Source organism: Neofelis nebulosa, chromosome 1 (genome assembly GCF_028018385.1).
Source record: "Neofelis nebulosa isolate mNeoNeb1 chromosome 1, mNeoNeb1.pri, whole genome shotgun sequence".
Lineage (NCBI taxonomy): Eukaryota > Metazoa > Chordata > Mammalia > Carnivora > Felidae > Neofelis > Neofelis nebulosa.
The window spans coordinates 159,195,811-159,337,572 of record NC_080782.1 but is presented as its reverse complement, the minus strand read 5'-3'; the positions used below and the strand labels follow the sequence as shown (position 1 = coordinate 159,337,572).

Sequence of the window (141,762 nt, the reverse complement as noted above, 5' to 3'; positions counted from 1 at the left end):
GTAGTGCTAAGTGTAATGAAGGAAAACAAGCCAGAGGCAGGAGTAAGAGTTATGGGCATTGAGAGGTTCTCTAGGACCCACTGGCTAGGAGTGGATTTCTTGATGAGATGATATTTGATCAAATCTGATGTGAAGAAAGAGAGTAGGACACATGGAAGTCTGGCAAAGGCCCTGGGCAAAGAATGTGCTTTGTGCGTTCAAGGCCCTGCGCCAGGAAAAGCCAATAGTAGCATTAGAAACCAGGAAAGGACTCCCCAGGGGGCAGGGGTGGGAAGACAGAAGGAAGGTTCAGGGAGAAAGAACATGATGCAGGAGGATGAAGGGATTATGTTCTCAACTGGAACCAGAGTCCAGAAAGAAGACACATAGGTGAGGGATGCCTGGGTGGCTCAGTTGGTTAAGTGTCCAACTCTTGGTTTCAGCTCAGGTCATGATCTCACACTTTGTGAGTTTGGGCCCCTGTCAAGCTCAGCACTGACAGCACGGAGCCTGCTTGGGATTATCTGTCTCCCTCTCTGTCTGTCTCGCCCCACTTGCTCTCTATCTCTCTCTCCAAAAAATTAAATAAATAAAATAAACTTTAAAAAAAAAAAAAAAAGAAAATACATGGGCCAGCTGTACACAGGTGGATGTAAGAACTCTGTTGCAAGTGAAAGGCCAACTGAAACAGACTTAAACAAAAAAAGCTGGGGAGGGGAGTAGCTTAATGTACCAGTTCATGGAACTGAGAATTCAGGACAAGGTCTGGTTTCACTTATGGCTTGATCCAGGTTAGGGGCGCCTGGGTGGCTCAGTCGGTTAAGCGGCTGACTTCGGCTCAGGTCACGATCTCGCGGTCCGTGAGTTCGAGCCCCGCATCGGGCTCTGGGCTGATGGCTCAGAGCCTGGAGCCTGCTTCCGATTCTGTGTCTCCCTCTCTCTCTGCCCCTCCCCCGTTCATGCTCTGTCTCTCTCTGTCTCAAAAATAAATAAAACGTTAAAAAAATTTAAAAAAAAATAAAATAAAATAAAAATAAAAAAATAAATACATACACCTTTGTGTAGGTCAGTTACACCTCAGTAGAGAGGTTAAAGAAAGAAGTCGACGGAGGGGACTCTGATTCGGTCCAGGTTGCTAAAAGCCTCAGGAACAGGGTCACTGGGGTACATTTCTAATCCACATTAAGTGAGCAAAGCTGGCATAGAACAGTACAAACTGTCTTTTGACTGTATAAAAAGATTAAAAAAAAAAAAAAAGCCTGGACATAAACCTGCAAAAACGTTATAGTCATTACCTCCAGGTGGTGGGATTGCAGATGATTTATACTTGTTTTTCTTTAGCTTTTCTGTATTTCTTCCACACGAGAAAACACAGTAGAGGTGATTTCAGAATCTGAATTTGTATCCAGTCGCAGTGATTAGCTGCAGACACCAGAATCCACTCTTTCTGGTTTGAGCAGAGTGGAATTTATTCCTGGGTGTTCGGATTGAGATTCCAGAACCACCAGGGGAATAAACTTTGATGCGCCATGGCCAGGGACAGCATAGCCCGGACAGTCAGCTAACCCTGCCTGAGACTGTTGCCACGGAAACACCACTGTCTGTGATGCTCAGGCCCAAACACTGGAGCCAGCTGCTGTGGGAGAACCAGACCTTTCTGTTGCCTGCCAGCCGGGGCGTCCCATCTGTCCAGCGCTCTGTGTTGCTCACTTCCACCTTCTATACCTTGGACAGGCATCTACCTAGAGCAGCTGAGACCACCCACAGAAACCTAGCTGCAAGGGTGTCTGGGAAATGTAGATTTCAGTTTTTTGCAGAGACCAACTACCACAGGGCATGGAAGGAGGGGCTTGGCACCCTTGTTTAATGACTCAGTCCGCAAGGTCCACCACAGAATCAAAACAAGAGTGACCAGAATGGTTCCTTACACCCTTGACTTTCTGAAAGGCACATGAAGGCTTAATCATCCACTGTGTTGTCATAAGGACAACGGGAGGCTTTCTCTCAGTCCAGAGAGCGCTGGCCACCAGCGTCCCTTGCCCTAGCCTCCTCAGTACACACTGGCCTGACTTCTAACTGCCAGCACCTCCTTGCTGCTGGAGACCCCTTGGCCACTTGGGCGGTAGGCCGAAGTGTGGAGACGGCGTTCCCGGGGCACTTCAGCCAGTACCCCAGCTGCCTTGCCTCTTGGCTGGGAGAGCTCTGCACACGGTTTCCTGGTGGCCCGGTTCCTGTTTTCCACAGTAGTGGGCTCCTGCACGGTGGGTGGCTTGATAGCCTTGATCCGCTGCCTTCCCTTCCTTTTCTCACTTCGCTTCCCCCCTCGCCTTCACCTCCCAAATAAACAACTTGTGCCACAATCCTTGTCTCCAGGCATGTCTGGGGCCACTCAGACTAACGCATCCGTGGGCTACGCATGCACACATGTGACGCCTCATGCTGGCTCTGGGTGTTGGTTGAACACGTGTGAGGCTGCGTTTGTGACCTTGCATCTGTTCGTGCCAGTTTGGAAAGGCGCCCTATTCCTGGTTCTCACCCCCTTCGGCAGGGAACCAGTATGCTCCCCGCCGCCTGCCACCTCACCCACGCTGACGCCACGGCCAAGCGTGCACGTGTAGGTGTCGCCCTCGCCAGAGTTCTGCCCAGCAGCTCTCTGCCCCTTCTTCCCACAGCATTTATTACTCCTTCTGCCCTAAGACCGTGCTGCTATGCCTTGAGGTTCAAACATGAGCATGACCATCCTCGGTTTAAACAGGGACCGCTGTGCGCCGCTCTTAGCGTGTGAGGTGGCAGCCAGCTCCGTTACGGGCTCACGTAACAAACATCCCCCCACCCCCTGCAGCCCGCTGGATGCCAGGCCCCACGCTGGGCTCTGGCACTTGGGGACACATCATCTACTACAGAATCACCCCTCCCTCCTTCCCTCCTGCGCTGCAGGTCTGCCCATGAGCGACCACCCAGCAGCCTAGCGGCAGGGAGCCCGCGTTCTCAAGTGACACCTCAGGCAGGTGGCAAGAGAAGCGGCTTTATCAATCAGCTGCTGTGTGTCATACTCGAGCCTTGTCTCCTTACAGCACTCGTGGGGGTCGTTATCATCCCCGATCCACAGATGAGGAAACTGAGGCTCATAGAGGTTGAGTGACATTCTGAGGCCACTGGGCAGCAGTAAGTGGCAGTGCTGGGGCTGGGACCAGGAAGCTCTGACTAAGGGTCTGTTCTTGTTTCCCTGGCACGTCCTGGCTTCTCAGACACGGGACATCCCAGAATGATGGGCTCCTGGCGTTGCCGCGTCACTGTAACTCAGCCACTAACCAGCAGCCTCTACATTGTCTTAGCACTGGAGATGCCACAGTGAACCTAACAAAGCCCTTGTCTCCTTGGAGCACCCCCTTACTGAGGAATAGATACAGTAAACAAGTAAGATCACTTCAAATGGGGCGGAGTGAAGGCTACCCCGTGGGGTGATGCGAGGGAGATGCGTTGAGGAGCATTTTCTACTGCTGTGTAACAAACGACCCCAACACTTAGCGGTTTACAGAGGCGACTTTTTCTTGTCTTGGTGCGCGTGGGTCAGGAGCCCAGGAGCAGGGTAGCTGGGTGGTTCTGACTCACGGTCTCTGAGATCGCCAGCAAGGTGTCGGTTGGGGCTGCATCAGCCGGGGGGGCTGGGAAATGTACCTATAAGCTACCAACACACGGTTGGTGGCCGGGGCGTCAGGACCTTACCACGTGGGTCTCTCCGGGGCTGCTCACAGGACAGTTCAGCTGGCTTCCCGCAGGGCGAGGTCAAGGTGGACATTAAGAGTGAGATGCACACATGCACGTGTGCTCGTGGGCGTGCACACACAGGCTCTGCTTGCTTGCTTTTCTGCCACAGCTCTGAGGAAATGGAGAACAAAAACAAAACAAGAACCTTCTATAGCTGCTCCTAAGGATGGCGCCTCCTGTGGCTCCAGGCCCCCGGAGGACGGCTTTGGAGCGTCTTCCATCTAATGGAGGCCTCATCGGCTCCTTGCTGCGTCCCCCGGGGTGAGGAAGCATCACACGCTTCTGTTGGCCCTTCTGGTCATCCATCACCTGCCACAGTGGGGGGCAGTGTGGCCTGTGTTGGCTTGCGCTGATGCCACTTGGAATTGCCAGGCAGGAGTCCGTGGCCCTTCTAGAATGAGGGTTCAGGCAACTAGAACACACGTGGCTGGGGGACACCTGCTTTTCACCTTACTTGCTACCGGCGAGGGCGCAGGGGCGTCTGGGTGTGGCCAGAGGAACCCACAGTGGGCCCGGATGTTTCAGGAACAGAGTGGGGGCTCTGGCCCTCTTTTGAAAATAACTCGTCACCTTGCCGAACAGTCTGTTCCTGTTTTTCCATTTTAAAATTGCGGCTTCTATGTACGGAGGACATACGAAGTGTCCATGTACATATGTAGGGGTGTGTGTGTGTGTGTGTGTGTGTGTGCAGGTCACAGATTCACTATGGTACAGACACCTTCCCTCACCACCCAAGTCCACAAGGGGGGGGGGCCCCCAGCAGCCCGGCGACCACGTACTGTTCCCCCGACAGCAACGTCTCTCTGGGGGAGGACTGGTGGCCCGACTTTTGTGGCTTCATGGTTTAACTCCCAGGTGGGCACCTCGCAGCTGAGGCACCGAGTTTTGGCTGCTTTGCTTCATTCAGGTGGATTGTGACATGTGCCTTCTCTGGCTGCCTCGGCCACTCCCCCCCTGCTGGGGGTGGCCAGGGTTTGTGTGTTCTCCTGGGGGCTTAGCATCCCTTGTTTGGTGTGGATGGCACACCCATTTTCCTGCCGAGACACAGGAGGCCTCTTGCAGCTCAGGGCTCAGGGAGCACATCACTCGGGCCAAATCGGTGCGGGATTATTTATTACCTCAGTACCCGGGGTTTGTTGTCTCACCACTTCGAAGAATGAAGAAGGAGACACAAAAGGAGCAGCAGGCCAGTTGATTAGAGTAGAGGATCAGAAAGGAAGGGCAGTAGCAAAGGTCTCTTTGCAGAGAGGGGGCGTTCAAAAGTGAATGCCCGAGGCCTCTAGGTGAGGGTCTCTGTTTTAAAAGGTTCCAGTCAGCCCTCTCTTCCCTTCCCCCTCGTTCCTTCTCAGGTCCCACCCTTATTGACTTGATCACTCTAGGTGCTGGGTTGTCCATTCCCGATCGTCTCGACCCCCTTGTGTGTGGGGTGGTCTGTGGCCGTATCGATCCCTTGTGGGTCATACGTTTAATGGCCTGCTACTTAGTTTTAGCCAGGTCTTTTGTCACATTCCTGAGGGGGACCTGACGGGGAGGAGGTTGGTGCGTGGTACATGCTTGAGGGGAACCACACACCTGAAGGGGTTCGCTATGGTCAGACCCTCCCAGCATTGTTCCCAAATGCGTGTTTTTCCCCACCCAGGGACCTCAGGTCCTAAACGTCCCTTCTCTGCCCACTGAATCCGGTCTTTTCCTACCACAAAGTCATGTGTTTCACTGGGGCCTGTACCTAGGAGCAGAACTTGTGGGTCTGAGGGTGTCCTGACCTTCCCGGGGGAACACCGTCCGTCCTATGAGGGAGCACTTCCGTGGGCCCCGTGAAGAGCCAGGGAGGCAGGGAGCAGTACTGAGGGAACCATGACTCAAAGACATCTGAGCAGTAGACTGGGCCCTGCTGTGCAGGACGGCAGTCTGCTTGAGAGGCCCGAGCAGGTAGGGAGGCCTGGCCGAGTTCCCAGAGGGTGGTGAGAGCCGCCCTCCCCGCCCCCCCACCCCCCGCCCCGCCCCCCGCCCTGAGGGACCCAGCTGCGGAAAGGGACCGGTAGTCGGGGTGCAGATTACGCAGAGCGCCGCAGGCAGGAGGAAGAGTGTGTGTGGAGGCTCGGAGGCCGCAGACGGTGATGACCCTGGCCGCCCTGACACGGCACCTTGGACGGCATGGCTTGCACAACAGACGTGGACTCCCTCACCGTTTCTGGAGGCCGGAAACCCCTGATGGAGGTCTGGCAGGGTTGGTGTCTATCGAGGCCTCTCCTCCTGGCTTGCAGCGGGCCTCCTTCTCAGGACCCCACCCTCAGGACCCCACTGAACTTTCAGCTCCTGCCCACAGGCCCATCTCCAAGTAGGGCCGCACTGGGGGAGGGGCGGTAGGGCTTCGGCGTATGAATTTGGGGGACACAAACATTTGGTCCGCAGCAGGGGTGAGGGGGATATGAGGGGCCGGAACGTTCATGGGGCAAGAGGTGAGGCAGGGCTTGGGGTTTCCCCAAACCCTGCCCAAGCTGAGTGATTGGAAACAGTGGTCATCATGTGTATTTGCGTGGGGTTTCCCGCTTTGGGCGGGGCCCGTGGGGACAGCCGCTCTGTGCTGTGTGTGTGACATCAGCTGAGGCTTTGCTTACCATGGCTGACAGCCGGAAGCTCAGCGGGGCTGAGGGCCGGGAGCCTTCCTCTTCCCCCGTGTGGTGGTGAGGGCTTCCTCTCGGCATCTTCTTTCTTCTATCTTTCTAACAGCAAGACAGCAGAAGTTGCCAGTCCTTTCAAAGGTTAGGCCTGAACCTGGCAAGGGGGTCATTTCTGCCATCACAGATGTCACAGAGTCCAGGTGCAGCCACTGACCACTCATGTCACAGACCTTGCCCTTTTTCTTTTTTTTAAATAAAAATGGTGTCTATTTAAGGGGTATAGTGTGTTGTATTGTAACATGATCTCTATAGGCAGGCTAGTTAACGTGTTTGTCTCCTCACATAATTGTCTTTGTTTCTTATGGTGCAAGCACCTGAAATCTGTTCTTAGCACATTCCAATACACCATACGGCCTTGTTAACGACGGTCACCATGCTGGACATTGGACCTCCAGACTTCCTCATCCCACGTGAACGGCAACCTTGCACCCTCTGACCGACCTCTGGCCGTTTCCCCCGCCTCCCAGGCCCTGGTGAGCATATGGACCCGTCTTCCTTCAGCCATGCACTTGTAAACGCTGTAGAAACGCCGTGTTTGCCGTCACCTCCCAGGTCACGCATCCTCTTGCCTTTGAAGCACAGGCTGGCCAGGTCTCTCCTCAAGCCAGTGCAGCCCCAGAGAGTGAGGTCACGGGGCTGGGGCACACCAGAGCTGTGGAAGTTGGAGCTGGCCGTCCCAGATGCCACTGTCTGGGGCTGGTGTCTTGGCGGGCAGTGCACAGGAACCCCACGACTGGAGTTGTAGGGGCGTGTGTGGGTTTTCCTGGAGTGAGGTCCGTGTTGGGACCAGATTCTCTGATGGGTGTCTCCCCCAGAGAAGGGTGCCAAGGTCGTGACAATACATCTGATTTAAATCTATCTCTGTGACATGGGTGTGAGAGGCAGTTGTTGGTCTGGCCCCTCCGAGGCCACCTCAGCGAAGCCATGGTTTATCATGGGCCCAACTCCCCACCTGCCACTTGGCAGGAGTCCAGTGACGCGGGCACCCACATTCACTTAACCCTCGTGTGTTGTTTGTTTCAGCTTCTTCTCGTGGAAAACTTCAAACGTGTACCAAAGTAGGCAAAGCAGCGTAAGACCCTCCCACCCCTCATATCCCACTTCAACAATGGTCAGCTCACAGCTAACCTTATCCCCCCTCCTTATCCCTGTCATATTGTATATTTTCCAAGTTTTTTAAACGTTTAGTCATTTGTGAGAGACAGGGAGACACAACGTGAGTGGGCGAGGGGCAGAGAGAGAGGGAGACTCAGAACCCGAAGCCAGCTCCAGGCTCCGAGCCGTCAGCACAGAGCCCGACGGGGGAGCTCGAACCCACGAACCCCAAGATCATGACCTGAGCTGATGTTGGACGCTTAGCTGACTCGGACCCACCCAGGCGCCCCTATTCTTCCCCATTTTTTAAAATAAAACCGCGCTATTTCTGAACGTGTTTGTGTCGTGAGCCTGTGGCAGCCTGGGTTTTCACACTTGTTTCCCCCCCTCCCCCCGCTGGTAGAGATTCTGGTACCCAGTTCCAAAACATACATGCCGGGGGGTGAGTTCCCACACCACCAGGCCGTTCTCAAGACACAGCCTCGTGTCCTACAGTTCCACCAGTTCTGATACCCTCTAACTGGAGATGGCCTCAGATGCCACAGGTGGAGGGCTCAGTCCTACAAGACTGCCCCCACCCACTGCACATGCCGGTCGCAAGCCTAACTTGTGAACCTGCGCTTCTGACTGACCGGCTGGAAATCAGAGGTTCCTGTGACTCCTCCCCACCGGCCCCCAACCCTTGAGGTCAATCAGTTTGTTAGAGTGGCTCACAGAACTCAGGAAAGCAGTTTACTCACCGGAGTACTGACTTACTCTCAAAGGATGTAACTCAGGAAGAGCCAAGTAGGAGAGATGCGCAGGGCACGGCATGGGGAAGGGACTCAGAGCTTCCACGCCCTCTGGACACGCCACGCTCTCTGAATCTCCGCTGTACCTAGGAGCAGAACTTGTGGGTCCGAGGGTGCCCTGACCTTCCCGGGAAACACTGTCCGTCCCAACCGGAAGCAATCTGAACCCCGTCCTTTCGGGTTTTTTACGGAGGCTTCATCACCTAGACCCGACTGATCAAATCATTGGCTTTTGGTGATTGATTTCAGGGGGCGGGACCGTGAGTTCGCATCCTTAGGTGCTCTCCGAGAGTCACCGCATTGACACGATCCCGGGTGTGGTGGAACATTTCCTGCCCCCGTCGTGGCTCTGAAGTGATTTCAGGGGCGGAGGACATGCAACCAAATATGATAACAGAAGATGTTCCCGTTGCTCTTTTTTGCTCAGAAAATCCCAAGGGTTCGGGGTGCTGTGTGCGCCAGGAACTGTGGACAAAGACCAAATGGATAGGAGGAATACATTTTGGAATCTGAATGGCCAAATCTGCCCTTTGTATTAATCACGATCTTGCACCTGGGTAACCAGGACCTGGATCGGGAACTAAACGTGAGCAGCACCTGCAAGCCCCCAGGGCCCCCTTCTGTCACTCGCCCAAGTGACCTCCATCCTGACTGGATGGGGTCTGGTTTGCTCTCTGGCTGCCGAGGTGTGGCAGGAGAGCACCTCGATGCTGGCCGCTCATGCGACCGTGTGCGGACACAGCCTCCGGGAGCCTTGGTCCCTCTTGGGCACAGCGAGGGCCATGCTGGGCCTGCCAGGTTGCTGTGAAAATCATCAATAGCCTGTGTCAGGGCCCGGCTCTGGGCTTGGCACCTAGTAAAGGCTGAGAAAGGGGCGTCTCTCATCATCATCATCATCGTTGACCTTTATTTCCGGTTTTGCACTGGCTGAGCCCGGAAGTGGCCAATGGCACTGGCCTGCGTTGTGTAGCTGCCGTGAGAGCTGGGGACAACGGGAGCCTTCCAGACAGCGGACAGTTGGTGTTTAAGATCCTGTAGGGCATCCTGGAGAAACTTTCCTGGGCTGGGCTGTCAATTAGCTTGAAAGACAAGCGGGGTAAAATCTGTCATTGACACAGCGGACATAGGAAGGGCACGGGGTGCTCTCCTAAGACCAGCGAGGGTGGCTCTGTGGGAGGAGCTGTCCCCTGGGCTTGAGTGCTCATGGGGCGATGCAGTTAGTCTGCACAGTTACTGAAAAAGGCAATTTGCAGAAGAAAAAAAAAAGTACAAAAAAGACTTTGAGTTAAGTGTGTTTTTATTTCTGTAGCTCGCTGGCAATAAAATCCAATTGGGGACGTCCAGGGATTAGCTTCCCAAATGTGCTTGCTCACAGTCCTTTGCTCCTTCAGACTCAGGAAGCCCAGCTGTGGCTTTAAGCCCTTAGCTGCATGCATTTTAATCCCCAAGCCCCTTTCCTTTGGTTTACAGAGCGGCAAGACATCGCTGTCTTGTATTTGGCTGCCGGGTATTTCACAGTCTCCATTGAAAGTTCAAGTGTGTGCGATAGGATCTAATTGTCCAGTTTCTTGACATTCAGGCTTGTCTCCTTCATAAAGTGGTGTAATTGATTTCTGGGTCCTTGAAAATAGAGCCGGCAGTGGGGAGAGATGCTGGAAATACCAAGTAGAGGATGCAGTGAGGCCAGCTACACCATCCCCACTCACTCTTTCCTTCCGTTGCTGCCTCACAGGGCCCAGGACACAGAGTTCTGGAACCCCCCTCTGGGGTTGCTGCCCAACTTCTGGGAGGACGTGGCTTTCAGGGTGGGATTCCAGGTCAGAAGACCAGCAATGTGACACCTTGGGGGCTGGGCCTGGGGACAGTCTGCCGAGACTGCAGAAGGGATCCCAGGGGAGCTGGGGACCTCACATGTCCCCACAGCTCATGTGCTCCAGTGGATCTCCCATAGTGGAAGGTACTTGCATCTTAAGTTTGTGTTCTCTATCGTTGCAGGTCTGAAGGTGAGAGCTCCCGGAATGTCAGGTATGTGTGTCATCGGCCTCTGTTTGTGCGTCTGGGTCCTGGGAGCGGGTGGCTTCAATGAAACTTTGCGCTTTGGTGTCTCTGTGATGAGGTCGCACCAGGTCAGAGCCCTGCTCCCTTGCTGCTCCTGGCCCTGGCCCGCCACCTGGGGACCGTGGCCCTGCCGTCTGCTGGCTTGGTGTCCTGGAGAGAGAGCACCGGTTTACTGTGCGGGCTTACTCGGTTCTAGAGTGACCTTCGTGGGGGGTCACCTGGCTTGGTGGTAGTTCCATTCCCCCAAGGGCAGCGGCGGTGTCCTAGGCTGTGACATATCTACGACCAGAAGCTTCTCAGCTCAGGCAGTCCCTGGGGCCAGATGGGGCAAATCTCTGGGCTGTTTGGTGGAGGGGCGGGCTCCTAGCAGCCTTGAATGATGCGGTGTCTCCGTGGCCCGTGGAGAACACGATGCCTGCAGTTGAGACCCCTGCCTCTCCTCACCCCCACCAGTGGAGTGGAGGGGTTCGGCATGGAGTTGGGTCACAGCTGGGGCTCCTGACTGGATGAAGGGAGGGGCAGCTAGGAACCAGAATCCCAGGGTGCTAGTGCCTCAGCCCAGGGGGCTGGGGCCAGGCAGGTCTCAAGGTTTGAGTTGGGGGACCAGGACGGCCATGAGGGATGGGAGACAGCGGGCTGGTGATGAGGGTGGGGGAGAAGAGGAGGAGCATGGAGGCACTTTAAGGGCCACAGGGACGCCCAGCCCCACTGGCAGCAGATTTCAGATTTCTGAAATCGCTCCGTGACTGGGCACAACACAAATTGTGCATCCTGAGCCTGGAGCTGGGAGTTTCGGGCTTGGGTGGGGTCCTCTGGGCAGCCTACAGAGAGAGAAGTGCAGATGGGTGACAGGTAGGCTGCATCGTGGGGAGGCTCCAGGAATCAGCGTGGCGAGGCCCTAGTGTATACCCGCGCACTCGGCTTGGGCGCAACCCGGGACACGTGAGTGGTGGTCCCAAGCCAGGAAGGCAGAATAGGGGGCACTGGGAGGGCTGGGTCTATAGACCCTGAGTCCGGCAGGGTCCCAGCAGGAAGCAGAGGCACACGCGGGGTGAGGGGATGGAGGAGTGTCCTACAGGGTCTACGGATGGCGTGAGGGCCAGGTGGCCCCCCGGGCCTGAGAGGGGAGAGGAGATGCCCTGAGAGACGGAGAATGGCCCAGGCCAGGAGATGCGGGAGGAGGGGCAGCTGCGCATTCTGGAGCCATGGCCCCTCTGAATATGTGCAGCCGTGAAGGCAAAGTGAAGGTGCCCTCCATGGACTGATGGGGAAAGGCCCCAGGTGCGCCGTTTCCTGAGCAAGGCAAGGTGCGGGAGAGCATGTATCTCACGTTACATTTGGGGTAAGAAAAGTTGCATGGAAGAATGTGGTTTCTTGCTTATAACGTTTGCATGCATAAGCAATGGCAGGAGACCCGAACAGCTGTTCAAACGATCCCTTGGGAGGTAAGGAGCCGGGCAGGCAGAGATAAGAGTGGCCGTGAGCCTCCTCGTAGTGTGCACCATGCTGTCGCTTCAGCTCGGACCCATGCAACATGTATTACCTGTCCAGAAAACTTGTTAAAAATGAAGATTTACCGGGGCGCCTGGGTGGCTCAGTCAGTTCAGCATCTGACTTCGGCTCAGGTCATGATCTTGCAGTTGTGAGTTCGATCCCCGCGTCGGGCTATGTGCTGACGGCTCGGAGCCTGGAGCCTGCTTCGGATTCTGTGTCCCTCTCTCACTCTGCCCCTCCCTCGCTCATGTTCTTTCTCTCTCTCAAGATTAAATTTAAAAGAAAAAAAAACATTTAAAAAAAAATGAAGAGCTATCTGAGGACAGGGAGGGTTGCTGAGGGGTAGTGAGCATCCCGTTCCTGGGGTATGCACAGACATTGGAAGGGGATTCATAGGGGGAATAGGAAAGAGAGGTGCCTTCAGCCCCAGGATCTGAGCCCTCCCTGCTCCGTCTGATACACTCCCCCAGAAGAATCAGCCCCTGGCTGATGACAGGGCACCCTTCACCGAGATCTCCTGAGACCAGTGGGCTTTCACCTGTAAGTGCCGGGAGATGTGTGTAGGGTGGCTGTTTGGCCCTGCCCAACCCCACCCACCCCCTGCCTCAGGGGTCCCTGCTGTGGGCTGTCAGGAACCTGATTTTGCAGACCAGGTGAAGCAGGAGGGCAGTTCTCTGCTCTGAGGAAGGGTGGGAAAGACATTTCAGTGGTGGGGACAGGAACACCAAGGACCTGCTTGGTGAGAGAATAAGGAATGGCCTCGGAATGGGGCCCGGGGCTGGCGTGGGGGTGGGGACCGTGTGGAGACTGGAACCTGTGTCCCCAGCTGGAGCCAACTGGTTGTCAGCAGGACTCCTAGAGGTGAGGAGCCAGGCAGGGAAGAAAACTGATGTGAGTCCAGGCAGAGAAGGCTGCATCTGAGATTTTTCTGAGGCTCAAAAACCCAACCCCATAACGACTTCTACTCTGCTGTGCTGACTCTCGGGGACAGCCCCAGACACCTATAGGAGTCGTGGTAGAAGACCTTGCTGGGACTTTAGGATGCTGGGGTCAGGCGTTGACTGAGTCTCTATCCTGTGCCAGGCACTTGTTTTGCCCTCAGGGAACTGTCACAGTGGGGGTCAGACCTTGGTCACATGTCACACCCTCTGATCAACACAGGTAGGCACAGGGGCACAGGCCAGGAAGCCCTCCGGACGGTTCAGATCTGACCCACTCTTCACGATTCAGGTCACTATCCCCAGACAGCTGCAAAATCTGTTTCCCAGGGAAGAAGGACCATGAGGTCCCTTCCTAAAGGGAGCCTGATCTTCTGCTGAGTGTTCCCCCAGGGGCCCGCCCACCAGAAGGACTGGTCTAAAAGTCAAGTCTGACTGTGACCCTCCCTGCTTTGCCCTCCATGGAGCCCCTTTGCCCAACACTCTCTAGCTGTGGCTCTCACTGAGGCCCCGTGAGCCGGCCGCCTCTCTCGTGTGCGGCCCAGTTTCCTGCTCCTGTCCCCCCGGGGCACCTTGCGCGGCTGCCCAGCAGTGCTTCCCTCTGGTTCCAGGTGCGTCCATGGGTTCCCTGCCTGTCTTCCAGCTTGTCTGTGGGACTAGTGCTGTTTCCTGTGCCCCCTGTGTTCAGCAGACCCACACCTCTGTGAGAACCTCAAGCCGTGGCCCCACTGAAGCTTTGAGGGGGGTCATGGCTGAAGTGGCCTGGCCCTGCTTGCCCTCTTTGGCTTCTTGTGCTTGCTTCTGATATCCATGTTCACTTTGATTTCTGTCCTAGTGACTTGAACACTTAACCCCAGGCAGAGTAAGGAGCCTGCATGAAGCCCCGGGTTGTCTCCCGGCACAGAGCACAGAGCACAGGGCAGGCCCCAACAGGCCGGGCCATAGTGGAATGAGTTCACCTTGGTCTCGCCGGGCACCCTGGGCACAATGCCTTGCCCACAGAACTGGCGCAAATTAATGTTTGCTTAATTGGATTCGGAACTCATAAATATTTTCAGGCTGTGAACTGGAAGGGAAAAATAAGTGGACCATCTGCCCTGCTCAGTGGAGACCCCTTCCTCTCCCCTGCTTCATCTCCCTTCCACAACAAACACCAAACACAGGGGGCAGAAGGGACCATGTCTGAACTCAGAAAAGGTGACATCTGGCTTTCATTATACTGGCCAAGGTCTGGATGGACACCAAGAGCGGATGATCTTTGCTAAATGTTAAGGAAATTAACCCTGAGAGACCCTCCTTACCCCACCCCTACCCTGGGGTCCCTGCTTGGTGAGGGTTTTTTTCTTTCCACTCAGAGGATGTGAGCTACAGCCTTTCTGGCAGTCTGAGCCTCCCCGAGCAGCAGGGAACGGGTTTTGCCGGGAGATGCCCGTTTGCCATGGCTCGCGCGCTACTTTTCCCCCGGGCGAGACAGGTGCAAAGTCACATGTATTCATTTTCCACAAACGAAACGACTCGGTTTTGACCATGTTGCAGACCTAGGACTTGGCTCCCTTGTTCCCGGGGGGTGTGTGTCTGGTTTTCACTCCATTCCGAAGGAGCCTGTGGAGGCTCCCAACTTTGAACCTTCTAATGATAATGATTTACTGGTTTCAGGGGGTTCGGGGTGGGGGTGGCGGGGGGAGGTGGGACAAGAAGAGTGATGCAGAGTTTGGAGTCTGAAGGAATGATTAGCTGCGTGGAGGGCCCGGGGCCAGTGCTGATGCTGTAGTTAAGGCACAAGGACTTTCTGCAGCACCAAAGCATCACCTTTTGCTTCTCATCAACCCCTTGAAACGAACTCAGTCATGTTCACTGATAGGAATCAGTACCAAGTAATGAGTGTCCGCCATGAGTCGGGGCCTCACCGCACCTGTACAACCAACCCCACCCGTTCAAGAGGGTTATGGTGCGCCCCAGTGTTTGAGCTCTGGGAGACTGGGGTAGAGAAATGCTGAACAGCTTCCCTAGATAACACGGCTTTCAAATGCAGATCTGAGACTTCCCACCCAAAGCCTTTCCAGTTCCTGTCCTTGGTGCCTGTGGAAGGTACAGATTTCCAGGCCCTGTCCTTGACCTGTCTGACTCGGTAGGGTCGGGGGAGGGGGTGGGGGCCGAGACTCTGAATTTTGCCCCCTTCCTGCGTGATTCCAGCAGGCAGCCTGGACACCCAGCCTCTGTCCAAGCAGGCCAGGGTCCAGTATTCGGCTGTGCCCAGCTCACCAGTGTGAGCTCAGAAACACTGAACCAAGCAGTTCCCATAGGTCCCCCCACCCCCCACCCCCCACCCCTGGCAAAAGAATCCTAAAACCCTGACTGGCATTTTCCAAAGGTCCCAGCAAGCTTCTCGGGACCCTGAGCAGCCAGCCAGTGAAACCTGAGGACTGCTTGTTTGGGGAGTGTGGGGGCTGCTTCTGGAGAAGGTGGGCTTGGTTACAAGGGTTGTCTTAATTGGCACGAGGACGTGGAAGGGAAAGCAATGAGTCGAAATTAATCCGTTTTCCTGTGAACATCTCCCACCACTCCGTGCCAAGGCGAGGCAGCCTTTGTAATTAACTGACTGGGCCTTTTCTCCCCCCAAACCCAAAATGGGAGCGTGGAATTTATTTTGTGTGCGAGGTGATATGAAAATTGCCAAGGTTGGCAGATGAGGCTGGGATGTTGGTGGAGCTGGGTAAACAGGGCTGAGCTGTCTGTCACCTCCAGGTCGGAATGGGGAGCTGGCTCCAAAGCAGGGACAGGGGCTGGGGCCACGGAGGTGCTGTGCCGAGGGCTGAGCAGGTGGCCTTGGGAGGAGAGCAGAAACTTCTTAGCACTGTGGATGGGAGTAGAGGCACTACAGTTCTGAAATCAAAGCCTTCTCCTCGTCCTACCCTGTGTCACCACGCACCAGACACTTAACTCTCCAAGCGTCAGAGTCCACGTGGGTTCAGCGGTCTTTACTGAGTGCCTGCCGTGTGTAGTGAACCCAAGTTCATCTGCCTAATGCGCATAAAGACCATCACTGAGACATGGAGTATAAAGCAAAGCAAGAGTTTATTCCAGAGGCAGGAAGGCGAGCCTCACATCCACCTCCCTAGAGGAGGAGAGTCAGGGGTACTTAGTGTCAAAGGAAAAAGGTCAGGGTACAAAGTTGCGGCTGCTAACCCTTTGGTTACCCTTTTCAGTCCCCAGGGTCTTTTGATCCGTCCTCATTCTTGTGGGTATTGGGACCACGACCCGGCCGCGGCCGTTACTTCCTGCTGAGGTGGGGTGAAGACTGGGGTTAGACAAGTGGAAACTTTGGGGTGGAAAGGAATGTTCTGCATTACCAGGATTTTTGTACTTTGGTCAATAGTTCCTGGACCATGTTGTGTCTAGGGTTTTAGGGGTACTAGAGAACAACAGGTAGCATGTTGTACTCATGGCTTGATTCCCTTGGACCAGTTACCCCGAGTCGGAGGTTCAGGTCCAGCAGAGGCTCACTGGTCTGAGCCGGGTCCCTTTCGACCTCCTCCCTGCTGACAGGGTGTAGGGAACCTGTGGATTCTTGTCATTCAAGTGTGAATCCACGGCTCAATTCCCTGTAGTTTCGGAGGAGTGAGGGGTCAACAGCACCTCACAGGGTCTGACCTGTCCAGTGAGGCTGGAGCTGGTCCTCTGGGCTCCCGCTCTTCAGGTCTTTACTGACATCTTTAGTGACACCTTTGGATGTCACTAAGGGATTCAGGCAGCGTGAAGACACATCTGACAGGTACCTCAGCCTGCCGGAAGCAAACTCAGGCACTGGATGTACCTGATAGTATCCAAATCGCTGGTGGGAGCCCCGCCAGCAACTCCTAGGTCACGAAAAGGACATAGAAAGTCTTCCATATAACATTCCGCAGGGGCTTAAACCAAGCCCTCTTCTAGGGAACACTCTTTCCCAAAGCAGGGCAGATGGCATGGGTTGTTCCCAAGTGAAGTGGGTTTATTGGCAGAGCTTTGCCAAACTTCATTTTTTTCCCTTTTTCCACTCTCTCGGTGTCTCCAGGAAGCATGTGATTTCCACTGAATGCCCAAGGCCTTGGACGCTGTGGTTGTCACTCCATTGTCACTCTGAATTATTAGCGGCAGTCCAAACCTAGAAATGATCTCGCTTAAAAGCATTTTGACAACTCCCAAGGCCTTCTCTGAATAGCAGGGAGGAACCTCAACCCCATTGATAAAGGTGTCTGCAGATACAAGCAAACCCCGAGAATTTCCCGTTGTTCTTTGCATTCCGGGAAAGGCTGCCTGCCGGTCTTCCCCAGGTTTGGGGCCTCTCAGTTGTATACCCTTGAGAACTTGTGGGCACCCAGTCTTAGGATTGTTTTTAGCATAAGCGTTGCCTTTTGTAGCATTTCGCTGAAATTGGAGCCCACAGTATACTTCTGGATCCACTGGAGAGTGGCATCTTTCCCATAACGGGTGCTTCGAAGAATGTGGCTAATTATTTCTTTCATCAGATGCTCTAGGGTAAGGATTCATTCTATTTCCAGCCGGTGTCAATGCCAGCACGGTGTCCAAACCCCCACTCCTTACTTAACTCCTCTTTGGTCCTCCAAGGGACGTTGGGGTTGATATGTAGTTAAGTCTATCTTTGGCACTAAAGCTCTTCCAGAGGGTCTTGGAGTCTTCGACGAGCTGCCAGCATGGTTCCCTTGGGCAGTCGGTCCACTTTGTGGCATCTTCCGCAGCAGACAATAGCTTATGGGTCACCACTGCACCCAGCTCTTCCTTGTCTTTGACCCGTGAAACTGTCCCCATCCGTGAACACGTCCACGTCTGGGTGATCCGATGGCAGCTTGTCCAGTCGGGAAGGCTGCCATCAGCTTGTTCAGCTATCCGTGTGTCTCTGGTGATCTTTCTGAGTGGTCCTTAGATCACCGGGGCACTTTTCTGTCACGTGTACCTCGGGTGGTCTGGCTTTGGTTTGCGGGGCTTCAGGGAAAAGCAGTTTTCGTTCTCAGTGCTTCCAGTCAACACAGTGGGAGGAAACTGGAAACCTTAGTTTGGAGAGTCAGGGTCAGACATTCAAGGAAACCAGAAGAATTCAGGACCCAGCCCAGGTGTATAGACAACCAACAAACCCTCAAAGACGGTTCATCGGAACTATGATCTTACATTTTCACAGGTGTGTTACTGGAACAATCTCTCTCTCTGAAACCACCCTCATCTCCACCAAAGATCGCCAAATTAGGACACATTTGTTTGTAAAACTGTCCAGTTGAAGCTGGGCCTGTTTACACAAGCGCCATCACAACGGTGATTGGTCATATAGGTGTTTGGTTTTTTCAATCTGCTTCGCTGGAACTTTTCGTAAGGAATGTCAGATTGAACTTTGAACAGCCTTGTCAGGCTCAAGAAGCCACTGGCCACCAGCCTTTGCCTGCCATACCTATAGATGTGGGTGGCTCCCTGTCTTCTCGAGATCCCCCAAATACCCTGAGGTTCCTGCACCTGCCAGGAAGTGACAACCTTCCTTATTCACCTGGTAGGGCTGCTGGAAACTTTGTAAGCAAGGTACGAGGCAAGTTTTCCAAGGGGCTTCATTGGCTCGGCAAAGTCAACCTTAATTAGTTCCTTAAAGCTCTCTGATTGTAGCTGAGACTAGGCATATCTCCCTCAACTGTGACATTCCAGTCAAAGCCTTGGCAACATGACCAATGTTTCCAGTGGCGTCCTGTTGCAAGGAGAACGGATTTGTATCGAACTTCTGCAAATAAATTCACTGCCATGAAAATACGAGAATACTCCCTGAGAGTTTTGAATTCTGGTGGTACCAGGTAGGGAGAAAGGGATAAATGTTTCCTATCTGTTTATGAAGAAATTATTTACCAAACGTCTACCAAATGTCATAGGCAGATTAAATTTAGAAGAGCAAACATTAGAGGACCAGCAATGTTTACACAAGTGTCTGTTTGAAAGCAGTTTCCCCATTAGTTCTGGGAATTCTTACTAAGCTTAGCTTTATGATCCTGAAGGGATCAGAGAGCTGTATTTGCCAATGCAGTGCAGCTGGCAAGGAGATTCTGTGACACACGATACTTCAGTAGTTCGTATTACAAGCGATGACGCTATACCAGGACATATCAAAACCTTAGGAATCTTATAAAATCTCTAGGACACTTAGAGCAATCACCCATACAACAAACCCTAAGAAGGTTCCTCATCGCTTATTTGATGATGCCTCCCATGTCCTTTGACACACCAGGGAATAAGCCTAATTCGTCAAAGACTTCCATTCACAAGCTGGGTTTTTGCAAGTTGGTGAAATACCAGAAGGTTTCAAAACACGTGCCTAAATAGGATTACAGATCATTACAAAACGGGATACTTATTTAGCCAGGATGGCAAGAAGAGATTCTCAAGGTAAATGCAGACAGCAAGGTAAATGGAGCTGTGAGCAAACCTTAGCTCTCTTAACACTGAGCTGATTCAACTTTCTTAAGTAAGCAAAGACCTAACAAAGACAAGACATAGAAACTTTGTTTTTCTAGGCAGATTAAAGGTAAAGAAAAACCTCTGTTGATAATTTAGACCCATCATCTAAGAAGCCTCTGTCACATTAAAAGCGAGAAAACCCAAATTCCAGTCTTATACTGCTGTAATTTGGATATTAAAACTCATTCGTTGCAACAAGATGAATTTGAATTTTTATTTTTATTTATTTATTTTTTTAATTTTTTTTCAACGTTTTTTAATTTATTTTTGGGACAGAGAGAGACAGAGCATGAACAGGGGAGGGGCAGAGAGAGAAGGAGACACAGAATCGGAAACAGGCTCCAGGCTCCGAGCCATCAGCCCAGAGCCCGACGCGGGGCTCGAACTCAGGGACCGCAAGATCGTGACCTGGCTGAAGTCGGACGCTTAACTGACTGCGCCACGCAGGCGCCCCAAGATGAATTTTTAAAAAGACATGCAGTCCCTTCTTTCTTCCTCCGTGTCACCTCCCACGTTGATACATACTTATTTGGACAAGGACATCCAGGGCACTGCATGGGTCTGAGTTCTTGTGACGGGTGTTGGGATGTGCTGACCAGAATCTCTGGCAGGAACCAAGGTCTCCCAGCCATAGCAATGCTGCCTACAGCCTTCGACGCTCAGACATCATCAGGGATCGCCGTGACTGTACACAGCGGCCTTGCCAAGGGCATTGCCCGCTGCCCAGGTGGTCACATCCAAAGACGCTTACGAAGAGCCAGCCCCTTTCGCCTAATGTTGGATGCTTCCGAAGGGCAGTCCAACTTTCGGGACTGCTCAGAGAGTCGGCTAAGGCTTCCGTTGAAGTGTCACTGCTCAGCTTTTGCCTGACATCGTTCTCTGCCTCCCCCTTCTCTTCCCCGGGGGTCGATCGCTGCCCTCATAAACTTGTTTCTTACATGCGAAACTCCAGAATCTCGTTCCCAACCATGCATAGCATTTCTTTCGAAAGATTCCCTTCTTGCAAACCTTCTGCAATTTTCCCTTTCACATTCCTTCAGATTTTGTCCTACGTTTTCCCCTCTTTATTTTTTTTTAAATTTTGTTTGAGAGAGAGAGAGCACAAGCGGGGGAGGGGGGGAGAGAGAGAGACACAGAGAGACACTCAGAGAGAGAATCTCAAGCAGGCTCCACTTGGAGCCTGACACGGGGCTCAATCCCACAACTCTGGGATTATGACTTGCGCAGAGGTCAGGAGTGGGATGCTCAACAGACTGAACCACCCAGGTACCCCAAGTTTTCCCTCTTTGAATAAACAGTCTCACTTTCATTAAATACAGAATTTTTTCGCTTATTTTTTCAAGTAGGCTTAATTACATTTATTAAAATTATTTACATCTGTCTGTCTGTCCTTCGCTTGCCCATAAAGCTTCAGAAGCCATTGGACAGGGCTCTAACGTCTTTTTCTTTTCCATCACATTTTGTGACAGTCACAACGCCAACAGCTGGTTTGACTTACGGTAAACACAAGCAGAGTGAAACTATCATATTTAATGTTGGCAATTCTAAAGACTTATGTCCATTTGAACTAAACGAACAACGTTACATTAGCTTTCATACCAAATATTATCCAAGATCACTTGAACTTGAAAGACACCTGGGGTTAGTTTCTATCTTTCTGAGTTTTAGAACGCCCAGTTCTTTGTTTTCTTTTAATTGTTTTAATGTTTATTTACTTTTGAGAGAGAGAGAGAGAGACAGAGAGAGACAGAGCGTGAATGGGGGAGGATTAGAGAGAGAGGGAGACACAAATCTCAAGCAGGCTCCAGGCTCTGAGCCCTCAGCACAGAGCCCTACGTGGGGCACGAACCCACAGACCACAAGATCATGACCTGAGCTGAAGTCAGACGCTTAACTGACCGAGCCACCCAGGCGCCCCTAGAACACCCAGTTCTTACAAGCACTTGCCTTCAAACCAGCTAAGTAGAGCACTTTTACAAATTAATTTTCACAACCACCACCCGGAGGTAGAGAAATTATCTCACATTTACAACATACATAGACACACGTACCATTCCACAAACAGGGTGCAAGCAAAACCTTAAAGGCCCAGTTGCCTAATATCTCCCTTTTCCAAAACACAGCTAAGTGCAAGATGGTCTTACCATTTATGGATCCCTTCATCGGTCGTCTTTCTCAGGAGTCTGATGAATATTGTGGTGGAGCAGAGTTGCCAAAAACAAACGATGGCCTCGTTTGGGAGACTCCAGCCCATAGGGCTGGATGTGCAGATAGATTGTCCTTTCCCAGTGTCCAACGAGGACATGGCTTGTTGTATTCACAGATGTCCAAAGCAGTCAAAGCAGCTGACAGACCAATTGAAGCCCAGGTTACCTCCGTGAATTTTCCCCTCCCCACCCCACCCCCTGCCCCGCTTCAGCTGTGTCCAGTCTGCGGTGTGGCCCATCCGTTGTGGACGGAGGCTCTCAGAAGAGGTCCATAGATGTTCAGCCTGATTCTGGAGACACTACTGGTCCTCTCTTTCCACAGACAAGAGAAAGGTCTCTTTTGTCGCTGAGAAAATAACTCATGTGGCTGGATATTTTAGAAAACTCCTCTGGTGACTGTCTGGAAGGTGGCCCAGAGATATTTAGGGTGCATCAAAGCAATGCCGGCCTGATAGAATTAGTTAGGAAGTGTTCTTTCTCCTGAAGTTTTTGGAAGAGTTTGAGAAGATTGGTGTCAATTCTTCCAATGTTTGGTAGAACTCACCAGTGAGGCTGTCAGATCCGGGGCTTTTTTTTGTCAGGTGGTCTTCGATTACAGCCTCAATCTCCTCCCTAGTTATGTACGAATCTCTTCCGATTTTCTCTTTCTTTGTGATTTAGTCTTGGTAGGTTTTCTAGGTCTAGAGATTTGTCCATTGTATCTGGATTCTCCAATGAGCTGGAATACACTTGTTGATAGCACTCTAACCCTTTCTACGTCTGTAAGGAGTAGAAAGACCCTCTGTTTCATGTATCTCTGCTCTAATCTTTATTATTTCCTTCCCTTTGCTACCTTTGGCTTTTTCTAGTTTCTTAAGTTGCACGTCTATGGTGTTGATTTAAGATCTGTCTTGATGTTTACTGTGAGCGTTTACAGCTATAAATTTCCCCCTCACCACTGCTTTGTTGTTTTCCAGGAGTTTTGACGCGTCGTGTTTCATTTCCCTTCACCTCTACGTATTTTCGCATTCCACTGTGATTTCTTCTTGGACACATTGGTTCTTTGAGAGTGTGTTTTCAGTTTTCACAGCTTTTTAAATTTTCCACTCTTCCTTCTGTTACCGATTTCTGACTTCATCTTCTTGTGGTTGGAAAAGATACTTTGTATGATAGCTATCTTGTAAAATCTACTGAGACTTAACTCGTGACCTAATGCAAAGTCTGTCTCAGAGAAGGTCCCTCGTGCCGTTATTGTTGGGTGGGGTCCCGTGCCCGTCTGTTAGATCTGGCTGGGCTATCGTGTTCTTCAAATCCTCTGTGTCCTTACTTACCTTCTGTCTGGTTGTTCTGTCCATTATCGACAGTGGGATATTGAAGGCTCCAATGATTATTATAGAACTATTTTTCCCTTCAGTTCTGTCGATAATGGCCTCTCATTATGTGTGTAAATGTTTATCATTTTTTCTTCTTGCTGTACTGAACCTCTTAATTCATATAAAATGTCCTTCTTTGTCTCTTGTAACATTTTCTGATTTAATGTCTGTTTTGTCTGGTATTATTACAGCCACTCCACCCTTTCTTTTGGTTACTATTTGCATGGATTATCTTTTTCCTTCCTTTCATGTTCAACTTTTTTGTGTCTTTGGATCTGAGTCCCTTGTAGGTAACACATAGTTGGATCCTATGTTTTTATCCATTTCACTAATCTGTTTAATCTGCTTACATTTAAAGTCATTACTGATAAGGAAGGAATTCCTTCTGTGGTTTGCTCTTTGTTTTCTATATGCCTTAATTGCTTTCGGTCTCAAATTTTCTGCATGACTATCTTCTTTTGCATTTAGTTGATTTTTTTTGTAGTGAAAGATTTTAATTCCCTTCTCATTTCCTTTTGTGTATGTTCTGTGGCGTGTGTGTGTGTGTGTGTGGTTGTGTGTGGTTACCATGGGATTGCTTTTAACATCCTAAAGTTACAACATTGTAATGTCAATTTATACCAGCTTAACCTCAATAACACATGAAAACTCAGCTACTTTACAGCCCTGACCCCACCTTCTTTCAGTTGTTAATGTCACAAAATTACATCTTTATGCATCTTGTGTCCAAAAGCATAGATGAATAATTAGGTTTTTAAATATATCAGTCTCTTAACATAGAGAACCAAAAGTAGAGCTACAGACCAAAGTCATAACAGTACTAGCGTTCATAATTGTCTGTCTGCTTACTTTTACCGGAGATTATTTCTTCAGAAGGCTTCGAGTTACTTGTTCAGTGCCCTTTCATTTCAACCTGAAGGACCCCCTTCACTGCAGGGCCGGTCTAGTCATCAGGGCAAGGCTTTCAGCTTTGGTTGATCTGGGAATGTCTTCATTTCTTCCTCATTTTTGAAGGACAGTTTTCCCAAATGTAGGAATCTTGGTTGACAGCTTTTTTCCTTCAATGCTTTCAACACATCAACCCATGCCTTCTAGCCTCCAAGGTTTCTGATGAGAAATCTCCTCACAACCTTATCAGTGAAAATATGATGAAAAGCAATGTTCCTCTGAGCTTTATAGATGTTAATAATGAGCCTTATCGTGTTTTACACAACACAACGTTTCCTTATACGTTGTAGCACCATTTTGAGACCAGGAACTGAGTATTTTAAGTGTAGACATTACGAGGTCTATACAAGCCAAAATTACAGTTTTCTAAACTTGAAGTGAAAAGGCCACTGAACCATCTTATAGATTTTGATTTCTAACAAAGTAAATATCAATCTTGAAAAGCCCACACAAACAAACAAAAAGCCCATTGGGGGTCTTTTTTTTTTTTTATTGAGTAAAGGGGTTTTGGGAGTAAAAAGTGAGGAAACCACTGTGGTCTCAGACATCCCCAGCCATGATTGCATAATTGGACCCTTTCTTGCTGTGCCCTCACAAAGCCCCATGGTGAAGTCATGGCAAGACCTGTCTATATAAGACCCTGGCTCGGCTGGGTGTTTGGTCTTAACAGCCCAGGAAGCTTTGGTGACCTGTCGGCCTTTGACCCTAGCTAGTTTGATTTCGACTTCTCTTTTTTTCATTTTGTTTATTGTTTTTTTATTTTCATTTTTCTTTTTTCTCTACTCCTTTTCTCTCCCAATTTTTTTTCCCTTTTTCTGTTTTTACTTTTTTCTTTTTTTCTCCTTTTTTAGTTTTTCTTTTTCTCAATTTTTCTTCGTTTCCTCCCTTCATTTTCTTTGTGTGTGTGTGTGTGTGTGTGTGTGTGTGAGTGTGTGTGTGCACATGTGTGTGTGCGCGTGTGTGTTTTTCATTTGTTTTTTTTTTGTGTTAGCGTTTTAGTACAGTTAGTATAGTTCATATTGTTAGTATAGTTCATATTGTTAGTATAGTTCATGTTGTTAGTATAGTTCATAAGCATAGTATTGTTAGTATTTTGTAGGTTGGTATTGTTGGTTAGCATAGTCCGTGTAATTAGCATTATTTAGCGTTAGTATAGTTAGTTGGTCACCATGCTTCAGGGGCGTAAGGCCATTACCACTGGTGAGGAGGACTTCTGTATTTATGAGATCCCCGAGATCACCAGTGAGGGCAGCGTCCCCCCCAGGAAGCAGTCTGATGTGACGTTCATCAAGAAAACCCAGAAGGACCCCGCTGGCCTCCAGGGACTTTGTCGTGAAGCCCAGAATATGAAGACCTCAAGTCACCCAAGTGTTGTCAAGTCACTTGAGGTGATCAACACCAAGGAAACGTTGGTTCTCCTTTCAGAATACGTAAGCAGAGACAACCTGCGTGACGATTTTACGCACCATGGCCAAGTGACGGAGGAGGTTCCAGACACATTCTGCCGGCTGTTATCGGTGGTGGAGTACTGCCACCAACAAGGTATGATAGGCGGGTATCTGAAGCTGGAGACACTGCTTTTTGGCAAGAAGCTGAAGGTAAAACGCACGGGGGTTGGACTGAGCATCCAGTTTGCTGGCTACAAACTCCACACTTTCTGGGACAGCCCCCCTTATTCTGCCCCGCGACTCTTCCTGCAGCAAAGGGAGGACACCCCTTCTGCAAATGCTTGGAACCTGGGGGTGGTTTGGTACTGCTTGGCCACCGGGTTGGAGCCGTTTGAGGGGGAAGTCTTCTGGGACGCGGAACGAAATATCGAAAACAGGGAGCACAGTGCTCTGGTTTTCATGTCCCTGGAGAGTGAAAACATGTGGTACACGTTGACAACTATCCAGCCCACGATCAGCACACCAACCACAGTCCGCTGCTGGAGCTCCCTCGCAACCTGTTCCAGCACAGGCCTGTCCTCAGAGCGGAGTAGTCTGACCTCCGAAGGGACCAGCATAGGGACCACGATTAGCGGGCCCAGATGCAACTTGCCAGCCACAAACTCCGACACCAGCAGTGAATACAGGCAGCCAGGGAGGATGTCCCTAGAGCCAAAAAATCAGGTTCTCAAACCTCTCAATAAATTAAAAAATGTATTTAAAAAAAATAACAAAATACAACCCCAAAAAAATGCCAATAAATGAGAGCCATGAGAGCCACGTGTCCGTGCCTTTATTTTATTTTGTTTTTTAACTTTAAAGGAACTTAAATGTTTGTTCTGAAAGAGAAGGGACAGTGCGAGTGGGGGAGGGACAGAGAGAGAATCCCAAGTCTACTCTGTGCTATAAGCTCGGAGCCCGAGACGTGCGGCTCCAGCTCACAAAACTGTGAGATGGCGACCTGAGCAAGACCAAGAGTGGGACGCTTGAGCCACTGAGGCCCACCCAGGAGCCCTGTCCCTGCGTTTTAAGTGCAGGGAACGATGCTGAGCTCCAGGAAGCCCGGGGACATGGCACAGGAGATTGGCCAGGGCGACGGGTGGGACCAGATCCAGAACAGCTTCACAGGCTGGAGGAGTGTCGGTGGGCTAGTGACCTGCTGGATGTGGAGTTGTAGGAAGCACAAGGTGGAGGTGGTGAAGTTTTGGAGTGATGGGGGGTTCGTGGGTCTGGAGCCGATGGCCAAGGAAGAATTCGTGAAGAAGTCTTTGGTGCAAAAAGGTGATTGTATTAAAGCACGGGGACAGGTCCATGGGCAGGGAGAGCTGCACTGGCGTCGTGACGGGTAGCTCATTATATACCCTCAGGTTGGGAGGGGGTTAGGGAGAGAGCCAGACTTACTCTAGGACTCAAGGTTCCAGGACCTTGAGGGGCTAGCTGTTGCCAGGAAAACGCCATTTCTTGCCGTTTAATGAAACCTCAGCCATGAGACCCTTTAGATGGATCTGGGCAGGCCATAAGCGTGGAGGATGATTGCCAGCATATATGTTGCGGGGGTTGAGATGAAGTAGATTTGCAGGGTCCTCGAGGTTGGGATCATGTGAAGCTAAGGTTCTCTTTTGCCCCCACCAAAATGTCATACTGTCAGGCAGCTGAGCTCCTAGAGGGAGGTCACTCTGCCTGATTCATGGACTTGTGAATGGGCTGCAGGCAGTAAGGGAATTTAAGTTTTCATTTGCCTTAGTTTCCCACATGACCACGGCAAGCATTTAAACCCCTTTCTTTTGTTCTTGGGGAGCCAGGAGTGTCCAAGGACTAACACACACATTCCACCTGGGAGGGACGGTGCCAGCCTGGATTTAGCCCTGAGCCTGCCTTATGCTCCCTCATCATATCCCCCTGCCCCCTGAGCAGTTTTGACCCTGGAATCTTTAGGGTTGCTGCAGGCGGAAGGTCTCATCTTCTGTAGCTTCTTTCTGCTGAGCAAGGGCATAGAGTTGTCCCCACCTATCTCGGTCAATATGGGTCAGTCAGGGAACATAGAGGGGAGTTATAAAAGGCAGAGGCAGCTGAATCCACCGTGGGCAATGTGTATGAACCTCCTTGAGTAAAAAGGATCGTGTGTTGGCTTGAAGTGATTGCAGTGATGGAGTCTTGGTACCAGGCAGAGAGACATGGGAGAAAAAGCAGAACAGAATGAGAACCACTAGAAAGATCAGCCCAAGTGGAAGTCCTTTGGTAGCTGACGCACCTCCTCCAGTCCAGTTTAACCAATCATTACAGGAAAGGGATTGTTTAAAGTGCCAAGTTGGAGTACTCATGTCAGTGAGAAATCCAGAAATGTTTCTGTGGTCATCTGGAATGTACACACTGCATTTTGTTTTGATGAGAGTACAAGTTACACCTTGTGCAGCAGTTAGCACATAGGCCGTTCTATTTTGTAGAACTGTTTTCTGCATTCGAGTTATGTTCATATTTAACAGTATAATGGTATGTTGAGAGTCATTTAAGTCCTTAACTGTGTAACAGGTGATGTATGTACAGCCATCCTGTAGACTCTGTTTGGTTCAGTAAGCAATCAGCTAATTAATCAGAGGTACTCTTCTGGAACCGAGAAAAACAGGGGTGACTGGTTAGAGCAAATCACAAACTTAGTGTTTCCCAGTGCTGCCAGTGAGATGTTAGATGTCGGGCGGGAAGCATCCTCAGAGGAGAGTGGGAAGAGGCAGCAGGAATGAGGTTGGTCTTTCTGGTTTGTACCTCAAATATCTGTGGTGGTCCTTTTGAATGGCCCATTGTAAGAAGGACTTGTTAGTAGAACTTGGGGAAAGAGAATGAAAAAGAAAGAATGAAAAAGAAAGTTGCCATCATCATAAGAGGTGTGAACAAGTGTTCCACAGGTTCACAGGAAGAAGAAGGCACATTCGTGTGCTCATGGATTTCCTGCGAAAGGGGGTACAGGTTTCATTTAGATACGGGAGCCCGTGAAAAATGCCCCTGTAACTTGACTGCAGCCCTTTTATTTTGGAGTCAAATCCCCTGTTGTATTCGACTTTCCATCCTTTGAATAAACCAGGTCTTTTGGGTTTCTATGGGGTAGGTTTCTAGTAACTGTCAGATCAGGTTTAGGAGGGACATGTTTGCATGCTTAGAGATTTATGAATTAACCCAGCCTCAAGTGAAGGATGAATAAACCACTAGCCTCTTTGTCTATTGATAGGTGAATCCATCCCATCTTCCAGTCATTTAAATCATATACCCATGGGGTTATTATTCCCGCAGAATAACAAGCAAGAAGATTGTCCATACCTGTGCTACTGTGACAAAGTTTACCTTGAGTTGTCTAGCTTAGGCAAACAACAAACTTTTAAAGACAATCATAACTAGGATTTACCATCCCTAACGATGCGTTCTTGAAACATAGTTTGTCTCTGTAAAAACCCTCATTTCCAGAGATGGCCAAATCGAGACTAATTCGCTCGTAGGACAAGTCCAGCTTTAACAACCTTGGCCCAATTGTTTCCATAAGTTCAGCAAGAATAGCGATGGATCATAAGGATCTTTTCAAGTCTGCTCTGCCAGAACCTTTTATCAGGAATCTCCAGACTGAACTTTTTGTAGCCTCTCCGGGCCAGAGGCCACAGTTACTTGCCACAGTTACTTGTGTCAGACAGGCCTGCAGTATCTGTGGAATTGGGCGAATTCCTCTTCACGAAGTCCCCGAGATATCCTGAGGTTCCTGCACCTGCCAGGAAGTGACATTCTTGACTCACCTGGGGAGGCTACTGGGAACTCTGGAAGCAAGGTATCAGGTCAACATTTCCAAGGGGCTGTATGGCTCCATGTTTCCCAAAGTCAACCTTGGTCCCTTGGAGCTACACGCTCACACCTCTGAGTCTGTGCATGGCTCTCAAATAGGACGTCCCAGTCAAAGCCTTGGTAAAAATAACCAGTATTTCCAATGGTGTCCCATTCCAAGGACTTAACGCAAATGAGTACGATTGTCACGAGAGAAAGGATACTCACTGGGAGTGTGTGAATGTCAGAGGGTTTAGGTAGAGAGAAAAGATAAACGCTTCCGCTCACAAAGGAATGCTTGATGACATTTCTGTAGATCATAGCTATCTTAAGAGGAAGTTTCCTTCACCAGAAAGAGCAAACATCGGAAAACCAGCAGTGTCTCTGACAAGAGTCCCAAAACTCTGATCTTCCTCAGTTCGTTCAGTCCCACGTTCCCAACTCTTGTTCAGTTTGATTGCGTCTTTTTCATTCTGAACTCTGGACATTCTTACCCGTTTTCATGTTCATCTTAAAGACATCAAATACCCGTGTTTGTCCACAGAGCCCTTTTTCCGAATTGAGAGGTCCTTAAGGATGCAGCTGACGAGGAAACTCAGTTATTTCTGCGACACATAACACTTCAATAATCGGACTATCAACTGACGACCTTATGCCAAAACACTGAAAACTTTAGGAATCGCGTGTAGAGTGGGGGTAGTTGCAACATTTACCCGTGCAGTACAGCCCAAGGTTTACCATCATTTGATAGAGCTTTTCTGAGTAACTTAACATACCAAATGAAAAGGCCTACCTGGTCAGAAAGACTTCATTTACAATTGAAATCTTGGGAAAGTCTGCTAAAACCTTAGAAGGTTATGAAGCCTGTCCCAAATAGGATTGCAGGTCATTACAAACCTTACAACTTTATTTATTCAACCAAGGTTGAAGGTGGCAATGAGAGATCCTACAGGCAAACGTGTAGCATCATAGAGCTGTTAGCAAAGCCTAGCTCCTTTACCAAGGACACATTTTCACTTGAGGTCATCAGAGACCTGATCTTTAGAAAGCTTTGGTTCTCCTGGCAGACAACTGAGAAAATGAACCTTGTTTCCCAAGCAGACAAACCTTATGTTTAGGAATCAATGCTTGAGCACTTGGTCCTATTTGGAAAAAAAAAAAACACCTAGATGTCCAATGAACTTCATCTCCTTTGTCATGCAGACTTGAAAGAAAACTTTAAAGTTTCAGGTTACTGAGGCGCCTGGGTGGCTCAGTGGGTTGAGCTTCGGACTTGGGCTCAGGGCATGACCTCCCGGTCCGTGAGTTCGAGCCTCATGTCAGGCTCTGCGCTGACAGCTCGGAGCCCGGAGCCTGCTTCGGACTCTGTGCCTCCCTCTCTCTCTAGCCCTCCCCCGTTTGCTCTCTTTCAAAAGTGCATAAATGTTAAAAAAAAACAAAAACAAAAAAACAGCAACAACGAAACCTTAAAGTTTCATGTTACCAAAGACTTTGAAAGCTATCTTAACCTGTGACAACTCTGAACCAGGCACAACTAACCATTATTTTAAGTCATCTTTGTGCTAACAAATTGCAACCGAGATAAAATGAGCTTCTCTGACGTTTGGTAAACCTTGGTAGAAAAAACGTTTTCTATTTAATGCTGATAAGTCTAAAGACAGGTCCGCCAAACTTAGGTGAGTTTCAACACTGAATTGTTTCACCTGCGTCCACTTAAAAAAAGAAAATCCGTTTGTTCTCCCGGGATGCCAGTGGGGAGGGATCTGGGGCGGGTGGTCCCAGGGGTGCTCTGGGCTCCTTGACCTGGAGGGTAGGAGAAGGAGCCGGCGGGGCCCGAGGCACTGAGGATGGGATAGGAACCAGGTACTCAGGCCACACCCAAGGTGGTGCAGAAACAGGAGGAGGGGGAGGGGAAGGCAGAAGAGGTGAGGTGCCAGCAGAAGGCAGACAAGGACAATTTCCTGGTTCCAACCTCATCAGCTCTGTCAGAGGCACAGATGCCATGTTTTCTGTTCCCCCAAAGTGGAAATGGGCGATCTGGGTCAGGCCAGAGAAGAGGGGAAAACAAATGGAGTTTTAGCAGCTGCTCGGGAATATTCCTTCAAGTCCCCGTCCCAAGGAAGACTAAGCACACGTGGCTCTAATCATAGCTGTGAAGCCGGGAAATAAATGAGGGAGAAGCCCTCACATCTAGTAGGAGGAGGAACAGAGAGAAAGGGTCCGCGTCCCCTTTGTCAGGGATGGCCTGTGTTTCCTCCCTTAACCTGGGTTCTCTTAGGAGGAAGGAGGCCTGTTGAGACAATTATCATCCGGTATATCAGGAGGGAGTTTCCTGACCTGGTTCCTGAGCACGTTCCCCAAGGGGCCCCAGGGTCCGGGTAGCCATGAAGGCCTGGAGGTGGGTACCTCTGTCCGTTTACTAAGGCCACACAGTGTTATAGGATCAGTCCTTTCTGCATTTTGCAAGCCCAGTTGTTGCCAGTGGGTTACAAAGGCATCCCAAGGGAGAATCTTTGGAGACTGAGGAGAAGCCCCCATGCTCCTCCCAGAGAGAAAAGTCGAAAGAAAAGAGAGAGAGGCTCCGTTGCCGCTGACCGTGCCCCCGACTCCTGGGTGGCACCCCATGCACACGGTATGTCAGAGCTTCCTGGTGCCCCAGGCGTCCCTCGAATAAAATCTCCATGGCCACCAACTGGCCGGCTAAGGGCTCCTGAAGGAGGGATGCTAGCATCCCCCCACTTCCCCATTGCATTCTAGACTGCAGACGGGAGCCTGGCGAATGGACCGAAATACCTTACCCCGAAGGCCGTGCCTGAAAAGGGCCCTGATGGTCATGTCCTGATTCCCTGGTCTTTGAAGAGCGTTCCACAGAGGCCAGGCTCCAGGTTCTTGAAGAACCTGCTGTTTGTAACCCACGGAAAACACTAGAAAAGTTTCACAAGGGGGAATCAATTGCCCAGTTTTGTAATTTCAGTAGTAGTTAGTAGAGGACATTGACAGAAAGCAGCACAGGTGGAAATCCATCATGGTCCAAGTGACAGTCCCACCCATAGAGTCTTCACAAGCAACTCCCCTAGGGAACGGTCCCCAGTTGGGTTTTAATTCACTCAGGTACTGGTTCCTGCCGTCTCCCAGTGGAGCTGTTGCGGCCAGAGGTGGCTAGTCCAGAGTGGTGGAGGGGATCGCATTAGACCCCTGACGAGGAAACCTCACTTGGCAGTGTTAGGCTTCGTGGCTTAGGTGGCTGTCCCGTGCCCTACGCAGACAACGTTGTCTAAGGACAGGAGTGAAGACAGGACATCAAGTTTCTGGATCTCATTACCATCCCGGCCAGGGTCCCAACTTGCAGCCAAAGGGCAGGCGCTCTCCTCCCCACAGAGTGGCCGGGGCTAGAGGGTGGCAGCCTGCTCAATCGACAGGAGAGTGTTCCAGTAAGACCACACTCCCCGAAAAGCCCCTGAAATGAGAGTAAAGGAGGAAAAGAGAAAAGTAGAAGCTTGCAGGATGATTGCCAGCTTCTATCTTGGGGGACTTGAGAGAAAGGAAGCAGACTTCCTCGAAGGAAGGATCCTCGAGGATCCTCGAGGTTGGGATCATGTGAAGCTAAGGTTCTCTTTTGTCCCCCACCAAAATGTCATTCTCGGGGCAGCTGAGCTCCCCCAGGGAGGCTGCTCTGCCTGTTTCAAGGACTTGTCAATGGGCTGTAGGCAGTAAGGGGATTTATTTTCCACTGGCCTTACTTTCCACACATCACCATGGCAAGCCCATAAACCCCTTTCCTTTCTTCTTGGGTAGCCAGGACTGTCTGGGGTTATCAAACATATTCCAACCAGGGGGGCGGGAGGGGTGCAGTACCGGCCTGTATTTTGCCCTCAGCCTTCCTTATGCTCCCTCATCACAGGGCACACCATCATGGTAAGGCCCTCCCGTTTTGCCGACTCCCACAGCCACAGTCCTTCCCCAAACCAGGAGGTACAACAGGTCAGTGGCAGGACAAAAGCCTGCCGGTGAGCCCGCTATACCTGCCGAACCCTTCAAAGAGAAACCGAGGCCCGAAGGGCACCAGGAGACAGAGCACAAGGAAAAAGTGCCAGGCAGTCTCCCAGCCAGCCTAGAGTCCAGGATCCCCAAAGGGAGCCCAGCCCCCTAGCGGAGCCCTGGAGCCTTCTCCTCCAGCTCCAGTTCAGCCCCGCCCCCCCCCCCCCCCCCACTGGAGCTCGGGCACATCATCCGGCAGCAACACCCCCAGCACTAAGCTGAGCCCCAGAGGGAACCGACGGGACCCAGCCTCTGTCATGGGGAACAAGGTCCACCGCCAGTAGTGAATACTGGGACCCATGGACAATGACCCCAGGATCCCGATTTGGTAACACGAGCCAAAAGGGACCGGTACGAAGGTTATTCAGATTCTTAGTAACAGCGTTTTGCTATGTGACACCTAAAAAAGGGAATAAAATCGTACCCCTTTGACCTTTATAAATATCATCAAATAACACCATTTGAAACCTACACTGAAGGAAGACAGGAAGCTGCACCGAAGGAAGCAGCTGAGCCACAGTCCATGTCTTTATTTTGTTCTTTCACTTTACCTGGGTTTTATTGTATTTGATTATTCTTTTTATCTGTTTATATTGGTTTAATCCATGCCCATTGTACTTTACAAAGTGAAAAGACAAGTACCTTTGTATACCATATACAGACACAGCGTCGCACAGTGGGGCCCAGGGGTGGGGCAGAGGAGACCACTTTCCCTGGGAACAGAAGTTCTAATGCCAGGAATGGATCTGGGTAGAAGGCTGGGCAGCCAGCCATGCCAGCCCCTGCTTAGGTCAATTCCCATTTCCTGGGTCTCCCCTCTCCCCCCAACTCCTAAAAAAGAGCCCCAGAGATAAGACCAAGGACGGGATCCTGTCCCATTGGGCGAGTGCCCACGTCAAGAGAAGAAATATACACCCCTGAACACATAGCACGTGGGAAGGGATACCGTTTCAAAAAACTTAAATGAATATTTACTTAGAGAGGGACAGTGCGAGTAGGGGAGGGACAGAGGGAGAATCCCAAGTCTACTCTGTGCTATCAGCTCGGAGCCCGACGCGGGGCTCCAGCTCACAAAACTGTGAGATGGCGACCTGAGCAAGACCAAGAGTGGGACGCTTGAGCCACTGAGGCCCACCCGGGAGCCCCGACCCTGCGTTTTAAGTGCAGGGAACGATGCTGAGCTCCAGGAAGCCCGGGGACATGGCACAGGAGATTGGTCAGGGCGATGGGTGGGACCAGATCCAGAACAGCTTCACAGGCTGGAGGAGTGTCGGTGGGATAGTGACCTGCTGGATGTGGAGTTGTAGGAAGCACAAGGTGGAGGGCCACACCATCATGGTGAGGCCCTTCCTTTTTGCTGACTCCATGAGCCACAGCCCTTCCTCAATCCAAGTTCCAGCCATCTGGGGCGTGGGGGGGGGGGTCTTTTGGGAGGCGCCAGGACAAATACCGAGCAGGGAATGCAACTATATTCTAGTATTTGCGACCCTCAAATGAGAAAACCTTTGGAGGAAATTGATGAGCGTCCACCCAAGCAAGAGAGCAGAGTTCAAAGCCGTTATGAAGGACCGATGGGAAAATATAGGGCAGGAGGAAGGACTCAGTCCTTATGTGGAGCCAGGCCATGACACCGAGGCCCCCCGGCTGCCTCAGGTAATGACAGAGCAGAAGGCAAAATGTCCAGGCAGTCTCCCACCAGCCTAGAGCCCAGCCCTCTCCCGGAGCCTCATTCCAGCCTTCTGCAGCTCCAGCATATTCTCAAAGCAGAGCCTTTTGACTTCTGTAGGAACCAGCATCATGAGAACCATTAGCCCGGCCAGGTGTGACCCATTCACCACAGACTCAGACACGCACGGCGAACGCTGGGAGCCAGGGAGCACGTCCCTAGAGCCAGAAAACCGCTGTGTAGAAACTGCATACAGATTGAAAAAAAAGATTTTTCAAAACAGTAAAGTAAAATAAAACCCAAATGAGAGAGCCACGGCTCCATGCCTCCATTTTATTTTGTTTTGTTTTGTTTCATTTTCGAAGTTTAAAGCAACTTCAATAAATACCTGTTTTGAAGGAGAGGGACAGGACGAGTGCTGGAGGGGCAGAGAGAGAACCCAAGCAGCCTCTGTGCTATCAGCTCAGAGCCCGATGTGGGGCTCCAACTCACAAAACTGTGAGATCACGACCTGAGCAAAACCACGTGTGGGATGCCGAGGGACTGAGGCCCACCCAGGTTCCCCGTCCCTGCATTTTAAGTGCAGCGAAAGATGCTGAGCTCCAGGAAGCCCCGGGACAGGTGCAGGACACTGGCCAGGAATCGGACCCAAACCCACGCAGGTGTGTGTGATGCAACGTGCGCGCACCGTGTGGACACAGTGGCCTGGGCAAGCAGATACGGTCCCGTGGACAACGGGAATGTGCACACCCCTCAGAGTTCTCTGCAGTGGATTCCCATCAAGAGGGTATCTCGTGTCCGCGGCCTACAAGAGGAGAGGCCACCCTAGCTGCGGGTCTGTCCTTCTGTCCCCAGCTGGGTGAAGCTTTAGAGACTGGGCTGCTTTTCCTGAGGCATCTCTCTCCTCCCCTGCTCTTGTGTTTTTTGTGTGGGGAGGAGGGAGGCCGTTATTCCAAATCTTGTAATGAAGTTGATGCCGCAGAAAGGTGTATCACAGATACTCTGTTTGCATCCTCGCCGCACAGAATTGGGGCCGCGCATGTCCCGGTCGGAGGAGTGTGGAGTGATGCAGTCCTAGGGAATTCACCAGAACAACTAAATGGAAAAATCACCTAAGGGACTTGTCGTGGGAGTATTGCAGGGCAGAAATGCAGACCTTGGAGGCGCCTGGGTGGCTCAGTCGGTGAATGGCCGACTTCGGCTCAGGTCACGATCTTGCAGTTCCTGGGTCCGAGTTCCTCATCAGGCCCTGTGCTGACGGCTTGGAGCCCGGAGCCTGCTTCAGATCCTGTGTCTCCCTCTCTCTCTGCCCCTCCCCAGCTCTCACTCTGTCTCTGTCTCTCTCAAAAATAAAGAAATGTTATAACAAAATTTTTTTTTTACAGAAATGTAGAGATTGTGGGGCGCCTGGGTGGCTCAGTTGTTTAGGTGTCCCAATTTAGCTCAGGTCGTGACTTGCAGTTTGTGGGTTTGAGCCCCGCGTCGGGCTCTGTGCTGACAGCTCGGACCCTGGAGCCTGCTTCGGATTCTGTCTCTTCCCCCTCTCTCTGTCCCTCCCGTGCTCATGCTCTGTCTCTCTCTGTCTCTCAGAAATAAATAAACACTAAAAATTAAAAAAAAAAAAAAGAAAGCAATGTAGAGATTGTATCCTACCTTCCTACACTAACATTGCCCCACATTTTCAGAAGGGCCAAGGGGAACATTTAGGTCCTGTGGCCTATGTTGCTTATGACCAAGAGTTCACAACAGGGTAACAAAGTCCTGAGAACCAGCCTGTGTGGGAGTGGAAATGGCGTGGGGTGGGCCCCCAAAGTAGCTTAGGGGTCCCAAACGTTGCAGCTGAGTCTCCACTGTAATGCAGGAGTCTAGCTTTTCCATGTCCCGCATGGGGAGGGATCCCCCCCGCCCCCCACCACAGGAACCTGGAGGGTTTTCACACCAAAGGAAGCTGTGCACATACAGGACAGAGGTGGGGGAGGCAGGCAAGGGTGGGCGTTTGGAGCAGCACCCCTTATTTCCAGGACCACGCCCACTAGTGCATTTTGCTCTGCATCCCCAGACTTGAATGTCCCCTAGCTCAGGGCCTGGGAAGCAGTCTGCTGGGAGCATGGGATGCTCCACCAATGAGACTTTCTCCTGTGAGCTCAGGGCCCCTGGCTGCCTCTGGTCTCCTTAGTCCAAGCGGGTTTTCGGGGACAGTCTTCATGTTCTAAAGAGTGGGGACCAACGTGACCACTTCCGCGACTCAAGACACCTTTGGCTGCAGGTGCACAGTGGGCTCTGGCTGGGGAGCTTCAGAGACAGTCATTGCGTCCCTCAGCGATTTGACACCCCTGGTGGGTTCTCACCTGCTTCCTGAATTATGAAATTACTTCATGCAGCTTGTGTGATGAACAGTCTCTCGTAAAACATGAACTCAGGGTAGAGAGTGGTCAGTGCCGAGAGAGGACATTAAAGGGGATGTGGCAGACGTGTCCATGTGGCTCCCGGTGGCATTATCCACTACTCGGAGTAACCAGACACCGGACTTTGAACTGCGCGTGTGGCCGCCCAAGACCCTAGGGTTCCCGGCATCGTCTGCGGCAGGGCCGGTTGAGTGACCAGACTCTCCCCACTGGATGGGACGGAAAGCGATTTGTCCTTCTGGGGTGTCTCCTAGCAGAGAACCAGGCCCTTTCTGCTTCTCTCCCTGTCCTGCTGCTGGGAACGCAAACTCCCACCCTGGCCCCAGGGCGGCTCCTCTGGGATGACAGGGCTTTGGGGAGAGGAGCTTCCTGGGGCAGCCCTGCCAGGCCAGCCCTGGACCGTCTGCCTGTAGACCGAGCCGGAGAGAGATGCAAACTCATGCGGGGCACCTCCGTGACAGCAGCTGAAGCTTGTCGTAACCAGGACAGCAGTCTTGGGGCAGACTTTTCCGTGTGCTTCCTTTGGGGCAGGCTGCTCCCAGAACCAAAGCCCTCCGAAATTCTCGGCCCTTCCTTCCGTGGGGTGAACAGCCAAGCTCGGCTCTAGCCCTCCCCTCTTCAGGGGCTTCCCTGGAAATACAAGAGGCTCCACGCTCCCAACGTAAGGAGTCCACCTCGTATCTTCAGGGACTTCATCCTCTTCCCTCCCACACGGTGCATTCCCACCCTCCGCCAGAGAGGTAGCTGGCTTTGAAATAGGCTGTGCTGACTCTCGCCCCGCTAATAGCTGCGGATTCTAATTAAATAACTCCGGGAACAGGCCATCTCGCGCACGGTGTGACTTGATTATTGCTCGAAAGATGAGTTTGGAGCTGACAAGTTCCCTGCGAAGCTGACAAGCCTAAAAGCTGAATTTGACGAACCGACCAAACAGCAAGCACGGTAGGAAGGTGGAGTCCAGGACTTGAGGACGACTGGGCCTGAGCTCTCAGTCTGGGGAGACAGATACCGAGGACTTCACAGGTGCCTGGTCTGCTCAGGGTCATTTCCTATATGCCCTCCGCTCTTACGGAACCTGCATCTTATGGGGGGGGAAGGACTTCTAATAACATTAACTTTGCTGAAGATGTCATGACAACGTATACAGTCCATTTGTTTGTTACTCTTAATTGTCTGCAAAGGGTCTGGTAGTGCCGCTTTAAAATAAAGTGTATCTAGAGAAAATCTGAGGTTCAGTAAGGCCTACAGATCAGGAGACGATGCCTTTGAGAAGAGTTTGTTACTCACGGTTCCCAGGAGGAAGGGGCACGCCACACCGTGCAGGGCCACGTGAAGAAACCCCAGGAGGAGGGACAATTGTGACAGGCGCCTTCCTTGTGGTTTCTGCAGGAGGCAACAAGCAAGGCAGGTGACACGCTTAGGATTGGCTAGTGTGGATAATTTCAGGACCCTGGGGCCTGGGTGGGGGCTGTCCCGAATGATCTGGTACCTGGCCCGGGGGTGATGACGCCAGGTAGACAGTGGCCCGGGGTCGGAGAGTCTGACAGCCTGAAAGGAGGTGGGGGGGTGTGGGCTCTGCGTTGGTCGTTTCTATTTGGCGAGTGGGCCCCTAGAAGGAGGATTCTTCCTGGGGGTGGGAGGGGGTGGTGACAAGCCAGAGAGGTCAAGTCAAAGTGACTCAGCACGCGACCTGTCAGGCAGACAGATGCACGCACACCGGCCTCATCTTACGTGTCACCTTCTCGGAGGAACCATCCCCGCCTACCCAACCCCCAGTCACAGCGTCCCCCACCCCTAGTCTCCCTTGCCATTACCAACTTCATCCCTTCGGGGCATTCAGGGCTCCACCCCTGCTCGAGCACCCAGGCACGGCTCCCCCATCTGGAGAAAGAGTCCTCATGCACAAGGGCACCAGGTCCTGTGCAATCTCTTCTCCCATGATTGTTCCCCCACGCCCCAGCCGTGGCTGGCCCCCAGCCTCCTCCAGCCCCACCCTGGCGCTTCTGAGCCTCCTGACTCCTGCCTTTCCTCTGACACGCATGCCCCTTCTAACACAGTGTGCTCACTGTCTGCCCTCCACAGTGTCTTTGCCTCAGGAGCAGGGCACAGAGGTATCTGGGGGTTGTTGTTTGTTTGTTTGTTTTGTCTCATTCATTGCTGTGTCTACACCTAGGTCGGTGCCAGGCACACGTAGGGGGTCAAAGGGTGAATAAACAGCCCTCAGCACTACCCAGGACATTCTGGTTTGTGGTCTACAACATTCACTCACCTGGGGCACATTCACTGAGGCCCTCGCATGCCAGGCTGGTTCCAGACACCAGGGCACAGTGGCGGCTCAAGCCAGCAGGGGTCTCCATTCTCATGTAGCCAACGGTCTAGTGGGAGAGACGAAAAAAACAGAAGTGACGTGTACGCAAAGTCAGGTGGCGGCATATAGAGTGGAGAAAAATAAAATCAGGAAGGATGTTGGACGCAGTTCCTAAAGGTGTTTCGGGAGCAAGTGATGCACTGGGCAGAGTTCCAGGTTGCGAGAAGAGCAAGTGCAAAGGCCCTGAGGCTGCAGCGGGATGCCCGTGTCTTAATTATTAGTGTGGAATCTTAGCTTTGTCTCGAGTCTGTATTTTGTGCGTTCGGTACTCCTTGGTTTCACCTTTCTAGCTAATTAACCCGAGTCTGCGTTATCAATCTGTTGAACTCAGCCAACCCCAGGGGGCAGGTACAAGTACACGTGGGGATACTGAGACCACCCTGGGGGATGTTGCTAGGAATGATGAGCAGTGTCCCGGAGCAGAAGACAGAGCAGGGCTCCCATGCAGCCAGCTCAGGCTAGGTGTGGCAGCGAGAGGGCCATAAGGACAGGTGTGTGGCAGTTATCACACTACAGCCCTCCCACTCAGGGTGCCTTGCGTTTCCACCCGGGCCTGGGCTGGCTGCTCCTTCTTGCTCTCTGTTGGATGGGCACCCATTTGTTCATTCGTTCATTCATTCATTCACTTACTCATTCATCATGTATTCCCATTGCTTCCCTGTGGCCAGATGATGGCTCATCCTGGGAGACCCTCCTCCTCGAAGCCCTTCTTGATTCCCACCGCCTTCCACAGCCCCCTCTGGCCTCACCGAGACCCCTCCGGCACAGGGCTGTGATCACCCTGGTTCCTCTCCAGTCCGTGAGCTCTCTAAGGGCTCTGGGCCAGATGCAGAAACGGGCTGAGAAAAATGTGACGATAGATAGAATACTGAATAGACACAGGCCACCTGTGGGTCAAGCCCACCTCCTCCCTCTCTCTAGGACCAGAAGGGCTCCATCATTAATAGGAGCCGAGGGACCTTCTCTTACTCCCGTGCTCATTTACACCATTAAGAGTCTGGATTTTTTTTTCCAATTTTAATTTATTTTAAACTTTGAGGACATGTCAGAATGGTACCTCTCGGTAATGAGAAACTAATTATCACTTCAAGGGCGGGAATCCATCTGTTGTGTCTGAGCCAAGACAGGACAGTGTGGAAGCTCAGGACGCTGAGGAGACGGCTAGGGGGCCGGGCCTCAGGGCAGGAGACAGATGGAGACGTGGAGACAGGGCTGCCAGGACGTGGGTGGAGCCGGGAGGAGGGGGGAATCTGGGGGCTTCCACACATGGGGGCGAGTGCGCCCAGCGTCACCTTCTGTCCCACCCCGCTGCTCCTGCCTTAGCATGCGAGCCCTGTCGCCCCCATTGCATCCCACCCCTGGGCCTTTGCACAAGCTGGGTCCTCAGCACCTAGCAAAGCCCCTCCCCCTTCAGGACTCTGCTCTTCCGACCCTGCCTGCCCACTGCCCACCCCCCGCCCTGACACACTCACCCCATCTATACTCAAATCACCTGATTGTAACTGCCTGATGACCAGTCTCCTGGGGACATGGTCTGCTTTTTGAGGGGCAGCTTTATAGACTGGCAGACTGAGGTTCTAACCCCTATTAGTGTGCATGACCTCGGGCAAGCCCCTTGTCTCCCTGCAAGTGGGCCTGGCCACAGCCACCTCACAGGATGCTGTGCTATACATGAGCACATGTGCCATACATGAGCTATACATGCCAGAACTGGAGCGCTGGGCCGGGCGTCTGCTGCTGTGTGCCCTTAGTGTTGACCTTGGGACCACAGACACCCTCTGGCTGGGGTCTGCAAATGACTGATGGAGGGCCGTATGAGGGACTGTTAGGGTGGATCTTGGGAAGTCAGAAGCCGTGGCATACCTTGGGGACACTTCCCAGAGCCCTTGTTCCCAACTCCTGGCCCACCTCCTCCCCTTCTCAGCTGCTTCTGCAGGGCCGGCCTTGAGGGCTACCTTCTCAGCCCATTGAGACCCCTGGCCAGGGACTGGGGCAGGCTGACATGGCTGTGGTTCATGCCCAGATGAGGAAGTGAAGCTCCATGAGGCAGCAGGGAGGACAGCAGACTCAGATGACTCCAGGGGCCGAGTCTGGAGAGGCAGGGGGAGCTTAGGGAGCAGTGGGGACTGTGGAGGGGGACAAGCTCTGTCCACAGGATGGCTCCAGCTCAGCCCCAGAAGAGAGAGGTCCGGAGGGAATGTCCCCCAAGCGTCTGGATCTTCTTTTTCTGTTTATATTTATTTTTTTGACTTTATATGCAAGTTAGTTAGCATATAGTGCAACAATATAGATTCCTTAATGCCCCTTACACATTTAGCCCATCCCCCCTCCCACAACCCCTCCAGTAACCCTCTGTTTGTTCTCCAGGTGTAAGAGTCTCTTATGTTTTGTCTCTCTTCCTGTATTTATATTATTTTTGCTTCCCTTCCCTCTGTTTTGTATCTGAAAGTCCTCATAGGAGTGAAGTTATAGGAATTTCTCTGACTGACTAACTTCACTTAGCATAATACCCTCTAGTTCCATCCACGTAGTTGCAAATGGCAAGATTTCATTCTTTTTGATTGCCGAGTAATACTCCATTGTATATATATACCACATCTTTATCCATTCATCCAGAGATGGACATTTGGGCTCTTTCCATACTTTGGCTATTGTCGGCAGTGCTGCTGTAAACATTGGCGTGCATGTGTCCCTTCAGAACAGCATACCTGTATCCCTTGGATAAATATCTAGTAGTGCAATGGCTGGGTCGTAGGGTAGTTCTATTTTTAATTTTTTGAGGAAACTCCATACTGTTTTCCAGAGTGGCTGCAGCAACTTGCATTGCCACCAACAATGCAAAAGAGATCCTCTTTCTCCGCATCCTCGCCAACATCTGTTGTTGCCTGAGTTGTTAAGGTTAGCCATTCTGACAGGTATATACAAGGTGTTCTCTCATTGTGGTTTTGATTTGTATTCCCCTGATGATGAGTGATGTTGAGCATTTTATCATGTTTCTGTTGGCCATCTGGATGTCTTCTTTGGAGAAGTGTCTATTCATGTCTTTTGCCCATTTCTTCACTGGATTGTTTGATTTTTGGGTGTTGAGTTGGATAAGTTCTTTATAGGTTTTGGATACTAACCCTTTATGTGATACGTAATGGCGTATTTATATTTGCAAATATCTTCTCCGATTCTGTTGGTTGCCTTTAAGTCTTGCCGATTGTTTCCTTCGCTGTGCAGAATTTTCCTTTTGATGAGGCCCCAGTAGTTCATTTTTGCTTTTTGTTTCCTTGCCTCCGGAGACGTGCTGAGTACGAAGTTGCTGTGGCCAAGATCAAAGAGATTTTTGCCTGCTTGCTCCTGGAGGATTTTGATGGCTTCCTGTCTTAAGTTTAGGTCTTTCATCCATTTTGAGTTTAATTTTGTGTATGGTGTAAGAAAGTGGGCCAGGTTCATTTTTCTGCATGTCGCTGTCCAGTTTTCCCAGCACCAATTGCTGAAGGGACCGTCTTTATTCCATTGGGTATTCTTTCCTGCTTTGTCAAAGATTAGTTGGCCATACATTTGTGGCTCCATTTCTGGGTTCTCTATTGTGTTCCGTTGATCTGAGGGTCTGTTTTTGTGCCAGTACCATACTGTCTTGATGATTACAGCTTTGTAATAAAGTTTGAAGTCTGGGATTGTGATGCCTCCCGCTTTGGTTTTCTTTTTCAAGATTGCTTTGGCTCTTCGGGGTCTTTTGTGGTTCCATACAAATTTTAAGATTCTTTGTCCTAGCTCTAGGAAGAATGCTGGTGTTATTTTGATAGGGAATGCATTGACTATGTAGATTGCTTTGGATAGCATTGACATTTTAGCAATATTTGTTCTTCCTATCCAGGACTATGGAATATTTTTCCATTTCTTTGTGTCTTCTTCAAATTCTTTCATAAGCTTTCTATAGTTTTCAGTGTATAGATTTTTCACCTCTTTGGTTAGATTTATCCCTAGGTGTTTCATGGTTTTTGGTGCAGTTGTAAATGGGATCGATTCCTTGATTTCTCTTTCTGTTGCTTCATTGTTGGTGTATAGGAATGCAACTGATTTCTGTGCATTCATTTTATATCCTGTGACTTTGCTGAACTCATGGGTCAGTTCTAGCAGTTTTTTGTTGGAATCTTTTGGGTTTTCCATATGGAGTATCATGTCATCTGCAAGGAGTGAAAGTTTGACCTCCTCCTGGCTGATTTGGATACCTTTTATTTCTTTGTGTGGTCTGATTGCTGAGGCTAAGACTCTGAATACTATGTTGAATAAAAATGGTGAGAGTGGACATCCCTGCCCTGTTCCTGACCTTAGGGGGAAAGCTCTCAGTTTTTCCCCATTGAGGATGATATTAGCATTGGGTCTTTCATATATGGCTTTTATGATCTCAAGGTGATCCTTCTATCCCTACTCTCTTGATGGTTTTTATCAAGAAAGGATGCTGTCAAATGCTTTCTCTGCATCTATTGAGAGGATCATGTGGTTCTTGTCCTTTCTTTTATTGAGGTGATGAATCCTATCTATTGTTTGCAGATATTGAACCAGCCCTGCATCCCCGGTATAAATGCCACCTGGTCGTGGTGAATAATTTTTTTAATGTATTGTTGGGTCCTGTTGGCTAATACCTTGTTGAGGACTTTTGCATCCATGTTCAGCAGGGAAATTGGTCTATAGTTCTCCTTTTTAGTGGGGTCTCTATCTGGTTTTGGAATCCAGGTAATGCTGGCCTCATAGAAAGGAAGTTTTCCTTCCACTCCTCTATTTTTTTGGAACAGCTTCAAGAGAATAAGTGTTAACTCTTCCTTAAATGTTTGGTAGAATTCCTCTGGAAAGCCATCTGGCCCTGGACTCTTGTTTTGGGGGAGATTTTTGATTACTATTTAGATTTCTTTACTGGTTATGGGTCTGTTCAAATTTTCCATTTCTTCCTGTTTCAGATTTGGTATTTATATGTTTCTGGGAATTTGTCCGTTTCTTCGAGAGTGCCCATTTTATTGGTGTATAATTGTTCATAATAATCTCTTATTGTTTTTATTTCTGCTGTGTTGGTTGTGATCTCTCCTGTTTCATTCCTGATTTTATTTATTTGCGTCCTTTCCTTTTTCTTTTTGGTCAAACTGGCTAGTGGTTTATCAATTGTGTTAATGCTTTCAAAGAACCAGCTTCTGGTTTCATTGATCTGTTCTACTGGGTTTTTGTTTTGTTTTGTTTTGTTTTTTGGTTTCCATGGCATTGATTTCTGCTCTAATCTTTATTATTTCCTGTCTTCTGCTGGTGTTGGGTTTTCCTTGCTGTCCTTTTTCCAGCTCTTCAAGGTGTAAGGTTAGGTTGTGTATCTGATACCTTTCCTCCTTCTGTCAGAAGGCCTGGATTGCTATATCCTTCCCTCTTATGACCGCCTTTGCAGTGTCCCAGAGGTTTTGGGCTGTGGTGTTATTTTCATTGGCTTCCATGTACTTTTAAATTTCCTCTTCAGCTTCTTGGTTGGCCCATTCATTCTTTAGTAGGATGTTCTTTAGTCCCCAAGTATTTGTTATCTTTCCACATTTTTTTCTTGTGATTGATTTTGAGTTTCCCAGCATTGTGGTCTGAAACTATCCATGATATGATCTCGATCTTTTTGTGTTTGTTGAGGGTTTATTTGTGTTCCAGTACATGATCTCTTCTGGAGCAAATTCTGAGCGCACTGGAGAAGAATGTATATTCCGTTGCTTTAGGATTTAAATTTTTTTAACGTTTCTTTATTTTTGAGACAGAGAGAGGCAGAGCATGAATGGGGGAGGATTAGAGAGAGAGGGAGACACAGAATCTGAAGCAGGCTCCAGGCTCTGAGCTGTCAGCACAGAGCCCGACGTGGGGCTCGAACTCTCGGACCACGAGATCATGACCTGAGCCGAAGTCGGACGCATAACTGACTGAGCCACCCAGGCACCCCGTGTTGCTTTAAGATTTAATTTTCTGAAGATATCTGTTAAGTCCATCTGGTCCAGTGTGTCATTCAAAGCCATTGTTTACTTCTTGGTTTTCTGTTTAGATGATCTGTCCATTGTTGTAAGTGGGGTGTTGAAGTCCCCTACTATGATGGTATTATTATCAATGAGTTTCTTTCTGTTTGTGATTAATTGACTTATATATTTGGGTCCTCCTACATTTGGAGCATAAATCTTTACAACTGTTAGGTCTTCTTGGTGGATAGACCCTTCATTATGATATAATGCTCTTCTTCATCTCTTGTTACAGTCTTTATTTTAAAGTCTAGATGGTCTGATATACGTATGGCTACTCTGGCTTTCTTTTGTCAGCCATTAGCATGATAGATGGTACTCCATCCCCTTACTGTGAATCTGAAGATATCTTTAGTTCTAAAGTGGATCTCTTGTAAACAGCATATACATGGATCTTGTCTTCTTATCCATTCTGTTACCCTATGTCTTTTGGTTGGAGCATTTAGTCCATTGACATTTAGAGTGAGTACTGAAAGATATAAATTTATTGCCATTATGTTTCTTGTGGAGTTGGAGTTTCTGGTGGTGTTCTCTTGTCCTTTCTAGTCTTTGTTGCTTTTGGTCTCTCTCTCTCTCTCTTTTTTTTTTTCCATCCTTTCCCCCCTCAAGAGAGTCCCCCTTAAACTTCCTTGCAGGACTGGTTTAGCAGTCACAAACTCCTTTAATTTTTGTTTGTCTAAGAAACTTTTAATCTTTCCTTCTATTTTGAATGGCAGCCTTGCTGGATAAAGAATTTGGGGCTGCATATTTTTCCAATTCAGCACATTGAATATATTCTGCCACTCCTTTCTGACCTGCCAAGTTTCTGGTGATAGGTCTGCTGAAAACCTGACCTGTCTTCCCTTGTAGGTTAAGGACTTGTTTCCCTTGCTGCTTTCATGATTCTTTCCTCGCCTGAGTATTTTGTGAATTTGACTATGAGATGCCTTGTTGATGGTCAGTTTTTGTTGAATCTAATGGGAGTCCTCTGTACCTCCTGGATTTTGATGTCTGTGTCTTTCTCCAGATTAGGACACTTTTCTTCTGTGATTTGCTCACTTAAACCTTCTACCCCTTTCTCTCTCTCTTCATCTCCTGAGACCCCTATGATTCTGATGTTGTTCCTTTTTAATGAGTCACTGATTTCTCTAATTCTTAAATCGTGCTCTTTTGCCTTGGTCTCCCTCTATTTTTCTGCTTCATTATTCTCCATAAGTTTGTCCTCTGTATCCCTGAATCACTTCTCTGCCTCATCCATCCTTGCCACCATGGCACCTTTCAAGATTGCAGCTCAGTATAGCATTTTTCATTTCATCCTGACTAGATTTAACTTCTGTTATCTGTGCAGAAAGGGGTTCTAATCTCTTTTCGACTCCAGGTAGTATTCTTATTATCGTGATTCTAAATTCTGATTCAGACATCTTGATTGGGTCTGTGTCGGTTAAAGTCCCTGGCTGTCGTTTCTTCCTGCTCTTTCTTTTGGGGTGAATAACTTCGTCTTGTCATTTTCAAGGAAGAAGAGGAATTAATCATGTAAAAAATATAAAATTAAAAATTAAACACACACACACACACAAATCAAATAAATGATGCTAGATCCTAGGTGTGTTTTGTTCTGTTTCTTGAAATGAGATTGATAGATTGGAGGGAAAAAAAGGGGGGGGGGGAAACATTGGAAAATTTGAAAAAAATGAATATAGAATGAAAAAAATATAGAATAAAATAAAATGATGGAAGTAAAATAGAATTTGAAAACTTACAAAAAAGTAAAAAGTATAGTAGAAAGAAAAATTAAAGAAAAATATTTTTAATAAAAATTGAAAATAAAAAGAAATTTTTTCTCTTCCTGTAGTCAAGAAAAAGAAAAGAAACAAAAAAAAAAGAAAATGGAATAGATGGACCAGCAAACAGCCTGAAATATGGTTGAAATTACATCCTTTTTCCCTAGAAGTCAAACTATGAAGCACTTTATAGTCCATAAACTAAGCAAGCAGAGACTTGTGGTGTTCCTGAAGAGCGAGGTTGGCCCAGTTGGGCGGGGCTTAGTGTAACGGCTCCATTCTCCACTAGATGGCGCTGCTTAGCTTACTGGGGTGGATTGTTGTGGCGCTTGTAGGTATGTATGCTCATGAGCGGGAGGGGTGAAAATGGCAACTCCCGGCTACCCAGTCTCTAGTATGGGAACTCTGCTCTCCCCAACCAGCAGTCGCACACCTGTCCTTTGTCTCCGGCTTCCATTCACTGCCTGCTTTTACACTGTCTGTGACCAAGCCGTCAGGTTGCCAGGCGGCACCTCCCTCCTGAGTTTTATCTCAGATGCAGCGGTGTTTCCCGACCCCTCACTTCTGAGGGTCTGTGGCTTTGACCCGCTGAGACTTTCCTCAGGAGAGTCTCACTGAGCAATGGCCAGGTGCCAACCGCACCCAGGAACGTTCACAGGACCGTGCTGCTGCTGATGCGCAGAGACTGCGACCGGGTGCCAGCCCGCCCCAGAAAAAGTTCACGCAATCATATAGCGGCAGCATTTCAGGGATTATGCAAAATCACGACACAATTCTGGCACCAGGCTTCACCCTTGACAACCTTGTTCCAGCACCGGCGAATATGGTTGTTCTCCAGGGTCTGATGGTACCTCTTTGCCTCTGTGGGGGCCGCACCGCCTCTACCAGATGTCCTCCCAGCAGGGGAACCGCCTCTCCCCTGTGGCTCGAAGACCCTCTGGACTTCACTCTCCTCCTGGGGATTTGCCCTTCCCACCAGAGCACTGCCAGGTATTGAGCTGCGGACTTCCAGGCTCTGTGTTCCACCTGTTTATAGCATCTTAATGGAATTTAAGCCCTCTCCTTTCTCCTTTCTCCCTTTTTAGTTCAGTCACTGTGGCTGTTTCCACTTTTTCACTTTCTCTCCAAATGCTTTTGGGGGGGGGAGTGCTTTTCCCGTACCTCACCCCCCCACCCGCGTCTCCATCCTCTCTCTACATGCAAAAACAGCTCCCTGCCCTCCGCGGCTTCTCTCTCCCCCAGTTCGCCTCTCCGTGTCGTGTACCTGCTGAGTTCTGTGGTTCAGGTTGTGCATGTTGTTGTGTTAATACTCAAATCAGTTTTCTAGGTGTGCAGGATGGTTTGGAGTTGATCTGGCTGTATTTCATGGATGCAAGATGCAAAAACAACTTGCACGCTCTCCCTCCCTGTTGGCTCCTCCCCAGCTAGACCTTCTCATGTCAGATCACACAGCCACCACTAAAATCGCCACACCTGGGTTTCCATCTGAACTCTCCCAATGTTGAATGTGAAAATTAATTCTTTCAAAGTCTGGATTTGGCCCCTGCGGCCTAGTTCCTGGCCCTTGGTTAAAGTCGCTTGACTAGAGATGGGCTGAGGGCGAGGAGCCCCGAGACAGGGTCCAGATTCAGGATATGCGCAGCCCCTGTGCCCCCACCTGGTGGCCTCCTTGTGGAAATGCAGGGGCACCCCTTCACCACCACCACCACCCCAAAATCAGCCTCCTGGGCAGGGTGCGGTGGCCTGCAGGCCGCTAGGTCTCCGCCTCACTCGCAGAGCCGCCTCACTGCCTGGAGCTGGCTTCGGATTCCGTGTCTCCCTCTCTCTCTGGCCCTTCCCTCGCTCACGCTCTGTCTCTCTCTCTCTCTCTCTCTCTCTCTCTCAAAACTAAATAAAAAAACGTTAATTAGAAAAATTTTTTTAAAAAGTAGTTGCTGATTTCAGCACCATGGGGACAGGAGGACTTGGCGACTCACCCGGAGACAGAGCCAGGATTCAAACCCAGCCTGGCACCCAGGAGACGTCCCTGTCCTTCCCCCCTTTTATGACTGCCTGGTTGTTGGGCAGGGATGGCTCCCGGGGCTGATAGCTGGTACCTCTCCGAGGGACACTGGCATGTGTCATGATGGCTCCTGGGGAAGTAGAGAGTGTGGGCCTGGGCATCAGGTCTGCATCAGACCCCAGCTCTGCCCCTACCTGCTGTGTGACCTGGAAACTGCCCTGACCTCTCTGTGCCCGGCTTTCCCAACCTGACTCGTAGGGTTGCTGTGCTTGGCACGCAGTCGGCTCTCCATCGAAGGACAGAAGCCAGTGCTTCCAAAGGGACCTTCTCTTATGAGCTGAAAGGTGACACACGTGGGCCATGTGTCACCCAGAGCTGCTCCTTGACAGGCGGGGCTAGCGTGACCCAACAGGTCCTCCTGCCCACACACCCCTCCCACCTGAGGCCTTTCCCTTGTCACTGACAGTGATGAAGAGCAGATCACAGTGCCCCAGGAAGTCTGAACTGAGTTTGTGTGACCTGGGCAAATCCCCCGTCTCCCACGACTGGGTTTCCTGGTAGTTTGAATAAGGGACAGAGCGCCACTCACTCGGGTCTTAGCTGCAAGGCCCCCAGGGGCACGATTTACTAATTGCCCCACTGCTTGGGGGCCGGGAGGTATGGATTCCAGGGCACATGAGCCTCTGCCCGGGGACTTTAGGGGACTCCAGGGGACTCATGCCCAGCCAGCCTCCTAGAACAGGGTTAGCGATCCAAGGCCAAGTGCAACTTGTTGGGAAAACAGCCCTGCCCACTGCTTAAAATGCGACTGTGACACATGGCGGGTCCCAGGTGCCTGAACCCCCATCACCCAGAAAGCAGAGCTGGAGAGTGCAGACTACCTATGGCTAAGGTTTGTTTTGCACCAGAACAGCAGAGCTGAGGAGTTGTGGCAGACACAAAGGCAGAGTAAAATGGTTTATGGAGAAAGCATTCCGACCCTGCCCTGGAAGACAGGGATCATGACAATAATGATAGCGTGTCTGGGAGCACACTCAGCCCCAACCAGCTTCCGAGCTAACCCGGTGTTACCTCACTTAATCCCCCCCCACCCCACCCTAAGAGGGAGGTCTTTCAAGAGTCCCAGTTTACAGAGAAGAAAACTGAGGCTCGTTTTCCTTTTGATGACTAAGTGATGGAGCCAGCTTTGAATGCCAGTGTTCCTATTTCAAAGCCGTGTCTCGCCACCTGGTTTGGAGAAGGGGCGGGTCCAGGCGGCTGGGACACTCCATCTTTCACACATACAGCCCCCCTCTGGGGCCTGCCGTCCCGGAGGCAGCTGGACGAATCCACTTAATCGATTTCCTCTAAACCCACTCAATCCCTGGCGGCAGCTGTCCTGGCGGCCTGACACTTTGCTGGCTGAGGTTTTCTGGGTGAATCCTTGGTGCCCACCCACCCGCCCTGCTTGGTCAGACAGGCCCCTCCCAGCCTTATGATTCTAAACCCTCAGCTCAACGTTTTACAGAACTGCATGAAAAGAGGCCTGCTGGCCTGTGTGCGAGGGGGAGTTTATTGGGGTGGCCTCTTAACACTAAAGTCAATGCAGGAAGGGATCGAAATTGATGTGCATAATGGGACTCAACTTGAAGCCCAGAAGCTGTGGCCCCAGAAGAAATCAAAGCTGAGGCTGAGGGCTACAAGAGAGCAGGATTGGGGCTTGACTAGTGGGTTCTCAATGTGCCATTTAATTAAAAAAAAAAAAATCAGCCCCCTGGATGATACCAGCTTGCCCTTTAAGGCCAGAATTGGCTGACCTGGCAACCCAGACACCTGTCCATCCCAGGATGTGATTTCCTGGAACAGAGGGCCTTCATTAGGGCTGCTGCCCTCTCAGACACGGGCTGGACTGTGAGGGCCTCCCCCGCGGTGCACCTGCCCACCTGGGCACCCCCGGACCGTGTGGTCCCTGCAAGAGCAGGGCATTCTTCACACTCGGCTCGGAGGGCCCCAGGGCATAACGGATGGATGACACGTTTATGGGGTGACATGTGTGCCCCTCTGCATGGGTGAGCATGGCACAGAGCAGAGCCCTCCTCCCTCCCCTCCCCATGTCCTCTCCCTTCCCATCCTCTGCACCCCCCTGGTGGAGCGCTGGAGTGAGCAGGAGTTCTGAGCCCCCCTTGGGTTTGTTTAGCCAATAAGCAAACTTCCTGAAGTCCTGAAGTCATACATAGCATGGTGGACGGGGAAAGGCAGAGGCTCTGGGGTCACACCCTACCCCACACCTCACAGCAAACCCCCACTCACTTCCAGCCTCTGCTGTCTTTTCTGGAGAGTGGGACACAGTCAGCCCCACCCTCGAGCTGGGGGCATCCTGTGTACATGACAACACTGGGCACAGAGTCATTTCAGGGCCCCTGGAGCCTCCGGCTGGAAGCCAGGCTGAGGGCAGGTAGGACCGGTGGGGGCCACAGGGTCGCGGATGTGACACAGTAGCTGTCTAAAGGACCAGGCTGAGGGTGTGTGTTCTAATATCCAGAAACAGGTAGCTGCCACTACCAAATGTATGAGTTAAGGTCATGTTTGCTCTCTCTTGTCAATTATAATCATCCGTTTGAATAGAGGCCACCAGAGTTTATTAGCGACATTATTGGCTGTCACAGAATGGCTCTACTCCGTTCCTAAAGTGCCCGTACAAAACTGCGATTTCCGCTCTGCTCCCGCACTCACTCTCATGCTCAGCGTCTCCTAGGAGCTCCCCATAGCCTAAGGCCTGCCCCACTCCAGGCCTAAACTGGAAAATGAGGGCCTGCCCACCTTTCCCACCTGTGCTGTGTTCCCACGGTAACGAACCAGCAGTAATCCCGAGCACCCAAACTGTCCCCACACCTCTGCACCTCTGTGCCATTCCTTCGGCTCTCCATTCCCTGTGCTTTGAGCCCTCGGCTCCCTTATCCACTTGTCCCTTAGAGCTGGATGGTGTCAGATGCTCACATAGTAGCCTTTGTCCAGCCCGCCCTGCCTTCTTCCTGTGGATGCTCCACTTGGAGGAATCAGGGTTGGTCCAAGCCAGTCACGGCAACCACTTTTCCTGCAGCTGGTGACTGGCTGGGGAAGGGGCTCGGGACCCAGTTCTGGCCAATGAGGTATTAGAGGAAGTCTTTGGGGGCTTCTGTGAGAGATTCTCCTTCCTGAGTAGAGGTGGGCAGGGTTCAAGAAGGTGCCCCCTTGCTTCCGACTTGAGTGCTAACTATGCAGATGTGATGGCCGGAGTGGAGGCAGCCACATGGCAACCGTGAACCAGTGACACCAATATTCTGTTAACAGTAGAACGGAGAGGCAGGTGGCACCTGGGTCACTGATGACATTGTGAGCCACCAGACCACCTCTGGACCTCCTATCTCTCACATCGTCATTAAACATTCAATGTTAGATGCCTTCAGAGTTTAAGCCACTCTTGGTAGGGTTTTCTGTCACTTCAGCCAAACACATCCAACTGATACAGCCTTCTAGTGTCGGTTAAAATTTCTCTGTTCTTAACTAGTTCCCCAGGAGACTTGGATCTCTGCCCCTGTCCCTGTACTCTACACCCATGAGCTACGGTGCTCTGTCTGTCTGGTTGGCCCATTCATGTTTGGTCTGTGAACACCTCTGGGACAAGCCTCTGCCTTTTCCTCTTTGGCCAACCTGAGCCTGCATGCAGTGGGCCTTCGGGTCACCCCAGGGACCTCACCACATCCTCTCCTCCCCCATCATGGCCAGAGCCTCAAGCCATCATGAAGCCTTCCAGTTCACTTTGGCCCAAGCACTGCTTCCGGACCCCGAGGGCTTCGACAGCCTCTTCAGTGTAAAGCGTGAGGTCTTTTTTTTTTTTTTAATTATTTTTTAACGTTTATTTATTTTTCAGACAGAGAGAGACACAGCATGAACGGGGGAGGGGCAGAGAGAGAGGGAAACACAGAATAGGAAGCAGGCTCCAGGCTCTGAGCCATCAGCCCAGAGCCCGACGCGGGGCTCGAACCCGCGGACCTCGAGATCGTGACCTGAGCCGAAGTCGGACGCTTAACCGACTGAGCCACCCAGGCGCCCCACGTGAGGTCTTTTCTAAATAGAGCTTTCCAGCTGTCAGCTCTTGCCTAGTGTGTCCCTTCAAGTGCTAAGCTGTTGATTTCTTGTCATCTTGGCCTCTCCTGTGGCAGGCACGGGAGGCCACCGTGCACAGAAAGGAGTGCACGAGTGAGACATGGAAAGTGCAGTGATGGATACATCCCATTCCAAACCGAGTGAGACTCTTGGCATGTTCTGGAAAAGACCTCGGGTGTGCAAGTCGGGCGTCAGGTTCCCCAAGGCTCCAAGGAAAGTGATGTCCCCAGGCATGGTGTTCGAGAGGTGAAGGCTCTTGGCCTCCCTTGTAGCAGCTCCCAATGCCGGCTGTGAATGGGGGACTGCCCTGTGGTCACATGAGCAGGACTCTGCCAAGGAAAGCAAGGGAAAGAGAGGGATTCTAGTCCTCGGGGAACTGGGAAGTTGTGTTAGTGCTGGGGAAAGAAGGTTCCTGCCTGCCTTCAGTGCACATTGCTTTTTTGAGTCTTGTAACAGGCACATGACAGTTACCAAGTCTCAGGCACCCACAGAATGCCAGGTGTGGGGCCGGGTGCCCTGACACATGGACAGGCCGTACCATGAGGCTTCTCAGGCTGCACACAGCAGAATCCGGGTGTGCAATCTGGGCTCCACACTTCCGAGCTATAGCCCTGTCACCTCCTTTCTCTGAGCCTCCGCCACGTCCTCTAAAATGGGGTCATCAGTTGCTACCTTAACAGGGTCGGTCCTATGAAGATTAATTTGGGTAATGTGACTGGCCCAGCCTATAGCAGGCCGCCAACAGATACGGTTTGAATCCATTTGGCTCTCCAGGTTCGACTGTGCAGTTTTGCACTGTTATCTCAAAGTCCCCCTTGAACCTAGCCTAAATCCATACTGTCACAATTCCAGGATGTTCCATTTAGACAACTTCAAGGAGCAATTGGAGTTGTTGTTGTTGTTGTTGTTGTTATTGTTGTTGTTTTTTGATAGCCACTGAGTGACAGAAAAACCAAAGAGGCCTAAACAAGCAATCAAACGAGGCAGGAGAGAATGATTTATGTACCTAAGAAGGCTAAGGGCAGACAGTTTTAGGCAAGGCCGTACCTGGGTGCTTGATGACATCAGTAGCAATCATCTTTCCCGACCTCTTGGCCTTGCTTACTTTCCTCTGTGCTGGTGTCATTCTCAGCTGGGCTTTTCTGTTAGGAAAGCAAGATGGCCCCCAACAGTCACCTTCAGCCTCCCAACAGAAAAAGAACCCCTCATTCCCTATGATTCCAGCCCTAAGGTCTGGACCCACTGGGACCTGACTGGCACGTACCCAGTGCTGAGCCAATCACTGTGGCCAGGGAGGATGGCCAGATTGAGGTCGTGTGACCACCCTCCCTAAGGAAAAACTCCTGAGCCGTTCAACTTGATTTCCAGGGTGGGAGTGAACCTGAGAGAACAGAGGTTAGTGTCCAGTTGCTGCCCTCCTCTGTGCTTAATATCCTGGGTTGCAACTGCTCTTATCCTCTTCCCGCCACCCCACTGTCTTCGTGGCAGCACTTCTTCCCTTCCCCCACTGCTTTCTTCTGTACCATTTCACCCATACCAAAAAGGAACACGACTTCCTGTTTGAATTCAGGATCCAGGGCCCACGCCCAGCTTCAAGATTTGTTTTTTTGCGCCCCGGTATAATCGTTTATTCAGTCAACCAGTGTCCACTGAGTACCTACTATGTGCTCCCGTAAGTTTTCAGGGTCTAATTATTCTGGGTGTCTGGGGGCAAATCCCAGGAGCCTTCCAAGGAAATGAGTTTTGTCTGAGCAAGCATCTAGAGGCTAGCTTCCAGTCCCTCGGTGCCACCCACTGTGTGGCCCCGAAGGAAGTCTTTCCCCTCTCTGGACTTGTGCTTTCTTATCTGCAAAATGAGGCACTAGGAAAGTTGAAATCCTGGAGCCCTCTCAGCTCTGACATCCTGTGTGGCTGGGTCTTAGAACAAGCCTCTCCAGCTGAGTCAGCCAGTAAGCACCATGGACAGTGACCACAACACTCCCTCTGCTGCCACAGGGAGCATCTTGTTTGCTGTCCCCGTGGGTGCCCTGAACTGAGTCCACAACCATACAGTTCTGTGTCTGAACCTTCCTCTTCTTGGCTATTGAGAACACCCAGGGCAGAGGAGACCCCGCGGCTTTCTCTGTGCCTCTGTGGACCCCAAGGCTCTAAATTCCTGTAAGGTGGCCTAATGGTGCTGCTACAGAAATTCTCTTTTGAGGTGTTTGTGAATCCCAAGGCCTCCCACCACTGAAAGTCAAGTCTGGAACTCTGAAAAGAAAGCATAGGGAGGGAGGCCACATGGAAGAGACGAGAGGATTCTATAGAGGTTGCTATATGTCCATGGAGCCCATCCTTCCTCTGCCTCCCTGTCCCTCCCTTCTTCTTCTCTCACCCACTCCCCTTTCTCTGTTATAGCCGAAATTGGTCATAGCCCCGTGGGAGAAGAAAGATGCCTGATGTGTCAGTAGGGAGGCGAGGGATCCTTTTGAGGCATGCCCAGTGGGAGGACTTTCTTTTTCTTCCGCTTGGGTCTAGTTTCTCTTCACTCTTTGAACACTTGGAGACATGAATTAATTCCCCTGGTCATTGTGTCACTCATTTGTCAGCTCACTCGGCTGCTCACCACATCCATGTCTTCCCATCTTGATTTAGCTCAGCCTTTTTTTTTTTTTCAAGCAAGAAGGGAGATTTCTTAGGAGAACATAGAGAGCCCATGGACAAGTAGAGAATAGAGTAGCTGGTCCTGCCCAAAGATGGGAGCCAGCAACTGTTTAAGACATGAGAAGCCAAGCCTGCTGTACCTTTTTGCCATTCTGGGGTCACACATTCACTCACCTCTGCTCTTCTTTGTACATCACTAGACCTTCCATCTTTTAAATCTCTTGGCTTCTCTCCATTTCCACTGCCATGACCCTAGTGTAAAGGACTTTTCTTTTTTTTTTATTGCCTGGGGAAACTGAGGCAGCCTCCTGAATTTTCTCCCGAATCCCACCCTTGCCCATTTCCAGTCTGTGTCTCTCACTACAGCCAGAGGGATTTTTAGAAATGAACAGTTTATTCAACAGATTTCACTGATCCTAGGAAAGACGTCAAAATCATAAGCACGGTGTGGAACTGGATTACCACTCCCCCATATTCGGTGCCCTGTATCGAAGTGCCCTGCTCGGTTGGAGGATTATACAGCACGGCCCATGTTATCCTCAGGCATGGCAGAGGGGCTGCTGAACAGTGAAAACAGATGTGAGCACACGCGTTAAGAACCAGTGAGTACTTTACCACTTTTCTTTTCCTTTTTCCATGACAATGGCAATATTCCACATAGAGACAGACTGCTCTGTCAACCTGAGTCCAGAGGGGAGAGGAGACGAAGGAGAGCCACATGTGCATATAGTCTGAGACATAAAGAAACTTTATTGTAGGCCACTGAGATTTAGAGAATTGTGTGTTATGCAGCATAACCCATCCTAACCTAGCTGATACGCATAATCCATAACTATTGCCCATCGCCCCATTGCTTTGCTGAGGCACCACTGGCCTTTCGGTCCTTACTCAAGTTGCTCCCTCCCTCCTTACAACATTTGTCTGTGACTCTTTCTCTCCTGGGAAAGTTCTTCACTCCCATTGTTGGGCAGTTGACAGTTACTCACCAATGAGGTCTTGGCTTCACTGTGAAATACTCAGGAAAGGATTGCCTGGTCTCTGTTCAGAATACCTAGAATTTACCTTCTTTGTCATTAGAGCTCTTTCACTACACTCTAAGTTTGAGGAAAACAGAGCCCAGGGATTTAGATCATGCTTCTTTGAGGCCCTACTCCACCCCCCACCAATGTGCCCGGGCCCATGCTGAGGGGCTGGAGGTAATGGGGGTACATCAGCCCTGCGCCCTGCTCCCACAACCTGCCCCGTGACGGGGGAGATAGGTGTGCAAGCAGCAGCATTTGAACCCATTATGATCGTTCTAGCAGGAAATTAGTGTAAAGAGGCCAGCGAGAAGGCAAGGAGACTGCCTGGAAGAGGGAGAGTCAGAGATGGCTTTGAGGAGGATTTGGAGGTGTCCAGGTGGGGGGAGCTTCCTGGGAGAGTGGGCGTTGGGGGGATCTGATGGAGGGATTGTAGGGCAAGAAGTGGTGCCCTGAGTTTCCAGGACTTGAAAGAGGATGAACCCAGGAGAAGTTGGAACCAGAAGTAAATATCTGGCGTCTGTGTGTATTCCTGGGAACACAAGTGAGCATTCCTGTTGGAGTGCCTTTGCAAGCTCATGGTGTTTGCTTCTTGGGGTCGAGGGATGGTGATAAAGATGACAGTGGGTTCCAAGCCCTTTCACACCATGGATATCAGTGACAGGCTCTGATCCGAGGGTGTGGTGGGCGTGTGTGGGCAGCTGTGTTCCCGGACACAGCAGCGGGAGAGACATCTTTGTCTCCACTCTGCTCATTGGACACGTCTGGATGCCTTAAATACCTGACTTTGTTTTCTAAGAAAACCCACCACGGTTCTTTCTAGTGAATCAAGGCTTCCTGTGTACACAGCCCAGTAGTCATTTAAAACGTGTATCAGGTGAACAAAATGAAAGAGAGACGAATCGCCGAAGCATCACGTCCCTGGGTATGATGTCTCTCCACATGATCTTGTTATTAAAAGAATCCGCAGGGACACGGATGAAACCAGATATCCATGATTAGGGGCTGTGGTCACTCAGCAGGCCCCTGCTCTGGGGAAATGAGGTGTTTCCTGGGGTCTGAGGGCCCTAATGGGACATGACAGAAAAGCTTCTTAGCCTCCCAGAAGGTTGGAGGGTGGGCAGTGATGCTGGAGAAGTCACCCCCCTCTGTGGCCCTTGAGTTTCTCGCTGTTGGAATAGGGAGGGAGGTACCATTCCCCGACTGCCAACCTCACTGGCTGTGCGGCTTAGGCAGTAGGTGGACAGTTCTCGGAGAAGCCCATTGATTCCAAGGAATTGTGGCTGTTTGATGGTATTATTTTCATGCGGGTTGTGAGGTGGACCCTGCTGGGCTCCCCATACTGGAGGGGACAGACACCCACAGAAACTGGACCAGACCCAGCACACAAGCTCTCCTCGGAAAAGCTGACCTCTGTGTGGTGGTTGTCTAGAGGAGGGACGTCAGCGCTCACTGGGGGGGTGGGGGTGGGAGGTAGATGGAATAGCACAAGCAAGGAGGAGTCTTGTGAGCTGGGACCATAAGGGGAGGAAGAGGGGACAGGCGGGGGCAGGGGGGGCAGGTATGGAGGGGAGCACAGGAGCAAAGGCCTGCAGGCCCAGGCAGGCCTAGGCGGTGGTGAAAGGAATGCCATCCTCCTGCCTCAGAGAGCTGGTTGAATCTGGCACAACGGGGCCGTTTCCACGGCTCTCTGGGCTCGAGGGTGATGCTGAGCTCCTGCCCGGCCCTCTGCCCGTCTTGCTGTTTTCAGGTCCAGCAGAGCTCACCCGCAGAGCATAGACATGAGCCTGCCCACCCGACGGATGGGAGCACGGGCTCTGGTCAGATGATGGGGGGGCAGGGCCCCCTCCCCGCCCCCCCCCCCCCCCCCCCCCCGCGGCAGACCGGAGGTCACAGGCGTGGGCAGTGTAGAAGCTGAGGCTGCACACTTCCAGGGTCCGGCTAGGGTCAGTTCCAAAGCCAGCCGGCTCCTCCCTAGGGCCCCTGCCTCTCAGACTAGCTAGTGCCTGCTGGTGAGGCTTCAGAACCTTCCAGGCCACAGCTGGAGGGACTCTCTCCAGATCAGCACGTAGGTATCTCTTAGTGTGCCCTCTCAGACTGGCACCCCTGGCAGCCTGCAGGGCCCAGCTGCGGAGCCCAACGCTGCGTGTCTGTGCTCCATGTGAAACAGTGCTGCAATCCATGAGTAGTGTCCGCAGCGGGTGAGGAAGGGGAGACCTGGGTTATGCACGCCAGCCATTTGCCACTCCTGGTACACCCCCTTATTTTGCATATGGAGAAACTGAGGCCCAGAGGCAAGAATGCCCTCGTCCAATTGCCTGTCCTTTCACTTCCCGCTCTGGCCTCTCGACGGAACTCTTGGTACCCCCCGTGACACCACGTGAAAACAGTCAACTATGTGTGTGACAAGGAAATCATACTGGATGTGTCTGGACCCACACCATGTTTCTCTTCTTGCTTTTCTCCTTTGCCTCTGTTCTGTTTTAATACTTGGTGTGTTTCGTGCATTATGAAGGATGGTGGGACAATGAACATCCGTGGGCCCGCAGCTCAACTCCAGAACTAGAACATTCCCAGTCACTTCCATCTTCTCCTTGCCTGGAGGTCACCCCTCTCTGCAATTTGGTGTTTGTTTGTTTGCCATTCTCTTGCTCACAGGCTGACTGAATAAGCCTAAACATTAGATTGCTTCTTTGTTCTCAAGCTCTAAAAACTTGCTCTCTGTATGTGGATCTCTAAAATTTGCATTTTTGTACTCAACATTTCCCTGTCTCTACGCTTGAGCTGTGCTGCTGTGTAGCTAGAGTTTGCTGTCACCAGTGTGGAAAGAAATTGTGTGACTGTGCTACAATTTCTTTTTGCACTGCTCTGTCAATGAGTATCTGGGTCATTTCCTTTCTCCCCCTCCTCTTGCTAACAGTGCTGCGACGAACTCTTCTTGGGTGTGCCTTGTGTGACTCCTGGGAGTGGATTTGCAGGGTTCTAAGCTATGGGACTGGTCAACCTAACAAGAAAAGGCCAAAGTGGTTTTCAGTGTGGCCAGACCAGGTTTCACGCTCATCAACCGTGGGTGCCAGCTGATCTACATCCTCTCAGACCCTCGGTGCTGTCAGATGTCACATGTCTTCCTCACTGTGAGCCTGATGGATGTGAAATCTCTCACGGGGACCTTACCTTGCACTTCCCTGCATCCTCGTGACATCGGGCAGCTTTTCCCGTGTTCATCTGTGCACTCCGTTTCCTCCTCTACGACATGCCTGCTGTGGTCTTTTTGCTCACTGCCTCTCTTCTTCCTGTGGATTTGTAGGACTTCTTTATGTATTCTGGATACTGATCCTTTGCTAGTTGTACATATGCCAGAGGTCTTCTGCTTTTAGTGATTTGTCTTTTCACCCGTCATTTGGTGGAAGGAAATTTACACTTTACTGCAGTCAAACCTATCAATTATTTTTTTATGTTTACTGAGCTTTTAACACCTTGTTAAAGAAATTGTTCCCAACGCCAAGTTTGGAAAGGTATTCCCCCAGAATATCCCCCTCTTCAACTTCTCTCTTTCAAATATAGATTTTTAATGTGTCTGGAATTGGTTCCAATGTCCCAGCACCGTTTACTAACTGGGCGGCCTTTCTCCAGTCACATGTCAAGAAACCTTTTTAAAACTCCTAAGTATTGAGCTCTTCAGATCTCTGATCATTTGTAGCACACCTGCAGTCATTCATGCCTGCTGTCCGCGTGTTCTCCCCTCTCCCTCTTCTTACCATTGCGATCCCTGGTACGTGCAGGTGCCCCAGGAGGCCCTGTGTAGCCATCTATGGATTTTTTTTCTATGTTTCTTTATTTATCGTTTTTTGAGAAGGAGAGAGAGAGTGGGGAAGGGGCAAGGACAGAGAAAATCCTAAGCAGGCTCCATGCTGTCGGCACAGAGCCCGATGTGGGGCTCGGTCCCCTGACTGTGAAATCGTGACCTGGGCTGACGGCAAGAGTCAGACGCTTAACCGACGGACCCAGGCGCCCCATCCATGGATGTTTTTGTGAGGATGAAGAAACAGGAGCACAGAGGAGGGTTGAGTTTGTAATGGCCACACAACGACCGTGTTGGGTGACCCCAACGTGGAGTCTGTCTCCGATTCTCTGAAGGCGGGTTCTGTGTTCCTTCCTCTTGGTGTCTGGCTGTGCACAGTAGGGCTGGTGGGTTGGGACCCAGGACCCTGGGGCTGTCGGTGGAGGGATCAGACATGACAGCCTGCCTTTCCATTTCCGTCTCATGGGCTCCCCTGAGCTGGTGTGAAAGCCATTTGGGCACATTGTTCCTGGGGGCCTGAAAACCTCCTGCCACCTCTGCTTCTCACTCCTGCCTCATCCCTCCTGCTGTCCTTTTGATGATGAAGCAGCTGAGCTTTAACTCCTGCCTCTCACTCCCCACCAGCTCCTTGCCCAGTAAGGGGAGGCAGAGCCCTGGGAGCAGTACCCCAGCACCCTCAAACCTGGAACAGAGTCGAATCCTTGCCGGGAAGGCTCCACCCTTGGTCTGAGTGATGCAGAGTCATGGCCTCTGATGATGTGGATGACAACTCACTTCTGCAGCATTTGTGATGTGCCAGGGCCCGGTCTGAGCATTCTGTGGGGTCCTCACCACCCTGTGAGGAGACACTGTTTTTACACTCATTTTATAGATGTGGAAGCTGAGGCTCAGAGCCCTTATGAGGCTTGCCTGGGGTCACTCAGCAGGTCAGTGATGGAGTGAGCTGCGATTTGATCCCAGGCGGTCTGGCTCCAGACTCCACGCTCTTTACCACGAGACTGCATGGTCCCTTTGGACCCCAACCAGGCCCTAGCTCTCCCTCCTGGTGACTGGTCCAGGACTCTGGGATGGGTCTGCCATGGGACCCCTCACGGAGTGCAGAAGAGCTTTGTCCCTGAACCTGCCTCCCACCCCCGAGGAAAAAAGAAACATCAGCCACGTTTGACTAGAGTCAGCTTTCGTTTACTGGAGTTTCCCTTGCCTGAGATCTGCTGTACCCAAAATCAATATTATTAGCATTAAAAAAGAGAAACAAGCCAACTAGGATGTAGCAACCCCGAATGCACTGTGGTTTCGGTGCCATCACAGCACACGAGAAAAATCTTCATCAGCTTCTCATGCATACTAGAGACAAGGGAGGGAAGAATGGCGGCGGTGCGGGGGCGGGGGGGGGGGGCCGTCTTCACGAGGCCTCCAGGAGTGCCTCCCTGGGGCTCATAGTGAGTTAAGCCAGCCAGGCCTGCTAGTGTGCCAGCTCGTCCTGCCAACCTGGCGTCAGCACCATTGCCCCGGGCTGGGCCGGGCAGTCTCCCTTGGGGAGAGAGCTTGAAGCTTTTGCAGTTTGTAGAGGTCTGTTGTATTTAGAAATCCGAGCATCCCAGAGTCATAAATTACCTTGAACTAGTTTGCTAACCCTTGTGACTCGGTACAGCGCCTTTTCAGAAGTGGCCAGTTATGTAACGGACAGAGTGAGGCATGGCCCGGTCCCCTCACTGAGGCAGTGTGTGCCAGGCCTGGCGTGGGTGGTAGCCACCCAGGACCATGGGGACAATGCAGGGAGGTGCCGCAGGTCTGTGCACGGCATTTCTGTGGAAATGCACTCCCAGAAGGGAGAAGGGTCTGTGAGTCCACGAAGTGGGCTTCTCACTCCCAGCACGTGGTCGTGAGATCTGTACCACATGGAAGAGGCAGAGCGCACCGTGTAGTTGAGCATCTCCTGTTACATCCCTGCTAGAGGATCAGCTCCTGCTTGCACCTTTCCGGGGATGGGGGCTCATCACTGCCTGAGACATTTCACACTGGCAGGAAGTTAGCTTCCCGCAAATTCCAGCTCCATCATCTGGGTACATGTTCGGAATCCATGCTTGCAACAGCCTGGACAGAGTGGGAGGCCGTTGCAAGGCTGCTGGCCAGCTAGGACGGCTCCCCCAGCCTTTCCTCCATTGCCACAGCCCTCTGGTCACAACAGGTGCTAAAGGGCCCATCTGGTTAGACATTCTGCGTGTTACCCCTGCACTGCAAGTTCATTGGCCACGGCAATGTTGACATCAAGAGAAACGTGTCATTTTCTTATCTCTCAAAAGAGCTCCAACGCCCTCCCCGTTTTTGTATTCAGAGAGCAGAGGGGTGACCCACACTTTCTGGGGTCATGGGGAGGAGATTCAGGTGTGAAGGGAGCATCTGCTTGTAATGTGGGATCCAGTTCCAGGATCCCCTGGCGTTCCCTGAAATTTGCTGGAGAAACAAAACCCATTTGATGTTCAAACCCAGGCTTCCAACAGAATGGGACAGCTGAAACACCCCAAAAATGGACAAACCACATGAAGCAGGTTTTGAAGGCCGCAGCCTTTCTGGCAGTCTGAGCCTCCCCGAGCAGCAGGGAACGGGTTTTGCCGGGAGACGCCCGTTTGCGATGGCGCGCGCGCTACTTTTCCCCCGGGCGAGACAGGTGCAAAGTCAGATGTATTCATTTTCCACAAATGAAACGACTCGGTTTTGACCATGTTGCAGACCTAGGACTTGGCTCCCTTGTTCCCGGGGTGTGTGTCTGGTTTTCACTCCATTCCGAAGGAGCCTGTGGAGGCTCCCAACTTTGAACCTTCTAATGATAATGATTTACTGGTTTCAGGGGGTTCGGGGTGGGGGTGGCGGGGGGAGGTGGGACAAGAAGAGTGATGCAGAGTTTGGAGTCTGAAGGAATGATTAGCTGCGTGGAGGGCCCGGGGCCAGTGCTGATGCCGTAGTTAAGGCACAAGGACTTTCCGCAGCACCAAAGCATCACTTTTGCTTCTCATCAACCCCTTGAAACGAACTCAGTCATGTTCACTGATAGGAATCAGTACCACGTAATGAGTGTCCGCCATGGGTCAGGGCCTCACCGCACCTGTACAACCAACCCCACCCGTTCAAGAGGGTTATGGTGCGCCCCAGTGTTTGAGCTCTGGGAGACTGGGGTAGAGAAATGCTGAACAGCTTCCCTAGATAACACGGCTTTCAAATGCAGATCTGAGACTTCCCACCCAAAGCCTTTCCAGGTCCTGTCCTTGGTGCCTGTGGAAGGTACAGATTTCCAGGCCCTGTCCTTGACCTGTCTGACTCGGTAGGGTCGGGGGGCGGGGCCCGAGACTCTGAATTTTGCCCCCTTCCCGCGTGATTCCAGCAGGCAACCTGGACACCCAGCCTCTGTCCAAGCAAGCCAGCGTCCAGTATTCGGCTGTGCCCAGCTCACCAGTGTGAGCTCAGAAACACTGAACCAAGCAGTTCCTGTAGGTCCCCCCACACCCCACCCCTGGCAGAAGAATCCTAAAACCCTGACTGGCATTTTCCAAAGGTCCCAGCAAGCTTCTCGGGACCCTGAGCAGCCAGCCAGTGAAACCTGAGGACTGCTTGTTTGGGGAGTGTGGGGGCTGCTTCTGAAGAAGGTGGGCTTGATTACAAGTGTTGTCTTAATTGGCACGAGGACGTGGAAGGGAAAGCAATGAGTCGAAATTAATCCGTTTTCCTGTGAACATCTCCCACCACTCCGTGCCAAGGCGAGGCAGCCTTTGTAATTAACTGACTGGGCCTTTTCTCCCCCCAAACCCAAAATGGGAGCGTGCAATTTATTTTGTGTGCGAGGTGGTATGAAAATTGCCAAGGTTGGCAGATGAGGCTGGGATGTTGGTGGAGCTGGGTAAACAGGGCTGAGCTGTCTGTCACCTCCAGGTCGGAATGGGGAGCTGGCTCCAAAGCAGGGACAGGGGCGGGGGCCACGGAGGTGCTGTGCCGAGGGCTGAGCAGGTGGCCTTGGGAGGAGAACAGAAACTTCTTAGCACTGTGGATGGGAGTAGAGGCACTACAGTTCTGAAATCAAAGCCTTCTCCTCGTCCTACCCTGTGTCACCACGGACCAGACACTTAACTCTCCAAGCGTCAGAGTCCACGTGGGTTCAGCGGTCTTTACTGAGTGCCTGCCGTGTGTAGTGAACCCAAGTTCATCTGCCTGATGTGCATAAAGACCATCACTGAGACATGGAGTATGAAGCAAAGCAAGAGTTTATTCCAGAGGCAGGAGGGCGAGCCTCACATCCACCTCCCTAGAGGAGGAGAGTCAGGGGTACTTAGTGGCAAAGGAAAAAGGTCAGGGTACAAAGTTGCGGCTGCTAACCCTTTGGTTACCCTTTTCAGTCCCCAGGGTCTTTTGATCCGTCCTCATTCTTGTGGGTATTGGGACCACGACCCGGCCGCGGCCGTTACTTCCTGCTGAGGTGGGGTGAAGACTGGGGTTAGACAAGTGGAAACTTTGGGGTGGAAAGGAATGTTCTGCATTACCGGGATTTTTGTACTTTGGTCAATAGTTCCTGGACCATGTTGTGTCTAGGGTTTTAGGGGTACTAGAGAACAACAGGTAGTATGTTGTACTCATGGCTTGATTCCCTTGGACCAGTTACCCCGAGTCGGAGGTTCAGGTCCGGCAGAGGCTCACTGGTCTGAGCCGGGTCCCTTTCGACCTCCTCCCTGCTGACAGGGTGTAGGGAACCTGTGGATTCTTGTCATTCAAGTGTGAATCCACGGCTCAATTCCCTGTAGTTTAGGAGGAGTGGGGGGTCAACAGCACCTCGCAGGGTCTGACCTGTCCAGTGAGGCTGGATCTGGTCCTCTGGGCTCCCGCTCTTCAGGTCTTTACTGACATCTTTAGTGACACCTTTGGATGTCACTAAGGGATTCAGGCAGCGTGAAGACACATCTGAGAGGTACATCAGCCTGCCGGAAGCAAACTCAGGCACTGGATGTACCTGATAGTATCCAAATCGCTGGTGGCAGCCCCGCCAGCAACTCCTAGGTCACGAAAAGGACATAGAAAGTCTTCCATATAACATTCCACAGGGGCTTAAACCAAGCCCTCTTCTAGGGACCACTCTTTCCCAAAGCAGGGCAGATGGCACGGGTTGTTCCCAAGTGAAGTGGGTTTCTTGGCAGAGCTTTGCCAAAGTTCATTTTTTTCCCTTTTTCCACTCTCTCGGTGTCTCCAGGAAGCGTGTGATTTCCACTGAATGCCCAAGGCCTTGGACGCTGTGGTAGTCACTCCATTGTCACTCTGAATTATTAGCGGCAGTCCAAACCTAGAAATGGTCTCGCTTAAAAGCATTTTGACAAGTCCCGAGGCCTTCTCTGAACAGCAGGGAGGAACCTCAAACCCGTTGATAAAGGTGTCTGCAGATACAAGCAAACCCCGAGAATTTCCCGTTGTTCTTTGCATTCCGGGAAAGGCTGCCTGCCGGTCTTCCCCAGGTTTGGGGCCTCTCAGTTGTATACCCTTAAGAACTTGTGGGCACCCAGTCTTAGGATTGTTTTTAGCACAAGCATTGCCTTTTGTAGCATTTCGCTGAAATCGGAGCCCGCAGTATACTTCTGGATCCACTGGAGAGTGGCATCTTTCCCATAAAGGGTGCTTCGAAGAATGTGGCTAATTATTTCTTTCATCAGATGCTCTAGGGTAAGGATTCATTCTATTTCCAGCTGGTGTCAATGCCAGCACGGTGTCCAAACCCCCACTCCTTACTTAACTCCTCTTTGGTCCTCCAAGGGACGTTGGGGTTGATATGTAGTTAAGTCTATCTTTGGCACTAAAGCTCTTCCAGAGGGTCTTGGAGTCTTCGACGGGCTGCCAGCATGGTTCCCTTGGGCAGTCGGTCCACTTTGTGGCGCCTTCCGCAGCGGACGATAGCTGATGGGTCACCACTGCACCCAGCTCTTCCTTGTCTTTGACCCGTGAAACTGTCCCCATCCGTGAACACGTCCACGTCTGGATGATCTGATGGCAGCTTGTCCAGTCGGGAAGGCTGCGATCAGCTTGTTCAGCTATCCGTGTGTCTCTGGTGATCTTTCTGAGTGGCCCTTAGATCACCGGGGCACTTTTCTGTCACGTGTACCTCGGGTGGTCTGGCTTCGGTTTGCGGGGCTTCAGGGAAAAGCAGTTTTCGTTCTCAGTGCTTCCAGTCAACACAGTGGGAGAAAACTGGAAACCTTAGTTTGGAGAGTCAGGGTCAGACATTCAAGGAAACCAGAAGAATTCAGGACCCAGCCCAGGTGTATAGACAACCAACGAACTCTCAAAGACGGTTCATCGGAACTATGATCTTACATTTTCACAGGTGTGTTACTGGAACAATCTCTCTCTCTGAAACCACCCTCGTCTCCACCAAAGATCGCCAAATTAGGACACATTTGTTTGTAAAACTGTCCAGTTGGAGCTGGGCCTGTTTACACAGGCGCCATCACAACGGTGATTGGTCATATAGGTGTTTGGTTTTTTCAATCTGCTTCGCTGGAACTTTTCGTAAGGAATGTCAGATTGAACTTTGAACAGCCTTGTCAGTCTCAAGAAGCCAAGCCAAATACTGGCCACCAGCCTTTGCCTGCCATACCTATAGATGTGGGTGGCTCCCTCTCTTCTCGAGATCCCCCAAATACCCTGAGGTTCCTGCACCTGCCAGGAAGTGACAACCTTCCTTATTCACCTGGTAAGGCTGCTGGAAACTTTGTAAGCAACGTACGAGGCAAGTTTTCCAAGGGGCTTCATTGGCTCGGCAAAGTCAACCTTAATTAGTTCCTTAAAGCTCTCTGATTGTAGCTGAGTCTAGGCATATCTCCCTCAACTATGACATTCCAGTCAAAGCCTTGGAAACATGACCAATGTTTCCAGTGGCATCCTGTTGCAAGGAGAACGGATTCGTATCGAACTTCTGCAAATAAATACACTGCCGTGAAAATACGAGAATACTCCCTGAGAGTTTTGAATTCTGGTGGTACCAGGTAGGGAGAAAGGGATAAATGTTTCCTATCTGTTTATGAGGAACTTATTTACCAAACGTCTACCAAATGTCATAGGCAGACTTAAATTTAGAAGAGCAAACATTAGAGGACCAGCAATGTTTACACAAGTGTCTGTTTGAAAGCAGTTTCCCCATTAGTTCTGGGAATTCTTACTAAGCTTAGCTTTATGATCCTGAAGGGATCAGAGAGCTGTATTTGTCAATGCAGTGCAGCTGGCAAGGAGATTCTGTGACACACGATACTTCAGTAGTTCGTATTACAAGCGATGACGCTATACCAGGACATATCAAAACCTTAGGAATCTTATAAAATCTCTAGGACACTTAGAGCAATCACCCATACAACAAAGCCTAAGAAGGTTCCTCATCGCTTATTTGATGATGCCTCCCATGTCATTTGACACACCAGGGAATCAGCCTAATTCGTCAAAAAGACTTCCATTCACAAGCTGGGTTTTTGGAAGTTGGGGAAATACCAGAAGGTTTCAAAACACGTGCCTAAATAGGATTACAGATCGTTACAAAACGGGATACTTATTTAGCCAGGATGGCAAGAAGAGATTCTCAAGGTAAATGCAGACAGCAAGGTAAATGGAGCTGTGAGCAAACTTTAGCTCTCTTAACACTGAGCAGATTCAACTTCCTTAAGTAAGCAAAGACCTAACAAAGACAAGACATAGAAACTTTGTTTTTCTAGGCAGATTAAAGGTAAAGAAAAACCTCTGTTGATAATTTTGACCCATCATCTAAGAAGCCTCTGTCACATTAACAGCGAGAAAACCCAAATTCCAGTCTTATACCGCAGTACTTTGGATACTAAAACTCATTCGTTGCAACAAGATGAATTTTTAAAAAGATATGCAGTCCCTTCTTCTCTTCCTCCGTGTCACCTCCCACGTTGATACATACTTATTTGGACAAGGACATCCAGGGCACTGCATGGGTCTGAGTTCTTGTGACGGGTGTTGGGATGTGCTGACCAGAATCTCTGGCAGGAACCAAGGTCTCCCAGCCATAGCAATGCTGCCTACAGCCTTCGACGCTCAGACATCATCAGGGATCACTGTGACTGTACACAGCGGCCTTGCCAAGGGCATTGCCCGCTGCCCAGGTGGTCACGTCCAAAGACGCTAACGAAGAGCCAGCCCCTTTCTCCTAAGTTTGGATGCTTCCGAAGGGCAGTCCAACTTTCGAGACTGCTCAGAGAGTCGGCTAAGGCTTCCGTTGAAGTGTCACTGCTCAACTTCTGCCTGACATCGTTCTCTGCCTCCCCCTTCTCTTCCCCAGGGGTCGATCGCTGCCCTCATAAACTTGTTTCTTACATGCGAAACTCCAGAATCTCGGTCCCGACCATGCACAGCATTTCTTTCGAAAGATTCCCTTCTCGCAAACCTTCTGCAATTTTCCCTTTCGCATTCCTTCAGATTTTGTCCTACGTTTTCCCCTCTTTATTTTTTTTTAAATTTTGTTTGAGAGAGAGAGAGCACAAGCGGGGGAGGGGGGGAGAGAGAGACACAGAGAGACACTCAGAGAGAGAATCTCAAGCAGGCTCCACTTGGAGCCTGACACGGGGCTCAATCCCACAACTCTGGGATTATGACTTACGCAGAGGTCAGGAGTGGGATGCTCAACAGACTGAGCCACCCAGGTACCCCAAGTTTTCCCTCTTTGAATAACCAGTCTCACTTTCATTAAATACAGAATTTTTTCCCTTATTTTTTCAAGTAGCATTAATTACATTTATTAAAATTATTTACATCTGTCTGTCTGTCCTTCGCTTGCCCATAAGGCTTCAGAAGCCATTGGACAGGGCTCTAACGTCTTTTTCTTTTCCATCACATTTTGTGACAGTCACAACGCCAACAGCTGGTCTGACTTACAATAAACACAAGCAGAGTGAAACTATCATATTTAATGTTGGCAATTCTAAAGACTTCTGTCAATTTGAACTAAACGAACAACGTTACATTAGCTTTCATACCAAATATTATCCAAGATCACTTGAACTTGAAAGACACCTGGGGTTAGTTTCTATCTTTCTGAGTTTTAGAACGCCCAGTTCTTTGTTTTCTTTTAATTGTTTTAATGTTTATTTACTTTTGAGAGAGAGAGAGAGAGAGACAGAGAGAGACAGAGCGTGAATGGGGGAGGATTAGAGAGAGAGGGAGACACAGAATCTCAAGCAGGCTCCAGGCTCTGAGCCCTCAGCACAGAGCCCTACGTGGGGCACGAACCCACAGACCACAAGATCATGACCTGAGCTGAAGTCAGACGCTTAACCGACCGAGCCACCCAGGCGCCCCTAGAACACCCAGTTCTTACAAGCACTTGCCTTCAAACCAGCTAAGTAGAGCACTTTTACAAATTAATTTCACAACCACCACCCGGAGGTAGAGAAACTATCTCACATTTACATAGACACACGTACCATTCCACAAACAGGGTGCAAGCAAAACCTTAAAGGCCCAGTTGCCTAATATCTCCCTTTTCCAAAACACAGCTAAGTGCAAGATGGTCTTACCATTTATGGATCCCTTCATCGGTCGTCTTTCTCAGGAGTCTGATGAATATTGTGGTGGAGCAGAGTTGCCAAAAACAAACGATGGCCTCGTTTGGGAGACTCCAGCCCATAGGGCTGGATGTGCAGATAGATTGTCCTTTCCCAGCGTCCAACGAGGACATGGCTTGTTGTATTCACAGATGCCCAAAGCAGTCAAAGCAGCTGACAGACCAGTTGAAGCCCAGGTTACCTCCGTGAATTTTCCCCTCCCCACCCCACCCCCTGCCCCGCTTCAGCTGTGTCCAGTCTGCGGTGTGGCCCATCCGTTGTGGACGGAGGCTCTCAGAAGAGGTCCATAGATGTTCAGCCTGATTCTGGAGACACTACTGGTCCTGGTCCTCTCTTTCCACAGACAAGAGAAAGGTCTCTTTTGTCGCTGAGAAAATAACTCATGTGGCTGGATATTTTAGAAAACTCCTCTGGTGACTGTCTGGAAGGTGGCCCAGAGATATTTAGGGTGCATCAAAGCAATGCCGGCCTGATAGAATTAGTTAGGAAGTGTTCTTTCTCCTGAAGTTTTTGGAAGAGTTTGAGAAGATTGGTGTCAATTCTTCCAATGTTTGGTAGAACTCACCAGTGAGGCTGTCAGATCCGGGGCTTTTTTTTGTCAGGTGGTCTTTGATTACGGCCTCAATCTCCTCCCTAGTTATGTACGAATCTCTTCCGATTTTCTCTTTCTTTGTGATTTAGTCTTGGTAGGTTTTCTAGGTCTAGAGATTTGTCCATTGTATCTGGATTCTCCAATAAGCTGGAATACACTTGTTGATAGCACTCTAACCCTTTCTACGTCTGTAAGGAGTAGAAAGACCCTCTGTTTCATGTATCTCTGCTCTAATCTTTATTATTTCCTTCCCTTTGCTACCTTTGGCTTTTTCTAGTTTCTTAAGTTGCACGTCTATGGTGTTGATTTAAGATCTGTCTTGATGTTTACTGTGAGCGTTTACAGCTATAAATTTCCCCCTCACCACTGCTTTGTTGTTTTCCAGGAGTTTTGACGCGTCGTGTTTCATTTCCCTTCACCTCTACGTATTTTCGCATTCCACTGTGATTTCTTCTTGGACACATTGGTTCTTTGAGAGTGTGTTTTCAGTTTTCACAGCTTTTTAAATTTTCCACTCTTCCTTCTGTTACCGATTTCTGACTTCATCTTCTTGTGGTTGGAAAAGATACTTTGTGTGATAGCTATCTTGTAAAATCTACTGAGACTTAACTCGTGACCTAATGCAAAGTCTGTCTCAGAGAAGGTCCCTCGTGCCGTTATTGTTGGGTGGGGTCCCATGCCCGTCTGTTAGATCTGGCTGGGCTATCGTGTTCTTCAAATCCTCTGTGTCCTTACTTACCTTCTGTCTGGTTGTTCTGTCCATTATCGACAGTGGGATATTGAAGGCTCCAATGATTATTATAGAACTATTTTTCCCTTCAGTTCTGTCGATAATGGCCTCTCATTATGTGTGTAAATGTTTATCATTTTTTCTTCTTGCTGTACTGAACCTCTTAATTCATATAAAATGTCCTTCTTTGTCTCTTGTAACATTTTCTGATTTAACGTCTGTTTTGTCTGGTATTATTACAGCCACTCCACCCTTTCTTTTGGTTACTATTTGCATGGATTATCTTTTTCCTTCCTTTCATGTTCAACTTTTTTGTGTCTTTGGATCTGAGTCCCTTGTAGGTAACACATAGTTGGATCCTATGTTTTTATCCATTTCACTAATCTGTTTAATCTGCTTACATTTAAAGTCATCACTGATAAGGAAGGAATTCCTTCTGTGGTTTGCTCTTTGTTTTCTATATGCCTTAATTGCTTTCGGTCTCAAATTTTCTGCATGACTATCTTCTTTTGCATTTAGTTGATTTTTTTTGTAGTGAAACATTTTAATTCCCTTCTCATTTCCTTTTGTGTATGTTCTGTGGCGTGTGTGTGTGTGTGTGTGTGTGTGTGTGGTTGTGTGTGGTTACCATGGGATTGCTTTTAACATCCTAAAGTTACAACATTGTAATGTCAATTTATACCAGCTTAACCTCAATAACACATGAAAACTCAGCTACTTTACAGCCCTGACCCCACCTTCTTTCAGTTGTTAATGTCACAAATTTACATCTTTATGCATCTTGTGTCCAAAAGCATAGATGAATAATTAGGTTTTTAAATATATCAGTCTCTTAACATAGAGAACCAAAAGTAGAGCTACAGACCAAAGTCATAACAGTACTAGCGTTCATAATTGTCTGTCTGCTTACTTTTACCGGAGATTATTTCTTCAGAAGGCTTCGAGTTACTTGTTCAGTGCTCTTTCATTTCAACCTGAAGGACCCCCTTCACTGCAGGGCCGGTCTAGTCATCAGGGCAAGGCTTTCAGCTTTGGTTGATCTGGGAATGTTTTCATTTCTTCCTCATTTTTGAAGGACAGTTTTCCCAAATGTAGGATTCTTGGTTGACACCTTTTTGCCTTCAATGCTTTCAACACATCAACCCATGCCTTCTAGCCTCCAAGGTTTCTGATGAGAAATCTCCTCACAACCTTATCAGTGAAAATATGATGAAAAGCAACGTTCCTCTGAGCTTTATAGATGTTAATAATGAGCCTTATCGTGTTTTACACAACACAACGTTTCCTTATACGTTGTAGCACCATTTTGAGACCAGGAACTGAGTATTTTAAGTGTAGACATTACGAGGTCTATACAAGCCAAAATTACAGTTTTCTAAACTTGAAGTGAAAAGGCCACTGAACCATCTTATAGATTTTGATTTCTAACAAAGTAAATATCAATCTTGAAAAGCCCACACAAACAAACAAAAAGCCCATTGGGGGTCTTTTTTTTTTTTATTGAGTAAAGGGGTTTTAGGAGTAAAAAGTGAGGAAACCACTGTGGTCTCAGACATCCCCAGCCATGATTGCATAATTGGCCCATTTCTTGCTGTGCCCTCACAAAGCCCCATGGTGAAGTCATGGCAAGACCTGTCTATATAAGACCCTGGCTCGGCTGGGTGTTTGGTCTTTACAGCCCAGGAAGCCTTGGTGACCTGTCGGCCTTTGACCCTAGCTAGTTTGATTTCAATTCTCTTTTTTTCATTTTGTTTATTTGTTTATTTTCATTTTTCTTTTTTCTCTACTCCTTTGCTCTCCCAACTTTTTTTTGCCTTTTTCTGTTTTTACTTTTTTCTTTTTTTTCTCCTTTTTTAGTTTTTCTTTTTCTCAACTTTTCTTCGTTTCCTCGCTTCATTTTCTTTGTGTGTGTGTGTGTGTGTGTGTGTGCGCGTGTGTGTTTTTCATTTGTTTTTTTTTTTGTGTGTTAGCGTTTTAGTACAGTTAGTATAGTTCATATTGTTAGTTTAGTTCATATCGTTAGTATAGTTCACGTTGTTAGTATAGTTCATAAGCATAGTATTGTTAGTATTGGCAAATTTTGTAGGTTGTTATTGTTGGTTAGCATAGTCCGTGTAATTAGCATTATTTAGCGTTAGTATAGTTAGTAGGTCACCATGCTTCAGGGGCGTAAGGCCATTACCGCTGGTGAGGAGGACTTCTGTATTTACGATATCCCCGAGATCACCAGTGAGGGCAGCGTCCCCCCCAGGAAGCAGTCTGATGTGACGTTCATCAAGAAAACCCAGAAGGACCCCGCTGGCCTCCAGGGACTTTGTCGTGAAGCCCAGAATATGAAGACCTCAAGTCACCCAAGTGTTGTCAAGTCACTTGAGGTGATCAACACCAAGGAAACGTTGGTTCTCCTTTCAGAATACGTAAGCAGAGACAACCTGCGTGACGATTTTACGCACCATGGCCAAGTGACGGAGGAGGTTCCAGACACATTCTGCCGGCTGTTATCGGTGGTGGAGTATTGCCACCAACAAGGTATGATAGGCGGGTATCTGAAGCTGGAGACACTGCTTTTTGGCAAGAAGCTGAAGGTAAAATGCACGGGGGTTGGACTGAGCATCCAGTTTGCTGGCTACAAACTCCACACTTTCTGGGACAGCCCCCCTTATTCTGCCCCGCGACTCTTCCTGCAGCAAAGGGAGGACACCCCTTCTGCAAGCGCTTGGAACCTGGGGGTGGTTTGGTACTGCTTGGCCACCGGGTTGGAGCCGTTTGAGGGGGAAGTCTTCTGGGACGCGGAACGAAATATCGAAAACAGGGAGCACAGTGCTCTGGTTTTCATGTCCCTGGAGAGTGAAAACATGTGGTACACGTTGACAACTATCCAGCCCACGATCAACACACCAACCACAGTCCGCTGCTGGAGCTCCCTCGCAACCTGTTCCAGCACAGGCCTGTCCTCAGAGCGGAGTAGTCTGACCTCCGAAGGGACCAGCATAGGGACCACGATTAGCGGGCCCAGATTCAACTCGCCAGCCACAAACTCCGACACCAGCAGTGAATACAGGCAGCCAGGGAGGATGTCCCTAGAGCCAAAAAATCAGGTTCTCAAACCTCTCAATAAATTAAAAAATGTATTTAAAAAAAATAACAAAATACAACCCTAAAAAAATGTAAATAAATGAGAGCCATGAGAGCCACGTGTCCGTGCCTTTATTTTATTTTGTTTTTTAACTTTAAAGGAACTTAAATGTTTGTTTTGAAAAAGAAGGGACAGTGTGAGTGGGGGAGGGACAGAGAGAGAATCCCAAGTCTACTCTGTGCTGTCAGCTCGGAGCCCGACGCGGGGCTCCAGCTCACAAAATTGTGGGATGGCGACCTGAGCAAGACCAAGAGTGGGACGCTTGAGCCACTGAGGCCCACCCAGGAGCCCCGTCCCTGCGTTTTAAGTGCAGGGAACGATGCTGAGCTCCAGGAAGCCCGGGGACATGGCACAGGAGATTGGCCAGGGTGACGGGTGGGACCAGATCCAGAACAGCTTCACAGGCTGGAGGAGTGTCGGTGGGCTAGTGACCTGCTGGATGTGGAGTTGTAGGAAGCACAAGGTGGAGGTGGTGAAGTTTTGGAGTGATGGGGGGTTCGTGGGTCTGGAGCCAATGGCCAAGGAAGAATTCGTGAAGAAGTCTTTGGTGCAAAAAGGTGATTTTATTAAAGCACGGGGACAGGTCCATGGGCAGGGAGAGCTGCACTGGCGTCGTGACGGGTAGCTCATTATATACCCTCAGGTTGGGAGGGGGTTAGGGAGAGAGCCAGACTTACTCTAGGACTCAAGGTTCCAGGACCTTGAGGGGCTAGCTGTTGCCAGGAAAACGCCATTTCTTGCCGTTTAATGAAACCTCAGCCATGAGGATGGATCTGGGCAGGCCATAAGCGTGGAGGATGATTGCCAGCATATATGTTGCGGCGGTTAGGATGAAGTAGATTTGTCTTTATTTGTCATAATGGCGTGTGGGCAGCGGGGCCCCGGGGGTGGGTCACAATGGGGTATGGGCAGCAGGAGTCCAGGGGATGGGTCACAATGGTGTGTGGGCAGCAGGAGCCCCTGGGGTGGGTCACAATGGGGTGTGGGCAGCGGGAGTCCAGGGGATGGGTCACAATGGTGTGTGGGCCATGGGAGCCCCGGGTCCCCTTCCAGGGACTGCCCACCTGGTGGGGAAGGAATGAGCTGGGTGCAAACACTCTGGATATCACCCTCTCTTTCCTGTGCACCCACTGGGGACCAGACCTTAGCCGGTGGATGTCCCAGCTCTCCCTACCCCACCCTCCCCCCTGCTGTCCCCCTCCTCCCTTCTGTCCTGGCTCCGGACTCACCTGCTCTCACTGGCCACAGGTGCAGGGTCCATCATGGCCCCCTTCCTTTCATGTCTCACTTTGGCCACCTCCAGAAGCTGACTTGGATGACCACGCATAGCAGGCTCTTTTTGCCCAGATGTTGGGCCAACAGTAATCCACTTATCTCACTGGAAAGTCTTAAGACACTACATAAAACCAAATCATGGCTCTGTGCCCTCTGTATACATGACAGAGAACCCCAATATAACAGACTGGTGAGGAAGGAGGTGGGGTGAGATCAGAGAGGTCCCTAGTAATGGCCCCCGAGTTGTAACTACTGAGAGGCTTGTCACCTCTGGGTGCCCCAGGAGATTCACTCCTCTCTCCCCTTCATCCCCGACCAGAAACACTCCAGATTTGTGCCAGCAGACTGGTTGACTGTACTGTGTTTTAAAGGACAAGGAGTGCATAATTCACTCATTTATTCACTCAACAAACACGTTTACATGATGGTATATATGGTGGAGGTTCCATGGGGCACAGGACCCAGTTCCTGCCCTTCAGAGCTGAGGCCACCGAGAATAGGTAAGGGAGCGTGGAGTGCAGTTCCAGAGTCAGGTTCAGATCGCAGCTCTACCACTGACTCGCCGTGTGACCTTGGGGAAGTCACTTAACCTCTCGGGGCCTCAGTCTTCCCACCTATAAAATGCATACGCTAGTGATGCCCGCCTCGAGGACAGCTGTGAAATTGAAATAAGGTCATTTAGAGAAGCTCTGGGAACACTGCCCAGGGCAAAGTGCGGCAAGTATTTACTGCTCATTTGGCGGCCATTACTGAGCACCTACTATGTGCCAGGCACCAGGGATGCAGCAGTAGGCCCCGGAGGGGTAGACAGGTGAGCAGTGCAGAATACCCAGGAGACCCCAGGTGTGGGAAAGCAGAGGCTCCTGGGGATCACACTCCCTCCACCTTTCCTTGCCCTGAACCTACAGCTGCTGACCCCTCCTGCTCACCTGCCAGCCAGACCCCATTGTCCTGCGGCATCTGGGGAGCGCTTTGCCAATTGCCTGCCTCAAAGGTGCACTTGTCCTAGCTCTTGCCAGCTGGGGGACCTCAGGACACTGCCTTGGCCTCTCATCACCTGCTTTCTTTCTGTGAGGGAGGACCCAGCCCCTTCCACAGGGGTTCAGCGAGGAGCAGGGGACAGAGTGGATGGCATCCATCCAGCAGGGTCAGCTCCTGCGGTGACCGGGAAGCAGCTGGTCAGCTTTAAACACACCTGCAGCTCCCCTGTGGCTCGCGGAGCCTCGTGGTCTGTGGTCTGCAGAGGCGGCCCAGGGCGGGTGATGTATCTGTGCCCCAGGTGTGGTGGAGGGGGGTTAATTAAAAAGGTGGCTGGGAGATGAATTTCTGGAAACACAAATTGGAAACCAGTGGAAGCTATCGATCTGCCTAATGGGAAGCTGATGGTTTCTGAGCGTGCAGACAGCTCCGGCACAGGCAGGTGGCAGGAATCGATGTGGCCCCTTCCCTGAGCTGATCGGTCCCAGGTGCACTGGGAACATGGGTCGGGGAAGGGCCGAGGAGGTGCCCACAGCCTCCCGGTGGGGCCCTGGGGTACTGATTCTGGCTCAGAGCTGGGGAGCCCGCTGCGTTTCTGCTTGGGGTCCTCATCAGAGGAGCTCCTATCCTGCCTCAGTTTCCTCATCTGGAAACTCCTGACCCCTGGTATTATTGTCAGGTTAAGTGGGTTGTGACAAATCCCGTCCTCAGTGCTGGGTACACGGGAGTAAACACCCTGGCCCAGGTCTCAGCCCTCCTGGAGCTCACACTCTAGTGGGTGCCACACACAATGAGCAGATACAGTTTCAGGGAGAACTGCCTGTGCAAAGGCCTTGAGGGGGGAGGACCCGGTGGCCTGCAGTTGGCAACAGTAGCCTGGGATGTGAATAGACATCACCGTGGCAATCCACAAATACCCCCCAGATTTCAGATCCCCACACCCCCAGGGGACTGCGGCACCATTGCGGAGAACCAGTGATGTGGATCTGCTCGTTTCCTTTTCACGGAGTCCCTGCGGCATACACGTAATTTTATGCCCGTTACACAGATAAACAAAGTAAAGCTCAGAGACACTTGGCCAGGGCTGAAGGCCACACAGCTAGGAAACCGAGCCTCCAGTGCAGTGCTTTGCCACAGCTCATGGAGCGGGCGTGGCTGTATTCCTTTGGTGTCCCCGCACTATCACAGCAGGGCTGGGCCCAGGGCCTGGCTCAGCAGCCCCGGCCCATCTTGGGCTGCGATGGTCTAGAATGTAGGCAGGTGACTGTTCACACTGCCCCTGGTGAGTGGATGCCATTGAGGCGTGGGCAGACTTTATCAAGCTCCGGCTGGTGCCTGGTCTCCTGTCTCACCACACCCCTTCCTTCCCTCCCTAGACCAGAGTCAATTTGAAAGCACTTACTCGTGAAATGCTCTCTCAGGATTTGGGTGGGGAAGATGGCCAGTGTTAGTCTGCTTATTGATCGCTGGACTTTATAAGGGTTTACCTCTGAAACAATGAAACTGAAAGATGGCCTCTAAATTTTTATCTCCAGCCTATATCTCCACCGCCTCCCCCCCAATTCCAGGCTTTTTAGCACCAGTGGCCCTTCAGGCATCACACTGCCCATCCACCCAAGGGCCTCCTGGGTCTCCGTTTCCTTTCTACTGTCTCAGCAGGGGGAGCTTTTATAAGCACAAACCACATCATGTTGCTGGTTTGGAACACCCGATGCTTTGCACTTTGCCCAAAATCTAGATTCCCCATCACACCTGCCCTGCCTCCCCCTCTACCTCCCCTGAAGGGGCACTCCCCTTCAGACACTCCGTTCCCCTTGCAGCTCTTCAAGTACACAGGGTGTTCTCTGGCCTCAGGGACTTTGCACTGGCCACTCCCTGTCTGAACCACTAGTATCCCAGGTCTTTGCACGACTGGTGCCTTGTCACTATCCAGGTCTCAGCTCACAGGTCACCTCCTTGGGAAACACTCCCGGACCATCCCCAGACACCTTCACGGCGCGTAGTGCCCTCTCCAAGTATTGAGTGTGCACCTGTGCACAAGCTTCCCGTCTATCCCTACCCCCATGGTAGCAGGAACTGTCTTTCCTACTTACCACCCAATCCCCAGGGCCTAGGCCAGGGTTTGGTAAACATTTGTACAATTAATCAATGAACAGAGTGTGAGGCTTTGCAAAAATTCAGCCGGAGACACAACCTGACTTGGCCCGGAATCCTGGGCTTTGCTGGATTTACCCTCACTTGGTGGCATTGTGCTGGGTCTGCCCGCCACCCCCTCCACCAGTCCCAAACCACTGACCTGAGGATAGGTAACCCTGTGGTGTCCTCAGCCCCTGGCTCTGTCCCAGCTCGGAGGGCGGGCCTCAAGGGGATGTCCTGGAGGCCGGTCTGCACTGAAAGTCCAAGCCCTCTGTGTGTGTTGAGGGGAAATGCCTCCCCCTGGGCTGCCAACCCCAGCAGAGGAAACCACCCCAACACCCAAGGGGTTAGGACTTGAGGATGAAGTTTCACCAGGCAGATGAGGAGAGAGGGAAGAGTGTCCTGGGCAGAGGGAACAGTGTGTGCAAAGGCCTAGATGTAGGAAGAGCCTTGTATAAAGACAGAAGAGGAAAGAGCCAGCCAAACCTCATTTTGGAAGGAGGACTATGGTCTTCATCTGCCTCATTGGATCTCCCCCACCACTCTATGCTAAGGAGGAGTCGGTGGAGCTTCACTCAAGGTCATGGGGAAGTCTTCTCCCATGGCCCCTTGTACCAGCCTCCTCCCTGCCCTCCCTGTTCCTGCCCTTGCCACCCTGCTAACTGTTCTCAGCACAAAGCCAGAGGGGCCCTCCCAAGGCTCCCACCTTAGAGTAAAGGCCAAGGCCATCCAAAGCCTGCACCAGCCAGTCCTCTGACCACCCCTCCTCAACTGTCCCCATCACTCCCTCTGCACCAGCACAGCGGCCTCCTCGCTGATCCTGGAACACACCAGGCACACTCCTACCTCACTCAGGGCCTTTGCACGTGCTGAGCCCTCTGCCCAGAACCACCTCCTTCCTTGCTGGTTCTGCTTGTATAGGGAGACAAGGTGAATTGGGCACGAACAGGGAGCACTTTGAGGTTGAGGGGGCTTTCCTGGTATCTAAAGCTGCCCCAAGGGAGACCTTTTGGGGAACACTGATGGCTATTTTCCTAAAACGTAGGGCCAAGAAGCCCTCCCAGAGCTGGAGCCCCAGGGTGATCTGGGAGAAGTCCCATTTACCTTGGCCTGCTTCATTCCTGTAAATACTGACTGTGGCTTCCCAAAAGATCGAGCTCTGCCAGTGATGTGACTTAAGCGGGGCCTCTAAGGGCTACGGATGCCTGGGCCAGCACTCAGGCACAGAATGGCCACTACCCGTAAGCCCCGCCTGGTGCCGCCTCCGCTCTTTCTGAACAGAGGACGGTAGTGACCTCCGTGACCACCCGAGGGACCTGAGCCTGAGAAGTCTTTGTCCCACTGGCTCTGAGAGGATGCAAGTCTTAGTGGTTTTAAAATGTCGGATTCTCATGAAATGCCATCCAGCACACCTGAAGCGGCTTCCCCTCCCACCCCACCGAGTACTTGTCAGCACCCCCAGGCCGGAGTCTGACACGCCCACGTGCCCAACTCCGGCATCAACTTCCCCAGGTGGCAGACACAGGCAGCCTAGTCCAGCTGCACCCATTCCTGGACCTGAAACTCCACTCAGGTCTCTGCTCAAGTGTCGCCTCCTAACCCCCCTCCCCATCTTATCCCAGTTCCTTCTCCTTCAGGGCACTGTTGGCTACCTGACATGTGACATAGTCATTGTGCAACAGCTTCCTCGGTAGGTAATTTACATATAGAAAGCCCACCCGCTTAAAGCATGCAAGGCCACGGTTTTAGTATATTCAGAGTTGTGCAACCATCACCACTGTCTAATTTTGTGATGTTTGCATCACCCATAAACCTATACCCATTAATAGTCATTCCCCGTTATTACCCCCGTCTTCCAAGCCCCTGGCAACCACTTACCCATTTCCTGTCTCTGTGGACTCGCCTGTCCTGAATATTCCTATAAACGGGACCATGCGCTCTGTGGTCTTTTGTGACCGACTTCGTTCATGGAGCAAAGTGTTATTTCTAATCATCCATTTCCCCCTACCTCAGGGCCTTTGCACTGCTGCTCCCTTTGCCGTGAATGTTCTTCCTCAGATACCTCTGCGGCTCCTTCCTTCACTCCGCTCCTCAGCAAGGGCTTCCCCAACCCCTATTTAAATGGGTAATTCTCGTCCTCTTCCTGGCCCTTCCAACCTTACCAGCTTTGCTTTCCTTCAGAGATCTTAGCTTCCCCCCACTCCCTGACATCGCTGCACTTCCCTATGATTCTGTTACCAGCCTCCCCAAAAGTCAGGGACCTTGTCTCGCTCACTGCTCAGTGCCCCCAAAAATGGCTGCATGTAATAGCTGCTCTGTGTTGGTTGAATGAAGAAATTCCAGGGTCTTCTGGGATCCTTTTAACCTTACTCAGAGCCAGCCTAGGGTCTGGTGAGGCCAAGGGCCACCTGGGGGCAGGCACGCATCAGGAGCGCTATCACCCTGGGATGCTCAGTTTTGGCCTCTAGATGCCGCCACAGTGCTCAGGGTTCCAGGGGCCGAGCTCAGCAAGGGCCTTAAGTGTCCGGGGCCTTCGGTGCCCACGAAGGGCAGCTGGGCATCTCGCACAGTGCCATGGAGCTGGCCATGAGGACAAGGTCTGCAAGCAGGGCTCAGGCCTCAGCCTTCCCCGGTGACAAATGGCTGATAATTAATGTTGGACCCGCACGTTATTAATCGATTTAAAGTCGAGTGCGCAGCCAGAAGCGATTCCGAGGAAAAAAATGTTCAGCCCCACATCCTCCTCATTCTTACTCATCAATCACCAATTTTGCAGGCAGCTTATTAAAATGTAGAGAAAAGCGTGGCTGGAGAAATAAAAAGCCCTTAAAGGCCCAGAGATGGTTTATCAGGGTTTTGCAGATGCGGAGGCAAAGGGTGGGGAGAGGGGTGTCAGGAATGGCAGAGCTGAGGGGCCAGGCTCCATTTCACAGAGGGAGGGGCTGAGGTCAGATCCTCAAAGGTGAAGGGCGATGGTGTGAAATCCAGAAGGGTTCATGCCAGCCCAGGAGCATGGCCAGAGGCTCGAGCCCCCAGCCCAGGAGGGGGGTGAAAGGGGGGGGCGGAGCTTGCATAACATGCCAGCAGACAGAACGAAGATCCCATGTGGAGGACTTAGTGACCGAGGACAGCGGATCTAGGTCCAAATGCAGGGCAGGGGAAGACCGTTGCTTTGGAGTTAGGCAGATCTGGATTCAAATCCCAGCTCTTCTCCCGACCAGTGGTATTAGCGGGTAAGTTGCTTTCTGTCTTGGAGCCTCAACTTCCTCCTGAGCCAGGAGAAAACCAGACCACTCTCAAAGGTTTGCAACATGGAAGGAGGCCACGTATACGAAGGCCTGGGAGACTTTAGGCAGAGGATAGATGCTCAGTAAATGAGAACTATCTCTGAAGGCCCAGAACCGGTCACAGACCACAGCTGGTGTTTCTTCCGTGTCTCCAGAGGGCATGAGGATGTATTTTGAGTCTAGAGCCAAGCAGGTTTGCCCTCTGCTAGGACAGTCTTTCCAAGTACCAGAAGCCTGCTATGCTTTTGCTTGTCCTGTTTCTTGTCTGGGAGTGTGCTTTCTTGTCTCCTTCCCCTAGGGAACTCTTACGCATCCTTCAAAACCTAGCTCATACGGCACCTCCTCTGTGCTGCCTTCCCAGTACTGTCAGTTGCTTGACTTCTGTGTTCCAAACGTACTGGATTCTTGCTAGATTGTGAATCCCTTGTGGGAAGGGCCTTGCTTTGTGCCGCCTCAGGCGGTGACATAATACCTTTAATTGGATGAATAACTAAAGGGATGAGCAAATAAATGAATGGCCATTTACCCCTTCCCTGATGTCACTTAGAGGCCTGTCCCTCGCCATCCTTTGCCTCCATGACTGTGAACTTCTCAAGAGCCAGAGCCCGGTCTAGGGGTCTTGCCTTTGTCTGTCTCCCACTGGCCAGGTCCGTTCTTGATACATACTAGCTACTCAAAAGATGTCAGAATGACCGAGAGGGAAAAGAGGAGACGGGAAAGCTGAGCCCATGCTTAGTAAGCACCTACTAAGAGTCAAGGGTGGTGCTGAGCATTTTCACCTGTATGATCCTTTTTTTAGCGTCATGCCAAGCTCATGGCGCAGATGTGGGTACTGGGGCAGAAGGACCCAGATATGTGCAGGAGCCAGAATTTAAACCACAGAGTCTGAATGGCCCTTGAGAGCTGTTGCCATTTCATGATGATGCCTTCCAAAGGCGTTCATGCATGCATGAGTGACTTAATGAGTACACAGATAAATGAATGAATTACAGAGTTCTCAGGAGAAGCCTGCTGCCTCCTTCCTCTCTCACGCCAGTCCCTCTGCCTCCTGCCCAGGCCTTTCTCTGGTACAGCTGGGTCAGCGCTTTTATTTGGGGTTGTAGAATGAGACCTGGCCCGCCCCATGCCTTTGCAGGACTCCTACCTCCCTGCAGATTTTCCTGTGCGCCGCCCCACTCCTACACCCTACCTTTCCTTGCTCTGCAGCTGCTGGCCCTTCCTGCTCCCCTGCCAATCAGACCCCCATTGTCCTGCCACATCTGGACTGCTCTGCAAATTGCCAGCCCCGAAAGGCTCACTCAGCATTCTCTGCAAGAAGACGTGCAGGCTTCATTCACAAACACGCGTTCCTAAAAGGCTGGTGATTGTGTCCTCAGCATCCCCATTGGGGCCTACCTGGAGACTTGGAGTGGCAGATAAAGCCCCAGATGGCTGGGGAGGGAGGGGTGACGGAGCAGGAAGGGAGCTTGGCCTCTGGGAAGTGCAGGGCATGCATTACAATATCCTTTGTTCCATCAGCTGCCAAAGCCTGTGTTCCTGCCTCTCGAGAGATAGTGTCTTCCTAATGGGGCTGCAAGGATGTCGGCGGCGGGAAGGCTGTTAACACCCCGAGGGCTGGACCTGCCCCGGGGTTCTGGTTCAAGAAGCCTGGGGTGGACATTTGATGCTTTGGTTAGGGGAACCATGAGGAGGCTTCAGGAAGGGCGAGACCCTGCCCAGCTGGGCTCGCCTCTGGGGAAGGCAGTGACCATCTGGACCGGGTCACACGCAGCCCAGGGGACCCCACGGACAGGGATGGTGGCAGTCTCTGGCTCATTCGCCTGTGCAGTAAGCCTAGAGCAAGGTGAGGAAGAGGGAGGGTGCTCAGAGAGCAAGATCTGACTGGTGCCAGCTCACTGATGACCATGGTCACTACCATGGTGAAACAGCAGCAGTGGCCCCTCTGAACCCCACCTGTGCGCCAAGTACAGAACACCTACCTCGCTTAGGGTCTGATTTGACATCAGTGAAGTCTTTGTTCGTGAATAATCTGAATGTGCTCCTCTGCTTTCCGGGGACGTAATGATCGAACTGAACTCCCACCCTCCCTGAATTTCCAGTAGAAGCCCAGAGAGGGCATGCACTCTACCCCAGGTCACACAGCTTAGCAGGTGTAGGACTGACTGAGAGAAGGCCCTCGCGAACATGTGGTTGCTGGAATCAGTTGGCCTGGGTTTGGCTCGTGGGCCCCTCTGCTCAGCCGTGTGGGGAGAGACAGTCCCCGAGCTTCACTGTCCTCAGTTTCTACTTCTGTTCTATGGGCCTGAGGAGACGAAAGAGGCTGCTGTGACCACTCACGCTCAACCCCCCCATCAGTGGACGTGGCTGCTTCTCTGCCACCACCTCCTTATGGCAAACCTGAGAGACGAGGAGCCTGAGGGTCAGGGTGAGGCAGTCCCCAGGGTCACACAGTGCAGTCCCCTCCCTGAGACATCGCTCCTCCTCTGGAAGCTGCTTTGAGAGGCTCGTGGCCTCCTGGGAGACCGTGTGCGGGCTGTGCTCACCCTGAACCTGGTGTCAGAGCCGGGGTGAGGATCTTCCTGAGCACAGGCAGGGCAGGGCCAGGCCTATAAGCTCCTCACAAGGCTGTGGGAGGCAGGACTCAAAATGCCTTGGATTAAAATACATAAGAAAAACGGACAGTGGAAATTGATAAATGCGAAATTAGTGTCCTCAAGGCAGGATATGGCAGCTGACCAGGCACAGCCCGGCCCACCTCCCCGGGCTCTCAGGGCAGACTGCCGAGGGACACCGTGTGACTTAGCACCTGGGTGGGTCACTGAGAAGTGACAGTATCTGAGTGGGACCTTCAAGTCTGACTTAGTGCATGGGTGAGACCACTGAGGGGTGACTTTGGACCTGGGTGGGGCTAAAACAATCCCACGCACGGAGATGTTGCCAAAAGGATCCAATCTAGAAACAAGATGTAGGGACTGGCGTGGGTGTGGAGGTGGCGAGTGGTCTCATGGGCAGGCCTGGGAGGGAGCCAGGTCTGTTGAGCCTCTCTGGACCTCCTTGAGTCCCAGAGGTTTGGGGTTTTGCCAGCAACTCTTTCCAGGACTGTGTGGCAGCCACATGCTGCCCTCTGCTGGGACATCGTAGTATTACACCCCATGACATTGGGCTTGGGGCAACACCAGGACTTCCCTGAGAACTTCATGGGGACATCCCTGGGATCCAGAGTCCTCAGGGCTGGCAGAGGCTCCCAAGGCCTTCTTCTACCCCTGACAGACCCTTGCTTTCTTAGTCACGGAGACGGGGAGCTCACCCCTTTTTGCAGTCAGCTTCAACCCTGCACAGCGCGGATCAGCTTGGCCACAGAAGGCGTTGCAGTTGGCTCCCTCCTGGTGTCATCTCTGCTCTCTGGGTTTCAGGAGTGCCTGTAGAGCCTGGGAGTGCTGAGCTGCCCTCCACCAGGCTGCCCTGCTCCAGACCAGGCTGTCTGGTTCCTCCAGGCCCTGCCCACCCTAGCCCTACACAAGCTGCCTTATGCCTGTTCATCTTCCATGGGGGAGCTCCAGACCAAAGAGCCCTGGCAGGAGCTCCGAACAGCTGAGCACTGCCCCCTCCCCTGGAGGGTAAGGCTTTCTCAGGAAAATCCCTGCAGATCTCTCAGACGTGCCTGTGTCTTTGTTTCTATGCCAGAGATGCTCAGTGTCCCTGGATCCAAAGGGAGGCTGACAATGGGCCAGGAGTTGAGGAATGGCTGGATATGGACAAAGGGATGAGGGGCCGGCTCAGAGAGGCCAGCCAGGGTGAGGCCGCAGCACAGCCGGGAGCTGGGACTTCTCTGGAGCATCATGGGCAGGTCCCACAGGGGGCTCTCAGGACCTTCCTCGCCCAAGTTCCTGCTCCTGCAGGAGCCACAAAGGAGGGTATTCTCAGGGAGGCCAAGGAGAAAGAGGAGGGGAGGGGGAAGTTGGCAGGCTTGGTGGTGAAGGAAGAGGACCGATCACTTGAGTAAAAAGCCCAGCGACTTTATCCGTCATCATGTAAGCAGACTCGTTCATTTGCTCGTTCCTCAAATATGTTTTGAGTACAAGCACACCTTACCTTATTGCGCTTTGCAGATACTGCATGTTTATTTATTTATTTTTTTTACCAATCGAAGGTTCGTGGTGACCCTGCTTTAAGCAAGTCGCTCGGCGCCCTTTCTTCTGCAGCATTTGCTCGCTTCACGTCCCTGTGTCACATCTTGGTAATTCTCGCAGTATTTCAAATTTTTTCATTGTTAATCTATTTGTTCTGGTGATCCGTGAAGAGATTGTTGAATGTTGCTGCTGTAACTGATTTGAGGTGCCGTGAACCGCGTCCATAAAAGATGGGGAATTTAATCGAAAGATGTGCGTGTTCTGACGGCTCCAGCGACCAGCCCCTCCCCTTCCCCCCTTCCTCTCCTCGGGCCTCCCTGTTCCCCGAGACACAATAATATTGAAATCAGGCCAGTGAAGAGGCCTACAGTGGCCTCTACGCGTTCGAGTGAAATGAGGACTCCCACAGCTCTCACTTTACGTGAAAAGGTAGAAGTGATTCCGCCTAGTGAGGCAAGCATGTCAAAAACCGAGAAAGGCCCCAAGCCAGGCCTTGTGCAACAAATAGCCAAGGAACGTGGCTGTGATGCGAATGCGAAGGAAAAGTTCTGGAAGGAAATTCAAAGTGCTCCGCCAGTGAACACAAAAACGGTAAGAAAGTCACGCAGCCTGAACGCAGAGATGGAGAAGGTTTTCGTGGTCTGGATAAGAGATCGAACCAGCCGCAACATTCTCTTAAGCCAAAGTCTAATCCAGAGCGAGGCCCTGACTCTCTTCAATTCTGTGAAGGCTGAGAGAGGTGGGAAAGCCGCAGAAGAAACGTCTGAAGCTAGCGGAGATTGGTTCGTGAGGTTTAAGGAGAGAAGCTGTCTCCCCAACGTACGAGGACAAGGTGAAGCAGCAAGTGCTGATGTAGAAGCCGCAGCGAGTTTTCCAGAAGGTCAGGCTGAGACGCGAATGAAGGTGGGTTCACGAACCAGATTTCCAGTGTAGATGAAACAGCCTTCTGTTGGGAGAAGATGCCGTCTCGGATTTTCGTAACGAGAGAAGCAAAGTCAACGCCTGGCTTCAAAGCGTCAAAGGACAGGCTGCCTCTCTTGTGAGGGGCTAATGCAGCTGGTGACTTTAAGTCGAAGCCAGTGCTCACTTACCATGCAGAAAACCCCGGGGCCCTTGACAGTTACGCTTTATCTACCCTGCCAATGCTCTCTACGTGCAACAACCAGGCCTGAATGACAGCACATCCGTGTACAACGTGGATTGCCGAATATTTTAAGCCCACAAAAAGATTCCTTTTATATATTTTTAAATATGTTTGTAATGTTTATTGATTTTTGAGAGAAAATGTGGTAGAACGTGAGCAGGGAAGGGCAGAGAGAGAGAGGGAGAACCAGAATCCGAAGCAGGCTCCAGGCTCTGAGCGGTCAGCACAGATCCCGACGTGGGGCTCGAACCCACAAACCGTGAGATTATGACCTGAGCTGAAGTTGGATGCCCAACTGACCGAGCCACCCAGGCGCCCCTATACATATATATATATATATGTTAATTAATTTATTTATTGGGGTGCCTGGGTGACTCAGCCACCCAGGCGCCCCTACGTGTGTGTGTGTGTGTGTATATATATGTTAATTAATTAATTTATTTATTGTTATATGTTATTTATTTATTAATTTATTTTATTTTTTATTAATTTATTTTATTAATGTATTATTGTTTTATTTATTGTTATATATATTGTTATGTATATTATATATATTATATATAATATATATATTAATATATGTAAATTTATTTATTGTTATATATTGTTAACATATATATATAATATATATATGTTTATTTATTTATTGGGGTGCCTGGGTGACTCAGCCACCCAGGCGCCCCTACATATGTGTGTGTGTGTGTGTATATATATATATATATGTTAATTAATTTATTGGGGTGCCTAGGTGACTCAGTCGGTTGGGCATCCAACTTCAGCTCAGGTCATGATCTCACGGTTTGTTGGGTTCGAGCCCCATGTCGGGCTCTGTGGTGACAGCTCAGAGCCTGGAGCCTGCTTCGGATTCTCTGTCTCCCTCTCTCTCTGCCCCTCCCCCACTTGTTCACGCTCTCTCTCTCTCTCTCTCTCCCTCTCTCAAAAATAAATAAACATTTACAAATTTTTTAAATTAATTTATTTACTGTGAGAGAGAGACAGCACAGCACAAGTTGGGGAGGGGCAGAGAGAGAGGAAGAGAGAGAATCCCAAGTAGTCTCTGCTCTGTCAGTGCAGAGCCTGACATGGGGCTCGATCTCACGAACCGCGAGATTGTGACCTGAGCCAAAATCAAGAGTTGGGACACTCAACCAACTCAGCCACCCAGGCGCCCCTCAACTTTCAAGTCTTATTGTTTCAGAAATACATTTCCTAAGGCTATAGCTGCCATAGGTCCTGATTCCTTTGATGGCGCTGGGCAAAGTAAATGGAAAACCTTCTGGAAAGGATTCGCCATTCTAGGTGCCATTAAGAACATTCGTGATTCGTGGGAAGGGGCAAAAATATCAACCTTCACAGGAATTTGGAAGAAGCTGAGTCCAACCCTCACAGAGGACTTTAAGGGTTCGGGACTTGAGGGGAGGATGTCACTGCAGCTGTGGCGGGAAGAGCAAGAGAACCAGAATTAGAAGTGGAGCCTGAAGATGGGACTGAATTATCGGAATCTCATGATCAATCTTGAACAGATGAGAAGTTGCTTCCGACTGATGACCCAAGAAAGTGGTTTCCTGAGATGGAATGAACTCGTGGTGGAGATGCCGTGAAGATTGTTGAAATGACAGCCGAGGGTTTACAATATTACATAAACTTAATTGATAAAGCAGCGGCCGGGTTTGCAAGGATTGATTTCAATTTTGAACGCAGTTCTCCTGTGGGTGAAATGCTCTTGAACAGCATTGCAGGCTACAGAGAAATGGCTTGTGAAAGGAAGCGTCAATCAATGCATTATTGTCTACTTTTTTTAAAATTTCTTCTTAATGTTTTATTTATTTTTGAGAGAGAGACAGACAGAGTGTGAGCAGGGGAGGGGCAGAGAGAGGGAGACACAGAATCCGAAGCAGGCTCCAGGCTCTGAGCTGTCAGCACAGAGCCCGATGAGGGGCTCAAACTCACGGACCGCGAGATCATGACCTGAGCCGAAGTTGGATGCTTAACCGACTGAGCCACCCAGGCACCCCCAAAGTATTTTTTTTTTTATATATATATATTTTTTTTAACGTTTATTTATTTTTGAGACAGAGAGAGACACAGCATGAACGGGGGAGGGGCAGAGAGAGAGGGAGACACAGAATCGGAAGCAGGCTCCAGGCTCTGAGCCATCAGCCCAGAGCCTGACGCGGGGCTCGAACTCGCAGACCGCGAGATCGTGACCTGAGCTGAAGTCGGACGCTTAACCGACTGAGCCACCCAGGCGCCCCACCCCCAAAGTATTTTTAAGTTAAGGTATGTATATTGCTTTTTTGGACACAAGACAATCGCACCCTCGATAGACAACAGTGTGACTGATCTTTGAACTACACGTGTTCAAACTGTGTGGGTCCACGTATGTGTGGAGTTTTTACAGTACTATAAATGTATTTTCCCTTCGTTATCATTTTCTTAGTAAAGTTTTTTTCTATAACTTGCTTTAGTTTAGTTCCCTTCTTTATCATTTTCTTAATAAAGTTTTTTTTCTATAGCTTGCTTACAGCTAGAGCTGTAAGAATACAGTGCATAATAGATACAACACACAACGTATGGGTTAACCGACCGTTTATGTTACCGGTAAGGCTCTGGTCCACGGGAGGCTATTAGCAGTTAAGTTTAGGGGGAGTCAAAATGTAGGCGCAGATTTCGAACTGCATGGGGGTCAGAGCCCCTAACGCCCACATTGTTCGAGAGTCAACCGTGGCGTGTAAACGTAACTTTTAGATGCACTGTTATACGCACAAACCAAAATATTCGTTTGATTTTATTGCGACACCGGCTTTATCGTCATGGCCTGGAGCCAAACTCACACTGCCTGTGAGGCGTGCCTACTATGTGCCAGGCGCGGTCCTGAGGCTTGAGTCTATACCAGTGAGTAAAACAAGCAGAATCCCCTCCCCTTTACGGAGTCTATACCTGAATGAGGGAGACAGTCAGCAAACAAATGGGATGCTCTCAGAAAGTGGTAAGTGCTCCGAAGATAGTGGCTTGAGGGTGACGGGGTGGATGACATCAGGGGACAGGTGGGCAGGAAAAGCCCCTGTGAGAAGACACCTACATGCTGAGAAGAACGGGCCGGGTGAGAATCCAGGGCAATGTACTAGGTACACGGTCGATCCTTGAACAGCTTGAGGGCCAGGGCTCCCTGTGTCGTCAGAAATCCACATGTAACTCTTGACTCCCCAAACACTTAACTACTAATCACCGCCTGTTGACCAGAAGCCTTACTGGTAGCATACACAGGCAGTTGACACATCTTGTATGTTACACGCACTTTATGCTGTATTCTCGCAATAAAGTAAGCTGGAGAAGAGAAAATGTTAAGTACGAAGAACAAACTGGTGGTGGCCAGAGGGGAGGAGGTGGGGGGTGTGAAATAGGACATTAAGAGGTACAGACTTCCGGTTATAGAATAAGTCACAGGGATGAAAAGTGTGACACTGGGGATACGGTTCGAGTCTTGAATTAACGTTGTCTGGCAACAGATGGTCACTACATTTATCACGGCGAGCATCGTGTAATGCAAGAAGTGTCAAATCACTGTGTTGCACACCTGAAACAGAACATTGCACCTCAACTATACTTCAATAATAATGTTTTTAAAAAAATTAATGTTTCTTTACTTTTGAGAGAGAAAGAGCGTGAACAGGGAAGGGGCAGAGAGAGAGGGAGACACAGAATCCGAAGCAGGCTCCAGGCTCCGAGCTGTCGGCACAGAGCCCGACGCGGGGCTCAAACCCACGAATCGTGAGATCGTGGCCTGAGTCGAAGTCGGACGTTTAACCAACTCAGCACCCCAACAGTAAGTTTATTTTAAAAAAGAAACCCCATATCCGCTAGCCGTCTCCCTCACCCCGCTCTCCCCTCAGCCCCCGGCAACCACCGATCTACCCTCGATCTCTATGGATTGGCCTCTTCTGGACATCTCACGTAAACGGCATCTTACAATCTGTGGCCTTCTGTGACCGGCTTCTTTTCGCTGAACGTCACGTTTTCAAGGCTCGTCCGCCTTGTAACATGTGTCAGCCCCTCACTCCTTTGTGCGGCAAAGTCACGTGCCGTTGGATGTATGTGACACAGTTTGTTGATGCACTCGTCAGTCGGTGGACATTTGGGTCTTTCCCACTTTGGGGCGATTCTGGGTAACGTTGCTGCGAGCATCCGTGCACAGCTTTCTCCGTGCACACGTCTCCGCTTCTTGTGCGCACTAGGGGTGGAGTCACGGGTCCGGTGACAGCTCCATGTTTCATACTTTGAGGAACTGCCAGACCGCCTGCCACAGTGGCTGCACCGTGCACGTTCCCACCAGCAGTGCGCGAGGGTTCCTGCTTCTCCACCTCCTCGTCAACACTTGTCGCCATCCAGTTTTCGTCTGAGTGTCCTGGTGGGTGTGAACTAGTTTCTCATCGTGGCTTAGATTTGCGTTTTTCTAACGAGGGCCGAAGCCGAGCACCTTTTCGTGCGCCTCTTGGCCGTTCGGACCTCTCTTTGGAGAAATGTCCGTTCAGAGTCTTTGCCCCGTATTTGCTTGTTTGTGAAAACAAAGCGACTTCCTGCACAGGAAGCCTGCAGAAAACTTAATGCCTTGATGAATAGGAGCCACAGAGCTGAGAAGGGAGGAGGAGAGGTGGGGACCAGACTTTTCAGTATAAACCTTTCATATTTTGTGGTTTTGAATCCTGCAAATACACCATGCAAGTGCAGTGTTAGAGAGCAAATGTGGGGGCGCCTGGGTGGCTCAGTCGGTCCAGTGGCTGACTCTCAGTTTCAGCTCAGGTCATGATCTCCTGGTTCGTGAGTTCGAGCCCCGCATCGGGCTCTGAGTTCACAGTGCTGAGCCTGCTTCAGATCCTCTGTGTCCCTCTCTCTGCCCCTCCCCCGCTCGTGCTCGCTCGCTCTGTCTCAAAAACAAATGTTAAAAAAAAAAAACATTTTAACAACAACAAAAAAAAAAGAATAAGAAAAGAGCTAACGTGAGCAAACTGCACCAACTCATCCAGACCAGCCCTCAGCAGTCCCTGGAAGTGATAGCTGAAGCTTGATTCCAGAAACGCAGTTGGCTCCTGGCTGGTGTGGGTGACCGCGGCCCCCCACCCCGTCCCCGCCAGAGGTCCTCGTCTGGGTCATTCACTCAGCCAGGAGGGAACTCCCTTGATGCAGATCATTGGCCTGCCACACCCCCTCTGTTAAATCTTATATAAAAACCACCTGGGAGGAAGGCAGTAGGTGTCAGGCCCAGGAGGTAGAAACCTGGGCTGTGAGAAGGGGAAGGACAGTATCATCCACGTGCTGCCCTTGCAGCCTGGCTTCTTGGTCAAGGCAGCCAGGGGGATGGTGGGTATAGTCCCAGCCCTTCTGCCCCGGGGGTCATCAACCAAGCAAGCGTAGCAGGGGGAGGGGGGGAGGTGAACCTCGTGGGCCCAGGGTTCCAGATCCGAGCTCTCCATTGAGACTCTCCTGGTCTCTGGGTGTGAGGTTCTGCCCTGTATCGCCAAATGCCCAGCAGGTGCCCAGGAGATGCGTGTTGAGCAAAGGTGCCCCTTGCAGTGGTATGGGGAGGGGGTGTGGGCCAGAGGAGGACCTGTGGTCTGGGCCAGGACCTACCCTGCGAGAGGCCTGTGGCGTCCTCACCCTCCACGCCTCATGGGCATGACCTGCAGAGAGAGCTCACAGCCAGCAGGGGAGGCAGATGCCGACACAGAGCGGGACAATGTGAGGGACAATGTGGGGGATGTGCCTGAATGGTGGGACCACCATGGAGCTGTGCCGTGAGCTCAAATTTCATCCCCTCGCTCATTCAGTGTTTTGTTGAGCATCTACTGTGTCGCGACCACTGGGAATATAGCAGTCAACAAAACAGATAGAAACCTTATCTGCGTGGAGTTGACACAGTAATGGGAGGAGGGGACAGGCCAGACACTAGAATCCATAACTAAAAATACATGAATTTTGTTAAGGTGTACAATTAAGTGGTTTAAATTTTTTTTTAATGTTTATTCATTTTTGAGAGAGAGACAGAGAGAGAAGGAGTGTGAGCAGAGGAAAGGCAGAGCGAGAGGGAGACAGAGAATCCAAAGTAGGCTCCAGGCTCTGAGCTGACAGCACAGAGCCCGACATGGAGCTCGAACTCACGAACAGTGAGATCAGACCTGAGCTGAAGTCAGACGCTCAACCGACTGAGCCACCCAGGCGCCCCTCAACGGTTTATACCATAATCACTGAGTTGCATGACCGTCGCCACAATCAATTTTAGAACATCCTCATCACCCCAAACAGAAACCCTGTACCCATGAACTCACTCCTCACCCTCCCCGGGCCCCAAGCTCCTGGCAGTCACTGACCTACTCTGTCCCTATGGATTTACTCATTCTAGACCTTTCATATAAGTAGAAGCACACAATCCGTGGTCTTCTGTGGCTTCTTTCACTAAGCACAATGTTTTCAAGGTTCATCCACATTGTAACATGTCAGCCCTTCCTTTTTTATGGCCACATAATATTCCATCGCATGGACAGGCCGTTTCTTTCTCCATTCACCTGTTGATGGATGTTTGAGTTGTTTCCACTTTGGGGCTAGGGAGAGTTTTGATGATGATACGCGTTAAGGAGAAAAGGCAAGGATGGGGTCTGGCAGTGTGGACTGAGGAGGGCATACGGCAGGGCCTCACTGAGGATGGGGCCCTGAGCAAAGGCCCAAAGGAGACAAAGATACAAGCAGATAGTTGGGAGAGGAGTGTCCGGGCCAAGGCAGGGCTGATGTTCAGCAGGTACGTACCTTTGTTAAAATATTAAAATACTTTCATGCCAGTGAGTTGAAGACCATGCCTGAGCCCCTAGAACGTCCCCATGCTGCTGCTGTGCTGTCCAGCCCCACTAGTGGCCCCCTCACACATCCCCAGGACTTGCAACAAAGGAGTTAGTACTTAGCAGAGCAGGAGGTGTTTCTGAGTGCTCAGGGTCAGTGCCCTTGTTTTAATATTCCCCTGGGCCAAGTCCACAGCACATGCAAAAGCCCTGGGGCAGGAGAGGGCTGGGCAGGCTGGAGGGAAGAAGAGACCCTACGCTTGGGGCAGAGTGAATGAGGGGGAGAGGGGTGGGAGACAGGTCAGGGGGATCACTCAGTGCCTTGTGGGTCATTGCAAGGACTTCGGCTTTTCCTCTGAATGGGCCGGGAGCCCTGGAGGGTGCTGAGCAGAGCAGTCAACGTGCCTTGCTTACTTTTAGCCCAAAAATACAATCTGGCTGCTTCTGTAGATAGGCTATTGAGAGCCAACCCGGGGAACAGGGAGGCTTACGGTCATCCGGAGCTCAGAGGGAGGCCGGGACCAGGGTGGGATATGGAGGTGCGGAGTAGCGAGAGCAGGTGTGTGGGGTGGGGGGTACAAGAAGGAGAGAGGAAATGACAGGGTAAGGTTGCCTTGCCGAGAAAACGAGATCGCAAGAGGAGCAGGGTTTGGGGAGAGATGGGATGTACCTCGCCGGACATGTTGAGCTTACCGTGTCCTAGGAGTCCTTCCTGGACCTTGGGTCTGGAATCAACAGAGAGGTAGAGGTTGGAAGTGTAAACATGGGTGTGGCCAGCGTCTGGGTGGTTTACAAAGCCAGGAGTCTGGATGAGACTACCAGGGGGTGAGTGCAGACATAAGAGGCCAGGGACACGGAGACAAGGAGGAGCCGGGTGAGGAGATGAGGAAGGAGAGGGGAACAGAAAAGACATAGTCTCATTTACTGCTGTATCCCAGCACCTAGTAGGTGCTGGCACATAGTAGGTGCTCTTGGAATGAACATATGCATGGGTGGCCAGCTCCTTTGGACCCTTCAGCCTCCCTGTTGGTGGGACTCTGGTGGGAAACAAAGTTTCCCTTTTAAATGCATTCAAGGGGCGGCTGGGTGGCTTAGTTAGTCAAGCATCCGACTCTTGATCTCAGCTCAGGTCTTGATCTCCAGGGTGGTGAGTTCAAGCCCCATGCTGGGCTCCATGCTGGGTGTGGAGCCTACTTAAAAAACAAACAAACAGGGGTGCCTGGGTGGCTCGGTCGGTTAAGCGTCCGACTTCGGCTCAGGTCATGATCTCACGGTGCGTGAGTTCGAGCCCTGCGTTGGGCTCTGTGCTGACCGCTCAGAGCCTGGAGCCTGCTTCAGACTCTGTGTCTCCCTCTCTCTCTGCCCCTCCCCCGTTCATGCTCTGTCTCTCTCTGTCTCAAAAATAAATAAACGTTAAAAAAATTTAAGACAAACAAACAAAAACATCCAAGTTAAAAAAAAAAATCAGCTTAAAGTGAGCCATTACGTGGATACTGGTGCAAAGGGCACAGTGTTCATGGTGGCAGAGGGTTGAGATTGGCTCATGGACTCCTTCCCAGAGAGGTAGGTGTTATCACCCCACTTTACAGATGAGGAACTGGAGACTGAGGGAGGTAAAGGGCTTGCCTCCAGGCCTCCCGCGTGCCCTTGAGGCTCGTTCTGCACCAAGAGCCTTTTCTCCCATGAGCGGTGAATTTGGGAGCAACTTTCCACATGCAAATATTCCATCCGGTCTATTAACTAAAATCGCAGCAAATAAACTATAATCATAAGACCTATTATTGGTGCGGATGCACAAGTAATTGCCCTGTGCAGATTTAGACTGTGGGAAGAACGTTCGTCTGGGCTGGGATTTTTACCAAACCCACAGAGGTTGTGACATGTGGAAATAATGAGAAGCTACGGGGTGGTACCCATGTTCCCTCGGATCCGGTGGGGATGAGCCAGGTAGTGTGGCTTGAGATCATCCATTTATGTTTTCAGCTGGTGAGCATTTATTAGGCACCTACTGTATGCCGGGCCACATCAGTGCACTGGGAGATGCTGTGATGACCAAGACAGGTGGTGACTCTGTTCCTGGGGACCCAACATTCTCTTGATGGCAGACAGATGTTGAAAAAGAAGAAGAAGAAAAAAACCAACTAAACAGATTGATTTAAAATACTCTGGACGAAATAAAATGGGCCCAGGGCAGGGGGTGAGGAACATTTCACCAAGGGTCCTCAGGAAATGCCTTCCAAAGAGGTAATCTCTGAGCTGAGACCTAGAGAGTGAGCCGTGCAGAGATCTGGGGGGGGGGGGGGTGTTCTGACAAGGGGAATATCATGTGCAAAGGCTCTGAGGCAGGAACAGGTTGGCATGGAACAGAGCGGGCGAAGGGATGAATGAGACTGGCAGAGCCGTGATGCCAAGCCAGGCATGTGGATTCCATTCTGAGTGCCATGGGAAGCTAGAGAAGGACAGATGTGATTTGTGTTTGTGCGAGATGATGTGCCACAGTCTGAGTTGGCAGTAACCCCGACTAGGGTAGAGAAAGATCCTGACCCTCCCAGAAGAGATCCCCTCTGGTTCTCACTCCTGGGGGGGTCTCTGCGCATCTAGCCTCCTCCAGACCCCTCTCCCGAGGCTGAACCAGCATGGAGACAGAGACAGACCTCTCAAGGCCGAGGACTACTATTTTGCATGCCCTCCCTGAGCCCAGGCTTCCCCTAGTGTGTGCTGTGGCAGGCACATCTCCTGTAACCCTTCTTGTGTCTGTTCCCAGTGGGGGTCTGCTTTTCCCATTTTCCAGGGTAGGAACTGAGGCACAGAGACGGGCAGTCGCTTGCCCAAGGTCACACAGCAGGTAAGCGGTTGGTGGAGACCTGAACTGAGGAACTGAGGCCTGAGAACAGAGTCTGTGTCTGCTGTGCCCCCAGCCTGCCCCAGCCCAGTCTGCCCTGGGAACAGCCCTCATCAGACCAGACAGACTATGTCTCTCTGGGTGGGGTGACTCCAGACCCCAGCCCTCCCACAAGGGCCCCACTGGCAGCCCAGCTCACCGGCCAGATCAGCCCCAGCCAGCCCAGAGAAGAATCACCTTCCAAATCCCCTCTATGGTAAGGACAAGCGGGTGACAGACAGGAAAACTCAGGCCCAGAGCCACCTGGAGACATGGGGAGAGGAGACCGCAGGGCCCGGGCTCCCAGGGTCAGCCTTGTCGGTGGTCCTGTCCTCAGGCCCCGCCTGGCCTCCGGGTCTGGGGCCCGACAGAAAAAACTAGAACAGCTGCTCCCACCTTCTGGAGCCCAGTGGAGCCTCACTCTAGGCCCAGGCTCCCACACGCCCTTCAGCCCAGGAACGAGTTTCATAGGGAGGCTCCAGACGTGGCCTCGGGGCTTCATGTCCAGCCTCAGTCCCCATCGGTAACACAGGGTCTGCCTCCCAGGCTTCCAGGGTACCGTCCACAACACCGCTTTGAAAACTATATCAGGGACTCTGAAGGTGGCACTTTTGTGCACGTCGGACGCTCGGTTCAGCGGGACCCACTCAGGATGCGGCCAGCGCCCAGCCAGTTACACATTGTGCCCAAAGGGTCGCCTTCACAGCATCCTCATTTTGTGACCTCTGAGGATGCTGGTCATCTTTGTGCAACACCTGTCTGGCGCACCCCCTCTTCCTGGCGCGCTGCCTACGTCCACCCGTCTGGTACCCACGTAGGCCTGTGTGAGGGGCTGGGATGAACCTTTGGAGGGAAAACCGGACTGGAAGGAGCTAGAAGGCACCCAGCACCGAGGCAGGGCAGGGAGCTGGATTCAAACGTACATGTGACTCCGAACCTATGTGCTGGCCCCTGCAGAAAACGGTATTTTCCCTTATTATATTTAAGCATGTTGTAGAAATTGTGAAAAACAAAACGAAAAGGGAAATAAAGTTGGCCCGTACTTCCAACACTCAGAGGTGGCAACTATTAATGGTGACATGTTGGCATGTGTCCTTCCAGTCATTTTTCTTTTTCTTTAAAAAAATTTTTTTAATGTTTACTTTTGAGAGACACAGACAGAGCGTGAACGGTAGAGTGGCAGAGGGAGGGAGACAGAATCCGAAGCAAGCTCCAGGCTCCCGGCTGTCAGCGCAGAGCCTGATGTGGGGCTTGAACCCACAAACTGTGAGGGATCATGACCTGAGCCGAAGTCAGACGCTTAATGGACTGAGCCACCCAGGCGCCCCTGGGCATTTTTCTAGCTGCGTGTTACGCTCACATTACAGGGCTCATACTACATATATACTTTGAGAGCCTACTTTTTTTTTTTAATTTCTTTTTTAGCATTTATTTATTTTTTGAGAGACAGAGAGAGACAGAACATGAGCAGGAGACCGGCAGAGAAAGAGGGAGACACAGAATCCGAAGCAGGTTCCAGGCTCTGAGTGGTCAGCACAGAGCCCCACACGAACTGTGTGTGCCCAGCCCCCAGCTCACAGGGCCATGAGCATTTCCTGACCACAGAGCAGCACTAATTCTCTATTCGCTTGTATCTTCATCCATAGAATGCTGACTACTCCCAATGTTGGACATTTACCTCAATATTTGTTTGGAGTTTTGGTTTGCTCATTGTTCTCATATTTAATGCTGCGATGAACATCTTTGAACATGAAGCTTGGTGCTCATTTGGAATTCCTTTTTGCTATGAAATGCCATTCTTATGTTATCTCAGGTCCTCGGGGAGGCAGGAGCAGGTCCTAACTCACTGTGGCAGCACAGGGCAGATGGCGGATCCCCAGGAAGGACCTGCAGGGGAGGGGCTGCGGAACGCAGCTTGCAGCTGTGGGCAGGGAGCTCGCCAGGCCTCTTCCCACTGCTCCAGCGGCTCCTTCTCCCTCTCCTTTGCTGGCCTTTGCTTCTGCCCATAAATATCCACATGCCCAGGGCTCTGCCCGGCCTTCCCTCCTCAACCCACTCTCTCCCTCCTGGAGCCGGGCCTCCAGCCAGATTCTTATAGCCCCCTGGATGCTTCTCCTGAGCATCCCCGAGGCTCCGTACCCCAGCACATCCAAAAGGGGCCGGGTCGTCTCTCCTTACACCCTGTACCTCTTCTTGGGTCCCCAGGTAGGTAAATGGCACTACCATCCATCCAATGCCCAAGCTAGGAACCTGGGTGTTGACTTTGACCCTGCGTCGCCGTCACACCTCACCCATACGTCTCCCCAACACATTCTTCTCTCCCATCCCACCCCTTGCTGTATACAGGGCAGAGAGAAGTACCGACTGTCCACCACAGGCCTCCAGACCTGCTCCACTTCCCTTTCTCCAGAGGCACTGTCCCCCTGCCTCTAACCTCTCCCCCTTGAACCCATACCCCGCAAAGGGATTTATTTAGTTTCATGTCCCTCCTCAGCATCCTTCCGAAGAAGCCCAAGCCCTTCAGTTAGTTGACACTCGCTGTTGTGCTTCTCACCTCCACGCCTTTACACATGCTGTTCCATATGGATGTAATGCCTTTCCATGCACTGTCTGCCTGACAAGCTGCTAGTCATCCTTTTAGACTCAGCTTCAACATCCTGGAAATGGAAACTTCCATTTTTCCTTCCTATATCTTTTTTCTCAAAGAACTTGCCCCTCCTTCCCTCATACCATACAGTTTTCTGTGTACCCTTCTATTGAAACAATCACTCAATATTAAAATATTCATTCAGAATTATAACTATTAGAAGGTACATGGATTAGGACTTTTGGTTGCAGGTGACAGAGTGCCCACTTCAAACTGGCCTAAATGAAATGAGATTCTCACATATCCCCAAAGCTTCAGGCATGGCTAGATCCAGAAGTTCCAGTCCTGACCCTGGACCTGTCCCTCTTCTGCTGTGAGTCTAGCTTCCCCCTGCATTGGCTTCCTCCTCAAGGGGCCCGACGGAAAGTGCTGGCTCATCCCTTTCAGATTTAAGTTTGAATTCAAGTTCGGAGCTTCTCTCGCGCGACAGTGTCAGTGAAGTCTGGGCCTGCCTCTCCTGGGCCCAGCTTGAGTGCCATGCCTGTTGTTGGGAGCAGAGTCAGGCCCACCTGAGCCCCAGACACTGAGAAGGATGCAGGGGTGATTGCCAGGAGGGGAGGCAGCTGGGCAGGGAGAGGTGTTGGCTGTCAAGGCCTCAAGACGTGTTCCCTTCCTCAGGGCAGGACACATGGCTTTTTATCTCACCTTGTACCCCCCACTGCCTAGACTGGGCCAGGCCCAAAGCAAGAAGCAGTCGGCATTCTATGGATGAAGATACAAGCGAATAGAGAATGAGTGCTGCTCTGTGGTCAGGAAATGCTCATGGCCCTGTGAGCTGGGGGCTGGGCACACTTGCTGGTCCCCAGCCACACACACAGCCCAGCATGACTTCGCAGATTCCCATGAAGACCCAGGAGGAGACCACCCAGGAGACCAGCCTGTGGCAATGACATAAGGTGGCCATAGAGGACTGCTGTCCCCTTCATATGGGCCTGAGGCCTTTCCACTCTGTTTCCAAGGAGCGATGCCAATCACCAAAAATAGACACTGACACACACACACACACACACACAGGTGGATACACACACAGGCACACAGAACCCCGCAGCTGAGGCAAGCGAGACGGATTCCTGGAGAGGAAAGTGAGTCGCCACCCCCACAGTGACCACGGATAGCCCTGTGACCTTCCCCAACACTGCCACATGTATCCCTGGTCGTTTCTGACCAAGCTTACGAGCAGGGCCATCCCCGCTGCCCGCCCCGACGTCTGCCCTGTGCCCACCCTGCCTGGTGTCCCCAGCATCAGCCCGGGGTTTTCCAGCCAGGGACATTCAGACCCCTGAGGCCAAGGGAGAGCTTCAGGCGAGCAATTTTTCTTTTATAGCCCTATTTATCTGAGTATTTATTTGTGGTGTAACTAGCCCATCAAATACACGATTTACCACAGTGACAGGAAGTTTCGCTTTTAAATAAAAACTATTTTTAGATTTAAGAAAACTATTAGTCAAATTCGTCAGGAGGGTGAGAAACGGGAGGTGCTGTGAGGTTGGTTTGGGGTACACCGCAGGCTCTCATCTCAGCTGGGGTGGTGGGGAGGTGTCACCCCCATCTTCTAGCTCCAGTTCCCTGCGAATTTCAGTTCTGTGAACTTTCCAGCATCCCGGCCAGCTCGAGAACAATAACCAGCCTGGCTGACACTTCTGGGACAAGGAGGCAGAACCAGGCCTTGGTCTAAGGGCTTTGCCCGCAGTAACTCGTTTAGACCTTGCCTGGAGGCAGAAGGAGATGCCCTGTGAGCCTCAGTGCATAGATGCAGAGGCTGACCTTGGGTCACCCGCCCAGAGTCACATGGCTGGTGGCAGAGGTGGCTCCCAGCCTGGACTACCAGGCTACGTTGCCTGCTGAGCAGGTGCAGGTTCTTGGGTGGGGGAGAGTGGAGAGGCAGTATGTTAGGAGAGGGAGGGAGCCTACACCCCAAGGCACATTCAGACCCATCAGCTCTGGCTTAGTGTCTGTGGCTGGTTCATCCTACACGGGCCTCAGGACGCCTGCACTTGACCAGTGGTGCCTCTCGTTCACAGCCACGCCAGCCCTCCATCACGCTGGGGGGCTCTCGGAGGCTCACGAGTGGAGGCTCAGAAAGTCAGGAGCTGTTCCCAGCACCCTCTGCTCCTACTAGTTCTCGCCCTCCAGGTGAGCGGGACACAGAGGCTCAGCCCCTGCAGAAGCGGACACACGGAGCAGCACCCCTCTCCCGCACCCCCTTTCCTGCACCAGCACGGCCCAGATGGAGCAGGAGCTTCTGCAGGCAGCGTCCTCCTGGCCACAGCCCCCTCGCTTCTCATGGGCCTCAGCCAGCTCCGGAGACCAAGGCTGTCCTTGGCAAGCCTGGCACAGCAGTGGGAGGGCAGAGACTGATGCCAGCCCTGTGGGCTTCCAAATCTCCATCGGTCGGGGCTCCAAATGGCCCTGAGAAGCAGCAGCCATTGCATTCCAGCGGCATGTCAGGGACCCCCTCCTGCAGCCGTCCAGGGGCCAGGGTCTTGTCTTCTCCCCAAGTACAGGGGACAGGGCACCTTGGTATTTTGGTGCAGTGCAGAGAGGGTGTCTGCCAAGCTTCCAAGAGTCCACACACGTTTCCAGAGATATTTGCAGTAGCTGCCTCCTCCCTTCCTCCGCTGCCTGCATGTGAGGAGCAGGGGTGGGAAGGGGGCGGGGGTGGGGGGAGGCGGTTTCAGAACCAAATGAGGCCTGGCCCCTCTCAGCAACAAGAGCCCAGCCCACGGCTGTGATCAGAAAAGCCTAGGATTTGGCCACTCAGCAAAGAAGAGTCTGGTTTAGAGATTCCATCAGTCGGTGCCCCGAGTGGAATGTTGACTGGGGAAAGAGGATCGCAGAAAGCGACGTGCAGTGTGATTCTGTTTGTGGGAAGTTTAAAAACATGTGCAAGCATCCCTGCCCTTTGTGGGCACCTGTCTGAGTAGGAACGCTGTATAGGCATGATTCACTCTGCAGTGAACTCACTGTGTAAATGTGAGGAGGGAAGGGCTGGGGAGGAGGCAGAAGAGAGGCAGCGACGCGGCTTCCATCAGCTTCGTGATGGTCTGATTCTTGTAGGAGGCCCTGCGGACAACAGAGTTTACTGTCTCTCTCTCTCTCTCTCTCTTTTTTCAGTATTTTACTTTTGAGAGAGAGAGAGGTAGAGCACGAGCGGGGGAGGGGCAGAGAGAGAGGGAGACACAGAATCCAAAGCAGGCTCCAGGCTCTGAGCCGTCAGCACAGAGCCCGATGAGGTCTCGAACTCATGAACCGTGAGATCATGACCTGAGCTGAAGTCAGACGCTTAACCGACTGAGCCACCCAGGTGCCCCACTGTATCTCTCTTTATGACTTTTGGTGTATTTAAAGTTTTAAAACTTTCATAACTTAATATGATGCCATTTTTTAAGGTCCATCCATGTAATTCTTCATATTTTCTATAGGCATATAAATGTAGCTAGCTAGAGACTTCGCTAAGTTCTGGAAGCATGTGCTCCAAACAGAAGACAGCAGTTACCTCTATGGAGGTGGGCAAAGGGAATGAGATGTAGGGGTGCGGTGAAGGGGACTTCATTGTGTTGAAAGAGAAGAGATTTTCAGATTATTTGTGCAATTAAGGTTCTGTTTCTATCCAATGTGAAGCTTACGCTAAAAGGGAAAAAAAAAATCCAGGATTTGAAGGATTTGTGATTCTGAGCTTTGAAGAGTCAGAATGTTGACAGTTCTGTGTTTCCACGGCTAGAACGGTTGGTGGCTTGAGGACAAGGACTGGAGCTCCACCCTGCCCCCGTGGAAGAGGTTCAATCCCTGGGACTCCCGGGCTGCCAGCCTGAAAGGTGCTGTGGCCTGGGGATCTGTGGACTGTGTTCCAGCCCTTTCTGTTCTGCCTCTTTCCAAATGCCGTTGTGCCTCCTTTCGTGCTGGGAACAGATGGGGGCACATGGGCAGCAGGGTGCAGGAGCCAGACATTCCCTGCGTGAATCTGCCTGTCAGCCTGCAGGTTGGAATTTTCCAGGCCAGGAGGGGAGTCCTGGGTGTGGAACATTTCCCCACCTGCTCTTTGTCAGCCACTTTCTCATTCTAGTCTGGGTTGCTTGCAGGGGGCCACAGACAGGTACAAGGTGTGGGTGTGTGTTGGGGGGGCGGGTTGTGTGTGCAGGCATTTCCAGAGGGGCCTTGAGAGTGAGTGGCGGCTGCAGCTGTCCCAACGTCAATTCCCTGTCCAGAAGCGGACACACGGAGCAGCACCCCTCTCCCGCACCCCCTTTCCTGTTTCCTGTAAACACAGCCCAGGTGCCTACGCTCTTGGCGTTTGCTTCCGAATGCCATGTTTTTGCCATGTGCCCTATTTTGAAATAACGGCGTAACATACAAGAAACAGACATGCAAGTTTGTTTATAAGGAGAAAATGCCAAACAGCAGTTAATATGCAGAGGGGTGTCCTGGCCCCCCGGGGAGGCTCCCTGGGGCACTGGGGCAGGAGAGGAAACCCAGGAAAAGGATGCTGGTGCCGGCACTGCAATCAGGGTCTGCCTGGGCTCTGAGCCTCAGTTTCCTCTTCTGGAAGATGGGGGTGATAAAATAATCCCCATGTGGAGGAGGCTGTGCGGGGAGTTGCTAGGGCCCAGGCTTGGGAGTCACAGAGAGGTGGCTTCGAGTCTGCTCTGCTGCTGTGTAGAGGTGAGACCTCTCTGCGTAGGAGGGGAAATCAACCTACTTTGTACAGTGCCTCTACGAATTCACTAAACATCAGATCAGATCTGAAGCAAAATGATCCTCCTGAAGCCCTCGTGGTTGTAGCTGCTGCTATGTTTGTATTCTTATTAAAGTCTTGTCCGAAAATAAAAAACAAAAGAACTTGTCCAACTCCAGGAGAGACGGGGGGGGGGGGGGGAATCTGTAACATGTTAAGTCCACAGAAATACCAATTATGTCCACGACTGCATTATTCTCAGGGAGGGAAGCCCCCGGTGTAGGAAGCTTGGTCATTCAAAGATTTGTTATAGGAGGGTGAATCAGGAAGCATCGTGCTGTTCTGATGCCATTTACCAGTCACTCAGATGCTCCGCTCTACCCTGGCCCCATAAGGGACATGGAGCCAGAGGAACTGGGTCCCAGTCCCACTTCTGCCACTCAGTGCTGTGCAACTTCAGGCACATCACTCACCCTCTCTGCGCTCCATTTTGTCCACTGTCCAAAGGAAGGAACAAAACTTAAGGATGCAGGATCCCTCCTTCCCGTAACTTCAGTGAGTCTGAGAATCCAGAGAGAATAGGAAAAAGGGAATGGCCCTCACAGCTGCCCAGGGTGGGTGGGCTTTTCACAGCCATTGTCTCATGTGATCTTCCCAAAGAGGAAGATTTGCAGGTGCTTAAGAGCCAGGACTCCAGAGCCAGACTCCCCTGCCATACCACTCACCAGCTCTGTGGCTCTGGGCCAGCTGCTAAACCTCTGGCTTAGTTTTCTCCCCGGAGAATACGATGATAATCTTATACCTCATTGACGTCGTAAAGATTATAATGGAAATAAGAATTATAGGTGTGTACATATATGAGATAGATTTTGGATTCCTGATTTACAGACGAGCAAACAGACTCTGATCAGTGAAGCATCAGACAAGAAGACAGAGATGTGCGCGTGAAAGAGAAAATCTGGAGGGGAGAGGGTGGATGTAGGCCTTCTCACCCTCACATCCCTGTGGCTCACCACTTGCAGCCACTCTGGCCTCCTCAGTGTTGCTCAAACACACTCCGCTCCTTCCTGCCTCAGGGCCTTGACACTAGCTTTTGCCTCTGCCTGGAATGCTCCTTCCGGGGATCTTCCATTATTCAGCCCACACGTGCCCTCTTAGAGAGGCCTTCCCTGAGCACCCCATCTGATGTAGATGGCTTCCTCCTTCTTTCCTGCTGTCCCCCTCCCTTCTACCTCTTCGGCTTTACTTTTTGTCCTCCTCCTTACCATGTAAAATTATACATGTGACTGCATGTTGATTTCCTGTTTCCCTCTTAAGAGGTGAACACCATGAGAGCATCGCCTTATTCATCACTGAGCTGCCAGTCCAGAAACAGTAAATGAGTGAGTGAGTGGTGAAGGAACGAATGGGCTCCACAGCTACAGCAGAAATTCTCCCTAGCTCCAGGACATGGCCAGCACACATCATAACAGCTATGCATCTGTGCAGCTACTGTGTGTGACAAGCCCTCCTGGACCCCTGTGACGTAGCCATTATGATCCCATTTCACGACAGCATCAGTCGAGGCTCCCAAAAGGGAAGCGGCTTGTCCACAGCCTCGAGGCCCTTAGGGGTCAAAGCCACCTTGGAACCGGTGGGCCTGACTCCAGGGCGCCAGCCTGGTGCGCTCCATGGCTTGCACGACTCCGTGCCAAAGGCAGAAAAGCCACCCTGGAAAGCAGCGTCATCGCAGGCTCTGGACAGCGTCGTGCATTTTAGCAAGGAGATTTCCAGGTTTCCAGAGCCAGCCAGGAAGGGGCCCTGGCAGGCTGTGGCACCCTCGCGCTGCGCTGGCGCTCTCCGTCGGGCGGGTGGCTTTGCCGCGAGGGCGCCGCCAGGTGGCCGCGCCTGATGCTGCAGTTGTCATGGCGACAAGCGCCTCGCGATTGGTCCAGCGAGGCCACACTACGTTGCTCCTTGGCGCCTAGAAGCGGTGGGGGGGCGGGGGGAGGCTCGCGAGCGCCCGCCCCTCCTCCGGATGCTGCCAGAGCAAAGCGGGCGCAGATTCCCCCCAGCACCCCCCTCCTCCCCGCGCTCAGCCACCCCGGATGTGCGGGAGGGAAAAAACCCGAGGTGGTCCCAGGTACCAGCGAGGCCGACGCCCCCGCCCAACCTGGCGACCATGGTGACTGGACCGCTTGGCAGGCTCTTGGGCATGGTGTGAGCCCTGCTGTGCCGGGGGCCCCTCGGAGCCTGCTGCTGTCACCCCCCACCCCCTGCTCCCGCCCCAGCGGAGGAGCCCGCCGCCCCCAGGGAATGTGACTCGCCCCTCTGTTTAATTTTATTCCCTTCCACTTCTCAGCTGAGCATCCTGCTCCTCCTCTAACCACGCGGAACCTTCCCAGCTGGAGAGAGAGAGGGAAGGGGAAAATTGCCCCCAGACAGGATGGCTTGCAGAAGACGCTACTTGTGAGTATATGTGGCAGGTTTATACCTGAAACTCAGGCCTGAAGCCAGAGGGGCCCCAGCTGAGCTTGGAGCCAGAGTGGGGGCTTGGTGGGGGGAGGTAGGTTGCTGTGCAGGTGTCTCGCAGAGGGAGCTGGCCTCCGGGCAGAGGTTGTCAGCGTTTGTTCCCTGCAGTGGTGGTATTTGTTGGTGGTGACGACGAGGAAAAGGCTGTAAGTCAGCAGGTCTCCATTGGGCTGTGAAATTCCCTATCGCTGAGTGCACGTAACCCCCCCCAAATCCATATCCAGGGTTTTCAAAGCCACCACTACCATTTTGGCTTTTGGTATCACCCTCAGCATGACTATTTGGAAGAAGCCTCTCCTGCCCAGTTCATCCGTGACTGGCAGTTCTTCCGTGCCTGATGAAAGGCTGGCAGGCAGGTCGGGGTGGGGACAGGATGCCGTGTCCTCCACGGACAGGTGAAGGTCCGGCCTGCCATCGAGAGCAGGGGCGTTGGTGTCCTTCTGGGCCACGCAGGTGTTCTGTGGGCTAGCGGCAGACCACTTGTCTGCTGGGCCTACAGCCAGTGGCAAAAGCTGTTAAACTCGGCACGGGGTGGTGACATCACAGGTCCGGGTATTTATGGAAACCAAAGTCCGTGCCTCATTAAGCTAGGCTTCCCGGGGGGGCATCGGATTAGAACGCCAGCTTGCCTCACGGCTCTCGGGGCTCTGCACCGTGCTGTTCTGGGGCGAGGAACCTTCGGTCTCTGGCCTTGCAAGATCCTTCCTCTAGGGCTCAGAGCTGTAGGGTGGGACACAGCTCCACATCTCCACCTGCCCTAGGCAATTTGCCCCACACCTCAGCTTTCGGGGCTGTTCAGTGACCTCAGACCTTGTAGGGTTAGAGAACAGAGTTGGAGCCTCTTGGGCTGGGCTCCATCCCCAGGACTAGAAAGGAGAAGCCTGGAGCTTCATTTAGGGGGACATCTTGGGGGCCACTCCAAGGCCTCACGACCCTATACCGTGTCAAGGACCTGTGGAGCTCCCAGTTAAGCAGCAACCCCACCCCTCCGTAGAGGGACAGCTCTCTCGCTAATGGAGCGTGAAGGAAAATAAACATACTTCTTGCCATGCGCCAGCAGGCCCCAACAGGAGCCCTGGGTGGTGGTGAAGGTGGCCTGTGTCTACGGTTTGCTGTGATGTTCATTTGCTTTTTTAGTGGAAAAGCCCACAGGTTGCGGTGCTGATGTGAACAGGACACCCCAGTGTTCTCTCTCACTCGCTGTGACAAGGCCCTAGCTGTATTTTTGGAAACAAATAGTAAATCCTTCCCCACCGTTGCTGCATCCGCCACCATTGCTGGGAAGAGGGCCCTCCCCGGGCAGCCATCTTCTTCCTGCCACACCTTTGCCCGGGCCCAGGAGCTGCCCAAGCCTATCTGCTCACAGTCTTGCCAGGGACACAGTTGCCATCCAGTACTTGCCCCAATACCAGTACAGACTGGTTCGGTCCGCCAGGAGCCCTGGAACCTGCACTTTAAGCTCCTGGCAGTTTCGTCTCCTAGACGAAGCCTGCCCTGCCCTGCCTGGCTTTCCTGGGGCTGAGCCGGTGCAGAGGGAGGGCCTGTTGGGGGGCTCTGTGCCCCCTGCCTCTCATTGGTGTGGGTCCCTTTATGCTCCTCCGGCTCTCAGGCTCCTACAGCCTGGTACCGTGACATCCAGCACCCAGGTGCTGCCACAAACCTATGGCTACCAGAGGTGGCAGAGAGGCTGGGGAGGGGGCGACTGGAGATGAGCCATTGCCCCATTGTTTTTAGGGAAAGACTTGGGACCCAGAGCAGGCCTGCTTGACAAGGCTGCACAGCAGACACAGAGCCCTGTGTGTTTGTTCCCCACTTCACCGTGGCCCAGAACCAGGGTTCTCCTAGCACCTGCTGCTCGACCTTTGTTCCCAGAGCTTTTGATGCGGTAGAGGGGACGGGGGACGGGGGACGGGGAACGGCGTGTCTCTAGCTGTTTAACTTTCAGGGCAGCTGGAAACCCAAGCATGGTAGCGTCTGGCCGACATACCGTCGTACCATTTAGCTTCAGAGCCCTTTCCGCCCAGTTGCCCTGTTGGTTCTCACCAACTGTTCTAGAATGGGGGTGTTGTTGATCTCATCTTACAGAAGAGGAAACTGAGGCTCAGGGAGGGTAGGAGCGTGGCCGAGGTCACGTGGCTGTTTCCTTGACAGTGGGGTCCCTCCCCTGGTATGTCACGTGCCAGACTTGACCGACTCGCCCCGGGGTCCCCGTGCGTGGCAGGATCAGGGTGTCCCGTGGCTTAGAGGAGCTCGTCCAGGTGGCCATCCTCTGGGTCCCCTGGAGCAGACCCTAAGAGAGTGTTATGACATTTGGGCTCTGTCCGACGGTGGGTACCCGCCGGGGGTGGGGCTCAGTCACTTACAGCGGTGGCAGAGTGAACAAGATAAAGGACGGCAATACGACACGAGCGGGAGATTTATTAATGCAATGGGGGGAAATCGCGAGGCCCCCAGAATCAGCTCCTTAATCAAATTTGCTAACAACTGAGATCATTATCATACTGACGGCTTAATTAATGGTGTCTTAATTAAGGTGAGCCCCTTTCAGACTGTAACTACAGGGTAACCGCTGTCTTACGGGCACGTCACATCCTGCTGCTTGAACACGGAAAGCTGGGGCTACAGGGAGTTCGCACTGAGTGTGAAATTCACAGCTTCTGGGGGGTTGGGGGCTGAAGTGGGGCGCCTCCTGCTCATTCGCTCATTCACTCTGGCTGGAACTTCCGTGACCCCTCACCTGACATTCCTCTATTCCTTCTCTGCCCAGCGCTGTCTCCATCTGCCCGCTGCCGTTGGTTGATTGGTTCACCTGCTAGAACGTACCAGGGCAGAGAGGTTGACAGTGTGTTAACTGTTGCTACCCTAGCATCTAGAAAAGCACAGGCATATAATAACTGCTCAGTAAATCTCTGTTGAATGAATGAATTATGGCTCTGCAGCGGGCACTGCCCTAAGCAGTGGGGCACATTGCTGAGTAATAGATAGTTTCTGCCTTCTGGGAGCCTGAAGGCCGGTGGGCGAGACAGACATGAACAGACACTCTCAATACACAGTGCCAAGGGATGGGACAGGAAGATGACCCGGCGATGGGGAGGGTCACTGCGTCCTACAGCAGGCATGTAGTGTGAATGGGAATTTTCCAGGTGGTCAAGGAGGGAAGAGCACTCCAGGTACACAAATGTTAGGCCACAATCGCAAGAGTTTTGCAGGCATAAGCTCGTTTGACCTTCACAGTGACCCTGGGAGGTGGGGCTCTTATTATCCCTATTGTGCTGACAATGCCACTGAGTTATCAAATGACTTGTCCCAGGTGGCACCCGGTGAGGGGGTAGCACAGGGCTTGAGGCTGCACAGCCAGCCCCTAAAGCCCAGCTCCGGTGCTGTGCGTATACTAAAGGCTTTTACTGAAAGCAGCTACGTCTGGTCCGAGCCCCAGGCGTGAGGGAAAAGACAGAGACGACACTGAAAATGTGGGCAGGACCCAAGGCAGAAATCACCTGGAGTGCCAGGAGTAGACTCTCTCTGCAGGTAGTGGCCGGGAGGGAGCCATGGAGGGTCCTGATCAGGGGTGGTGGCCATGGTTCCATGGCTGGACTGTGGGGAAGTTGGAGGGGAGGCCAGACAGGGCTCTCATTTGTCCTTTTCCCATGCCCGTAGCAGGGCACATGTGTCCCCAGAGACTAGTGACGTCCTAGGGCCTCAGACCTCCACACCCCATTTGGACAGCCAGGAAAACTGCCGGTGAGGCAGAGGCTGGCTAAGCAGGGGTGAAGCTTGCTCCCTGCAGGTCTGCTAATAGCAGGGGCTGGGAGCCAGGATGCTCCTGAGAATGCCCCTGGATCACGGTCTAACCCCGGTTCTGTTGTGGTCAACAGGGGCCCAGGAGGCATTGTTGTTGGGTGCCGACTGAGCACCCACCGGGCTCATCTGAGGCTGCCACTTTCCCTTGCGTGTCTCACCCCACCTGCACTCCGGCTCCTGTTGTCTCTGTGTCACCTCACCCCTGCCCCTAGGTCTCTGAGGCCCTCCCGGGGTCTTCTAGAACAAGAGAAGGACATTCCACTCCAGCTCTGGCCCTGCCTGGCTCTGTGATCCTGGGCAGGCCTCTCGCCCTCTCTGGGCCTGTGTTGTCACCCGGAAGCAGAGCGGCAGGGTCAGCTCTTGCCGGGTGCCGGACCGCACGGGTGGCTGGGAGGAGAGGGACCGGTGGCTCCAAGAAGGGGAAGCTGCATTCAGACATCCTGAATCTTTCGCACACAGCTGAGTCTGCCTGTCATACGTGGTCACCGTGGGGTCATCGTCCATGCGCCAATTCATTCATCCGACCCGGTCTGTGTGCCAGCCCTGGTGGGGTGCTCGCAGCAAACAGCTGCGGTTCGGAGGGGCGGTGAACAAGTCCACAGGGGCCCAAGCCCTGGAGAGACGGAGGGAAGAAAAGAGGGCGGGTGCCGCGGAGCAGTGGGGTGGCCCTGCTCGCACACTCCCGTCTCTGGCTCCAGGGCCCCTACTGCCTCCTGCTTCTCCTGTCCTGCGCTGACCCCGCTGCACCCCACTCCTGCCCAGGCTCTTAGGAGACAGAGTTCACGCCTCCACATTTTGGCCCCTGCTGGTTCCTCTTCCAGGGATACCCTTTCCGCCCCTCACCTCAGGCCCCAACCTCCAGCTCGTGCCTCTTTCTGGACTCCCCAGGCAAATGGGTCCCCTCGCTGGGCTCCTGGATCCCCGGGCCTCCCCTGTGACACACTACAGGGCCCTCTGTTGTCACCGACTACCCGCTTCCCTGTCTCCCCCACCAGACTCGGGGCGTCCCTTGCAGGCAGGGCCCCACTTTGTTTCTCGGTAGCCCTGCAGGCCCTGGCCTGGCAAGGCACCGACAGCCTTCTTCTTAAAGTTGTGGTAAAATACACACATAGCATAAAATTTACCATTTTAACCATTTGTAAGGGTGCAGCTCAGTGGCATGAGATACAGTCACAGTGCTGGGGAACCAGGGGGCTCAGTTGGCTGAGCACCGTCCTCTTGATTTCGGCTCGGGTCATGACCCCAGGGTCATGAGGTCAGGCCCTCAGTGCTTGGGATTCACTCTCTCCCTCTGCCCCTCCCCCCCAAATTAAAAAATATATATATTAAAAAAATACATATATATATATACACATATATACTCACACTGTTGTGCAGCCGTCCCCACCATCCACCTCCAGAACCTTTTCATCTTCCCAAACTGAAACTCTGTCCCCATTAAACACTAACTCCCCGTTCCCCTCCCCCAGCTTCCGCCACCACTTACGTTTTGTCTGCTCTAGAGGCCTCATATAAATGGGATCATAGGTGGGGTATTTGTCCTTTCGTGACTGGCTGATTTCACTCAGCATTACGTCCTCAAGGTTCCTCCATGTTGTAGCGTCTCTCACAACGTCCTTCCTTTCTGGGGGTGAATAATATCCCATTGTGTGGATAGACCGCATCTTCTTTATGAGTTCACCCATCAGTGGACACTTGATGCATCCACGTTTAGCTCTTGTGAATAACACTGCCATGAGCATGTGTGTACCAACATCTCTTCCAGACCCTGCCTTTGATCCTTTTGGTTACATACCCAGAGGTGGACATGCTGCATCATCTGGTAATTCTGTACTTAGTTTTTAAAAATTGTTTAGTTATTTATTTTGAGAGTCGGGGGGGGGGAGGGCAGAGAGACGATCCCAAGCAGGCTCTCCACTCAGCGTGGAGCCCGACGCAGGGCTCGATCCCACAAACTGCCAGATCACGACCTGAGCCCATATCATGACCTGAGCTTAACTGACTGAGCCACCCGGGCGCCCCTATATTTGATTAATAAAAAAATTTTTTAGTGTTTATTTTTGAGAGATAGACAGACAGACACAGTGTGTGAATGAGGGAGGGGCAGAGAGAGAGAGGGAGACACAGAATCCGAAGCAGGCTCCAGGCTCCGAGCTGTCAGCACAGAGCCCGACGCGGGGCTCGATCCCACGAACTGCGAGATCGTGACCTGAGCCAAAGTCGGACGCCCAACCGACTGAGCCCCCCAGGTGCCTGTATATTTAATTCTTTGAGGAACCAGCGTATTGTATTCCACAGCAGCTGCACCATTTTACGTTCCTTCCAGCAATGCACACGTGTTTCAATTTCTCCGCATCCTCAACAGTACTTGCTATTTTGTGTTTGGGGCTTTTCATAACAGCCATCCTCATGGTGTGATGTGGTCTCGTTGTGGTTCTGATCTACCCTTTCTTTGATAAAGGCTGAGCGATGCAGGCCTCGCACTTTCTGTTGGACCACTTAGCTCCGGGGACCCCTGGCGTTGACTCAGGAGGGGTGGGACTGGCTGGGCACCTGCCAGTGCCTCCACTGCCTTCCCTGGGGTCTCTGTCCCGGGACAGAGGGGACATTCGGGGGGCTCTGCGCCCTCCATCCAGAACCCAGTCCTTAGGACATAAGCATTCCAGGGGGATGGGCTCTCTGGGGGTGCCTGGCACACAGTAGGTGCTCAAACAAATTTAATCACACAAGTAATACCTGCTTCGATCTGGTTTTTTTGGTGATCATTTATTCATATAATTGAGAGATAATTCATCCACATGGAACAAAACTGTCTGTACACAAGAGCACCTGGGTGGCCCAGTTGGTTGATCGTCTGACCTTGGCTCAGATCATGATCTCACGGTTTGTGAGTTCGAGCCCCGCGTCGGGCTCTGTGCTGACAGCTCAGAGCCTGGGCCTGCTTCGGATTCTGTGTCTCCCTCTCTCTCTCTCTGCCCCTCCCCGGCTTGCACTCAACAGAGTCCCTCTCTCTCTCTCTCTCTCTCTCTGTCTCAGAAATAAATAAACATTTTTTAGAAATGTCTGTACACAGTACAAAATCAATTCCTCCCTCCTTGTCCCTCTACTTAGAGGGACACTGCTGTGTCTGCTTCCTTCAGGTCCTTCAGGGAAGTTCTGTGTATTTGCATATATGCTTTATTATTGAGATGCCCCGGCTGCCAAGCCAGTTGCATAAAGCAGTTTCGTTTCCAATCACTGCTTTGAAGTTCCGGATTTGAGCCAATTAAAAGCTCAGTTTGGAGGACATGGTGACCAACGGGCCCTTAAAGGAAGCAGCAGTCTCCTGATGGGAAGCCCTGACCCACCAGGCCTCAAGGGAGTCAGTTCATCATAGCTTCACCATTGTCACCTTGGCTGACTCTGTTCAGATCAGCCTTATTGGGCACATTTATTAGCACCTGTCCAGCACCGGGCCTGGGCTGGATCCTGGGGGACCACAGCCCCTGCCCCTGGGGAGACAGATACAGGTGGAACTGTCCGTGTGGGGACAGAGAGTGAGTTGTGGGGACTTTCAGCAGGGCTGCACTGCCTCCTTGGGGCCATTGGAGATGTTAGCAGGCATTATGGGGGCCTCAAGGAAAGGTGTGTGGCTAGCAGTTGTCAGAGGTCTAGCTCCGTGCACCGTGTGGGGCAGGCCTGCACAGCCAAGAACCTGCGAATGTCTAACCCCGGATTCACGGGATTGAAAATCCGTACGTAATTAACTGAGCCTGGGACCTCACTCCATTCGACATCCGAGCTACAAAATGCATTTCATATGATTTTAATATACATTGAGTTTCCCAGGAACACACTGCTCTTCTCACAGTCGAGGGCAGATCAGACTTTGGTATGTTCAGAGTTTTGCCAAGGGCTGTCACCATTCAAAGGATCCCGTCACGGAGGGCAGCATCCCCTGTGGCACCGACTGGCCGGCAAGCCCCTGCATCCGTCTGGGTTGGAGCGACTGTCGCCTAGAGAGGCAGGCAGCTGACTTCCTCATTTGCCCTGTGGGACAGCCAGACCCACCGCTATCACACCTGATGCCTGTCACTTCCTTGTGGGTCACTTTGCTCCCTTTCTGTGTTGTTACAGTGAGGGCATTCTGTTGACTTTTGTTTTAAAATATGCATGTAGATAGATCCGTTATTTGTGAGCTCTGTTTCAGAACAGAGAAGGGGGTCGCAGAAGGTTTGGGTTGTAAAAGAGAGGGGTGGACGAGGGCTCCTTGCAATGGAACGGTTGCGTGTTTTGACTGGGAGGGTGGGTATGTGAACCTGCACGTGCGATGGGAGGACATGGAACCAAACGCACACGTGCACACATGGGCACACGCACACATGCAGACGCATGCACATGAGTAGGAGTAAAACGGGAAATCTAGGATGATGGACGGTACAACGTCAGTATCCTGGTGGTGATATCGTCCTCTACACATAGGATTTCTCTCTGTTACTTTCAGCAACTACCAGTGAATCTACAGGGGTCTCAAAATAACAGGTTTAACTTTTTAAAAGGGCTGAGGACCGGTGCTGGGTCTGATGGGCTACTACGAGACAGGAAGACCAGCAACCCCCTGTCTTGGTCCTTCCAGGAGAAGCCTGTGTGGTCACTGACCTCTGTCGCCCTCCCCTCCCTGACAGGTGAGACCCCTTGACCTCTCCCCAGCCAGGGGCACGGGGACCTGCTTCCTTCCCTATCCCAGAAAGACAACATAGGCCCCTTTTGCTGCCAGCCGGTGCCTGGTCAGCCCTGGCAAGAAGGTTGAGAGTCTGGAGCTCTCCCTAGAGACCCTCACCCCAAAGCACCCCACCCTCTCAAAGCCTGGGCCCAGCCCCACCTAGAAGCTCCCCCAAGTGGGCCTGTCTGCTCCCCTATGCCTGCAGACCGTCCACTCCCTCCCGCTCAGCCTCTGCCCAGTGCCACCTGTGTGGGTGATAATACAGCCACCTCATTCTCCCTCTGTCCCCTCTGTCCCTCTGTGCCCATTCTCAGGGAGACACAAATCAAACCTTCGTTCAAATGCCATTTGAAAGCAAAAACGTAACCCGGCCAACTAAAACAAAAAGGTTAAGGGGATCGAGTGTTTTTGATGAGCCTGTCATGCTGCAAATTGACTATTCAGTGAATGGGATTTTGGCAAATTGACTTGTCACGGGTTGAGGGAGAGCCAGGACAAGGCCGGTGAGGCTGGGGACGGCGGGGCTGAAGCCAGACCGAGTGTGGTGTGGGCTCAGGGCCCGATCCACCTGGGATCTCGGGGGCTGGGCGCCCTGGACAGACCCCAGATGGAGGACTCTGGCCTCCCGCTCTCGTCCACCTGACCTTCTGGGGATGAGCTGGGGACACGAGACCTGGGCTAGAGATGCCCCGAGTCTCCCAGTCTCCAGTCACGCCTGACCTTGTTGGACACGGGTGCATTGGCCTGTCCTCAGAGTGACAAATCATCCAATTGTGACAGGGTCCCACTGGAGCAGCCTCGAAGCTTAGTGGGCAGCCCATCTGAGTGTGGTTAATTGCAAGATGTTTTGTTGGCTTCGGCGGTTCCATTCCTCGTCAAGACGGTCCCGGCAACTGTTTGGAATGGTTAATAAGGGAAGTGATACATTTTTAATCACCACAGCCCTCACTGAAAATCACAGCCTGTGTCTCGCCACACTTGCTGGGCCCTGCGATAACACAGAGAGCCTTCCTCACATTTGCTCTCATTATCGAACAAGAGAGAAACGCCCGGCTTCACTCCGTTGTCACCCAGATGGCTGCAGGCACCTTCCAAGTCCCTCGATCCCCCATCCTGGGTCGGCTTCAGTCCCCGACAATCTCCAGGGCTGCTGGGTGATCAGGCTGCCTCAGAGGAGCTCCCTGAGACTGGGGCGGGGGGTGGGGGGACAGCGGAGCTGGGAGGGGGCACCGTGTTGGCATTCTCGAGGGCTTTTCCAATATCACCCCCTGCCACAGGGCCCAGCCACCCTCCAAGAAGTTGCTCAGATGGAGCCCCGTATCTGCCACCCGGTGGCAGTGGGGCTTGGGACAGATGGCTTAACCTCTCTGAAGCTCAGTTTCCTTTTCTGTCAAGTGGGGCCAATAATTCCAGCTTTGCAGGGTAGCCATCGGGATTCCGTGAGGTAATAAAGCACATGGTGGATCTGTGACCCAAAATACTGTTCTCGTCCCCTGCCTTCCCTGGATTCTCACCACGCAGAGAGAAGCTTTGGGACACACTGGGGCTTAAGGAACATGGACATCTGGGAAGGGAAGGAAGCCAGGCCGGGGCTGGGGAGCGGACTTAACCCAGGAGCCCTTGGGTGGCAAAGGACAGAAACTCGAGTCAGAAGAGATTTGAATGGTTACTATCCGGGCACAGCCCAGGGGTCTGCTTCAGTGTGGCTGGTTCCAGGGGCTCTAATACTCTGCTCCCCTGTTTGTCTGCCCCTGGGGTCATGTTCTCCTGTGGGAGCTCTGGCCTCCCATCTCACTGGTCAGCCCTGGGGCTCATGGCCACTCCCGAAACCACCTCCATGGCCCAGGGAAGGCTGTATGCCAGTCAGCTTGCTTCTGTCACTTGGCTGCCTCTGGATCTGGGCAGGTGGGGTCAGCCCCACCTGACCATGTAGGGGGAGGATTCACTTGTGTGTGTGTTTGTGGGGGCGGGGCAGTAAACCGAGGCTACAGACAGCCCACTGAATATATTTGGAAGCAGAGGGCAACATAGGCCAAGCTGGCCGCCTCAGCTGGGTAGTGGGCATATGAACACATCTGCCAAAGCCACAGGTACGCACAAGGATGCCTCCTTCACCCAGGCGGCCAGCCTCTGGCCCCAGCACAGAGCCTGGACTCACTGACCCTGAGTGCCAGGGGCTCTACGGATGGGAGGACAGGGTTTACCCCTGGGTGTATCTACATAAATCCTCAGGACCGCCCCCTACCCCCATGCTCGATGCCCGGGACCAGCTGACCTCCCACCCCAGGCTGCCGCACCTCCATCCTTCTTAGCCAAGCTGGGACCTATAAACAAGAAATCATTTTTCTTACCATTTCATCTTTGCTCTTTTTCCCAGTAGTATGTATTTAAAGAAAAAAAAAAAAACACACACTTTTTTTAAGCTGCCTGGGGCACCGTATATTTCAAAAAAAAAAAAAAATTGTGTTTCAGATCGACCTCACATCCTTTTTAACCAGCATCTCAGGGTGGGGGAAATCCTGTCTCGCCTTGTCTCCCTGGAGGGGAGCAGCCTGGGGGGGGGGAGGTAGAGTCAGGGCTGTGGGGCAGGCCTGCCCCGCATCTGTAAGTGGGCCATTCCCGGGCCCCTGAGGCCAGAGTGAGGACTCACAGAGATGACTTCAGGTGGCACAAAAGGGTTCTCAGGGGAGAGCAATTTCTCAGCAAGGGTGAGGCCCTCAGATGGCCTGGGCTTCTGCAGCCGGAATGTACAGGGCCCGAGATTTGTCCATGGCGTTTCCCAGGTTAGAGAGCGCTCACTAGGAGGTACCTATGAGGCTCAGAGCCACCAGAGAGACAGAGCAGGGTCTGGAGGCTCTTCCTTAGAAGAAGAGCTCGAGACTCCAGGAGGCATGTAGCTAGCCTCAAGGGCCCTGTGGGCTGAAGGGGATTCAGGCCTGGGTAGTCCGGGTCCGGGTCCGGGTCCGGGTCCTGCACTCAGCTGATGTGTTCCCTGGACCAATTGTGGGTTCCGCCTCCTGTTCTCAGGGCTGCTGCTTCCTCCTGGAGCCTAGGGGTGAGGATCTGCCAACCCCAGAGCTCCACGGGCAGGGTGGGTGCTGCACGGGCCAGACACGCAGGGCGTCCTCCCCTCCAGCAGCCTTCCCCAGGCACGCTGTGCATATGGCTTTGCCTCTGTAGACACGCGCTTAGCCTGTCATCAGGCCTCAGATAGGTATCCCTACCAGGCAGCCCCAGACAGGGACATGAGCCCTGACAGGACAGAACTCTCCCCCAGGGTCACCTAGCCCATCAGTGGAAAGCCAGGGTGTGGACTCTGCCTTGGGGACAGCAGGGTTGCTCACCCCCTCTCCTAGGGCCACATTTGTCTCACTGACATTGCACCCATATCGGGTCATAGGAAATCTGGGCCAGGCCCTCAGGAGCCTTCCAGCCTCCCCCTACTTGCTCCCTCCAGCCATACCCCCCTCCTTTTTGTGCTCTGCAACTATCTCGGTACTGACTGAGGGACCAGAGACCTAGGAGGTGGCACTTGAGCCAGGCCTTAGTGACAGGCCAGAGCCTGACGCAGAACAGCTCTCGGTGTTTGTCAGGTGAGAGAAGGATGTCCCACGTTGTCTCCTTCAGCCTGAAGTTTGTTGTCTGTCTCTCTTTCTTTCACCCAGAAAGCGCTGTCCAGAGGGTGCTCCCATGCCAGGCCTGGGTTGGGTGGGGCAGGCATTATGGGAAGTGCCAGAGGTGGTCCGAGGGGGAGGCCAAGGCAGCTCATGGAGTGGAGTGTCCAATGAGGGTCAGCCCGAGGCCGGGGGGGGGGGGGGGATGGGGGCGGGGAGGGAGAGGAAGGCATCAAAGGGGTCACAGACTATAGTACTCAGGGGTCTGCCTTGGGGGTCTGGGTGGGTGGCAGTGCTATCACAAAAATGGGCCCCCCCCCCATATGGGAATTGCTGGTACAGAGAGGGGAGCTGGGGGAGGGCCTAGCTGGGTGTTCTGTAGGTTGGAGTCTGGGGAGGTCAGGGGCTGGGTCGGACCGGCACTCTCACCCTGCAGTGGGGACACTGCCTCCATCCACCCACTCGGCTGAGCCACAGACGGACTCTGCCTGCAGCTGCTGCAGCCACCAGCCCACCCCGTGGGCCAAGGACACCCAAGGCCTTCTGCCTGGGCCGTAGCCATCTGCCCAGAGAGTGCTCTGTGTCCCAAGCAGAGACCAGCCGTGTGGGGGACAGAGCTGTGATGGCATCTTGCCACCCCTGAAATAGAAGCCCCCACACACTGAGCTGCTTTCCTCTCCAGCCCCTCCGTCCCATGAACCCAGGGTGTAGGTTAGGGCTCCCCTTTTATCCAGACACCACCCCCCCATCCCCCACTAAGGCTTCGGGGCCCTCTACCGCCCTTGAGAAGCTTGGGGCACCTGGGTGACTCAGCCATTAAGTATCTGACTCTTGATCTCAGCTCAGGTCTTGATCTCAGGGTCGTGAGTTCAAGCCCCGAACTGGGCTCCATGCTGGGCTGGAGTGGTGGTATTGGGGGGCTCAGTGGGCCTCCTTCTCCAAGCCAGGCTTCGTTCCTGCAGCAGATGCCTGGCCTGGCCCCGTGCGCCACATGAGGGACCCTCACCTTGAACGTGCACAGCTGGCTCCCGCCTCAGGCCTTTCCCTTGCTTATCCATTACACGGAGCCCCGCCCTTCAGAGCCAGCGGTCACTTCTTCTTGGGGGCTTTTCTTGGCTAGTGTCTCTCCTGTCTCGTGCAGCTGCTCCTACTTTCTGTACTGGTCCAAGCGGCCTTGTCTGTGCACATATCCTTATCTACTTTTCTGGTGTGCCCCCTCCGTCCACACGGACAGTGATGGGTCTGTCTTATTCACTCCGTATCGTCCTGTGCTCGGAATAATGCCCCTGATCACATCCAGGAGCCTCTGTTTTCTCATCTGTGAAGTGGAGATAAGGACATCCCACATCGCAGGCTGGCTGTGAGGGTGATGTGAGTCAGTCCTAAGCTCTTAGAGAGCCTGGCCCAAAGTGGGGACTGCATGATTACTAAGTGGGATGAATGAATCACTGTCCCCAAATGGCCTGACGCACCCCCCCCCCACACACAGAGTGAAGAACCACTTCTTTAGACAAACACCCTCATGGTGCAGGCAGGGAAACTGAGGCCCAGAGAGGGACTAGATGCCCTCGGGTCTCACCCAGGGCCCCTGCCTGGCCACCCTGATCTCTCTCCCCACACCTCTGCCCAGGGGGCGTTGCAAAGAGACACATCCCACCACCAGCAGGGAGTTATCCAGACTCAGGCTGAGCTCCTGGGCAGAACTGCCTGGCAGGACGGAAGGGCACAGAGGCCAGCCTGGAGATAATTGTCTCACTGTGCTGCTGGGCAGTGGGGCCTCAGGCTGGCAGGCAGGGCTGTCTGGGGCCCAGAGCCAGGACAGGAAGGCAGAGGGTGGGCGGGCAGGAGCCCTCTGTGGCCTTTTCAGAGGGAGGCCCCAGGTGGGGTTTGGGGGACTGGGCAGGACAGCCCGGGCATGAGCCAGCATGGCAACGCTTCACATCCGTCTGTTTACAAGGCACCTCCAGTCTGTAAGCTCCCAGGAGCCTCATTAACGGCCTCTGAGGCGGGAAGATCAGCCCCGTTTCATAGATGAGGAAGCAGAGACTGGGGCAGGATCATTTCGCTTGTGAGACCAGAACTGGGAACCCCAGTCGGTGGGCAAAAAGCCTCACGTCTGAGGGATAAGGGCACCTTCTCTGTGTCTCTGCTTCCACGCCCCCAGAGAGGCACCCTGCTTACTGACTCTGGAGGCCAGTGGTGAGGGGCGAGCCCCAGACCTGGCCCTGGCTGTTAGCTACTTTCTCCCCGACAGCCGGTGGAGGGGTCAGAAACACAGACCTGGTGCACCGTTGCTCACACAGCCTCTGCGGCATGTCTCACAGCTGATTCCTGTGGACCTGGCGTCGAGTAAGGGCATTCTGCGTGGGGCAGAGTGCCACCCAGCACCTTCTCCCTTGCGCTCATCTCTGCCCCAACAGAGAAACTTCTGGAGCCCCGAGATGGCCAAACACTCACCACCACTGCCACCAGGAGTGTGTTGACCCAACCTCTTGGGTCAACATCTGTGTGTACCCAGAGACATCAAAACACTCCCACCCTGTGACCCAGAAATTCCAAGAATGGGTCCTAGAGGAACATCCCAACCTGTTCACAGAGGCCGCATTGATGGGACGGTCCCGCAGCTTTGTTTACCAGGAGAGGAGAGATGGACCTAAGCCCAGCGCCCACCTGGGGCGATGAGGAACCCACAGGGGTTCCAGGCAGCTTCCAAAGGGGTGACGTGGAGGGATGTTTGAAGACCTAAAAACATGCTTGAGACAAGTGTGGGGTGAGGGGGTGGATGTATTTTATAGAACAGAATATACTTCTGTGTAACCAAAAAACATATATACGCCCAGTCACAGGCACACATTTAGAGAAAGGCCCAGCCAGAAAGTACCCTCAAATAGTTACACTGGTTAGTCCCTAGAGAGCTGGGACGGCGGATGATTTTATTTCCTTGTTGTGCTCTGCTGTTATTTCTACAGTTGGTGCAGTGGGAATTTATTGCTTATTTAATGAGAGGGAGGGGGCCCTGTAACTGGGAGGGGTACGGCCTTCCCCACCCCTTTGGAGACTGACGTAAACTCCACAAATAGGTCCATTCCGGGGCCTGCGACTGTCTGGAGCTGGCTTGCCTCAAGTTCCCTCCTGGGTCATGCCCTCGCCTTAGACATGGACTTAGCCACTCACTGCTCTGTAGGAGACAGTAATACCTGTAGAGGCTCCCGTGGGAGGGAGGGGTCCCCTCCTATGCCACGTGGCCTCCAGAGCCTCCTTCTCCCCTCTGTCTCTGCTCTCTGTTTTCTCCCCATTCCTTCTCAGGAACAGACAAACTTCCCCCTCTGGCCTGAGACACAGTAACTCCAAGCCACCTGTAGCAGCCTGGACCCCACCACAGAACTCTGCAGGTAGCCCTTCCAGAAAGCGCAGGCTGCCCAGAATTCTTACAGCAGCGACCATGTTCTTTTTAAAACTGACAGAACTTCCCAAGTTCGGAAGCTCCTAGGGGATTAGCTGGTCACACATCAAACCCATCCGGGGAGCTTTGAAAAATGAAGGTGCACGCGAACAGACATTTCACCAAAGAAGATACGCGGCTGGCAGGTAAACACACGTAACAATAATGGTCGACAACATGGGCCATCAGTGAGATGCACCCCAAAACCACAGTGAGCTCTCGCCCCGTAGCTATTAGAGTGGCTGATGTAAAAAAAAAAAAATAGTAGCAGCATGAGACGCTGGCAGGGATGCGGAGAAACCGGACCGCTGCTGCCTCGCTGTTGGGAATGTAAGATGGTCCAGCTGCTCCGGAAGACAGTTTGGCGGTTTCCTTTCAGAGTAAATGCACGCTTCTCGTATGACCTAGCTATCGCACTCTTGGGCATTCATTCCAGAGAAATGAAGACTTATGGTCACACAACATCCTGTATCAGAATGGTCATCGTGGTTCTATTCAGAACAGCCCCCAAACTGGAAGGTGCCCAGATGCCCTTCGGGGGGCGAATGGATATTAAACTGGTGCACCTGTGCCGTGGAGCACGTATTCCGCAGCCGTCAAGAGGAAGGAAGTAATGATGAACTTCCAGGGACACTGAGTGAAACTCTACAATTTCATTTGTATAGCATTCCTGAAAGGGCAAAATGGTGGAGCCGGGGGACAGATTGGTGGCCTGGAGGGACTGCGGAGGACAGGTGGGCGTGGCTATGGGGGGTAGCACCGGGAGCCTGGTGATGGAACAGTTGTGTGATTGATCACGGCGGGGGACTACCGCAAGCGACCCGGGTGTAAAATTACAGGGAGACCCACATGCACGCACACGCATGTCCTCGTCTGGTGAGTCAGAATAACCTCGGCGGACTTACCTATGTCAATTTGCTGGTCTGGATGGTGTCTGCAGTTGCACAAGGGGTTATGGCTGGAGGAGGCTGGGGATGGGGGTTCACGGGACCTCCCAGGACGTTGTATTTTACAGCTTCCTGTGAAGCTATGGTTTTTTCAAAGGAAAGAATTAGAACAAAGCAAAGGTGCAGAAAGGCTCCCCCGGAGGCTATATGACTTAATGGTCCGTCTTCCGGCCCAGGCATCCGTACATCAGTGTTTGTCAGAGGCTCCATTCCTGCTGTACAGCCAGGAATAGACACACTGACCACTTACTCATTCAGCAGAGGGAAACTGAGGCCAGAGAGGGGAAGGGGTTTTCCCAGGGCCACAGAGCTGCTGCAGGGTGACTAAAGGGGATGGCATCCAGCTGCAAGCGGCCCAAGGTTTCTCCTGCTACCCCGGGGCTGGGACCGAACCAGGCAGTTTGTTTTCATGTAAATTTTTATTAAAATACAGTGTACAGCTTATTGCATTGTCACAAACAACACACTCACGTAATCAGCACCAAGGCCCCAAAACCAAGACGACCCAGGCCCCCTCTAGAGCCCCACTCATGATCAAGCCCCCTGGGGCCCCCCTGGGGGCCCCCCTGGGGCCCTGCCAGTCTTGGCCCATCCCCCAGGGGGAGCCCTCCCCTGACTTCTTACAGCACACTGAGTAGTTTTTCCTGTTCCTGAACTTTGTGTTAATAGTTGGGTGCTGTTTAGAAGCTGTGCCAGGGGAGACTGGAGCATCCAGTTTATTCTGAAGGAAAAGGAAGTGGCCTCCCCAGGAGCCCCATAAAGGAGGGCTGGGGGTGGGGGATTCAGAGGAAGGACTGTCCCGGGGCGGTCTTCCTTGTCCAGGGTGGCCGGAAAGGGCTATTTATGCCCTGAGCTAGAACTGGAGACCAGAAGAGGAGCTGGAGCCCTGCCTGGCTGACTGAGAGCCCTGTGTCCATGAGCCTGGTCCAGGGTCCCCCAAAGATCCTGGGGCCCCTGAGCAGGGGGAGGTACAGCAGCACCAGTCCTCATGTAGGACTGGTGGCATTGAAGAAACCACCTCTCAGTTTCCCTGCATATAAAATGAGGATTTTATATATGTGAATAACACAAATATCTACTGATGTAGAATCAATGTCAATGTAACACATTAATATTTCACTTCTATACTGTTGGTGTTAGGCATTAATATATTCTATATCGTATGTTACATAAGATACATTGAGTAATAGGCAAATCTTTTGAATCCTATCTATACTAATGATAGCTGGCATTTATGGAATGCTGATTCTGTATCTGGCATTGTCTTAAGTGCTTTAGATGTATAAACCAATAGGGTGGCTGGGTGGCCCGGTCAGTTAAGCATCCAGATTCGGCTCAGGTCATGATCTCGCGGTTCATAGGTTCAAGCCCTGCATCGGGCTCTGTGCTGACCACCTCATCTCGCATCATCCGTGTGAGGTAGAGCTCTTATTATCACCAGAGGAGGAGGTCGAGGCTTCGAGTTTCTGTCGCCCCCAAGGTTGGACTGGGGTGTGAGCTCAGGTGGTCAGTTCCAAAGCCAGGTATGCTCAGCCAGGCGGTCTCTCGTGTTCTCCCTCAACCTGGGCCTGTTCTGCGCGGGCCCGAACCTTTCCTGTTGACCGCTGGGCTGAGCAGCAGACAGTGGTGACTGGAACGGGCCTCCATCTGTGACTCCAAAGCTGCATGGACCCAGCAGGGTGCATGGCAGAGGCTGGTTCTCCTCTTAGAGCCAGTCCTCACTGGGCTCGTGGAGGGTCAGTGAGACAGCAGGAAGGAGACCGCCAAGGGGCTCAGGCCACCGAGGGGACCCCAGGGATAGGCAGAGAGGGTGGGGAGGAGTGGAGAGCCCAAGCAGAGCTCACCACCGGCCACAGGGTTTAGGGTTGGGCCACGGCAGGCCAGGTCAGCCCTGCATGGCTATTAGGGCCCCTCAGTCCTGTGGGGGCAGGTGGTGCTCAACAGACAGTCCCCGTCTTCACATGCATACTTCAGTGACAGTACTATCTGCTTGGAAAATCTCATGCACCCTTCAACATCTTGGACCCGTGTGTCACAACATAGCAGAGTGTCACTGTACATCCCTCCTGGGCTCCGGCGAAGACTGAATGAGTTGATCTCCATAAAGTGTTAACAGCCACGCCTCCCTCGTAGCACATAGGAACTGCTCAACATATACTCATGGTCATTGGGGGAGTGGGAGAGAGAAGGAAGGGAGGGAAGGAGGGAGAGGGGAAAGGAGGAAGGAAGGGAGACGGTAGTCTGCGTGGGGGGTCAGGGTGGGCAAAGAAGGCTGCACCAAGGAGTTGACATTTGAGCACAGTTTTGCAGGGTGAATAGGAGTTTGCTGGGGGATAAAGAGGCAGGGGATGGAGTGGTGTTCCGGGTATAGAGTGCCTCTGAGCTGCACTGGTAGCATTTGTAAATTCCTTGTGCCTCATGAGGTTTATGCAAGGGTTAGATGAGAAACCCACCTGGCACTAGGGGGCTCTCGTACTGGTATCTCCTCACCTGACTGGAGAGGCCAGTCACTGGGCGACAGGCGTTGAGGGCTGGGTCCCCTTGTCTGGACTAGGGGCTTCCCAAAGGCAGGAATCGCTCGCCTCTGCCAGTGAGGGTCCTGGTGCGGCAGGGAGGTGAGGCCTGCCTCGCCAGCCCTGCCCTCTCTCCCTCCCAGAAAAGCCATCGCTCACTGGGGCAGGCACAGGACAGCAAACAGTCTGGGACAGTGACGGGGTGGCATCCTGACACCGTCCTTTACGTCCCCTTTTCTCGTTGGGCTCTGGCAAGGCGCTGTTGACACAGGCACAGTGCACGGCCCTGGGAGGGCTCTGGCTCCAGGGGGGAGGGAAGCTTGTCCATGGCCTCTTCAGCCGGGGCTGGAGAAGGAGGGGGCGCCTGGGGCAGGGCTTGGTTCTGGGGAAGCTAATCTGCTGAATACGGGACCCAGAAAACCAGCGATGCTTTCGTTGGACCGGAAGTGGGGATGTGGAAGGGGCGGGGGGTCAGCCTCCAGCAGGGAGAGTTTCCATCAAGGCTGTGGTAAGGACAAGTAGGTAAACCGAGGCCGAAGCTCAGACGACCTGTGGTAAGCACCCAGCATTGGCTCAGAATGGCAAAGCCCAAGCCCCAAGCACAGGCCCACGGGAAGCAGGGGCCCTGGGCTTCTGAGACACTGGGTGGGGGAGAGGTGTGCAGGGGACCCCCAGTGGGGAGAGGTGGTGTCCCATGAGGAAAGGCAGCCTGGCGTGGGAAGAGAGGTGGAGTCCAGGGACAGTGCCTCCACGGCTGTGTCGGCTGTCATAGCAGCCGCTGGCCGGAAAAGGCAGGGACAGGGAAGGGGGAGCCAGGCCACCGAGTAGTGACAGGCACACCCAAGACCCCAAAGGCCTCAGACACTGGCCATGCCACCGTGCGTAGCAAACAGAAGCTCCTGTTTCTTTCTCCACAGTCATTTCACATCCATTATTTCCCCCTGTGAGTGACTTACTGTTACTTACCATCCTTTTACAAATGTGGAAACTGAGGCACAGAGGGGTGAAGGGACTTGTACCAAATCCATGGTGAGTCAAGGGTGGAACGGGCCCTGACCTCAGGTTGGGCTGTCTCTGGGGCCAGATCCAACCCTGGACATCAAGTCTCTTTGCCGGGCCTCTGGGCTCTGGGCATGGAGATCGTACGCCTGGCCTGTGGTCTGCAAGGACTCGGCCGGGAGGCCTCTTTGGGGACAGAACACAGTGGTCCCAGGCCGGACAGACCTGAGTCCCAATCCCAGCCCAGCCTCTCAGAGCTGTTAGACTCTGCGTTTGGTGCTAACCCCTCTGAGCCTCAGTTTCCTCACCCACAATGGGGGCTAAGAGGCTGCCTCACAGGTTGCTGTGGGACCTCGGGCAGGGCCCCCTCCTCTCATCTGACTGCACCCACCTGCCCTTAGTGGAGCTAAAAATGTCCAGGGCACACAAGGCCCTGCCTTTGGGGAGGGACACCTGAAAGGCAGTGAACAAGCACACAGATAAATGGCTTACCCCTTTTCACATAGGGCTCTGAAAGAAATAAAACTGAGTGATGAATGGAGAGCATAAGCGGCTGGGGCCGGTATAGACACCAAGGAAAGGCCTCTCTGGCAAGTGAGTGATGGGGACTGAGCATCCTAAGTAAAGGGAACAAGGGCAAAGGCCGTGGGGCAGGAGCATGTTGCAGGAACAAGCAAGGCAGCAGGTTGGTTGGAGGTGTGTCCACGTGGGCAAGGAGTGTATTGTGGCCTTGGGCAGTGTTCACAGCAGGACCTGGGTTCAAATCTGGCTCTGCTCGCCGGCTGAGAATCCTGAACAAGCGACTTCTGTAAAATGGGGTAGGATGAGAGGAGGGTGCAGACGCAGGGGCCAGCTCCTGCGTGGCAAGGGTTTGTCAGTGGCGGGGGTGGGGGGGCCCATGAGCAGAGCTGCACACTAGCAGGCCAAGGCCCCAGTTGGGTCTCTGACTACAAAGAGCCTCGGCCTGGGAGACTCCCTGGGGGACCTCGGGCCTTGGCTTCCCCAGCGAACAGAGAGCAGCTGGACTTGATGCTGCTAAAGATGCTTTGTAACTGAGCTCTCTGAGCGGGGGTGTGGGAGAGAGACAGAGGGCGAGAAAGCACATGGTTTCTTGCATGTGGGCGCCAAACCCTTCCCGGGGCTGCTCACCCACCCCAGGACCTGTCCTGGGACCACCCAGTGTGGCCTGAGCCGGCACGGCCCCCGGGAGCACTTGTTGTGTGTCGGGGTCACCGGTAACCCTGTCTCACTTCTGTCACCCTCAGGAGTTCCCTGGAGACCAGAAGCAGCCTGTCCACTGACCGCTACGGGTACCGTCGCTCCCTCCACTCTGGGCCCACTGTTCCCATCGGCACCGCGGGTGGGCCCCAGGAGGCATCAAGAGAAATTAGTCCCCCCATTGGGCCCTCAAACTCCCCCAGGGACCAGCAGTACTGCTGACACATCCCCTGAGGACTAGTCCAGCTAGGAATGGTCCCTCAGGGGCTCGGCTAAGGGTTCCTCTGAGAATCAAGGCTGGTGGTCCCTCTGAGGGCCAGCCCACAGCCGCCCGTTCCCATGACGCCCAGGCTGCAGCCCAGGGGCCAAGCCGACGCTTCCAGTTGGTTTTCCGATCGCGGTTCGTGGAAGCCGGGGTGTCTGAGGACCTCTGCCTTCACATGGCTTTTGGATCTTGTCGTTTCTACGAGATGTCTTCAGAAGGAGGCATTGTCTAACGTTACAAGAAGGGGCCAGAGACTGAGGCACACAGGAAGGTCCCCTGGATCGGAGGTCAGCCGATCTCTGCTCACAGGCTGGGGCCACAAAAGACCAGGAAGGGGCAGCTAGCTGGCCCCAGCACGGTGTTGGCATGGGGAGCCACGTCCAGTGTAGCAGCGTGAGTCGGGGAGGGGCGGACTGGGCCACGCCGACTGGAAATAGGCGCATCCCTCTCCGTGGGTGGGAGATGCGCCACTGCCAGGAAAGGGCATATGCCCGGTGAGGAGCCACAGGGCTGGATGTGGCCGGACGTGCCCAGCCGGGGAGGGTGAGGCAGAGGGCCCGGCGGAGCTGAGTCGCACCAAGGGGCCCGAACGGCCGAAAGCAGGCCCAGCGGTCGTGAGCCCCCTGCACTGGCGACACGACAGGGCCTGGGCCCCCTGTGCAGGGGGCGGGTCTAGTAGTTTGGCCACCAGCTCTGAGACCCTAAAGCTGCCTGAGGCTGTGAGAAGGGCAGAGGGGTGCTTTCCTGAGCCAGCGTGGGGCTGGCGGCTGCCGGCACACTCCGATAACCCTGTAGGGGGGCGCTCCACGGCCACAGCCACACGTGACGCTAACAGGCGTGCGCGGGTGCCGCGAAAGCTGACGGTGTCCTTCTTCCTCACGAGCACTCGGAACGGGTTGGTGTTAGCCCGTTTCACACAAGTCGCTGGTTCAGGATTCTCAGCTGGCCAGCAGAGCCGGACTTGAACCCAGATCCTGCTGTGAATGCTGCCCAAGGCCACAATACACTCCTTGCCCCCGTGGACACACCTCATACCCTCAGCTCTTGGCACAGCGCTTTGCACAGTCTCACACGCACCGCGTGCAGAGCATCGGCACCCTCCGTTCCTCACATGGGCAGACCCTCACTCCATCCCTCCTGTGCGTGGGCTCACCCCCCCGACCCCTGGCCACGCTCTGCTTTCGTAGGCTCACAGCTGGACGACCCTGCCTGGCCGGCCCGGGGTGCTGGGCGGGTGTATGGGTGTCTGTGGCAGAACGGGCTGATCCCAGGGTGAGAGGCTCACGAAACTCCTGTAAACCAGCTGAGCCACCGGCTTCTCTGAAAGCCACCAACATGTCAGATGGCGGTGTGGCTCCACCCGCTTTGCCTACCCCCGACAGCCAGCTAGTCAGCACTCTGCTAGGGGCCGGGCCGGAAAAGGCTCTGGAACGAAGGGGGGCAGGGGGTGAGGCTTTTGTCCCAGAGTGTCTGGGGGTTGGGTGGGGACTGTCACGTGTCCCCCTGCCCCCTCAGGTTTACCCCAGACCCAGCTCTCGCCAGGCCTGGCAGGCGGCCGTGGTCAGGGAACGGCCATAGTAATCGCCCCCCTGAGGCTGGCCGCACTTGACCCAGTGCCTTCAAGTCCTAGAGGACCAAGCTAGGGGTCAGAGCAGACAGCAGGACCACCCTCAGCTCTGCCCTTTCCCCTCCTCCCCCCCAGCCCTTATTTCAGGTGTCAGGTGCTTGCTACACCACGGTCAACAGTGCTGCCTTTGCTAGGCTACTGTGTCAGGCAGGAGCTCAGGCAGCAAAGGAACAAAGGAATCAGGTTTTAATATACTATGTTGGGTGGCAAATGAAAAGGAAATGAAATCAGGGTGAAGGGGATAGAGAGCGATCAGAGGGTGGCCAGGGAAGGTCTGTGAGGAAGTGCCGTTTAACCAGAGACCAGAAGGAACGTGGGGGTGAGTCCCATGACTGGAGGAAGAGCATCCAGGCAGTGGAGATGGCCAGTGCAAAGGTCCTGAGGTGGACCATACTTGGCCCATTTGAGGAACAGAAAAGAGGCAGGCGCTAAACAGGATCTGCCCCCATCCCTGTGATCCTGCAGTCCCACGCGTCCTGACTTCTGACCCTCACAGCAGCCTTGGGACACAGGCAGAGCCAGGCTCGATGTTCGCATTTCACAGATGAGGAAAACTTGAGATGCAGAGACCAGAGGGATATTGGTGCCAGATCTAGGCCTGGGACCCAGGGCCCTCACCTACCCTTACCACCACGTGGCCTCTGTGCCCTTTTCGTGCAGCAGGGTCACCAGCTCTGCTGTGGGAGCCTCTGGGAAACCTGGCCCTCAGGCCCCAGTGGAGGGGAGGAGGTGCCATTCGAGGTCCTGGAGGCCCCATTCATGGCTTGGGAATTCAGAAACAAAGGTCCCAGCCAGTAATTGCCTCCTTTCAAAGGCACAACGGGCTTCCTCTGCCACAGGTGTGAGAGAGAAGCTGATGTCCTTGTCCAGGGGAGAGGGGCGGGGCAGCACTCCACGGGGCCTGTGCTACCTTGGCAAACAGGCCAACAGGCTCATCACCCTTGGCAGATGGCCACTGTCACCCTCCGTCCCCATCTACCCCGCAGTTCCCAGCCCGGTTATCCAGTGGCTCGTCTCTCCCCATCCCCAGAACAGTGTGGGGCTTCCTGGGTCCAGCTTGGACCCATCCTGTTGATGCTGGGAGTGCCCTTTCCCTCACTGGGCCTCCCTCTCTTTGTTTATACAAGAGGAGGCTTGGACTGAGCCATTTGAAATGCCCTTCTAGTTCTGACTATCCACGATGGGACATTTCTGAGAGAGCTACTCTCCGAAGCAGGGGAGGGATCATTCTCTGGCGTGGGGGCTCTCCTGAGGGGGCTGTGAGGTAAAGTCCCCCCCACACCCTGGCCTGCCCACTGGAGGGCCTTCCCAGGTCGGCCCAGGGTCCTTGCCACTGCCCAAGAACGGCGGCGGCCTGTGCTGTGGGTCACTTTGCAACTTGGCGTGATTGTCCCCTCCTCTCCATCCGGCCCTGAAACCGGTAGGCTTTCTGCAGGGAAGTGGTCACCACAGAGTGTTCTGTGGCCAAATGCTGCTTTCGTTGTTTCTTGCTGTGGGGTCCTCCCTGGAGTGGACTTGATCCAGGGCAGGGGTGACCCCACGGGAGGGCAGCCTGGCCCTGCCAGGGTACATTCCCTCCAGCCTAATGGGTGGCTCATCTGATTAACAGGCATGACTACCTGGATACCAAGCAGGAATTTGAGAACTGTTTGGGGAGGCTGAATGGGGGATCCCTGTTCTGGAGGTCAGGAGACCAGAGTTCAAGTCCCTTCCCTTGCTGTGTGACTTGGGGCAGGCTGCTTTCCCTTGCTGAGCCCCGGTTCCCCCATCTTTAGGTATTTGGAACTGATAACAGCGGCATTTGGGGACTGCTCCCTGAAATGATGCAGGCTGCCAACACCATGCGTTCAAATGTTAACAAACCTGACAGTATGGTCTGTACGTGTGTTCTGTCCGCTCGCACCCCTTGGCCGAGAAACGCCGGTGCCTAGGCCAGCAGGAGGGGCACCGTGGAGCCTCCCCGTGGTCGCCTTGAAAGATCTGGGAGGAGGGAATCAGAATACCAGCTATTCTGAGGGAATTAGTTTTTCCTGATTTCACACTCTGTGAATTCCATGGGCATTAGCATGCGAGCAGTTCTGGGAAAGTGTGGGAGCTTTTCTTTTCTCTTCCAGGGGCTTTCTGCAAAAGGGGCGGTCACTGAGGGTCTCACGGCTGCCTCAGAAAGGAAGTCCCTGCTCTTGGGCGGGTGCCAGCGACAGAGGCCTGTCCTGCATCTGATTAGCACGGCCACATCTGAGCGGAAGGCCACACCAGGTGGGATGTGCACGTTGTGCAGGTGGATGAGTCTTCACTCCCCACTTTGGGGAGTTTGTTGTTAGAGCCTTGGGGCACCTGGCGTATTCTGGCTGTTGGTTATTGACTGCTGAGGGCGGGGCACTTTACCTGATGGTTAAACCCTCACCCCTTCTGCAAAAGAGGCATTAAGCCCCCGCTTTGAGCAGGTGAGCCGAGGGAGAATGAAGGGCAGGTAGCCAAGTCAGCGGGGCCACAGTATTTGGAACTAAGGTCTCTCTTGTCCCAAGATGATCTCTCCGGAGTGCTCACGGCTTGAGGCCTTGCAGCACACCGGGGTCCTGGAGTGAGAGGATCAGAGGAAGCTGGGGGAGTGGGCTGGGCCCCCGAGCAGGACCGCTGTGCCCCCTGGAGAGCCACCCAGCTGTGAAGAAGGCTGCCTGCATCCATGGAGCCCACAGCCGTGTGTCTCTCCTCAGGAAGTAAAGTCTGGGGCACGAGTCTGACGGGTCCGGCGCGGGCCATTTCCTGCCCCTCGCTGTGCTGAGGCCAGGGGGAGTATCTGTAGGAAGGAGCCTCCAGGGACCCCTTGGCCCCCACCCCCACCAGCACTACACTCTGCGTGGGAGAGGCCGGGCCCTGGGCTATAGGGGAGAGCTGTTAGGATGGGGTCGTGGGGTGCGAAATGGCCCGTGTTCCCCGTGAGCGTGGCCTCCCCGTTCAGGCACTGCTGGACCAGAGTGAGGCATGGTGACGTATACACCAGAGGCTCAGTGTCACCAAATTGTCAGGGGCCTGGAGAAGCTGGGCTTCAGCGGGATAGTCAGGGAAGGCTTGAGGATCCGGGAGCCAGAGCTGAACCTAGCTCGAGTTCAGAGAGACTGCGATGAGGCCGCCTGCCTCCATCCACCTGTCCTCGCCAGGTGCATCTAGAGGGCGCTGGAAGCAGGCTTCAGGACTCCAGTCTTTCACGCTTGAGGTCTCCTGGCAGCCTTGTGTCTTAGCAAGATCCCTCTGGTGGCCGGAGGGCGGGGGAGAAAATACTGGCTCTCCCCAACAACCACTTTTGTCTCGGCAATTGCTGGACTTTGCACGTGAGATTATCCAGACTGAGTGATTGTCTGCACCTCAGCCCTGTCTTGGCAGCCATTGGATGGATGGGTCAGCCTGCCTGGGGAAGGGCATGCCAACATGAGGGGCCCCAGATGCCCAGGCAACTTACAGGAGGAAAGAGCTGGGCCCCGAAGCTTATAAGCCGGGTCCCTTCTCCAGTCAGGGCCTGTTATGGGGTCAGTTGTGCCCCCCACCCCGAGTTTATATGTTGACGTCCTAACCCCAGTAACTCAGAATGGGACTGCATTGGAGATACAGTCTTTAAAAGGGCCATTAAGTTAAAATGAAATCATTAAGATGGCCCTCATCCAATATTACTTGTGTCCTTTTAAGAAGATATTAGGGGGGCGCCTGGGTGGCGCAGTCGGTTAAGCGTCTGACTTCAGCCAGGTCACGATCTCGCGGTCCGTGAGTTCGAGCCCCGCGTCGGGCTCTGGGCTGATGGCCCGGAGCCTGGAGCCTGTTTCCGATTCTGTGTCTCCCTCTCTCTCTGCCCCTCCCCCGTTCATGCTCTGTCTCTCTCTGTCCCAAAAATAAATAAAAAATGTTGAAAAAAAAATTAAAAAAAAAAAAAGAAGATATTAGGGCAGGGGTGCCTGGCTGGCTCATTTGGAGGAGGGTGCAACTCTTAATCTCAGGGTAGTGAGTTTGTGCCCCATGTGTAGAGATTACTTAAATAAACAAAACTTAAAAAAAAAAAAAAGAAGGGGTGCCTGGGTGACTCGGTTGGTTGAGCATCCGACTTCAGCTCCAGTCATGATTTCGCAGTTCATGGGTTCGAGCCCCCATCGGGTTCTGTGCTGACAGCTCAGAGCCTGGAGCCTGCTTGGGATTCTGTGTCTCCCTCTCTCTCTGCCCCTCCCCTGCTCATACTCGCTCTCTCTCTCTCTCTCTCTTTCTCAAAAATAAACATTAAAAAGAAATAGATTAGGGCACAGACATACACAGAGGGAAGACCATGTCTGATGATTAACTTTGTGTGTCACCTTGACAGGGTGAGGGGTGTCCACATCTTTGGCTAAACATCCTTCTGAATGTATCTGTGACAGTGTTTCTGGATGAGATGAACATTTGAATCAATAGACTGAGCAAAGCAGATTGCCCTCCCCAGCGTGGATGGGCCTCGTCCAATCAGTTGAAGGCCTGAGTAGAGCACAAACTCCCCCTGCCTGCCTGCCCTTAAGCCCTGGCTCTAGACTCCCGCCAACACCTCGGCTCTTCCTGGGTCCCGAGCCTCCCAGCATTTGGACTGAAATTTGCCATCAGCGTTCTGGGTCTCCAGCTTGGCAGCTGCCGACCTCGGGATTTACCGGCCTTCCTAATCATTTACGATAAATAAATGTGTGCGTGTATGTGTGCGTGTACAGAGACACATACATCCCGTTGGTTCTCTTCCTCTGGATGACCCTGAATGATTCACGGCGTGAGGACACAGGGAGAAGAGGCCATCTATCCACCAAGGAGAGAGCCCTCGGAGGAAACCAACCCAACCCTGTGGACACCTAGATCTCAGACCTCTAGCCTCCAGAACAGCAAAAAAAAAAAAAAAAAAAAAAAAAAAAAAATCATTTCTGTTGTTTAAGCTCTCTAGTCCGTGATAGTTTGTTATAGCGAACCTCTCTGTTTTCATCTGTGAAGTGGGCCCAAGGGCCCCTCCCCAGGCTTACCATGAGACTGCCACGCACAATGGGGTGAGGCCAGTGAGGCCCTCCCCGCAGGCACAGGGTGGAAGCAGGCACCAGACAACCCTCAGCAATCAAACAAATCAAATGTCAAAATCGTACCCAAAGACAAGCTGCTGTTTGATTTACGGTGCTGCATCACTGAGCCACGGGAACGGTCATTTCTACAGGGGCTGCAGCCCGGTGTCCCCCGCAGGCTTCCCAGGGTCCTGGCTTTCCCTCCGCTGGCAAAACTCGATAAGCTCGTGGTGCCGTCTTTGTACTTGCTGCCCCCACCCAGTCTCAGGGGCAGGTGACACACAGAGGCTGGATGGTGAGCAGGTCCTGGCCCCAGACCTCACCCAAGGCAGGCCGCGTCCTTTCTCTGGGCCTCGGTTTCCTCACTTACATTGTTACAAAAGAAAAAGGCAGACAGGTCAAGGGAAAGAGCTATTCCTTCATTCAGCACACACTCTTTTATTAACTCCTTCTCGGGGCCAAATTGTCTGCCAGGGCCTGAGACGCTGAGGAGCAAATCCCATGTCCACCCTCGGGTCACTCCCAGTCTGGCTTTTTCCCTGGCGTCAGGGCTGTGAGGAGCCACAGGCATCTCTGGAGCTGGACCAGTCATGGCAGCCTCCGGTAGGACATGGCAGCTCAGAGAGCCTTGGCGGGCGAGAAGGAACTCTTGAGAGTTCAAGAGGCGGTGACCCACGAGCCAGACACCCACAAATGGACTTTATTTGGCCTGCGTGGAATTAGCCCGAACAGGGCATTTTAAGTTTGAATTTATTGCAGACGTGTAAAAACCGAGAGCTTTCAGGGAAAAATCTGGATTTCTGACTTCTGAGAAAACAGAGCTCTCATTCCTACAGAGCAACAGTTGTCTGTTTAGACTGCGTGGTTCCCACCCCTCCGTCCCACCGGACCATCCTCCCCACCTCTTCCCACAAGCCGTCCCCATGTCCCCTTCGCCGTCCGTGGAACCTCCAATAGCCCAGTGGCTCAGGTCAGAAACCCAGGCATCATCTCTGGCTGGACTTTCTGCCTCACCCCTTATTGTATCCATCAGCAATCCCTACTGGCTCTCTGCTTTGAGAACGTTTCAGTGACTTGTCCCCACCATCTGGGCCACCCCCCGGGCCCAGGCACCAGCTGCTCCCTGATCCTTGCTTCTGTCATTGCCCCCCAGAGTCTCCCGTCTGCACCACAAGCCAAGTGAGACGCTGCGCACCCAGTCGGGGACCTTGGACACAATGTGCCTCATGCTCCCCAAGATGGGTGGGGCAAAGCTCTTTCTCTGGCTTCTTCCTCAACACGTGACCTGAGTCGGTGGCCTGCTCTGCCTGCACCCTCAGCCATTAGTGGCCTCCTGGGCCTGAGACAAGGTGGCAGGACTCAGGTTGGCCAGATGCCCAGGGGCTTGGGAGCCCAGCAATGATCACCCGTGAGCCAAGGCTCTTAACCACCTCGGGCCTCCATTTTCCCATCTGAAAAATAGGGGCATCCCTGTGCATCCTCTTCGTAAGACAAACACCGCTTAAGAGGCAGGAAGGTTAAGGGTTTCAACATTCAGCCAGCTTGGCAGGCGTCGAGTGCCTGCCTCACGCCTGGCCCTGCTCTGGGCACCACGGGAAGTCTCTCGATATACATGATGGGTGATTCATTTTGCTTTCAGCTTGAGGCAGGAGAAAGAGCTCTGGCTTCGGAGTTGGATGGGCGGAGCTGGGCTTAGAGGTTACTCTGGACAAGGCATCTGAACCTCGGTGTGTTAATTTGTAAAAGAGGCAGATGATAATGAGTGCCATTACTCAGGGTGTGGGGAGGTGTGCAAAGAGCTAAGCTCTGTGGGTATTTGCCCCGCCTCCCACGGGCTCCCAGAGCAGGGAGGGAAAGGGATGCAGACACAGGCGATGTCCATGCAAGGTAAAGACTGGCTGTAGCCCAGGCTCAGGGACTGGAGAGGATGTGGGGCGGAAGAGGCGGGAGCCCCGGAAGGCTTATCGGGTTCATTTATGTGCTTCGTGCTGGTTGTCCCTCCCACACCAGACATCAGCCCTGCTTGGCTTCACGGTCTTCCTTGCCGGGTCCTCGAGTGGCATCCCGCACAATGAGGCAGTCAAGACGTGTTGACCGGATGAAGGAACACCTAGAGGCGATGGCCTTGGAAGGGCCACCTTCCAACGTGTATGGAGGGTTCACCAGAAGTGTGTGTGTGCAATGCCGGCCACAGTGGGGCCGCGTGCAATGGTGGGGAAGCCTTACAACCCAGGCCCTGAGGGTGGGGAGAGAGAGTAGTTACGTGCAGCAGGGGAAAGAGAGAGAGAGAGAGAGAGAGAGAGAGCTGTGTGGAAAGGGCCACCTGCCAGGCACTGTGGCCGCAGAGGGGCAGTGAGTGCCCTGACCACACCCCCGCTCCTCTGCCTCCTGCCCTCCTGCCAGGGTTTCCCACTGGCCACAGCCAACAGGTAACAGAGGGCATGGGAACCTGGTGATTCAATCCATGGTCCCAGAGCAAAGTAGACAGTCCTATCTGCAGGGCATTTGGAGAAGAGCGGGCCCAGGTATGCAGAGCTCCTATCCAGAGTGGGTATGCTTGGAGCCAGGAGGGCTGGGGTGTGGCTGGACCACTTGTGGGGATCAGCAAGTTCCATGTGGGTGGCAGATGGCAAGGGGTCTTGCCTGCCCAGCTGTGGTTTGGCCAGGAGGAGGCCACAGCCAGCGGCAGGAAGGATGTCGGGTGTTAGAAGGAACCCGATGATGGACAGTGGGAGGCGGGCCGAAGGCAGGCAGAGCACTGGGGAGGCTGCACGGAGATCCAGAGAGCGGGGAGGGGGCCGACGTCTGGCCTCATAATCCCTACCATCATGTCAAGCCCGGTGCTCGGGAGTGGGGCAGAGTGTGACCGTTTTGTGGAGGAGACAGGCAGACGGGGAGCGATAACCTGCCTTTTAAGTCAGAGGCAGAATCTGGGGGGCTTTAGAGCCCTGAGCCCACAGGCCCTGCTCACAGATAAGTAGAAGGGGCAAACCCAGCGGGGGCTGGAGGCTAGACCCTCCCTTGGCCTGCAGAGGAGGGGTGCACCTCACCCCCCAGTCTCCATCTCCCTGAACAGTGTCTCCACCCACTGCCCTCCCCACTGGTGCAGTTGGGTCCCTCCAGTGAGCACAGGCCCTGAGCCGTGTCCTGCCCTCACAGGCCAAGTTCACCATGGCATCGGCATCTCCCAGGGAACAAATGTATCCTTTTCTTTGCCTGGGCGGCAGTGACTTCATCCCCAGTGGGCCGTGTGAGTCACTGCACCGAGGGTGGAGGGCTGGCCAGCTCTCCGCAGAGCCGGGCTTTGGCCATGTGGCTGGGGAGAGGGAGTAGCTAAAGGTGTGAACGTTTCCATGCAGACCTACCTCACTTCTCTCTCTTCCTGCTGTGGCCCCCTGGGTCCCACCGGGGAGGGAAGGGCAACGTCACCAGTCACCGAACACAAGCCCCGCAGTGCCAGGGGCTTTTGAAATGACCACTGATAGGAAGATGCCCCTGAGAGGCTGTCTCACACCCAGGGCTACACAGTCCTTTTTTTCCTCCCCACAGCCGGGAGGGTAGGGATGCTTATTCCCACTTGGCAGAGGAACACTGAGACTCAGGGCGATTGGATGACTGGGGTTAGGGACGAGGGAGTCAGAGGTGAATAAGGAGCCCGCCCCCGTTCTCGGGGACAGGCCACCCTCAGTGATGAGGACAGACGGAGTGTGTGGTAAGAGCAAGTTCAGGAAACCTCAAAGCACTTGGAGCCTCGCGTTCCTCACCTGTAAAATGGGGATAATGACAGCCACCCCTCAGGGCTGCGGAGAGGACACGTTAAGAGCGACCATCACCATCACCAAGGGAGGCAGCACACCCCCAGGCCACCCCCGCTGCCGCCCCACTGTTTGACAACGACTGCACCACCAGCACCCTGCGAAGTCGGGGACCAGGTTGACCGCCAAGGTGTGGAGACTGCCCGAGCCTTCGAGGACCATCTGCAAGGGAGTGTGGGAGATGGCTCAGGGCTTGGCCCCTGCTGGGTGGCCGCGCCCTCAGCGCTTCCATGAAGCTGTCCTAACCCTCCATCGGCTCCCCCCTCCCTCCCCATCAAGCCAAGGCAGCAGTCTTCTGAGAAGCAGGCGATGCCCTGGCAGCTGGGGAAAGCCGCACCCATCCTTTCTCGGTGCCTTAGTTTCCCCATCTGTAAAGTGGGGGCGAGAAGCCCGAGGGCAATGCTGTCGGGGAGGTGGACACAGGTGGATGCAGCCAAGGGGAAGAACACAGAAGTGAGGCCTGGGCCCTCCAGGCGCTTTGGTGGCAGCGGTGTGTTCCGGGACATGGGGACTTGGAAGGGGTCCCCCACAAGGGCCTCGGCCTCCTGTCTGAAAATGACACCTCTCTCTGAGATCACCTCCAGGGCCCAAAGTGCCACTTTGCCCCTCTCCGGGTGGAGAGGTACCTGCCATGACCGGTGTCCTGCACAGAGCAGGCATGGGAGGTGCACGTGACAAATACTCCTCCCCTCTGGGTGATGAGTGGCTCTGGTGCTAAGCCCAGGCCTGGCAGGGGGGTGGTGGGGGGGGGTGGTGGTCTGCCCCAGACAGAGCCTGAGGCCATAGGGCCCAAGAGACATGGGAACCCAGAGCCTGGGGGGCATGGGGCAGAAATTGAGAAGGGTCAGGTTTGCCAGGCATGTGACAGGCCATGGGTAGAATCCTGGGGGACCAGGTGAGAGGCAACGGGCTGCTAGGGAGGCCGAGACGAGGGTTCTGGAAGATGCCTCCGGAAGAGAAGGGGGTCTCTGCCATCGCCTATCATACCTCTTCACCCTGTGGGGATAAGGGGCCAGCCGGGTCCATAAGGGGAGTGAGTGAGGGGACAGACGGAAGGGAGAAGAGAGGACAGACGGGCGGATGATTGGAAAGCAAGAGGTTGAGGGCTGGGGGATGCGCATGGATGTCTGAGTGGGTGAGTGAGTCCGTGGATGGTGTGAATATAGTGGTGGCCGGTGGAGATGTGTAAACAGGCTGCCTCCACCCACAATAGATGTTGACAAAACTTTCACCAGCAGCACAGACCAGACAAACTCTTGAATGGAGGTCTCAGGCTGTGTGGCTCACGGAAGTGAGGCTCTGCCCCAGGGAGAATTTCCTTAGGTCAGCAGAGGCTCATGATGCAACGGCAGCCTCGAGAGGTAATGAGCTTCCCATCACTCGGGGTGTTCAAACCGAGGCTGGGCAGCCAGTTCCCCAGGGTGCCGTGGAGGAGCTCCTAAGGCAGGCACTGGGCTGCTGCGGTAGCTTCTGGCGACGAGGAAAGAGAATTGGGGTTCCTGAGCTCCCCCGGGGAGGCCACAACCTTTGTAGAAGCCAGTCTTGCTTTTGGACAGAAAGTTCTTTCTGGGCTTGGGGGACAGACAAGCATGGAGCTGCTGGTCTTCGCTGTGGGAATCAGGCTGGAATCCGAGACATCCTGCCCAGGCCAGGGCAGGGGGCCCGGGGACAGAGCAAGGCTTCGACCTGGAGACCCAGGCTCAGGCCCACCTCTGAGCCTCAGTTTCCTTCTAGGTGGAATGGGGGCCCTGGTGGCCACTGGACGTGATGACACTGGCTGCTACGCCTGATGCCCAGGGCCTTGCAGGGTGCCGAGATCTGGACCCACCTGACCCTGGGGGACTTCCTGGGGGCTGTGGGTGGATAGAAGTAGGTTCTGTGAATGCAGACCTTGAGCTGTGAGTCATTGTCCCTGGGGGCTCTGCCTGGGAAACCCCAGCTGCCTGCCCTGGGCTGGGCCTAGGAACAGCTGGTAGGGGGTGGAGAGCAGGGGCGGGGGCTCCAGCTGGGACCCCGGTCTGGAAATGCCCCAGACCCAGCTCGGGCCCAGGCCCCACGGCCGCTTAGAGGGGCTGAAGCCCTCCAGCCCCACCCCCACCCCCTCCACTCCCACCCAGAAGAGCTGGCGTGCGCTCGCTGCTCCCAGAGACAGACTGCCAGGGCACAGATCTCACATTCACCGCTTCTTAGGGCTGTGACCTGGGGTTAGTGACTTCCCCCATCTGTGCCTCAGTTGCCTCACATGGGAAATGGAGCTGATGATAAAATCATAATGCCGTTGGGAGAACTGGACGTGTTGGTTCTGGACCCATGGAGAGCTGACATCACTGCCCAGGGCTCCCTGAGCCCGAGGTGGTCAGGGAGG

At 52.6% G+C, this 141,762-nt stretch overlaps 1 protein-coding gene and 1 long non-coding RNA gene across 5 annotated transcripts; both read left to right on the top strand.

The window, feature by feature from the left end:
- The first annotated feature begins 24,440 nt into the window (after positions 1-24,440).
- On the top strand, positions 24,441-74,961 carry LOC131505333 (serine/threonine-protein kinase MARK2-like). Of its 3 annotated transcripts, none has more exons than XM_058718804.1 (2): positions 24,441-24,833; positions 73,837-74,961. In XM_058718804.1, the coding sequence occupies exon 2, from the start codon at positions 73,939-73,941 to the stop codon at positions 74,941-74,943; it is 1,005 nt and encodes a 334-aa protein (XP_058574787.1). In that variant the 5' UTR covers positions 24,441-24,833; positions 73,837-73,938; the 3' UTR covers positions 74,944-74,961. The 3 variants fall into 3 exon arrangements, with proteins under 3 accessions (XP_058574787.1, XP_058574868.1, XP_058574947.1); XM_058718885.1 differs by having other exon boundaries at positions 24,441-24,851; XM_058718964.1 differs by lacking the exon at positions 24,441-24,833 and adding an exon at positions 73,755-73,782.
- Positions 56,316-124,270, top strand: LOC131506797 (uncharacterized). 2 transcript variants are annotated; one of them, XR_009259156.1, is made up of 3 exons: positions 56,316-56,639; positions 115,746-115,871; positions 122,830-124,270. It is a non-coding gene; the product is annotated as an uncharacterized LOC131506797 (long non-coding RNA). The 2 variants fall into 2 exon arrangements; XR_009259168.1 differs by lacking the exon at positions 56,316-56,639 and adding an exon at positions 107,169-107,343 and having other exon boundaries at positions 122,830-123,661.
- The last annotated feature ends 17,492 nt before the right edge of the window (positions 124,271-141,762 follow it).

Coding starts and splice junctions, on each gene's coding strand:
- LOC131505333 (XM_058718804.1), top strand. CDS start 73,939: ATGCTTCAGGGGCGTAAGGCCATTACCGCTGGTGAGGAGGACTTCTGT.